The sequence below is a fragment of the Budorcas taxicolor genome, chromosome 16 (genome assembly GCF_023091745.1).
Source record: "Budorcas taxicolor isolate Tak-1 chromosome 16, Takin1.1, whole genome shotgun sequence".
NCBI classification, from domain to species: Eukaryota; Metazoa; Chordata; class Mammalia; order Artiodactyla; family Bovidae; genus Budorcas; species Budorcas taxicolor.
Window position 1 is genome coordinate 64,455,211 of NC_068925.1, and position 144,179 is coordinate 64,599,389.

At 43.4% G+C, this 144,179-nt stretch overlaps 3 protein-coding genes across 3 annotated transcripts; 1 reads left to right on the plus strand and 2 right to left on the minus strand.

Annotated features, from left to right (window-relative positions):
- Positions 1–29,110: 29,110 nt before the first annotated feature.
- RGSL1 (regulator of G protein signaling like 1) lies at positions 29,111–94,983 on the plus strand. Its single transcript, XM_052654104.1, has 21 exons — positions 29,111–29,123; positions 32,446–32,528; positions 35,898–35,972; positions 37,386–37,515; positions 40,477–40,638; positions 41,694–42,661; positions 49,868–49,930; positions 50,390–50,612; positions 54,230–54,337; positions 64,794–64,899; positions 68,449–68,642; positions 71,068–71,185; positions 71,605–71,719; positions 74,147–74,273; positions 75,890–76,061; positions 79,014–79,152; positions 79,404–79,528; positions 87,139–87,248; positions 92,633–92,725; positions 93,756–93,822; positions 94,932–94,983. Exons 1-21 carry the CDS (start codon positions 29,111–29,113, stop codon positions 94,966–94,968), a joined length of 3,228 nt encoding a protein of 1,075 aa, XP_052510064.1. The 3' UTR covers positions 94,969–94,983.
- A 13,130-nt stretch (positions 94,984–108,113) lies between these two features.
- Positions 108,114–122,642, minus strand: RNASEL (ribonuclease L). The gene is made up of 6 exons (XM_052654204.1): positions 121,169–122,642; positions 113,849–113,934; positions 112,211–112,416; positions 111,195–111,327; positions 108,936–109,066; positions 108,114–108,275 (listed from the first exon to the last, which is right to left on the minus strand). Exons 1-6 carry the CDS (start codon positions 122,640–122,642, stop codon positions 108,131–108,133), a joined length of 2,175 nt encoding a protein of 724 aa, XP_052510164.1. The 3' UTR covers positions 108,114–108,130.
- A 13,297-nt stretch (positions 122,643–135,939) lies between these two features.
- Positions 135,940–141,534, minus strand: RGS16 (regulator of G protein signaling 16). Its single transcript, XM_052653811.1, has 5 exons — positions 141,409–141,534; positions 140,405–140,515; positions 139,569–139,633; positions 139,109–139,275; positions 135,940–137,820 (listed from the first exon to the last, which is right to left on the minus strand). The coding sequence occupies exons 1-5, from the start codon at positions 141,450–141,452 to the stop codon at positions 137,599–137,601; spliced, it is 609 nt and encodes a 202-aa protein (XP_052509771.1). The 5' UTR covers positions 141,453–141,534; the 3' UTR covers positions 135,940–137,598.
- Positions 141,535–144,179: the final 2,645 nt, after the last annotated feature.

A 144,179-nucleotide genomic window follows, 5' to 3' on the forward strand; every position in this document is an offset into this window, starting at 1 on the left:
ATCAGAACTGATTCAAATGTATTCCTTTTAATGGCTGAGTAATACTCCATTGTGTATATGTACCACAGCTTTCTTATCCATTCATCTGCTGATGGACATCTAGGTTGTTTCCATGTTCTTGCTATTATAAACAGTGCTGCAATGAACATTGGGGTACATGTGTCTCTTTCAATTCTGGTTTCCTCGGTGTGTATGCCCAGCAGTGGGATTGCTGGGTCATAAGGCAGTTCTATTTGCAATTTTTTAAGGAATCTCCACACTGTTCTCCAAAGTGGCTGTACTAGTTTGCATTCCCACCAACAGTGTAGGAGGGTTCCCTTTTCTCCACACCCTCTCCAGCATTTATTGCTTGCAGATTTTTGGATCGCAGACATTCTGACTGGTGTGAAGTGGTACCTCATTGTGGTTTTGATTTGCATTTCTCTAATAATGAGTGATGTTGAGCATCTTTTCATGTGTTTGTTAGCCATCCGTATGTCTTCTTTGGAGAAATGTCTATTTAGTTCTTTGGCCCATTTTTTGATTGGGTCGTTTATCTTTCTGGAATTGAGCTGCATAAGTTGCTTGTATATTTTTGAGATTAGTTGTTTGTCAGTTGCTTCATTTGCTATTATTTTCTCCCATTCAGAAGGCTGTCTTTTCACCTTGCTTATATTTTCCTTTGTTGTGCAGAAGCTTTTAATTTTAATTAGATCCCATTTGTTTATTTTTGCTTTTATTTCCAGAATTCTGGGACGTGGATCATAGAGGATCCTGGGGTGATTTATGTCTGAGAGTGTTTTGCCTATATTCTCCTCTAGGAGTTTTATAGTTTCTGGTCTTACATTTAGATCTTTAATCCATTTTGAGTTTATTTTTGTGTGTGGTGTTAGAAAGTGATCTAGTTTCATTCTTTTACAAGTGGTTGACCAGTTTTCCCAGCACCACTTGTTAAAGAGATTGTCTTTAGTGCGTATATTGTTGCCTCCTTTGTCAAAGATAAGGTGTCCATATGTGTGTGGATTTATCTCTAGGCTTTCTATTTTGTTCCATTGATCTATATTTCTGTCTTTGTGCCAGTACCATACTGTCTTGATGACTGTGGCTTTGTAGTAGAGCCTGAAGTCAGGCAAGTTGATTCCTCCAGTTCCATTCTTCTTTCTCAAGATTGCTTTGGCAATTCGAGGTTTTTTGTATTTCCATACAAATCTTGAAATTATTTGTTCTAGTTCTGTGAAAAATATGGCTGGTAGCTTGATAGGGATTGCATTGAATTTGTAAATTGCTTTGGGTAGTATACTCATTTTCACTATATTGATTCTTCCAATCCATGAACATGGTATATTTCTCCATCTATTAGTGTCCTCTTTGATTTCTTTCATCAGTGTTTTATAGCTTTCTGTATATAGGTCTTTAGTTTCTTTAGGTAGATATATTCCTAAGTATTTTATTCTTTTCGTTGCAATGGTGAATGGAATTGTTTCCTTAATTTCTTTTTCTACTTTCTCATTATTAGTGTATAGGAATGCAAGGGATTTCTGTGTGTTGATTTTATATCCTGCAACTTTACTATATTCATTGATGAGCTCTAGTAATTTTCTGGTGGATTCTTTAGGGTTTTCTATGTAGAGGATCATGTCATCTGCAAACACTGAGAGTTTTACTTCTTCTTTTCCAATTTGGATTCCTTTTATTTCTTTTTCTGCTCTGATTGCTGTGGCCAAAACTTCCAGAACTATGTTGAATAGTAGCGGTGAAAGTGGGCACCCTTGTCTTGTTCCTGACTTTAGGGGAAATGCTTTCAATTTTTCACCATTGAGGATAATGTTTGCTGTAGGTTTGTCATATATAGCTTTTATTATGTTGAGATATGTTCCTTCTATCCCTGCTTTCTGGAGAGTTTTTATCATAAATGGATGTTGAATTTTGTCAAAGGCCTTCTCTGCATCTATTGAGATAATCATATGGCTTTTATTTTTCAATTTGTTAATATGGTGAATTACATTGATTGATTTGCGGATATTGAAGAATCCTTGCATCCCTGGGATAAAGCCCACTTGGTCATGGTGTGTGATCTTTTTAATGTGTTGTTGGATTCTGATTGCTAGAATTTTGTTGAGGATTTTTGCATCTATGTTCATCAGTGATATTGGCCTGTAGTTTTCTTTTTTTGTAGTATCTTTGTCAGGTTTTTGTATTAGGGTGATGGTGGCCTCATAGAATGAGTTTGGAAGTTTACCTTCCTCTGCAATTTTCTGGAAGAGTTTGAGTAGGATAGGTGTTAGCTCTTCTCAAAATTTTTGGTAGAATTCAGCTGTGAAGCTGTCTGGACCTGGGCTTTTGTTTGCTGGAAGATTTCTGATTACAGTTTCAATTTCCGTGCTTGTGATGGGTCTGTTAAGATTTTCTATTTCTTCCTGCTTCAGTTTTGGAAAATTGTACTTTTCTAAGAATTTGTCCATTTCTTCCACGTTGTCCATTTTATTGGCATATAACTGCTGATAGTAGTCTCTTATGATCCTTTGTATTTCTGTGTTGTCTGTTGTGATCTCTCCATTTTCATTTCTAATTTTATTGATTTGATTTTTCTCTCTTTGCTTCTTGATGAGTCTGGCTAATGGTTTGCCAATTTTATTTATCCTTTCAAAGAACCAGCTTTTGGCTTTGTTGATTTTTGCTATGGTCTCTTTTGTTTCTTTTGCATTTATTTCTGCCCTAATTTTTAAGATTTCTTTCCTTCTACTAACTCTGGGGTTCTCCAATTCTTCTTTTTCTAGTTGCTTTAGGTGTAGAGTTAGGTTATTTATTTGACTTTTTTCTTGTTTCTTGAGGTATGCCTGTATTGCTATGAACTTTCCTCTTAGCACTGCTTTTATAGTGTCCCACAGGTTTTGGGTTGTTGTGTTTTCATTTTCATTAGTTTCTATGTGACTTATTCTTGAAGTGTCACTCTGATAGCTGGCTGTGGGAATGGGGGGGCAGAACTGCTTCTGTGCCTGAAGAGAGAATGGTGGAGAGACAGCCATGCACAGGGATGTAATCTGAGGGGGTCTTTGCTAACCTGCTCCCCTTCCTCCTTCCCTGATGCCACCAGCAAAATATCTGAATTCTGCCATTGTATGGAGACTCAGAGCTCAGGCCTGGCATCCTCCTGCCCGAGCTTAAAACCCTCTAACTGTAACACTTTTTACCTGCATGAACTTGGGTTAAATACTTAGCCCTTCTAAGCATCAGTTTTCTCATTCTCAGAATGAGGATAAAATTAGCATTATTGTTAGCATAAATTAGGATTTTTTGGTGACGATTAAATGAGAAAAAGGTCCATATAGTCAAAGCTATGGTTTTTCCAGTAGTCATGTATGGATGTAAAAGTTGGACCATAAGGAAGGCTTAGCACTGAGGAATTGATGCTTTTGAGCTATGGTGTTGGAGAAAACCCTTGAGAGTCCCTTGGACTGCAAGGAGATCAAACAAGTCAGTCCTAAAGGAATTCAATCCTGAATATTCATCAGAGGGACTGATGCTGAAGCTGAAGCTCCAAAACTTTGGCCACCTGATGCAAAGAGCCAACACACTGGAAAAGACCTTGATGCTGGGAAAGGTTGAGGGCAGGAGAAGAAGGGGATGACAGAGGGTGAGATGGTTTGATGGCATCACTGACTCAATGGACATGAGTTTGAGCAAGCTCCAGGAGATGGTGAAGGACAGGGAAGCCTGACGTGCTGCAGTTCATGGGGTCACAAGGAGTTGGACAGAACAACAAAATGAGAAAAATATTATAAAGCCTAACTCAGTGTCTGTCACAGAATAGTTCTCAATAATTGTCAGCAAGGATATGTGAGAATGTTACACTGGTTGATGACAATATTTTTAGAAAATGCTTTCACAAGCATTACCACTTTTCAGTTTTCACAACTAAGAAGAATTATCACTCTTTTTAATTAGATGATTGAGGTTCAGAGCAGCTATATGACTTTCCAAGTTTATGTCATAAGAAAAATAAGGAATTTGACTAGGGGATCCAATTTTATTATTTTATTTCATCATTGTTTTATGAAGCCAATTTTATTTCATAACAATCTGCTGCTTGCATGTATGTTTAGAGAGGAGGACAAAGCAGTATTAGCTGGGAGAGGCATGGCACACAGAAGGAAAAATGAAGGAGCATTCAAATCCACATTTTTATGCATGGAGTTAAGTGTTGAAGAGAGAATAATATCCATAGTTACACTTCACTTACTTTTGGAAGATTATAAATAGAAAAACTCAAGTATCCGGAACATGGAGAAGGTGTAAGAGAAAACAGCACTCTTAAAAACTTTAGCTGGGGCTTCCCTGGTGGTCCAGTGACTAAGCCTTTGCACTCCCAGTGCAGGGGACCTGGTTCAACCTCTAGTCGGGGAACTAGATCCTACATGCCGCAACTAAGAGTTTGCATACTGCAATGAAGATTGAAGATCCCACATGCCGCGACTAAGACCTGGTGCAGCCAAATAAATAAATATTAAACACACACACACACACACACACACACACACACACACACACACACACACACACGGTTTAACCGGAATTAACTTTCTAAAATTCAAGTAGTGGACCTCAGCCTTGCTGAGAGGTATCTAGAAACCTCACTCAGCACCTATTCAATCTTTTATATATAATGTTAATAAGTGTATCTCCCTAATTCATTGACTAGGTCATAGATTAAAAACAGCGTATTAATTGAAGGGAAAATTGACATATTGACAGCAGATAAGAACTAGCTGGTAGCCTAAGGGGGGGGGGGGGGGAGGGGGAAACTCTTGACAAGCAAAACAAAACTTAAATGACATTAACAGTTTGAGTTGAAGTCTGAATAATCACAGCGCCCCCTGTGTATCCCACTCCCTGCCTTATGATGTCCCTGACTATAAGATGGTACAACTAGATAACTAACTGAGCCATTAAAAATAACAAATTAAACTCTATTCACCACACCTTATTAAAGGTACCAGAGATGTTTCAACACAAATTAGTGATACTAATGTCTAAAATTATTTTAAAAGCTGAAAATAAACACCTTATTTAATTTGTTTCCTGGACAATTTGATGACAAATAAGCTTAGGTTTCATTGTCATTAAAAAGTAATTTGTTTGCATAAATGAATTAGAAAACAAGCTTCTCTTTATATCTACTCCAAGGACTTCCATTTTTTTGCAACATAACAGATTGATTTAATCCCATATCCCACCTCCATTCCAGGCTTCTAGTGGCTCAGACTCTAAAGAATCCACCTGCAATTCAGGAGACCCAGGTTCTATTCCTGGATTGGGAAGATACCCTGGAGAAGAAAATGGCAACCCACTCCAGTATTCTTGCCTGGAAAGTCCCATGGATAGAGGAGCCTGGCGGGCTATAGTCTGTAGATTTACAAAGAGTCAGACGTGACTTAGTGACTAAAAACAACAATGCTGGATAAAATAAATAAGAAGTAGCAAACAAGATTATTATATTTTCATTTTTCTTGGAGTATAGTTACTTTACAATGTTGTATTATTTTCTGCTGTACAGCAAAGGAAATCATATAGATAGATAGATTTTATATATATATATATATATATATATATATATATATATATATATATATATATCACCTCTTTTTTGTATTTCCTTCCCATTTAGGTCACTACGGAGCATTGAGTTGAGTTTCCTGAAGCAAATATTATATATTAATGCATCTATAAGGAATCTAGAAAAATGGTACAGAAGATTATCAATTGTTATCCAAGCTCTAAAGAAGCCCCAAATCCCCAGGTGATAAAATATAAACTGTAACACAGAGCTAGATGCCAGGTTCATGAGTTAACCCTGGGGCAGGCAATAGGGCTGAACCCACAGAGAAACCCTACCAGCTAGGATGTTCATGCCAAGAGTATGGATGAGGGGGAACTGAAACACAGACTTCTGCATAAAGGTGTCAGCAGAGTTGGTTCCTTCCGAGGCTTCTGGTGGTTTACTGACAATCTTTGGCATTCCTCGTGGTGTAGAAACATCACCCCAATTTCTGCCCTCATTTACATGGTGTTCTTCATGTGTGTGTCTGTGTGTCCAAATTTCCTCTTTCTTTTTTTTAATTGTATTTATTTATTTGGCTGCATTGGGTCTTAGTTGTGGCACATGGGATCTCTGTTGCAGCGCACAGGCTATCTAGTTGTAGCATGTGGGCTTGGTCAGCTTGCAGGTTTAGTTGCTCTGCAGCATGTGGGATCGTAGTTCCCCAATCAGGGATCGAACCGTCATCCCCCTGCATTGCAAGGCATCTTCTTAACCACTGGACCACCAGGGACGTGCTCCAAATTTCTTCTTTTTGTAAGGACACCAGTCCCATTAGTATTAGGTCAACCTACTTCCTTCTGATCTCATCTTCACTCATACAGTTACATCTACAATATACCGATTTCCAAATCAGGCCACATTCTGAGGCATTGGCGGTTAGGACTCCAACATATGAGTTTAGGAGTGGGAAATAGACACATTCCAGTCCATAACAGATAATCCGCAACAAGGAGGGTGAGCTGACACACACAGTGAGGGACTAGCACCCCGAGGATGGACTATAGAATGTACTAGAAGAATCTGAATGAAACAAAGCTCTTCACCTCTCTCAGACACAGTCTCCTCAGCATCACAGGGAGGGCGCATCCTCCCCCTAGCATGGCTGTTGTGAGGGTCAAGCCAGATAATGTGGAGAAAGCTCCACAAACTGTGGTAACATGAGTTTTTATTTTTATCATACTAATTAAGAAAAATAGGGTTTCCTGGTGACTCAAACATTAACGAATCTGCCTGCAATGTGGGAGACATAGGTTTAATCCCTTGGTTGGTCAGGTCCTCTTGAGAAGGGAATGGCTACCCACTCCAGTATTCTTGCCTGGAGAATTCCATGGACAGTGGAGCCTGACGAGCTGCTAATAACTCTCATTTATTGAGGGCAATGATAAACTTCGTCTCATTCAAGTCTTACTATAACCTTGTGTGGTAAATATCCTCATTTTATGGGTAAGGAGACTGAGGCATGGAGAGGTTCAGTCATTAGCCTGAAGTCACATGGCTAGTACATGGCACAGCCAGAACTGGAACTTTGGCTTGTCAGGGTCCAAAGTCTGAGCCTTGGCTTATTCTAAACATTTCCTGGTATTAGGACTGAGTTCGGGGCAGTGGTAAAACTGAGGAAGAGGCAAAAAAAAAAAAGAGGAATGTTTCATACTGAGGAGGAAAATGAGGAAAGTAGATGGAGGTTTATTTTAAAAGTAACTAAGCCTGGGGAAGAGGGGGGAAAAAGAGAAATAAAAAGATGGATGAGTCCTGGCCCTGGAGGAGGCGTGGAGAGTAATAGCATCTGTGCATTGCAGCCTTGAGAGGGCAAGAAGCCTCTGACCCCAGAGCAAGTAACTGCCTGGAGGCTGAGGTCAGGAAGGCAGAGGAGGCTGCAGAAGGCAGGTGAGTTTGACCTGATTTGGAATGTGTCAGGGTACGGGCTCTGTTCTGAATCCCAGCTCTTCTACTCACAAGTTGTTTGACCTTGAACAAGTTACTTAATTCTTGAAATTTCCATTTCTAACACTGTAAAAAAAAATTTTTTTTTTTTGCCTTAACAACCACTTGCCTCTCTATTCTTCCTATAGAACACTCCCTTCTCCCTTTTTCTTCGCTAGCTCACTCCTCCCTCTCAGAGAGAGGTGGGCCTGCTTGCCAGCCATGGGCAAGGAGTAAAGTGGAGTAGAGCAGTCTGAGCCCAGTGGTGATTCCCTTGCTGCTGGTGGGTGTAGGGGTGGAATGAAATCCAAGTCTGGGCAGAGAGATGGGAGGGGAAGCCTGTTCTTGTTCTTCTGGTAAACAATTCCATCATAAAGGAATATTTTACATACACAATAGAGCTGTCTTCTCCTGCCACTGAACATTCTATGAGGATATGGTGTCTCTAAGTGTGGCAGCATCTTGAAGCCATGATGGTTGCTAATCTGAGCACAAGGCCAAAGAGAATGTCAGAGGAGAAAACTAGAAATAAACTGGACCCTTGATAATTTCATTCAGTCATCATATTAATCAGCTCTGAAGCTACACTACCTCTGGGTTTCTTGTTCAGTGAGAGAGTAAATTTCTTAATGCTTAAGCCAGCAGCAGCAGGGTTTCCTATTATTTACAGGCAAAAATGTGTTAAATGATTTATTACCTCATAGATTTGAGTGGGGTAAATGTGGTATTTCCTATAAAATGTTTAGCATTGTGAAATGTTAACAATGGTCATTGACAGAACACTTTATTATGGAATTATATACTGCTTTCTTCTTTACTGAGCTTCCCTGGTGGCTCAGATGGTAAAGCATCTGCCTGTAATACGGGAGACCCAGGTTTGATCCCTGGGTTGGGAAGATCTCCTGGAGAAGGAAATGGCGACCCACGCCAGTATTCCTGCCTGGAGAATCCCAGGGACGGAGGAGCCTGGTAGGCTACAGTCCATGGGGTCGCAGAGTCAGACATGACTAAGAGGCTTCACTTCACTTCACTTCACTTCTTCTTTACTAATACGTGTCATATTTCTCCAAATATATATGACAACATTTTGGCCAGGATCAAAGACTGCATTTTTGGTGCTCAGTTGCCAAACACAACACATAGTAGATGTCTAATGTCTGTTTATAATCTCTCTATGTATCTAGTCCTCTAAATGCAACCCTGATGGACAATATAATCCAGGTGCTCTTGTTAGTTGCGTGGAGATCCTGTTCCCAAGATGTCTCTTTTTTTTTTCTGATTTTTTTCCAAGATGTTTTATTTTGCTACTGGGCAGTAAAGTCCTAAAGAATCTAAGTTATTTGAAAAAAAGGGGTACATGGCAGACCTTTCTAAAACTAGAAGTCTCCAGAATCACAGGCTGTCAGGGCTGGAAAGGACCTAGGAATCACCTGGCCCATCTTGTTCATTTTACACCTGAGACCCAGAGACTTCCTTATGGTCATACAGCTAGAGGCTGGGTCAGGACAGCCCAGACTCTGCCTCAGTCCCCTTCCATTGTATGTCATTAGTTTCTCGACTTTCTCCAGAGTCAACTTCTCTCACAAGCTGAATAAGCCTTCTCCCCCGAGGCTGTTTGGGCTGCCATGAATCTGTGGGAGTCCGTGGGAATCTGTGCATCCACTTCCTACCAGGGTCATTCTGCAGAGTCATTGCCAGCAACCAGGTGGCCTGGCATGAGATCTGAGACTCGGCATCCTTTGCTGTCTGTCTGCAAACATCAGCCCCTCATCCTCCAGAGGTCACCGAGGGCCAGGAATTGGGAAGAAGCTTGTCCCTGTCCACGCACTGGTGGGATCCTAGTGTGGAAGGCTGGTGACAAGGGCCATGCAAAGAACACAGCACATATAGGCTGAGCAGCCATCCGTGATTTAGGAGCTCCTGAAAGACCTTTGTTGCAGTCTGTCCCAGTCTGACTCTGTACGTGGCCTAGCCTCACCCTCACCTCCACCCTGACCCGCACCCCACACACCACACACACTCACAGTTTTATTCATGCCCTGGTCCGTGAATGAGAGCTCCTGCCTGCTCTCAGCTGTTGTCAGCCCCAAGTTGTTGGCCAGCTCAGTTTCAGTGCCAATGGCTACTCCTGCCTCAGAATTAACCAGACCCTTCTTGCTACTCCTACCATACTTGGTTTATTTCACCTCCACAAAGTTTAATTCAAGATAGTTTTAGTTGGGTCTTTTCTACTAAATCAGTACTTCTCAAACTTTATATGCATACAAATTACCTGGAGATCCTAGCAAAATACAGATTCAGATTCAGTAAGTGTGGCCTGGGGCCTGGGAGTCTGCATTCCTAACAAGCTCCGCAGTAATGCTGACCCTGGTGGTCTATGGATCACACTTGGAGTGACAAGGTATTGCCTCTGAGTCCCTTGAAGGCAGGTGCTATGTCTTACTTATCTTTGTAATACTGGCTTTTGGTATAGTGTCTGGCTGATTATAGCTGGTTAATACACACTTGCTGAAATGAAACGGATTAAGGCATTGGTATTTCTGGGGTGTTTCCCTTAAGTGTAAGTATGTGATCTGGGCAGTATTAGAGTATTATTTAGCTGAGATGGTGGAAAGTAGGCTGGGACAGAGCTTGGGGCTCACAGGAAGGCAGGATAAGTCCTGAATGGGACAAACACCTCAGCTTTACAGATCCAGAAGTTCACTTTTATCAGTCTGTTTAGGTTCTGAAAGACTAATGGACGTTTACAAACCAGAAGGCCAAGTGTGTTCATTGACATTAAAGGATATGTCTTTCCAAGGACTGAATTACTTGTGCCTGCCTATAAGACACCCCATACCCCTCACCACCCATCCATGCTCCACTCCCACCCTGCTCCTCACCTGAGATCACAGTAGCAAGGGATAAGTTAGTTCAGAACATTGACTCAGGACACAGATAACTAAATGTACTCATGGAGAAAATAAAGCAGGTAAAGGAAAGGCTTGATAAATTGTCCCTTCTCCAAAAAGATTTCACTTCTTTAATGTAGTATGGATTTCCTCCCCGATCCAGTCTTTCTCCTTGGTTAGCTCTGGATAAAGACAGACACATTCCTGCTTCTAAGTATCTGTGCTCTGGAGTCCATATTGACTAGCCGCTCTAGCAAACTTCAGCCAACACATCCTTCTACCAGGAAGCCCAGCCTGCTCTCATTAGAACCTTTTCCAGCTGCATTCCAGTCTTGAGGGTGCATTCAAGCGTTTTAATGGTGGACGTGTGTGTGTGGGGGTGGGATGCTTCTGCTCATTTGATGCTGACTCTCACTGTCCCCCAATTCTGAGGATGCCTCACTTGGCCTTTCCTCTTAATGAGATGGCTGAGGGGTTGGGCAAGGTGGGGCAGACCAAGACCCAACTTGTGGACCAGCCAGAGTACTTGGCTTTCCTGTGGCCTTGGGGCTGTCAGTTGAGGGGACTGACTGGGAAACAGCCTTCCCCTGCTTCCCGCCCCTTTTGCCTGATGCTGGCCTGGGGGTTCTCTTGAACTTCTTGAAAGCTTGTGACTGAGTATCTCAGCATATACTGTTACCCACTCACCAGTCACCATGTGACATCCTGTGGGTCACTTCTCTCTGGGCTTCAGTTTCTTCCTATAAGAAAACAGGGACGTGGAGGAAATAGACCCTGTGGTCTCATCCAGCTCTGAGATTAACAGCTTAAAGTAGCTTTTGTTTATAACTTGCTTTCAAATGCACTAATTCATGGAATCCTCACAATTCCAATTCCACATCTACTCATGAGGAGAATAAGTCTTAGAAAAGATAAATACCTTGTTTTAAAACATCTGCCCAGCAATTAGCCAAACTAGGTCTCATACATCCATTTTCTTAATCACCCACAGATACTGTCTTCTGAGCCTGGACAAGAAGGACTTCTTTCTTCTCTCCTACCTGGAGAGAGAAAGCACAGCCTTCTAGCTCCCTTGTTTCCCCCTTTCATAACCTCTCGCTCCCAGGGACTGGGCTGTGTTTACCTTCTTTGTCTTCTTTCTGCAGAGTTCTCTGTTCTCCCTCACCTTCTCCATCTCCCTTTCTCTCCTCCACCCTCCCTTCCCCCTCCCTCCCCAACCCATCCCCCTCTTAGCTGCCTTCCTTTTTCCTCCTGCATGCCAGCCTTTCTTGGTAAGATACTTTGGATTATGCTTTTATAAAGATGTTACCCACACTCCTGTGGGAATCTGTGGGTCAGTGAGGGCAGGAAGATAGCTTCCAGGTGTGGCCTGATGTCCAGAGTGGTGCTTTCTAATCTAGGGCAATGGTTTCCAAGCATCAGGTAAAAGATGGCCTGCACTGGGACCACCAGTATCGGGAGAGGGCATGTGACTCAAAGTGCGGATTCCTGGACCCCAGCTTAAAGACTATTCAGGAGAGTCACTCTGAGTACCCTGCATTAAAAAAAATTTATTTGTTTGTGTTTGATCATGCTGGGTCTTTGTGGCTGCGTGGGCTTTCATCTAGTTGCGGCACGCAGAGGCTATTCTCTAGTTGTGGTGCACGGGCTTCTCGTTGCAGTGGCTTCTCTTGTTGCAGCGCATGGGCTCTAGAGCAGGAGGGCTTCAGTAACTGTGGCTCCTGGGCTCTTAGAGAACAGGTTCAATAGCTGCGGCACACGGGCTTAGTTGCCCCATGGCGTATGGTATCTTCCCAGACCAGGGATCGAGCTCATGTTTCTCCTGCATTGGCAGGTGGATTCTTTACCTCTGAGCCACTAGGGAAGCCCTGAATACTCTCTCTCTATTTTTTGAAAGCGTAGTACTCTACATTTCAATCAAGTTTTTCTTGAGTGATTCTGATGTGTAGCGAGATGCATGCTGTACTGTTGAGACCTGTGCCCATTAGACTCTGTCCCTGGGGGCAAACCATCGAGTAGCCAAGTATCCACAGTAGTTCCAGGAGTGTTGCCTCAGGCGGAGGCCTTTGCTTGTGGGTCACAGAGCATCAGCGAGCAAGCCTTGCACCTGCTCTTTCCCCATCGTTGGTGGGTACCCCATCAGTGCTATGTCTGGCTTAATAGAGGGGAGCTCCTGGTTTCTACCAGGACAAACAGAGTCTCCTGATTTGCATTTCATCTATTTTTGGCTAAAAACCTCCAAACCAGAGATATACTTTTTGATGACACTTCCTTCTCTCTTACAGTTGTCACCCTGTTATTGACTAGAGAGGAATAAGAGGAAAGTAATTTTCACTCACATCCCTCTAATAGAACATGAGTTTCCTAATGGGTTTAGTTTACTAATTAAATAAGTTTTCTAATTAAATACCAGGACATTCCCCCTGAGATCTCTAGGTTCTGACAGCCAGAATTGGGAAGAATCTTTGAAGCCATCTCGTCTACCTCTCACTAAGGAGCCCTTACTGCCTACTGTTGAAAGAAAAACATGTTTTGAAGGTGAGCTCTGTACTGCATCAGAGTATAGAGTACAGATTCTTTGCTGGATCATACTCCGCCCTTGGTTTACACCATGTGCTCTCAAAGCGTGCACTGTCACCCCAGAGGAATTAAAAATGTGTGATTTCAGATGTTACAATGGTTTGTGGCTTTCCAAAGGGCCATAGGACACAAAAATATAGGTAGTATATCTAGGTATTAAGTTTTCATGAAGGGATTATAAGGGAACATATGTTGAAAAGCTTTCTTAGGGAGGACAAAAAAAAGAAAAGGGTTGAAAAACATTGGTTTATACAAAAGGAGTCTGTGTCTCTGAGAAGTTATAATTATGCCATGTCATCCACGTCCCTTCATTCTGCCTCTTCTGTGTTTAATTAAGGACAAATGGAACTCACAAAAGTCAGTCTCTTTAGTCCTGCATTGGGAATGATCCCATTTGCCCTGACTTCTATAGCTGGAGTGAGCTCTCTCTTCTAATTGCATATTCTGGTCATTTGTTCACTCATTTGCTATTTCACTCTTAGCATTAGTGACCTAGTATGTATCATTTGTATGTATTCATTCTCTCTTTATAACTAAATTATAAGCATTTTATGGTAGAGACCATGTGTTTATGTGATAATTTATTCATGTATTCATTCATCCATCAAACAACCATTGAGTATCTTCAGGCGTGGAGCTAGATTCTAAAGAGACAAAACAGGACTTCCCAGGTGGTCCCATGGTTAAAGAATCCACCTTCCAACACAGGGGACTCTTCCTGGCCTAGGAAGGTCCCACTTTCTGAGGGGCAACTCAGACACACACAAGTCTGTGCACTGAAACTTCTGAACTTGTGAGCTGAAACTACTGAAGTCTGCACACCTAGAGCCCGTGCTCTGCATTGAGAGAAGCCACGGCAGTGAGAAGCCCGTGCACCACAACTAGAGAGCAGCCCCCACTTGCCACAGCCAGAGAAGCATGTGTGCAACAGTGAAGACCCAGCACAACCAAAGATGAGTAAATAAATAATAAAAATTCAAAAAAAGAAAGAGGCAAAACAGGACATGGTTTCTGGCTTCAAAGACTTCCCAGGAAATAAGGACTGGTGAAACAGGGTGCCAAGTGTAACTATGGAGATGAGAAGATATTGCATGAGTGGAATCCTTCCCAGCTGAGAGGAGGCAGTGTTTGAATTGAACCTTGAAGGAAAGGCAGAGTTTCTCAGGTAGAGAAAAAACATGTAATAGGAAGTCCATTCTAGACTGAGCTGGAATCTTCCGATATGCCTGGAGACAATGGTACATGTGGGAAGAGACTGGAAATGAGGCCAAGGCCTTGAAGCCCTTTCTAAGGGCATGGATTTTATCCACAAGCCATGGGAGGCCACTAGAGAATTCAAAGTAACCACTGCGTGACTTGGTCTTTATTCCCCAAGCCTCACTATGGTGGCAATGTAGATAGAAATTGATGAGGATTGGAACCTGGTCAAGAGATACTGCAACAATGCAGGGTTGGTGACCCCTGAACAAATGCGGTGGGTAGGTTTGGACTAGAAGGAACAGACCGGAAAAGTTACTTAGGAAGGAGAATCTAGAGAACTTGTTGATTAGTTTGGGTTGAATGAAAATTGATACCACCACTTTGAAGGGACATTTATCACTATTAAAACCAAGAAAGGGAATACTCCTCTATGACTCAGTAAGTCATTTATGGTTGTCTATCCTAAAGAAAAATAGCTTCTCAGCATTATGTGTTTTTTTTTAAATAAATTAGTTAATTTTTGGCCATACTGGGTTTTTGTAGGTGCGCATGGACTTTCTCTAGTTGCAGCAAGCAAGAGCTACTCTCTAGCTGAGGCGTGCAGGCTTCTCATTACAGTGGCTTCTCTTGTTGCAGAGCACAGGCCCTAGGGCACCCAGGCTTCAATAGCTGTGGTTCAGCAGTTGTGGCTTGCGGCCTTGGTAGTTGTGGGCCATGGGCCTAGTTGGCTTCATGGCCCTAGCTGGCTCCATGGCATATGGAATCTTCTTAGACCAAGGATCAAACCCATGTCCCCTGGACCAAGTGCCCATTCCTTGACTGATCTGTTACTAGGAAAGCAGAATCTATTAATAGATGATAGCTCCCACTTAACTGAAATGGTGTGAGGGGGACGCTTCTCAGAAGAGGGAAGCTTTCATAAACGAAACAGCAATAGATTTATACCATGCCAACTCAATTAGGAAAGGCATTTAGAAAAGACAAAAATATATCTAAAAGGACATAAGTTTTTCATTATTTACAGATATGATGACATAAGAGCATTTGGAAATTAGTAAGGACAGTATGTAAATGCAACAAATTATTAATATAAAGATCAATATAATATTATAGTTTCTTATATAGTAAAAGTAAAATGGAAGATCTATTCATAGTAGCAACAAAAGATAAATAAACCAATATGGAAATCTACAGGATCAATATAAAAGTCATTAATCTGAGACATTCCTTGTATTTAATTGACTGTTACGAAGGATAATATGACCATCACCACTCTAAATGAATGCTATTTCATGAGAGAAAATATGTTTTTTGAACTTTTTATTTTGTATCAGGGTATAGCCAATTAACATGGGCTTCTCAGGTGGCACTAGTGGTAAAGAACCCACCTGCCAGTGCAGGAGACATAAGAGACATGGGTTCAATCTCTGGGTTGGGAAGATCCCCTGGAGGAGGGCATGGCAACCCACTCCATTATTCTTGCCTGGAGAATCCCATGGGCAGAGGAGCCTGATGGGCTACAATCCATCAGGTTGACAAGAGTCGGACACGAGTGAAGCGACTTAGCATGCACACGTAGCCAATCATCAAAGCTCTGATAGTTTCAGATGAACAGTGAAGGGACTCGGCCATAAATACACATGTATCCATTTCCCCCCAGATGTCTCTTACATCCAGGCTGCCACATAACATTGATCAGAGTTGCATGTGCTATACAACAGGTCCTTGTTGGTTATCCGTTTTAAATATAGCAGTGTGTTACATGACCATACCAATCTCCCTATCCCTTCCCCTTGGCAACCATAAGTCATCTCCTAACTCTGAGTCTCTTTCTGTTTTGTAAGTAAATTCATTTGTGTCATTTCTTTTCAGATTCCACATTTAAAGGATCTCACATGATATTTCTCCGTCTCTGTCTGTCTTACTTCGTTCAGTATGACACTCTTTCTAGGTCCATCCGTGTTGCTGCAGATGTCATTACTCCACTCTTTTTAATGGCTGAATAATATTCCATTGTATATATGCACCACATCTTCTTTACCCATTCCTCTGTCGATGGACATTTAGCTTGCTTCCATGTCTTGGCCATTGTAAACAATGTTCCAGTGAACACTGGGGTGCATGTATCCTTTCGGATCATGTTTTTCTCCAGATATATGCCCACGAGAGGAATTGCAGGGTCTTATGGTAGCTCTATTTTTAGTTTTTTTAGGGAACCTCCATACAGCTCTCCATAGTGGCTGCACCAATTTACATTCCCACCAACAGTGTAGGAGGATTCCCCATGAGAGAAAATATTTGATGATTAATTCGCATGAAGGTTACTAACTTAATAGGATCTTCTTTAAGTACTTACATTTTACTCAGTGATTCTCAAAACTTAGTATGCATAAGAAAATTACCTGGGCTTCCCTGGTGGCTCAGTGGAAAGAATCCAGCTGCCAGTGCAGGAGATGTGGGTCTGGGAAGATGCCATGGAGCAACTAGGCCCATGCACCACAGGAGCAGAGGAGCCTCAACTGCTGAGCACATGTGCTGCAACTAATGAAGCCTGAACACTCCAGAGCCTGGCTCCACAAGTCATTTCAATGAGAAGCATGCACACTGCAACTAGAGAGTAGCCCCTGCTCTTCCCCAACTAGAAAAAAAGCCTGCCTGGCAGTGAAAACCCAGCATGGCCAAAAACAAATCAATGAATAAAAATTATTTTGAAAAAGAAAATTTCCTAGGAATTTTTACTGAAATGCTTTTTGCAAGAGATTTCAAATCAGTACCTCTACATAGTTAAGTGCTGCACTCAATATGCCAGCAAATTTGAAAAACTCAGCAGTGGCCACAGGACTGGAAAAGGTCAGTTTTCATTCCAACCCCAAAGAAAGGCAATACCAAAGAATGCTCAAACTACTGCACAATTTCACTCATTTCACATGCTAGCAAAGTGATGCTCAAAATCCATCAAGCTACACTTCAACAGTGTGTGAACTGAGAATTTCCAGATAATACAAGCTGGTTTTAGAAGAGGCAGAGGAACCAGAGATCAAATTGCAAACGTCAGTTGGATCATAGCAAAAGCTAGAGAATTCCAGGAAAACATCTACTTCTGCTTCATTGACTACACTAAAGCTTTTGACTGTGTAGATCACAACAAATTGTGGAAAATTCTTAAAGAGATGGGAATACGAGACCACCTTACCTGCCTCCTGTGAAACCTGCATGCAGGTCTAGAAGCAACAGTCAGAACCAGACATGGAATAACAGACTGGTTCAAAATTGGGAAAGGAGTATGTCAAAGCTGTGTTGTCACCCTGCTTATTTAGTTGTATGCAGAGTACATCATGTGAACTGCCAGGTTGGATGAATCACAGGCTGGAATCAAGCATGCAGGGAGAAATATTAACCTCAGATACGCAGATGACACCACTCTTATGGCAGAAAGTGAACAGAAACTGAAGAGCCTCTTGATGCAAGTGAAAAAGGAGAGTGAAAAAGCTGGCTTAAAACTCGACCTGCAAAAAACTATGATCATGGCATCCAGTCCCATCACTTCATGGCAAATAGATGGGGAAACAATGGAAACAGTGAGAGACTTTATTTTCTTGGGCTTCAAAATTGCTGTGGATGGTGACTACCATGTAATTGAAAGACAGTTGCTCCTTGGAAGAAAAGCAATGACAAACCTAGATGGTGTTTAAGAAGCAGAGACATCACTTTGCCTGCAAAGGTTCATATAGTCAAAGCTATGGTTTTTCCAGTAGTCATGTATGGATGTGAGAGCTGGACAATAAAAAATACTGAGCACTGAAGAATTGATGCCTTCAAACTGTGGTGCTGGGGAAGACTCTTGGGAGTCCCTTGGACAGCAAGGAGATCAAACTAGTCAATCCTAAAGGAAATCAACCCTGAATATTCTTTGGGAGGACTGATACTGGAGCTGAAGCTCCAATACTTTGGCCACCTAATGCAAAGAGCCAAATCAGTGGAAAAGACCCCAGTGGAGGGAATGATTGAAAGCAGGAAGAGAAGGGTTTGACAGAGGATGAGATGGTTGGATGGCATCACTGACTCAATGGACATGAGTTTGACCAAGTTCTGGGAGATGGTGAAGGACAGGGAAGCCTGGCGTGCTGCAGGGGTCGCAAAAAGTCAGACATGACTGAGCAACAACAACAAAACCTCTACATAGCACCTATTTGCCTGTATAATTTGAAAAAACACTGGAACTCAAAGGAACCTCAAGTGATGGCACTTTAGGTCTATCTGGAGATGAGCAGAAGATTCTCAGGAGTGAGCATTTTTCTGGTCGTCCTCAAATAATATCAGAGTAATTGGGCGGTGTATGTTTACTTGTGAGTCTTAACTATTTATAACCGGAAGAGCGCATTTGTTCCTAATATTTGTATGAAGTTATATATGAGGATGTTTACCTATATTGTGTGTTCTCCCTGCTTTCTCTGAGTACTTCCTGACATTCTGTGAATTGGGGAAGGAAGTAAGGAAGGTAGAAATTAGAAATCTGAAGCATAGTCTCTGAGATGGGAAGTTGCCCAAGCATTGTGCTGGATAACGTGTTTATTTCTTCATCTGGTAATGGTTGATTGGCTGTCAGTGAACCAGAGCAGAAGACAAGAACGGAAACCATGACACCCACCCCACCATGAGAGTGGGTGTTTTCCAAGATCATTTTCCTTCTGTATGTGGATGCTGTGAGCTGAATAGAGAATATAAGTAGACTTCAAAAAGTCTACAGGCTCCCTGCAGACTCTAGAGCCTGACGTGACCACACCTGAGCCTCTTATCTCTGCCTGTGGTCAGACCTACCTTCAGTTTCATGGGAGGCTTCGAGGGTCATCTGTTCCCAGGACTGTCTATCTTCTTCTATGGACTTTATCATGCACGGCTCATCTCCAAGGCCTTGATCTGCAACAGCCCTGTCCAGTATCCACCACGTCGTCCCCGGAGCCAAGGAAGATGGGCAAGACTGCGGCAAATACACTATGTGGGGCTGGTGAAGATATTGAGCAGCTTTATTTTAGTGGCCCAAGAACTGCATAGCATTCAAGGGCAGTTTGTACTTATCAGCAAGATATTTCATCAGAGAAACTTTATTTACGACAAACAGTGGCAGCATCTTACTTTCTACGCGACCTTCTTCCTGAGCGGATGTGTAGACATGGTGAGCCAGAATGTGTTGCCCCAAAGGGCTCCTGCCCTGGAGCAAGGCGCCCAAGCACTGAGCATGTTTCTGCTTCTGACCCTGATGGTGTCTCACGTGGAGGACGCAGAAGGAGTGGAGCTATATAGTCACATCGTGTTCATCCAGGTCTTGTTCCTATTGCTGTTGGTGGGGATTGCAGAGCTGTGGGCTCCCAACTCACTGCGGTTCTGGGTGATGAAGGCTCTTCTGTATATGATTGCAGGCTCTTGGCTGATTCAGATAGGCTTTATGCTGTTCAAACCAATCTCTGGCCACAAATGGATGGATGATGACAAAAATGATATTCTGTTTGTTACCACCTTCTTCTGCTGGCACGTGATTTCCCTTGCCATGCTGATTATCTGGATCTACGGCTTTTCCTTTTGGTGGTATCATTACGTTTCAGTTCAGTTCAGTTGCTCAGATGTGTCCGACTCTTTGCGACCCCGTGAACCGTAGCACACCAGGGCTCCCTGTTCATCACCAACTCCTGGAGTCCACCCAAACCCATGTCCATCAAGTCGGCGATGCCATCTAGCCATCTCATCCTCTGTCATCCCCTTCTCCTCCTGCCCTCAATCTTTCCCAGCATCAGGGTCTTTTCAAATGAGTCAGCTCTTCACATCAGGTGGCCAAAGGATTGGAGTTTCAGCTTCAACATCAGTCCTTCCAATGAACACCCAGGACTGATCTCCTTTAGGATGGACTGGTTGGATCTCCTTGCAGTCCAATGGACTGTCAAAAGAGTCTTCTCCAACAACCACAGTTCAAAAGCATCAATTCTTCGGTGCTCAGCTTTCTTCATAGTCCAACATGACCACTGGAAAAACCATAGCCTTGACTAGACGGACCTTTGTTGGCAAAGTAATGTCTCTGCTTCTTAACATGCTGTCTAGGTTGGTCATAACTTTTCTTCTAAGGAGCAAGCGTCTTTTAATTTCAGGGCTGAAATCACCATCTGCAGTGATTTTGGAGCCCAGAAAAATTAAGTCAGCCACTGTGTCCCCATCTATTTCCCATGAAGTGATGGGACCAGATGCCATGATCTTCGTTTTCTGAATGTTGAGCTTTAAGCCAACTTTTTCACTCTCCTCTTTCACTTTCAAGAGGCTCTTTAGTTCTTCACTTTCTGCCATAAGTTTGCCGATGCCCAAATCAGGTGAGCCTGGAATGGTTCCTGTCACCTGCACATTCTGGAATATCTGGAGAAGTTGAGGGAAGAGAAGCTGTCAGAGAGGAAGACCGGGTATCTTTCTTTCAGAAGTGCCAAGGGCATATGACTCTCTCCTCTTTAGGCTTCTCTCAGTCTTGTTTGCTAAGCAGTGAGCAGAGAAAAAGCAAATGAAGGCCAAGAGGCCTGTTCCTGTGACCTACACTTTCAACTCCCCAAGTATTTCCCCATCTCACCTCAGCTTCAGCCACAGCATCTGCTTGCTGTGCTCACCTCTGTATTCCTCACCCCCTGCAACCCAATAGAAAGTGAAAATAAATGTACTATATCCTGTCTTTGGGCTTTTATAAATATCCCTCACCCACCACATAGAATACCTACCACTGGTCACTGACATTTAGTAATTAAAATGATTTAAAGTCTTTAGTGCAGCATAATAATCTACCTATCATCAAACTACCCCCTCAGCTACCCCCTCATCCTTTCTCTTTCTCGATTGCTTCAATACTCATACTAAATCTGAACTGATATTTTGACCATCTAGAACTCACAGAACTGTTTTTGAGGCCTTTCTTTTGATTACTTTATGGTTTATCAAACAGAAAGTCAGATGCTTTTTTTTTTAAAGCTTTGTTGAGATGTACTTAATATACCAAAAAAAAAAAAAATTGGACATAATGCATACATTTTGATGAGTTTGGCATAAATATATTGTGATACCATCCAATGGCAACCCACCCCAGGATCCTTGCCTGGGAAATCTCATGGACAGAGGAGCCTGGAGGGCTGTAGTTCATGGGATCACAAGAGTTGGACATAGCAATTAAACCACCACCACCATCACCAAAGTCCATCAGGGCAGTTTCCTCTGCAGGGTCTAGTAGAACAGAGCAGAAGCCTGCACATAGTGAGGGCTCAGAAGGGTTTGCCTGCTTCCAGAATTTCTCCACCCCATCTCACCCAGTGTGGTGTCTGCCAGATTCTTCTACCTGGGTAGATCAACCCATTGCTCTGCACACACCTCAACCGATTTCCAAGTAAGACTCACCAGGACCCACTCCTTTTTGGGTGGTCTCGTATAAAATGAAATCCTATGGCTTGTTTATTCTACCCACTTTTTTTCCCCCCACTTTTCTTTTTAATCCTCACAAATATTGTATGAGGTAGGCTTATAGATGATAACCTAAAACTCAAAAGTCTTAACAAGCTGGCTTAATGTAGCTAGACATTTAGCCATGTCACACAATGCTAGTAGCTGCATGTCAAAGGGAATGGAATTCTGAGGAGTAGAGCTAAATTATTGGGAACTTGTAAAAGAATGTCTTTAGCCCACCCATCCAGATCTCTCCCTCCCGTCCCCAGAGTATGGAGAATCTAAGCTTTCCTCATTCGTGGTCACAGTTAAAATATCTATGCTTAGATGGAGTGAGGTTGGGGCAGGGATTCTAGAGAGTCATTATCCTCCCAATGACTCCCCCTTGCTTCCAATTCCTAGGAAAACTAGATGGAGCCTTTTTCCTTTGATTCTGACTTATTCTTCCTTGTTAATTTTCTTGTTCAAAAGTGAAGGTGTAAGGACTTCCCTGGCAGCCCAGTGGTTAGAACTTCACCTTCCAGTGCAGGGGATGCAGTTCGATCCCTGGTGAGGGAACTGGAATCGCACATGCCTTGCCACCAAAAAAAAGAAAAGAAAGAAAGAAACAATATTGTAACAAATTCAATAAAGCCTTTAAAAAAAAGTTAAGGTGTAGCAGGGGTAAATTGTCTAGCTGTTACAAGCTTCTGCCCTCTGCTTTTAGGGGTTTGTGAGCATTCTGAGAATTGCAAAGGAAGCAGGTACTTTCATTGTTATTTACAGGGGGCTCAGCGCTGTCTCAGGATGAGGGGGAGGACTGGTATGCATGTGCTGAACATCCACTGTGCAAGCAGGGATTAGCTCTCCATCAGAAGCTCACACCTTGCACTGGAGGGATGATCTGGTAACCATGTTGCTCCACACGAGAGATGAGCCATGATTCCCGCCCCCACCCCACCAGGTGGAAATAAAATATTCTCCAGGCACTAGTCCAGTTTTGTGCTTCTTCTTGCTCCTGGTGACTGTGGAGCTCCGCACTTTCCCCTGGAGGTTCTACCCTCTTCCTGGTTGTCACCTCTGGGTCCCTTCCCTTTGTTTTTCACCCACAACCTTGGGTATCTTTTCAGGCCTTGTCCAGCCCTGCAGCTCCTCCTTCCCGTGGCCTAGCTAATACTCCTTCAGTGCATTGGGGTTGGGGTAGCAGGGAGTCTGCTTTGCATCTACACTCCTTCCTAGTGATTTGGCAAAACTCCATTTTCTACTTCACTTAGACCTGCTCTCTTTTTCATATTGCAAGTGTATTTTGGATTTTTTTAACCTAAAAATTAATTTTTGTTTTGCCATTACAATATGACCTCATCTTGCAGCAATGTCTTTCACTAATTAAGAGAAAAGTTATATATAAGGGCAGACAAGAAAAGCCCAAATATTAATATGTTAAGGTATTTTTTCTCTATACAAATATAAAATTTTTCTCTATATAAATATAAAAGGTGGAGAGATACCAAAGCGACGTTTTGATGTCTCTCTTCTGAGTTTCTCAGATGTTTCTCTTCTGAATACTTTTGAGGTCAGATACTGATGAGCTCATTTCTTATAGTAAATTAATGCCTCAAATATTATTATGTCTCACAACATGTATCTCTGAGGTGAAATAATAAATTAATATTTACTAATTTGAAGGCAGGGGCCTTCAAACCACAAAGGATTATTACTGAGGCCTGATAAAATGGAATAGGCAGGCCTGTTCAGGTTATACGAAACTTTCTGTATTCCTCATATCATGGTAGGTACGAGCACTCTGACAGTAACCCTAATCATGGCAGAATGCAAAATCAACTGAAGAGAAATCTGGAAAAAAACGACTCAAATAGAATTTTGGAGAGAAAGGTGTGATCTTTACCATTGTCCACCAGAGGGCACCATCTTTCCATGAGCTGGAAAAGGGGCACTTGCTCTCTGTACTGTAATGGCAACCCACTCCAGTATTCTTGCCTGGAGAATCCCATGGACGGAGGAGCCGGTGGGCTACAGTCCATGGGGTTGCAAAGAGTCGGACACGACTGAGCGACTAACACACACATCAATTTAAAAGAAACGAGGGAGGTGTAAAGAAGAAGGTAGAAAAATGTATAAGTGAGTGTTTTCCAAGCATCTAGTAAGCATCATGAAGGTCTATTTGTTTCCTACTAAACTTAGATGTGTGGACATGAATAAGCATAGATTCAACATAGATGTAGGGTGTATATGTATAGATCTATATACCTAGATACACAGGTAGATGGATATATAGACATACAGATATCTATGTAGACATAGATAGATACAGGCAGCTATATATACATAAATATGTGTGTGTGTCTCAAAAATATAGCAGTGTCAAAACGTGTGAGCTAAAATGACTGTTTTTTAAGCAACTCTATAAAAATCATCAAAATGCTTGTTTAGCTCATCACAGACGAGGCATACAATGAATAGTTGACTGAATGTGTAAATAAAGTGTCTAGTGTAGGTATAATGTGGATGAAATGTCAGTTTTATTCCGATCTGGGTTTTGAGGGATAAGCAGGAGTTTGTTAGAGGAGTTCAGGGCAGGCATGCTGAGGTCGTACATCCTGTACTTGTAAGCCTGGTGGTACAGTTCCAGGGATGGAATTTCATGGCCTGATAGTACCAGAGAAAACTACTGAGTTCCTGCCCCACCTAAGAAAGGTAGTTAAGGAAGAACCCTGCAAATTGTCTTATGGAAAGCTTGATAATTTACTTTTCAGGTTAATAGGCTGTTACAAGGGAGCATGGTGCCAACAACAACAAAATGTTTGGTATTGCCTGTGTTATAATCAGTATTCAATATATTATGGTACATATTTAATAAACTAATAATTAAACTTTTAAACTTAGCATACAAAATTGCTTATAAACATAATTTTACTTTAAATTGCTTTCACTTGTTCCTCATTTTTCAATAATTTGGATAAATTTTCCTAAACAGATACCACTTCCATATTTTGTTAACTAACATCTCTTAGACATTTCATATTTTGAGTTGAAAATATGATTTCAAAAAAACTTTAAATAGCAGGCAGATTTACAAACCCCACAAAGAAAATTCTCCTAAGAACTTAAAAAGTCTCTTGTAAATTTAATGTCAGACTTTAAAATAAATACGAAACAAAAATTAAGCAGTTTATTATATAAAAAACAGCATTCACAAAATAGCACACATTTTTAAAAAGTATGTTTACATGTGTTTCTCAGTGTTTAATGTATTCCAAGATGTTTGTACCCTACCCTGTTTCTTCAATCATCAGTTACCTCATTCATTCATCAGTGTAACAGACACACATGCTCACTCATCTTAAGAGAATTCAGGGTGAAGCTCTTGATAGTTTAATAATCACATTTATTCCTTAGATTATCACTTCTTTGGAAAACAGCTAGCATAACCTGGGCAAAAGAAATTCTTTTAGTTCTCTTCCTAAAAGAGTGGCCTATTCAGCACTGATCTATACCCACATTCCTTAAGACACTATGCTTTTAGACTTGCCTTCAATAAAGCTATGTAAAGCCTCTCTCTACTCTGAATCACTGTCCTACTGTCTCCCCCGCAGCTCAAGGATGCTGACTGCTGGAGCTGTTAGCAAGCAAATAGAGTGCTGTCACCCCAGTAATAGCAAGGGCTAAAAGCCAAAATGAATTACGTGCAGTTAGATTCCTGACCCTTTCAAGACCTTAGAATTCCCAAAGTAAAATGGTGCCAGACGTCTCCCCACGTTGTGTGATGATAAGAATCACCCAAGGTGTTGATTAAACACATATATTACCAGGTCTCTGCTCTGGTAGAAAAGCCTGGGTGAGGTTCAAGAGTTTTGTATATTTTACAAGTTCCCAGATGGTTATTATGATCAGGCAAATATAAAATATATATTTTTTAAAAAAATTATACTTGAGCTCACATCTCAGCTCTAACACTTCCCAGTTGTGTGTTGGATCAGATCCAGCTTAACAATGATTTCCCAAAGCTCTGGGAATCTACTTTACTCCAGTAATCTCTTTGACGAAAGTTTGGAAGAGATTCAGTAAATACTTGGAAAGATAATGCAAGGTTCTTCCTAAAGAGCAAAATACTTTCTTTTTATTTAAGAGCTTCTAGGTCTGACTCAGGATTGAAAATTGGATGAGGTGTCTAGAGTTCTACAGGACAGCTCATTTTTTGGTTTGTATTCATATTAATTCTTTCACTCAATTATTTGAGCACTTCCATGTGAAAGAAACTGCTCTAGATGTTTGGGATGCATCATTAAATAAAACAATAAAAAAAAAATTCCTGCCACCATGGAGTTTATGTGCTCAACTAGAATCTGAGCGAGCTGCCACAGATTTTTTTCCAAGGGACTCTATAATCAGTAACCACCACCAAGAACCTGTGTGTTGGATCATTCTGATATCCACATGCCATAGGTACTACTATTTGATTTATTTATTTGGCTGTGCTGGGTTCTAATTGTGGCACATGGGATCTTCAAGCTTCATTGCAGCATACAGGATCTTTAGTTTTGGATGCACTCTTAGTTGTGGCATGTGGGATCTAGTTCCGAACTAGATCCCAGGGATCGAACTAGAGCCCCTATACTGGGAGCACAGAGTCTTAGCCACTGGACCACCAGGGAAGCCCCCATAGTTACTATTATGAAATCAACATATACTTTACCTTTGGTGGTTAGCAGCACCTCACATTAAAAATTGTTGCCAAAATCTTGGCTCCCAGTCCACTGATGCCAAATGGAAATACAGAGACAGAATTTGGAGAAAATAGAAAGAGTATCTTCATTATTTCTGCCAGGCAAAAGTGAAACATAACAGGCTAGCACCTCAATAATTGTGCCACCATCTCTCAGGAATAGGGAAAGGTTTTATATCCTTATGAAGGTCTTGCATGTTTTTTTTTCTCCTGCAAAGTTTCAAAATGACCACAGCTAGCATCAGGCAACTCAGCAACTAGGCCTGGTGTCCCTGAAGTTATCAGTCCTGGACCTTCTTTCTGAAATGCAGAATGCTGGAAGAGAGTGTAGGGGGAGAAGAATGCCAGGTGCAGAGTATAATCTATATGGAGTCAGAGAGCAATTAGCTTTGTGAAGCTTTGTGAAGGACATGTCCAGTTATAAGTGTTTATTGGCAGTAACAGCTAAAGAATAACCAAAATTATTTAACTCTTGCAGGCCTGTTTGGTTGGTATGTGCCAAAAGCCATTCACTCATTTATGTTTTTGCTCCAACAAAATCAAAGCTAATCTGCAGCCACAGCATCTTCTTCCCACCTTTGTGGCCATCTGCAGTCAAAGCTAATCTGCAACCACAGCATCTCCTTCCCACCTTTGTGGCCATCTCCAGCCTGCCACTTCAGCTGGCACCATCACCAGTGAGCATTTGCTTCATAGGCCATGCATTGTCGCTCCTTGCCCCTGAGCTTTTGAGTCACCCCTTAAAAATAAAAAGTTCTGGATGGAGGATCTGATTGCTGAATCTAGGACAGGTGTCCAAGTCTTTGCTGCCAGGAGAGCAGAGAGGCTGTCTGGTCCCTCAAGCATTTATAATGGGAGACAGTCCCTCCAAGACTCACACGGTTTTTCATCTCAAATAAGGAGAATGGTCAGAGACTGAGTAACCAAAACAAAACTCCACAAAACCCCAAGTCAATGTGCTTATTCCTGACCGCTTCGATGTTCAAGATCCTCTTGGGGCTGATTTATGTGTATCCCAGGACAGTGTGAGGAGGGATCTAAATGTGCAAATCAGACCCAAAGCTGGGACTACCCAAATCCATTTGAAGGCAATAAAAAATGAGTAACAAAAGTTAATTTCCACATTAAAATATTCTGAACACTTGTCTTACAACAGGTCGTTCTCTGTGAGTAAATGTATGCTGAGTTCCAAATTTCCAACTTGTGACAAATGTTTTAGACCTTGGTACTTTGGGAATATGTTAGAAATTTCTATTTTCTCATCATTTCTTATTGTTCGTCATCTCTAAGACTCTTTCCATGTAGACAAAAGACTTTCTGCTCTTGTCTTTGAGTTGCTCATGACCCCAGAAGTAGGCCTGGCCCAGTTTACAATTGAAAAAACGTTATACCATTTATACCATCCTTGGGCTTCTGGTGTCTCAGTTGGTAAGGAATCTGCCTGCAGTGCAGGAGACCTGGGTTTGATCCCTGTGTTGGGAAGATCCCCTGGAGGAGGGCATGGCAACTCACTCCAGTATTCTTGCCTGGAGAATCCCCATGGACAGAGGAACCTGGCGGGCTACAATCCATGGGGTCGCAAAGAGTTGGACACGACAGAGACTAAACACACATATACCATCCTGAGAAAAATTAAAATGAAAGAATTATAACGTTCCCATATTGCCTCTTGCTTACCTCTGTTTTCTTGGAGTAATTGGCCTAAATGAATGAGGAATTGATCAGGAATAGAACATTCTTGATCAAAACTGGTCACAGAAAATCTCCAGTTCATCTGTATGCTGTGACTAGATGAAAATGTTGAATAGCTTTGTTTCAGTCTTACACTTAATTTCTTAGATATGTGGGATACCTTTTTCTAAGTAGCTCCTTTCCATACAGATATTGTTTACATCTCACTTTATAACATCTATGGGAAAGTCTAATTAAACATATAAGGATATACATAAGAAGTAGTGGAAGAAATTATACAGAAGATTACATTATTATGAGAAAGTCCAGGAGAGCTATTTCTAACCCCATTAAAGTATGTTTTTCACGTGAAAGGAAGGTTTGATTTACTGGCATATTTGAAATAACACAAGCTCTTGAATCAGATAGGCAGAGTCCAATCTCAGTGTTGCATTTACTATTTTGCATTGAAAAGGAGGTGATGATAACCCCTATTTTGCATCACTAAGAACTGAATGAGAATCAAGTACAAACACGTAGTCTAATTCCTCTACAAGAAAGCTAATGTGTGTTCAATCTCTTTTCAAACCCACAACCAACCAGAGGAAACTATCTGGAAAAGAAGAGAAGGGGTAGAAAACAGCATGGATATTAGGTTGAATTTTCCAGCTTATCTGAGAGTCAAGTCATTAAATATTTATTGAATACCAGTTAAATTTCTAGAAGGATATTAGATCCAAAAGACACATCAGAAGTTAACAGATTCCTACTCCCTCAAAGAATGAAGTCAAGTTCAAGAGACAGAACTTCAACTCAGGATCTGTAATTAGACAACAATTAAAAGGAAACTGTCAATGCACACCAAATAGTATGGACTAAAGCCCTAGGTATAGGAAGAGTCTGTATAGTTAAGGGAATTCAGGAGCTCAGTTAAAATAAGATTTATCTTCAGACTGAGTTCAATACCAGAGGCATAGAATCTGGAACCCCTAGCAGGAGGTGTCACTGTGCATTCGTAAGCGGCAGGGTTCTGTTGACTGGGTGCTGATTCCGCTCCTAAACAGTCAGTAGCAGGAAGAGCAAGGCGACATGAGCAATGCTGGTGAGTCTCTGAAAGGGATGTCTCAGCAGCTTTGAGCACCCCAAGTAAGGCAAACCACTCACCTTTGCAGTGTCAACAGGAATGAGTCAATCAGGGACACCACATGTAGACTCTGTGTTATTCCTGCCCGTTGTTTTTCTTCTCTCTTTCCCCCTTCCCCCACCTCATGCCATCAGATTTTTGAGGGTCAGATAAGGTCCCATTGATAACACAACAAAGGCAACTAGGAGGAATACCTAAGAAGAAAGAATTAACATGCATATCGACCACTGCGTGTCATACCTCTTCCAGGGAGAAGGCTGGCATGAGGTTTGGGGTTATCCAACAATTTCTTTATTACCGAGTCAGTATCACTATTGTATAGAATGAATGTTGAAAGCCTCAGATTATTCTGAAGTTTGAAGGCAGAACAGGTAAGAATGGAGAAACAGGAGTGCAGGATGGGGAAGGGGAGTATGCGGAGAGCCTTTTTCCTACACCCCATGAAGACTGCTTTGTTAATACCGAGCGCTGCCACAGTCCCGTCCCTTTCACCATCAGTGTTTGTGTGGCTACAAAACAATCGACTGAGAAATTTCTTCCAAACACCGCTTTCCTGCGGTCAGATCCTCTCAATAATCTGTTCAACAAATCCATACCAGGCTTTATGAGTGACAAACAAGTGAACAAGAGTCCAGAAGATTGAAGATCTTCTCTTGCAAGAACAATTCACCCAACACTTACAGAACACTTTGCAAACACCGTTAGTGTCTAGAAGAAAAACAATTAACAGACAAAAGTCTCTCCTCTCGTGGAGCTCAGTCTCGTGAGGAAGATAGATGCATCAGTGAGTGAAAACAATGACTTGTTCATTGTTGTGATGGAAGTTGTACATGACCATGTGAGGTGACGGGGAGTAGTGATCAATTTTACTATTGTGGTACCTTTTGCCATTCTTGGTTCACCAGGGAGGTTTCATGTAAACCATTTCTTGATAGATAGCAATTTGTGAAGCAGCCTGGGGTTGAGAGGATGTTTCAGGGGATGGGAATGTGGGAACAAAGATACAGAGGTTGGATGTGAGAGTGCATAGCTTGTGCAGGAAAGAGCAATGTCTTGGCTGGTCAACAGGAGGCAACATGGAGTGGAGCCTCCCAGGTGAGGCTTGGAAGGAACACGAAAACCAGATTGGGTGAAGCCTTAGATACTGTACTAAGGAATTTAGTCTTAGCAATAATATGGTGGCCATGATTAGAAATAGCAAGAACATTTGAAGAAACTGATACAACAGTCTGGATGAGAAATGATAGAGGCCTGAAATAAGAAAGTGACTTTATGGATGGAGATGCAAGAATAGGTGCCATAGATACATAAAAGGAGAAAGCACATGCCGCTCCATTGCATGTGGGAGTACTGAGAGAGAAAAACAGAGAGCAAGAGAAATCAAAGATGATTTTCAGGTTTCTGGTTCAGACAGTTGGATGGTGGTTCCAGTAACTGAGACTGGGAATATAGGAAAATGAGCAGGTTGGGAAGAAAAACTATCAGATCAGCTTTGAAAATGTTGAGATGAACGTGCCTGATGGGTGTCATGTGAAAACATCCCATAGCTCATTGGATACTGAAACCTAGAGTCAAGGAAAGAAGTCTGGACTGAGAACATAGATTTTTTAAGTTATCCATGTGGAATAGATTAAATAAATCAGGGAATTATAAAAAGATGTGGAGAGGGCTGAAGAGAGAGACAGAAAAACATAAAAATTTACACTGGATAGCAAAAAAGACATCTGTGGAACAGAGGGCAAAAATTGGCATCTGTTCTATTATAATAGTGTTTGATTGTCCGGGTTTCTCTTTCTATTACAAGAAAATAATAACCACCAAAGTATCATTAGGAAAAGCAATAAAGGGAATTGCTTAGTTTTCTTATGTTACTGTAACTTCATCCTAGTGGAGTGACACTTACTCTTCTCATCACACATTTGGCTAGACTGAGAAATAGGTCTAGTGTCTAATATTTAGGTTTCTCATTTTGTAAGTCTTTCATTATAAATTTTCGGTATGATAGAAAAATGCTGGGCCATTAATAGGACAATTAACTTACTATTCGCTAGTTAACATTATACACTAAAAAGCATAGACAGTGAATTAGAATAAACTTAGAGAAGCCACCGGTGGTCTCTATGCTTGGCTTTGAGACAGTCAGCATTTTTTCCTTGTATCAATTTGGGCAGCACAATGATCAAGCTTGAGAGAAATAATAAATGTGTTACATAACCAATATTTTTCCAAAAAAGCTCTTTGGGGGTTTTAATGTCGGGCCAAAACCAACTAGTTGAAATTTGACTTGGTTTCTTGGTAAAGTGACTGCATAAATTAAAGATGGTGGAGTGAATAGTGTATTGTGAGAGTGCCCAAAGCTAACCTCATTTCCGGCCACACTAGTATAACTTAGAAGATGGGCAACAGTTGTCTTATGTTCTTCCCTGGGAAGAATGTGAAATGCTTGAATTATGAGTGCCCCTCCAGCCAATGAGAGGGGAGTCAAATGGAAAGAAGGCCACGCAAGGAAGTACTGAAAAATGCTTAGTGATTAGCCAGAGTGGGCGGAGGTAACCAAAATGTTGTGATGTCTTTATAAATATATGGGAGCATTGCCCTTTAAAAGTGAACTTAGGTGAATTTGGTCCAGCTTCAGAGGGCAGAATTTCAACAAATGGAAAGAAAATAAAGGAAGGCAGTTCACAACAGGAAAGATATTACTAAACTATTTTCTTTTCAGTTCAGTTCAGTTCAGTCACTCAGTCATGTCTGACTCTTTGCAACCCCATGGGCTTCAGCACTCTGGGTTTCCCTGTCCATCACCAAACTCCTGGAGCTTGCTCATATTCATGTCCATCAAGTCGGTGATGCCAACCAACCATCTCTTCCTCTATCATCCCCTTCTCCTGCCTTCAATCTTTCCCAGCATCAGGGTCTTTTCCAATCAGCCAATTCTTCACATCAGGTGGCCAAAGTATTGCAGAGTTTCACCGGAGAAGGGAATGGCAGACCACTTCAGTATTCTTGCCTTGAGAACCCTATGAACAGAATGAAAAAAACTATTTTATTTCTTCATAAATGGAATGGGCAGCCCTGTAAGGTGGCAAGCTTCCCACAGCTGGGAGTGCTTAAGCAGGGTTGCAGAGGAGGGTTCTGGAAAGGGGGGAGAAATTGAGTTGGATGACTTTAAAGGCCATCATCATGTGGAAATTTGCCCTTGTGAAATGACCCATTCAATTGCTTCATTTTCTCATCCTAAATGCAATTCTGCTTATAAGAGTTTTTTTTTCTTCCCTAATAGAGATAATTGGTTCGACAAATCTTATAATTCTGCTAGAGGATGAAATCTTCGCCGATTTTTTCAACACATTTCTTTCTCTCCCGGTAAGCATTCTCAGACTTATATCCAAATGTTTCATCAACAGCCAAATAGTGAATATCACTGAGCTGAGTGCCTTTTTAAAAAATAAATAAAAACTTCATATCGAATCAAAATTATTTCAATTTGAGCAAATAAATATGAATCAGAAAATCCTCTAAAATCTCCAGGAGTTTCCATTACTGATATAATAAAATCCCAAATCCCCAGCCTCCTTACCTGTCCATAGTTATCTCTCATCACACCCTTTGCTGGTACCTAGCGCTCCATCCATCTCTACCCTGCAGGGGGTATTCACCTGGCATTCTCTCCCTCCATGCCTCTCCCTGGCTGGGTTCTTAAGTTTCCATATTTTTACCCACCAAACTCTTAATCATTTTTCAGACAGCTACTTAAATCCTGCTCTCCTTAAGGAATTCCCAGGTCCTCCCAATCAGAACTTATCTCCCCCTGCCTCTGTGCTCCTTGACACTTTGCTACTCTCTTGTGTTGTATATGTGTGTTTTCTCCATTGGACTGTGAAATTGTGAATTCCTCCAGGACAAGAACCATGGATTATTCACTCTGCTCTACTCCCCTCACTGGATGTTTAACACATAGCAATTGCTGAGTTGTTAACTGGAAGCAAATCTATATAGCTTCTTAATCTATGCAACCAAAACAAACCTCATACCTCAAAATATTTTTAAACCCAGGCCTATACCAATCCTGTATTTATTTATTTATTTATTTTTTTTGGTTACATCTGAATTGCTGGTGCCTTGTAAATAGTTGTTCACCTCAGTGCACCTTTTTTCATGGAATGCTACCTCACTGAAATTTCATACAACTAGGAAAAAACACTATTATTCCACAAATACCTATTGGGTGGTCATTTTGTGCCAGATGCTAGGCTTAGTACTGGGGACATGGATATTAATTATATAACATCGTGTCTTCAAGGAATTCCCAGTCTAATGTGGAGACCAGTATTTAAGGTGAGTGCAAAAAAGGGTTGCGTGTGACAGGACTGACATCTCTAGGAGGTGGTTACATTGGAAGAACAGGCCACTCCTACTGGGGAGAGTCAGAAAGGGACCAGTGAAGAGGTGACACAAACCAAGGCTTGAAAAAAGACTGGGTACTTGACAACTGGCTGAGGATGAATATGGGGGGAGAGGGTGGATAAAGAAGCAAGAAGAAACAACCAGAGGACTGAGTAGCAAGAGAAGAAGATGCCTTAGAAATGTGATACACCAAGAGTTCAGCCAGAAATTGGAGCTTTAGCCTCTCTGCTGCTGCTGCTAAGTCACTTCAGTGGTGTCCGACTCTGTGCGACCCCATAGACGGCAGCCCACCAGGCTCCGCCATCCCTAGGATTCTCCAGGCAAGAACACTGGAGTGGGCTGCCATTTCCTTCTCCAATGCATGAAAGTGAAAAGTGAAAGTGAAGTCACTCAGTTGTGTCCGACTCTTTGCGACCCCATAGACTGCAGCCTACCAGGCTCCTCTGTCCATGGGACTTTCCAGGTAAGAGTACTGGAGTGGGGTGCCATTGCCTTCTCCATTAGTTTATCACAAATACTGTGGGAATATTCTGAAACATTTTGATAACCGTGGTGAGATAGATACCTGTAAACATAGAAACATAGAAGCATAGATACCTGTAAACATAGAAGCCATTTCCTGTTAGTCTCAAAGCTGGTTGCCTAGGTCTCAGTCCCTTCTCCATGACAAAAGAGGACAGTAGCCTAAAATTTTCTGTATGATTTTGAATATTCTTAATGCCCCCCTGGATCATAGAAAGAGCAAGAGAGTTCCAGAAAAACATCTATTTCTGCTTTATTGACTATGCCAAAGCCTTTGACTGTGTGGATCACAATAAACTGTGGAAAATTCTGAAAGAGATGGGAATACCAGATCACCTGACCTGCCTCTTGAGAAATCTGTATGCAGGTCAGGAAGCAACAGTTAGAACTGGACATGGAACAACACACTGGTTCCAAATAGGAAAAGGAGTATGTCGAGGCTGTATATTGTCACCCTGCTTATTTAACTTATATGCAGAGTACATCATGAGAAACCCTGGGCTGGAAGAAGCACAGGCTGGAATCAAGATTGTCGGGAGAAATATCAATAACCTCAGATATGCAGATGACACCACCCTTATGGCAGAAAGTGAAGAGGAGCTAAAAAGCCTCTTGATGAAAGTGAAAGTGGAGAGTGAAAAAGTTGGCTTAAAGCTCAACATTCAGAAAACGAAGACCATGGCATCTGGTCCCATCACTTCATGGGAAATAGATGGGGAAACAGTGGAAACAGTGTCAGACTTTATTTTGGGGGCTCCAAAATCACTGCAGATGGTGATTGCAGCCATGAAATTAAAAGACACTTACTCCTTGGAAGGAAAGTTATGACCAACCTAAAAAACATATTAAAAAGCAGAGACATTACTTTGCCAACAAAGGTCCGTCTAGTCAAGGCTCTGGTTTTCCCAGTGGTCATGTATGGATGTGAGAGTTGGACTGTGAAGAAAGTTGAGTGCCGAAGAATTGATGCTTTTGAACTGTGGTGTTGGAGAAGACTCTTAAGAGTCCCTTGGACTGCAAGGAGATCCAACCAGTCCATTCTAAAGGAAATTAGTCCTGGGTGTTCACTGGAAGGAGTGATGCTAAAGCTGAAACTCCAGTACTTTGGCCATCTCATGCAAAGAGTTGACTCATTGGAAAAGACTCTGATGCTGGGAGGGATTGGGGGCAGGAGGAGAAGGGGACAACAGAGGATGAGATGGCTGGATGGCATCACCGACTCAATGGACGTGAGTTTGAGTGAACTCCGGGAGTTGGTGATGGACAGGGAGGCCTCGCATGCTGCAGTTCATGGGGTCTCAAAGAGTCGGACATGACTGAGCGACTGAACTGAACTGAACTGAGCTGAATGCTCCCTTAAGTATCAATAATTTGTACCCTTATTCCTCACCTCCTCAGTCCTCTCTACTTTCTCCTGTTCAACAGGTTAGGCAAATCCAAAGATGTTTCTCTTTATGAAAAGGCTTTAAGCCTTTGCTCTAACTTTCTAGGTCCTGGAGAAATGAATAATGCAGTACACAAATTAAACACCTTTTAAAGTCATGAGCTTTGGCCTTTGCACACAGACAAGATAACTACCAGTTTGGGGCAGGATGGAGCCAAAAGATAAATGAATCTTGTAATTTAATCTTTCTTTGTTGTTTTGCGCAAAGCCAAGTTGATTCACTGGAATAAATTTACGAATTAATGTCCCTTGAAATAGGAAAGCAGTGGAACCTCTCTTCCTCTGTGACTACAGATGGACCATGACACTTTCACGAAGAGATGCTCAGACCCCTTTGGCTGTTTCTTAGCTTTCTTTTTCAGGTCTTTGGCCAGACACCATTTTACACTGTTGAAAATTCACAGTGGAGCTTGTGGCCAGAAATACCCCATGACTTGGTGAGCATGATTCTTAAATGGTGGATGGTTTGGGATGGGGGAAGAGGCAGATGGATTTGAAGTGTGGATTGGGGGAGGGGAAAGGACAGGAACTCATGACAGGGTGACTATGGAAGAAACTACAAAGTGAGTGAGTAGGACAAACAGAATCAAGCCAGGTAGACATTTCTCCTTTTTGCATTTTTATCTCTTAGGCAGTTGCTGCTGAGTTCTTTCCTCTGTATTTTAATCCATGGTTAGCAAAAGAAGTTAACCTCTCATGTCCACTGTGATGGTTGGGAAGTAGATGCTTGGAGCACTGTGTTGAGAAGAACTCTGTAGGCCACACCTAAGCCAGAAGGAGTCTGGAAATTGATGGCCAATACCTGCATGGGTGTGGGAAAGGAAGTGCAGCCCATGGGCCCATAGCAATTATTTGCATTGTAAAGTAAGCGTTAGTCACTCAATCGTGTCTGACTCTGTGAGCCCATGGACTGTAGCCCACCAGGCTCCTCTGTCCTTGGGATTTCCCAAGCAAGAACACTGGAAGGGGTAGCCATTCGCTCCTCCAGGGGGTCTTCGCAACGAGGGTAGCTCAAGTCAAGATGACGCTTGACAGTTCCTAATGACTACTTGACCACAGGGCATATCTTTTCCCCTAGTCATTTCTTTTTATATGTTTTTTCCTTGTCCTTGTCCACTGTCTTTCTCTCTTCCCCTTTCTGTTCTCCTTTTCTACTCTGTAGACCTTGGACTCAGCAACGCTTCCCTCATGCCCTTTTTGTGACAGGTGGGATCAGAACAATCACACTAAGCACGAAGCCATGCTCACAGCAAAGTTCTATCTTTCTCTGGGATCTGGATTTCTGAGGAAGACACTGCACTCTGATTCTTATGCATGTATTTGGTTTCCCAAGGAGAATCCCAACACTCAAAAATTTTATCTTCTTATCCCGTCTCTGGGGATTCGATCCTTTGGGTATTCCTCCCTTACTTATGTGGTCTGTGTCAGTCTTTGTGTGTTTTTGTACATGTTGTGCAGTTGATATGGGTTGGGAGCTAGTGAAAAGTTGTAAGTGTGCTTACAAAGAAGCAAGTTGAGTAGAGTTATGACTTGACACCACAGACCAAAATCTCTTCTGCTTCTCCTCTATCAAGCAAAGCTTAGGACTATGTCATTGCTCTGTTTTTGTTTTTTACTTAGGTCTTTGCTTAACTCACTCAGGAATAAGATTTTTTTGATGAAGGAAGAAGTCTTTCTTTCCTACCAATCCATTCACTCCTTTGAGAGCCTCTTAGATTCTATTTTTAATCAACACACCTCTGGGCCAAATATTACAAGCATAAGGTTATCTAATTGCTCCTTGCTAAGCTGCATTTCTTAGCAATTCAGTTCCATTTCTCCTTTCTGTTCCTATTTTGTTTGGACTCTAGATTGCAAAGTACAAAGGATTATTGACCTGGTTGGAAAAATATCGATTACCTTACTTCTGTAAAGCCAACTTATGTTTCCATTACATCCTCTGTCAGGAGTTCATCAGTTTCATTAAGTCCCCAGAAGGAGGTAAGCATGCGGGGGCATGTGTGTATGGAAACATGGGGAGCCAGGTTGCAAACCATCCTATGTCTCTCAGTGCTATATATAGGTGCAAATACTGGCTGCCTTTACAGCCTTAGATGTGTGGGTGGCTTAGCCTGTATTGAGGCAATAGGTGATATCTTAGGCTGAAAAACTGGTACCAAGAACAAGAAACAGAAGTTAGTTGGGCTGGGCTATTTGTCTCACTGCAGCTAGAAATGAGAAAGGTAATGATGGCCGAAATGCCTATGATACGTTCAGAATCAAAGGTAGCTCACCACCTTCATTGCTATCGCCTGGCTTATGCCACCATCATTTCTCACCTGGCTGGTTTTTTTTTTTTTTTTTAACTTCTCATTTTATTTTGGGATATAGCCAATTAATAATGTTGTGATAGTTTCGGGTGGACAGCAGAGGGCCTCAGTCATACAAATACATGAATCCATTCTCCTCCAAGCTCTCCTCCCATCTAGGTTGCCACATAACATTACACAGAATTCCCTGTGCTGTATAATAGGTCCTTGTTGGTAATCCATTTTAAATATAGCAGTGTGTGCATGTCCACCCCAAGCTCCCTAACTATCCCTTCCCTCCATCCTTCCCCGCTGGCAACCACAAGTTTGTCTTCTGCCTGCCTCACCTGGCTATTGACGTCATCTCTGAATCAGTCTCCTTGCTCACGCTCTCATTCTCGCCTCCCAGCAGCCAGGGGGAGGCTTTTAAAGCTTCCTTTAGATCATGTCACTCCTTTGCTCACTGTCCCTTCCCACCACCACCACCACCACCAATGGCTCCCATTGCAATCTGAAATCCACAGCCCCTGAAATGCCTTTCCAGGTCCTAGAGACCTGGCCCCATTTCCTTTCTGATCTCATCTTTTCCTACTTCTCCATCGTTCATTCCATTCCAACCACTTTGTCCTCTGCAGTTCCTCACACATGCTGGGCACATTTGTATTTCAACGCTTTGCACCGGCTGTTCACTCTGCCTGGGGTGATGCTCCTCCAATATATTCACCTTGGTGCCTCACCTTCACCTTAAATTTCTGTGCACTTCTCACCTCCTCAATGAAAGCTACCCTGGAAGCCACTGCCCACCCATCCAGCCCCTGCCCAGCTTTACCTATACCCTCCTTCGCTTCTTGATTTCTTCCTATAGTGCTTATAACCTTCACCCTTACTAGAAAATGTATTTATTATGCTTATCCTTTATTGTCTGTCTCCTTTGCTAGAATATAAGCTCATTGAGGGTGGGGATTTTTGTTCTGTTTAGAGATGTATCCCAAACACCTAGAATGGTACCCAGCATTTAGTAGGCCTGTAATAAATGCTTGTTGACAGAATGAATGAATAAAATTTTCACCTAGGGTTGAATTGATAACTTGACTCAGCTCAACTAGCCAAAGGAAACTAGGGAAAGTGACAACTTGGGAAATCCCATTGGGTAAAATATTGGAACAAATTGCCCATTATACTTATCTCCCTCCTTCAACACATGTATTGGAAAACTTGCTGTCAGGTGGGGATCATGGAAGGCCAGGGGCCTTGTTTGGAGGATGATTTTGATCTGTGGATTGTACGTAGCTTGTAGGTACCCCCCCCCCCCCGCCCCATGTCACTTGATGCATGTCACTAGAAGGCCTGGGTCTGGCTTCAAAATCACCACGTAGTCAGAGCCCTGCTCATCTCACTGGCCACCATTTCTCCTCACTCCTGTTGAGCGAACGGAAGTCTGGCCATGTGCCAAGCTGAGAGATGGGTCAGGGGAAGAGCTCATTCTCAATCTCTTACCATGGACTTTTCCTGGCAGCCAAGATGATGAGATGGCAAATGGCAGACCAGTGGCTACTCCAGAAATGCATTGGCGGGGTCAGAGGGATGTGGCGCTTCTATACCTACCTCAAGGGCAGTGCAGGTGGGTTCTTGGACTTGTTCCTGGGGCCTTTGCAAGTTCTTAACAGCTTCCAGGATACCCTGGAGCAGTTCTGCTGCTGCTACTAACAGTTCTGTGTATCTATGGTGAATACAAGACGTGTTTTATAATACAGCTTGGGTAGAAGTCTTTGGAAACTGGGGTCTATTGTGCAGGTTGTGGCAAAAGCATTCAGAGTCCCTTTCATTTATTCATTCATTTAACAGTGTTTATTGAGCACCACTGTATGGCAGCCACTGCGCTTGCAGATAGGGATACAAAGGTGAACAAGAGCCCTAAGTCCCTGCTTCCCGAAGCTGCCGTGACAGTGGGGAGACAGACAAGGAACAAGTATATACACAAATCCCTGTAGCAAAAGGGCTTTCTATTCTACTGGGTCCAGTAGGTGAGAAGTCTAGGAGGCTGGCAGTGAATACTAGCTGACATTCCAGTTCAGCATCATTAAATTTGACACAGGAACACATCTTAGTATAAAGGTGAAATTCTGGATTTCCAGGGGTCAGGCAGGGAAGAACTAGACAGATTGTGTTATAGTTTGTCATTCAGACTTCAGCCCTGGCAAAGCTGTAAAACGGGGAATGTAGTCTTTGGCACCTTTGGGCTCCAGTGTCCTTCTGCAGGCTGCTCTGGGTCCATGATCTAGGAAGTGTTCTTTTTACCGTGATCTTTATTTTTTGGACAAAACTTGAATGTCTAATGATCTAGTCTCATGTGGTTTTTCCTAAACTGACAGTTTTTCTACAACGCCCCCCACCCAAAATCATGAAAGAGTCCTACCCATTAAGCCCCTTTTCTGTATATCTCCCATCAGCTCCTGCATTAGGACATTTCTGGAAATGACCCCTTAAGCCAAAGGAGTGGCTCAAGGTGATGTTGGAGGCAGTAGAGCAGGCTGGGGGTGGAGGTGGGGTGGGGGTCTCAGCTGCCGCACGCAGATGCAGCCACTGAAGGGGCAAGCTTGGGGTGCAGCTCAGTCTGCTGTCTGATCCATAGGTGATCCTGTCTGATCCCTAGGTGAAGAACTGGTGGATTTCTGGATTCTTGTTGAGAAGATCCTGAGCATAGATGAGATGGACCTGGAAGTGAGAGACCACTACCTTTCCCTCCTCTTTGTGCTGAAGGCCACCCATCTGCAGGAAAGCTCACGGGTGGTGACTCTCTGCAACATGAACATCAGTAAGAATCATAAAGCATATCTGAGGTGAAATCCCTGGGAGATGCAAGAAAAAAATCAATCCAATGTCTGATAGTCCTCGGTCCCTTGCCTTGTAGACTGCTCCTCTCTCCATTAGGGATGCCAGTGGGAACCCCAACCCTTACCAGCGAACAGTTGAGAGAGACAGTTGGCCTTAAGCTGGTATGTGCCTCTTCCTGAGATGTTGCTTGTTAGTGAAGGTTAGCTGGAAAGAGTGAAGGGGAATTGGGACAAGGTAATTGAACAGTTCCTGCACTTTCTAAGCCTGCATGGCTTGTTTTGTGTTTTTTTGTAGTTTTGTTTTGTTTTCAATTAGGATTCTCTAGAACAAACTCCAGTCCACAGGACTCCACAGTCCAAATGCAGTACATGTGGCCTATGAGCTAAGACTGTTTTTGTATTTTTAAAAGCTTAAAGAAGACTATACGACAGAGACTGTAAATGGCTCACAAAGCCTAAAATATTTACTATCTAACTCTTTATAGAAAAAAAGTTTGCCAGCTCCTTCTCTAGAACATCAAATTCATTCGAATGTATTTATTTATTAAATGAGAAGGCATTCCTAACCCAAATACAAACGATGTGCTCTAGAAGCTGCACTATTTGGGGATAGTCACACTCCTCTCTATTTATATAGATAATTGGGAATTGATGATATTAAAGTCAGGGCTAATCAGGACTTTACCAAATTATCCAGTCCAAACTCCTTCCTTTAGTCAGATCTAACTTTGAGAAATTCCATTCAGAGGTACATGTTTCTCTGGTACCACTGCTTTTCTTTACAATAATGTTCAGTAGTCTAAAAAGTAACTTGAGGAATCCCACAAAATGGTTATTTCTCTGGGGAAGAAGCAAGGTGATGAGAGTAATAAGGGGTCATTGTGTGCTGAACAAACCCTAAAATCATGTTCACTTCATCTCTGACCTGTCTAGGGTTGCATGAGGAATGAATGAAACACAAATACATTTGGAAAAATTCAAAAGCCTAACTATCCCCACATCATTTTCATCCTCTGTCTCTCTTTATTCTTCCCAGAGGCCCTGCTGAACCTGTCCATCTGGCATCCCAACCAGTCCACCACCAGGAGGGAGATCCTGAGCCACATGCAGAAAGTAGCCCTGTTCAAACTCCAGAGCTATTGGCTGCCCAACTTTTACACCCACGCCAAGACAGCCATGGCCCAGGAGGAATCGTGCCGGGCTCTGATGCAGGAATACGAGACTCGCTTGTGTAGTATCTGCTGTACCCATGAAGGAGGGCTCCCTCTGAATATGAACATCAGGAAGGCCCACCAACCCCAGAAGAAATACTCAAGCAGGAAGATTAAGAGGAAGATGTGGCACTTGACAGAGCGTGGCTCATGGTCTCTGGAAATGGATACCCATCCAGACACCAACACAGTGCCCCCCCAGGAGCTGGATTCTCAAGACAAGGTGGTTATACAAAAGCCTTTCCTGAAGGAGGCCTCTTCAAAGGACAGAATCATTAGTTCCCCAGAAGAGGATGTTCTCTATGCCAGGAAGTCTAATGTGAAGAAGAAAGCCAAGAGCCACCTCCACATGGAGGGCCTCTTTGAGACAGCATTCTCAACCCGCCTGAGGACTGTCACCCCCATCATCAATTACTCCTCCCTCGTGACCATCAAGAAGGCTGTGAAGCAGAACCTCTCCTTGGGCTACACCCACTGGGCCCTGTGTGCGGATGCCTGTGCGGGGAGTCCCTTCCGGGACCACCTGAAGAAGCTAAATTTGAAAGTGGAGGTCCAACTCTTGGACCTCTGGCAGGACCTGCATCATTTCCTCAGTGTCCTGATGAGAAACAGGAAGACTGGGAAAGCCATCTTTCGGCACATGCTGGGCAACAGGATCTGTGAGCTATACCTGAATGAGCAGATTGGTCCACGCCTGCCACTCAAATCCCAAACCATTGAAGGTCTGAAGGAGATGCTGCCTTCTGGGGATGTGAACCCCTGGATTCCCAGAACCCAGAAGGAGATCTGCAAGGTAGGCCATGCAGTAGAGAAATGGGTTGGTATCTGGAAGATTAGGTCAAGACTGACCAAAAATCCTACCTGGTCATCTATACTGACTAACTTAATGATACAACTACCCACACAATACGTATTGACGAGTTGGTTGATCTCTTATGAGTAACTTATATGAATTCCCAAGAAGTAGCCAGAACCCCGAAGTAGGATGAAGGTGGAAGAGTAGTCACTACCCACCTTTTATTTCTCCTTCAATTCCCCCTGATATGGAGTCACCCAGCCTCAGACTCTTCTACTGAAGGATGTTTTAAGAACTCTGAGCTAAATGTCATGAATCAAAATACAGGGTCTCCCTTTCCTAGACTAGCCATCATGGAAATGCCCAAGTGGGAGGATTTATTCTTATTCCAAAACATTAGATAAAAGCTGAGGCTGTCCGAGACACCCACAGGAAGTAATTGGTTGACTACTGTCAAAATCTTGGCCGGAAACAAGTGGCTGAGCCAAATTGAGGAGAGAGCTCAGTAAAAAGGGACTACTTACAAAGAAGGGTAGGGAAACCACAGGGCCAGTAAGGTGCATTGGAAGTTGTGCTGGACTAGTAGAGGAACCAGGGTTAGAACCCAGGAGTTCTTGGCTGTAAGTCCAGCACAATTTCCAAGGCACCTTAATTATCCAGGATTGCACATCTGGGCAATGTTGGATGAGATCTGTCCAGGGGGTGCGCAGTCAAAGCTGTCAGCACAGTTCCCGAGTAGAAGTTCCAGAGCCCTCCTCCCTACCTGCCCCACCCTTTGTGGAAGCATTTGGAACTAGATGGAGGCTTAGATAGGCTATGTTTCCTGCATCAGCAAATCCGCACAGCAAAGCTCCCTCCCTTGGCCTTTGGTCTGCTGCAAAGATATTAAAGGTATTTATATTATTAGACAATGCTGGGCTATCACAGTTTCTAAGATTAAAAATCTTGATATCACTTATGACTCACCTCTTTGTCTCCCACTCATGTCTAGTCTATGGGTGAATTCAGTTGGTCCAACCCTAAAAATATGCAGAATCTGATATTCCTCCCCTCACCTGTTATAACCACTCTTATCCAAGCTCTGTCCAAACTCACCTGGATCACTGCAATGGCTTCCTGGATGATGCCTCTAGATCTGCTCTCCACCCTCAGCAGCTCCATTTCCACACTGGCCACAACATAAGTTGTGTGATATAACTGAAAATAAAAGTGAGGACATTGAAGACCAATGGCTGTCTCCAGTAAAAGCCAAAGTCCTTGCTAAAGCCAGCAAGGCCTACAGTGTCTGTCCTCTGCCTCTCCTCTCCCCTCACCTTCCTCTGCCCCCGTGCTCATCACTTTGGTCCTGCCAGACACATGGCCAGCTCAGCCTTGCTGCTCCTGCTGTGTGTAATGTGTGGATCCCCATGCGACTGAGTCCCTGCCTCCCTCAGGTTTTTGCTCAGGTCATCTCAGTGAGGCCTTACTTGCCCGCTTTACATAAAACTTCAGCCCTATCCCCATTTTACTTTTTTTCCTTAGCACTTACCGTGATCTGGATCCATGTATGTATCCTTCCACACATACATACATACATACGCTTTGTGTGTATGCATGTATAATCCTTATGATGTACATATATGCATTTGTGTGTACAGTGTACATCTGTTATATACACATATACCTGTATTATATTTTAAATAAATACACAATGTGTATACATGTTATATATGTGTGTGTTATATAGGTAGATTTTTTTTTAACATGTTTTGCTTCTTTTCCTTCTCCTCATGAGGGCAGAGGTTTGTATGTTTCATCACTGGTCTCCAAGCATCTAGAAAGCTGCTGGCAGTGTAGTGTGAGTTCTCAAGAGTACATTCAGCAGTCATTTGCTGAATCAACTAATCCCAACTGGAGATGACCCTTACTTTGGGCTTTGCTCAGGACAATATTTTCTGGTTTGAGACACTTGTTTCTATAATAAGTCTCACTTTCATCCATCCGTTCAACCATCCTCCAATTATCCAGTTACCTTTTGTTGAATACTGATAGCATGCCAGCTAATATATGTCTATTTCCTAACTTCTGATTCACTTATATGAAAACAGAATCCATGTAGAATATAGGGGAAAAGTTTTAAATCCTGGTTTTAGGACCATTTGGCTAGGTGGTCTTGAACAAACTAGGAAGTCCAAATTCTTTAGTTTTCCTAGGTCTCCTTGTCCTCAGATGTAAAAAAAGAATTGGGATAAAATCATATTTTGTTATTATATTTGTGAATTCAATAAATTTATAGAAATGTTGAGGATACTATACTGTAAAAGGCAAATAAATGAAAAGGGAAGATGTGGAAGACAGAGCATCAGTCTTAAAGTTGGCTCTTGTTTTCTTTTTTTCCCATTCTCCCATATTCCTGTGCATTTCTTTTTTTTTTTTTTTTTACAAATTTTTATTTTTACTTTATTTTGCTTTACAATGCTGTATTGGTTTTGCCATACATTGACATGAATCAGCCATGGGGAGAGGAAGATTGAGAGACAGTGCTGAAGATGTCAGGGATATGGAATTTCATAGACAAGGAGACCAACAATGATGATAAGAAATTAAACTGAAAGTTCCTTAATTAAGAGAAAATCTAATGGAAAATAGATTCACAGTTACCAGGGGCTGGGGGCAAAGAAAATGGGGAATTGTTGCTTAATTAGTACAGAATTTCCATTTGGGGTTATGAAAAAGTTTTGGAAATAGACAGTGGTAATAGTTGTATAATATAATGCTTGTAATTAATGCCTCTGAATTGTACACATAAAAAATGGTTGAAATGGCAAATTTCATGTTATATATATTTTACAACAATAAAAATTTCTTTTTTAAAGAGAGGAAGTAAGATTGGAGACACAAAGGACATTGAGTTTTAGTGAAGAGAGCAGACAGCTGTGAATTTGAAGGCCAAAGTCTCCACTTTCAGACTGTTTTATCTGAGGTAGAAGGCTGTGGGGTCCCTTTGTCCTTGCCTCCTCAGCATTACAGTGGGGATTATAACAGCCCCCCTCAGAGAAAGGCAGTGTGTGTGCAGCGTCTGACAAGTGGTGACATACAAACGTTCATCCTCTTAACGCCCCTTAATCAGATCCATAGAACCTTAGCATCAGAGGAAGCCCTGGAGGTTCCCTCAGCTTCCACTCTCATTGTACAGATGACAGAGCAAGTTCAGAGTTCTCACTGTTGTCTCCTGGCAAGTGCAGAACCAGCATCCAGATTCCCCTAGTCCTGCTGCAAAGTCAGCAAACTCCAGTCCTGGAGCCAAATCCAGCTTAACTCATATATTTACATAGCCAGCGAGCTAAGACTGGTTTTACACCAATATCTTTAATAGACAGGGTGTTGCTGTTGTGGGTTTTGGGGGTTTGGGTTTTTTTGGCTATTTTTTTTTGGCCTTGTGGAATCTTAGTTCTCTGATCAGGGATTGAACCCATGCCCTCTGCAGTAAAAATGTGGAGCCTTAACCACTGGGCTGCCAGGGAACTCCCTGGTTTTACATTTTTTAACAGTAGGAAAAAAACATCAAAAGAAAAATGTGTCAGATCAGATGGGTGTTATACAAAATTCAAATTTCTGTGTCCATAAATAAAGTTTTATTACAACATAGCCATGCCCATTTGCTTATATGCTGTCATGTGCTGCAACTACACAGTTAACTCACTGCAGCAGACAGTGTGGTCTGTGGCCCACACAGACTGAAATATTTGCTATCTAACTCCTTACACGCTGTCCTGAGGAGAGGCCAAGAACATTTACCAAGTGACGGACAAACTCAATTCTGAAGGAAACTTTTAACAGTCTAACTAAAAAGAAGTATAGAAAAGTAAAAATAGTAGGTTAAATTTTTAAAAAATCATGGTGTTTTTAGATATTATTTTATTTATTATTAGATAATTGATAGGAGAAATCTGCTGGTTGCCTGATGGGGGTTCCTGTGTAGGTTACCATTATTTTTTTCCTCTGGCTTCATTTAAAATGCTTTGTCATCAACTTTGCACGGTTTTAAAACAATGTGTTTTGGAGAATGTCCTTTTGGGTTGAGGTGTAATAATCAGGTATTCTCTTAGCTTCATGAACTTGCATATCCAGTTCCTTCCCCAGGTTTGTATTATTTCTTTAAATAAACTCACTGCTCCCTTTCCCTTCTTTTCTCCTTCTGGGATATGCTTTATGTTGCCCTTCCTAATGAAATCGCATAGCTCTTGTAGAAACTCTTGTCCGTTTTCTTCCTCATCCTCCTCCTCTTCTCTTTTTTCTTCTTCTTTTTGGGCTCTGAGTTCTCTCTCCTCTTCTCTCTGTACCATTTCTAGATTTCTATCTTGGAGTGTGCTGATCTTCTCTTCAATACAGTCTGCTCCATTTCCAGTGCTTCTTTTCCCTTTTTTCCTGAGCCATGCCATGTGGCTTATAGGACTTCAGTTCTCCAACCAGGGACTGTACTGGGCCCACAGCAGTGAAAGCATGGAGTCCTAAACCACTTGACTGCCAAGGAATTCCCTCCAGTGCTTTCCAATGCATTCTTCATCTCATTTATCGAGTTCTTCAGGTTCAGAATTTTTGTTTGATTTTTTTTTTTAGAGTTTCAGTCTCTTTGGTAAAGTATTCCTCTGTTCATTAATGTTATTCCCGAACTCATTGAACTGCTTTTCTGATTTTTGTCTTACAGCTCACTGATTTTCTTCATGAAGTGATTTTTAATTCTCTATCAGTTAGATTGTAATATTTCATGACTTTAGTGGAGAATTGGTTTCTGGAGAACCATCATTTTCTTTTAATGATACCGTGTGACTGTGTTCTTCATAGTGCTTGATAAGTTTTTCCTCTGCCAGTGCATTTGAAGTATTAGTAGCAAACATCCTTCTTATTTAGGTAAAGGTTTATAACTGGATTATAACAATTCAAAGGGCTTCGCTGGTGGCTCAGAGATAAAGAATCCACCTGTTAATGGAGGAGATGCGGGTTCGATCCCTGAATTGGGAAGATCCCCTGGAGAAGGAAATGGCAACCCTCTCCAGTACTCTTGCCTGGAGAATTCCAGGCTACAGTCTGGCGGGCTACAGTCCATGGGGTCACAAAAGAGCTGTACATGACTTAGCGACTAAACAACAACAATTCACAAAGTTGGTACTTGGAGGCTTTTCTTTTGTTTCTTAGTAGGAGGTGATATAGCACAAGTTTTTGCTTTCTCTTACCTGAGTGCCTCTGGCTACGTTTGAGAATTGGCACTTTCCGTCCTCCACCACCTCTGCTAGAGTTCTCCCTGGTGTCTTCATGGTTGCTGCTTGTGCTTCTGGGGTGTCTGGTACCTTGCTGCTGGTGGTACCGTTGCTGTCACTGGCATCACTTCCTGGGGCACTGGGATGATGGACATCTCCACTGTGTCTGGGAACACCTGGATCAGGTGCTGGAAGGGAAGGCAGGGAAGGGGGGAAGGAAGGGAAGGGAGGGAAGGAGCTGGAGTCGTGGATGCTTCTGCCAGTCCACCCATCTTTAGTGTACAGATGGGTGGACCCCGTGAGCATCCTGGTGTATTGGACAGAGAAGCATTTGTTGAATTGTGGGTGTTCACTAGTTGTAAATTGAAAGAGAGAGACAAAGGGAGCATCTTATACCATGATGCTGATGTCGCCACTCGTAAATCTTTGAAACCTAAATAGACATCAATGGAATACTCATTTCACATGTTGTCTTAATATTTGATACATATATATTTAGAGCTTATCCATTAGTAACACTATGTTACATTATAGATTGCTATTATTCAATCACTGAGTTGAATTCTTTCAGGACTATACTTCACTTTGGTTTCCTCAGAAGCCTACGAGATCTGATAAAGTTATTAAAACTCATGCTCTTAAACTCACCTTTTGACAGCATGACTTGGGCAATTTCTGGAGACAATCTTAAGTTTCTTTTAAATTATTATAAGCAACTTATTGCCTGTAAAATAATGTCCAGACTACTTATCAAACCATTCAAGTTCCTTATATATAGTCCCAATCGGCCTTCTCTACCACATTCCTTGCCATTGCCCCAGCCCTGAGCTCTTTACAAGAATGCTACAGCTCAGCCATCCAGGAATACTCATTGTTCTCATACATTTTCTTTCCCTTCTCTGTCTCTTTGCTTCATCTCTTCCGATTAGCTGAATGCCCTTTACTCCATGTCAGAATGATGAGCTCCTACTTATACTGCAAGGTAGAAATTGTGATTTAATTCTTCTTGCCTTTATGAATTTTCTTGGATTTTCTGAACTGAAAACTTAGCTAATTATTTCCTCTTCTCTGCTCCCGGAGAACTTTGTTCTCACCTCTGTCATAGCACGAGTCTTACGACAAAGTGAACTCCTTGAGAGCCAGGCTTGTAGCTTATTGGTCTCTGTATTCTTAGTCATGTGCACAGTGTCTGGCACATGGGAGGAGCTCAGAAAATAGTTATCAAATAAATAAATGAATGAAAGTAAGTGCAGATAAATCAATCTAGCTAAGCACTGACTTGTGGGATTTTTCTGGTTGTTGTTTATTTGTTTGTTTTAATCCGATGAAGTATTCAAGTGGGTAAGGGCTTCAAGTGGGAGATGTTAAGAATAGACATACCAAAAAGAGATGCTTCATTTCCAGGACCCTTTTAAGAATTAAATGAGGTAGTATTTTTACAAAGGAATAAATGAGTATGTAGATGTCAAATAATTGCCCTTCAGTGAAGGATTTGTTGTTTCTATTCTCAAAGTGAAAGTGAACATGTTAGTCGCTCAGTCGTGTCCGACTCTTTGTGACCCCATGGACTGTAGCCTGCCAGGCTCCTCTGTCCACGGAATTCGCCAGGCAGGAATACTGGAGTGGATTGTCATTCCCTTCTCCAGGGGATCTTTCTGACCCAGGATTGAACCCTGGTCTTCTGCACTATAGGCAAACTTTTTACCGTCTGAGCTACTAGGGAAGCCTCTTCTTAAGTACATATCAATCACTGTTCTCTAAGATTCAGAGAAAGGCTGTGACGGGAACTGTCATATTCAGAGAGACAAAGGAATACTTCCTGGTTGGTCATGGCTAATGTTTGCTATTCCATACCTCCAAATTAGAGAATCCAGAATCTGCAGCCTTCTCTTCTCCCATGTGAATACTAGCAGAACAGAGGGAGCAAGCATCTCCTCATAATGCTTATGTTGTATTTGGATTTCAGATCCTCAGCCCCTGGTATACTGAATTCCTGGATGAAGAGGACTACTGGTTTCTCGTTTTTACAGTAGGAGGGACTTTGAGTTGGGGAGGAATCACGAGGTTGAGGGAAGAAAAGGGAGTTACTGCTCTTTCAGAAGTGCTCTTTGTTAAAGTCAATGAAATGTTAAGTATTTTTCTATCAACTGGGGTTGATGGTCTCTGATGTTCTAAAGAGAAACCTCTCAAGGAAAAAGATTCAAGTGCATAAGCTGGCTTTGAAGAAGTCACATTCATGTAGAATTTCTCACTTATAGAGAAGGAGTTTGATTCAAAGATGTGTGGTATGTATGGGGTGTGTGTGTGTGTGTGTGTGTGTGTGTGTGTGTGTGTGTGTGTGTATCTGTAAAGGAACAATAGTTCTTAACAAACTGAAAATAATCAGAGTCCATGTGACAGGGAGGCAAAGAAGGACCAAGCTGTAAAAATCTTGCTTCTGGCCTAGTTCCCATAGCAAATGCTGTCTGCCACCATCTCCTTCTCTTAGACTCAGAGCAGGATCATCAGCACCAAGTGGCATAAAAAAGAATCTATAGGCAAAGAAGACATCATTCTTCTTTACAAGAGATTTGAGGAATCACTGGAGTTAAGCCAGGGTTTGGCTAACATGGAAGAAATGGAATCTATGCAATGGCAAAAGATAGCTACTGAGGACCTGAAGCAAGGTGGGTCCCTCCGGGTAGAAAGGAAGTCTCCAGTGTTTCTGACAGGTAAGGTCACTCACCATAATTCTTTTTTTTTAACTTTACGTACAAGCAGCTGTGAAATAGTATTTTAACATTAAGTGTTTACTGTGTGTCAGCACTATGCAGTGCAAAGGTGATAAAGAGGACCTCATTTGATCTTCCAAATAACATGTGAGGTAAGTACAGGGTGACTGAGGCACAGAAAGCACAAGTTACATTTCCAAGATCACACAGTAAGTGGCAGAGTCAAGATCTGAATCCAGACTGACTGACTGCAGAGCCCCCCACTGGCTCTGAAAGGGAACCAGAGAACTCAAGTTTGACCAGGCTCATGCCCACCAAGACATCACCACAGTTATACTGATTACTCCCTTTCATGCATCTGAAAAACATGTGCCATACCTCCCCAGAATCAGGTCTAAGACATTTCTGTGAATATATATTTTAACAGCCACTTGCTTCCCCCAACATAGCACACCAGCCACCCAGGCAGTGGAGAACCTTGGTTAGAAACACAAGGCTCCTCTGTCCCACAGATCTGGGTTATATCCTAGCTCTGCTAATGACTGTGTGAACCTGAACAATGTATTTAACCTATCTTCAAGCCCCGTTTCTCTCAACTGTAAAATAGTAATAATAGGCTTGTTGTGAAGATGACCCAAGACCATCCATGAAAGCTATTAACACAACATTTGGCAATAGTAAAAATAGCCAGTATTGTTCAAATTGAACAAACTGCTTTAATTATCAGTGCTGAGGTAGTCAGAGTACCGCAATATTTCTCAAACTTCAAAGCACAATAAATACTTTTGACTTCATTTCGGGAAACATATACCTATATATGTATGTGTGTGTATAAATATATATTAAAAATTTTTTCACAAAGCAACACCTGTCATTATTACATAAGATTATGTACTCTCTATATTATTCCATTTCATTTTGTAAAAGCTGGTAATAACTGTTTTTTGACATTCTGTTGAGTCACGACATACATATTAGTAATCAGTTCAGTCGCTCAGTCATGTCCGACTCTTTGCGACCCCATGAATCGCAGCATACCAGCGATCCCTGTCCATCACCAACTCCTAGAGTCCACCCAAACCCATGTCCATTGAGTTGGTGATGCCATCCAACCATCTCATCCTCTGTTGTCCCCTTCTCCTCCTGCCCTCAATTTTTTCCAGCATTAAGGTCTGTTCAAATGAGTTAGCTCTTCGCATCAGGTGGCCAAAGATTTGGAGCTTCAGCTTCAACATCAACATCAGTCCTTCCAATGAACACCCAGGACTGATCTCCTTTAGGATGGACTGGTTGGATCTCCTTGCAGTCCAAGGGACTCTCAAGAGACTTCTCCAACACCACAGTGCAAAAGCATCAATTCTTCGGCGCTCAGCGTTCTTTTATAGTCCAACTTTCACATCCATACATGACGACTAGAAAAACCATAGCCTTGACTAGACGGACCTTTGTTGGCAAAGTAATGTCTCTGCTTTTGAATATGCTTTCTAGGTTGGTCATAACTTTCCTTCCAAGGAGTAAGTGTCTTTTAATTTCATGGCTGCAATCAGCCATTTTGGAGCCCACTTCATGGCAAATAGATGGGGAAACAGTGGCTGACTTTATTTTTGGGGGCTCCAAAATCACTGCAGATGGTGATTGCAGCCATGAAATTTGTAATCAAGATCTTTGAAAATTCATTTCCACCACTCCTTTGCTCTGTGAGCTTACTTGGCCAGCCACTGTATCTCCCTGAGTCTCATTTCCTCATCTGTAGAATGGGGATGATGACACTGTTGAAAGGATAGGCGGTAATGCATTTGCACAGCAAGTAGGTCCTCAACAAGTAGTACTTGTTAGATTCCACTAAAAATGTAACCCTCACCTCTTTTAAAATTTTGATGTGCACTCTGTGTACAAGGCAGGCTGCTTTGGGTGCTTGCCCTTTGGAACATACTTGGGCATGAATTATTAAAAGCTAGCATGAACAGGCCATCTGGTTTACCTTAGGATTTCCCCTTCTCTAAATCCCAAACATTCCAAATCCTCTCCCAGGAATCAAGAGAAAAGTGAAAGAAAGGATGGCTGATAAATTTGACCTTACACATGCTGGGCAAGGGGCATTCCCCTTGATGGCCATGAAATGCCAGGAGGGACCAGGAAGAGTGGTAATCACCTCCATGGAGATGCCCCCTCCCTCCCTCCCTCCAGCACACCCTCCGCCATTGCTTTCTTGAAATGCAAATCTACCCCAATGAAGGGCCTCCCATGCATTTGTCCAAGTCCAGGCCCTGGCTCCCCAAGTAGGCTGATGCCTCCACTCAGACTATGCCATAAACTCTGAGCATCAGAGCTAGAATACTCTCATATTTCTTGTAGAGAAACTGAGCCGAGGTAAGAGTCTTGCCCAAGGTTTCTCAGCAAGGGAGGGATTGATGAAAGACTAGAAAACAGAATCAATAGCAACAATAATCCACTGCTTTTACCACTGCAGAGCCTTCTGACTGAGAGATGGTTATGATGACAATGACAATGCTGACATAAGGACATTGACATTCAGAGGGCCACACCCCATATTCCTGCTAGATCCCACCAATATAACCTGAAAAAGTCCTGGACTTAAATCTCAGAGCTCATAACACAAATAAGTGTTTTGACCTTGGTAGGCACAGTGCTGCTATTCTGCCATTGCCTATCAGTACCAGTTAAGTTGCTCAGTTTTGTCCAACTCTTGGCGACCCCATGGACTGCAGCACGCCAGACTTCCCTGTCCATCACCAACTCCTGGAGTTTACTCAAACTCATGTCCATCAAGTCGGTGATGCCATCCAACCATCTCATCCTCTGTCATCCCCTTCTCCTCCCACCTTCTATCTTTCCCAGCATCAGTGTCTTTTCCAAGTGAGTCCGTTCTTTGCATCAGGTGGCCAAAATATTGGAGTTTCAACTTCAGCATCAGTTCATATTCATCCTTCCAATGAATATTCAGGACTGATTTCCTTTAGGATTGCCTAATACCTCATTAAAACTTCTCTTGCTACCTCAGCCTTACAGACCCATCTCATTTTGAATACAGAAAGTCTTTCCCTCCCAATTCACCATGCATGACTAGACATGATATATAGCTACCTTTAGAAAAAAAATAATTTACTCTCAAAGGACAATTATTCACAACTATTGATGATATTCAGAGATATGAGTTGTCAATTCTGAAGGTAATTGCATCAAATTTTTTGGCGCAATAGCAGAATATTTGAATGCATTTGCAGTTCCTCCCTATACCAGATGGGGTTTGAAGGGGTCCATATTCATTTGGATGAATTACTTCTAGTATATATGTTAACACTTAGTGCCTCTTTCAAAGTCATATCAGTTACCCTTAGGCAGAAAATTTCCATGGGTCAGGTCTCCCCAAGAAGGGCAAAAGCCCTCATTCTAGAGGACAGGGGAGCCAGTATTTTCTTGCTTCTAATTTGGCCTAGGAAACTTGTATTTCCTATATAAACATTCCAGTAAAACACTATTGTCCTACTTAAATAGCATTTTAAAGACAATATTTGCAAAAAAAAAAAAAAAGTGTGTGAATCTTTGAACCCAGAGTAGACAACAAGACTCCATTTTTGTTTTTCCCTATTTGATAGACATAGAGAAAATGGCCTTTGAGGAACTCTGTTATAAGTATCCAAAGGTGGCCATAGAGAAGATCAGTGATGACTACAAAATATATTGTGAAAAATTACCTCATTTAGGTAAGTGTTTAAACTCAAGGAAAGATGTGAGACAACCAGGTAAGAGATAATCTCGAAATCTCAAGAGGCATAAACCAAAAGAAGGATGGTCAGCAGAGAATGACCACATCTGCCTTTTCTCCTACAAAGCCAAAGAAGGGCATCGTGAAAGTCAGATGCAATTGTAAATGAATGAAGACGATGATGAAACTGTTAATTCCTACTTTATTAACTAGTTATCATTCTGGGGTTTTCAACAATGCAGATTTGTCTCCTACTAAGATTCCTGGAGTCATAGTTTTGTGAAAGGAAATTTGTTGGAGGGTATGTTCTTAGAAATAACACCCATATGGGGGTGAGGAAAGCAGAACTGGGCAGAAGTAGATGCTGAACTGTGAGGTAGTTTTGATAAACATCAGCAGATCCTATCAGTTCAGTTCAGTTGCTCAGTCGTGTCCGACTCAATGCGAACCCATGAATCGCAGCTCGCCAGGCCTCCCTGTCCATCACCAACTCCCGGAGTACACTCAGAGTCGCGTCCATCGAGTCAGTGATGCCATCCAGCCATTTCATCCTCTGTCATCCCCTTCTCCTCCTGCCCCCAATCCCTCCCAGCATCAAAGTCTTTTCCAGTGTGTCAGCTCTTCTCATGAGGTGGCCAAAGTACTGGAGTTTCAGCTTTAGCATCATTCCTTCCAAAGAACACCCAGGACCGATTTCCTTTAGGATGGACTGGTTGGATCTCCTTGACGTCCAAGGGACTCTCAAGAGTCTTCTCCAACACCACAGTTCAAAAGCATCAATTCTTCGGCTCTCAGCTTTCTTCACAGTCCAACTCTCACATCCATACATGACCACTGGAGAAACGATAGCCTTGACTAGATGGACCTTTGTTGGCAAAGTAATGTCTCTGCTTTTTAATATGTTTTCTAAGTTGGTCATAACTTTCCTTCCAAGGAGTAAGTGTCTTTTAATTTCATGGCTGCAATCACCATCTGCAGTGATTTTGGAGCCCCCAAAATAAAGTCTGACGCTGTTTCCACTGTTTCTCCATCTATTTGCCATGAAGTGATGGGACCAGATGCCATGATCTTCGTTTTCTGAATGTTGAGCTTTAAGCCAACTTTTTCACTCTCCTCTCACTTTCATCAAGAGGGTCTTTAGTTCTTCTTCACTTTCTGCCATAAGGGTGGTGTCATCTGCATATCTGAGGTTATTGATATTTCTCCCGGCAATCTTGATTCCAATTGTGCTTCTTCCAGCCCAGCGTTTCTCATGATTGTACTCTGCATAGAAGTTAAATAAGCAGGGTGACAATATACAGCCTTGACGCACTCCTTTTCCTATTTGGAACCAGTCTGTTGTTCCATGTCCAGTTCTAACTGTTGCTTCCTGACCTGCATATAGGTTTCTCAAGAGGCTGGTCAGGTGGTCTGGTATTCCCATCTCTTTCAGAATTTTCCACAGTTTATTGTGATCCACACAGTCAAAGGCTTTCATATAGTCAATAAAGCAGAAATCAATGTTTTTCTGGAACTCCCTTGCTTTTTCCATGATCCAGCGGATGTTGGCAATTTGATCTCTGGTTCCTCTGCCTTTTCTAAAACCAGCTCGAACATCAGGAAGTTCACAGTTCACATATTGCTGAAGCCTGGCTTGGAGACTTTTGAGCATTACTTTACTAGCGTGTGAGATGAGTGCAATTGTGTGGCAGTTTGAGCATCCTTTGGCATTGCCTTTCTTTGGGATTGGAATGAAAACTGACCTTTTCCAGTCCTGTGGCCACTGCTGAGTTTTCCAAATTTGCTGGCATATTGAGTGCAGCACTTTCACAGCATCATCTTTCAGGATTTGAAATAGTTCAACTGGAATTCCATCACCTCCACTAGCTTTGTTCGTAGTGATGCTTTCTAAGGCCTACTTGACTTCACATTCCAGGATGTCTGGCTCTAGATGAATGATCACACCATCGTAATTATCTTGGTTGTGAAGATATTTTTGTATGGTTCTTCCGTGTATTCTTGCCACCTCTTCTTAATATCTTCTGCTTCTGTTAGGTCCATACCATTTCTGTCCTTTATCGAGGCAATCTTTGCATGAAATATTCCCTTGGTATCTCTAATTTTCTTGAAGAAATCTCTGGTCTTTCCCGTTCTGTTGTTTTCCTCTGTTTCTTTGCATTGATCGCTGAGGAAGGCTTTCTTATCTCTTCTTGCTATTCTTTGGAACTCTGTATTCAGATGCTGTATCTTTCCTTTTCTCCTTTGCTTTTCACCTCTCTTCTTTTCACAGCTATTTGTAAGACCTCCCCAGACAGCCATTTTGCTTTTTTGCATTTCTTTTCCACGGGGATGGTCTTGATCCCTGTCTCCTGTACAATGTCATGAACCTCATTCCATAGTTCATCAGGCACTCTATCTATCAGATCTAGGCCCTTAAATCTATTTCTCACTTCCACTGTATAATCATAAGGGGTTTGATTAAGGTCATTCCTGAATGGTCTAGTGGTTTTCCCTACTTTCTTCAATTTGAGTCTGAATTTGGCAATAAGGAGCTCATGATCTGAGCCACAGTCAGCTCCTGGTCTTGTTTTTGTTGACTGTATAGAGCTTCTCCATCTTTGGCTGCAAAGAATATAATCAATCTGATTTCAGTGTTGACCATCTGGTGATATCCATGTGTAGAGTCTTCTCTTGTGTTGTTGGAAGAAGGTGTTTGCTATGACCAGTGCATTCTCTTGGCAAAACTCTATTAGTCTTTTCCCTGCTTCATTCCATATTCCAAGGCCAAATGTGCCTGTTACTCCAGGTGTTTCTTGACTTCCTACTTTTGCATTCCAGTCCCCTATAATGAAAAGGACATCTTTTTTGGGTGTTAGTTCTGAAAGGTCTTGTAGGTCTTCATAGAACTGTTCAACTTCAGCTTCTTCAGCATTACTGGTTGGGGCATAGACTTGGATTACTGTGATGTTGAATGGTTTGCCTTGGAAACGAACAGAGATCATTCTGTCATTTTTGAGATTGCATCCAAGTACTGCATTTCAGACTCTTTTGTTGACCATGATGGCTTCTCCATTTCTTCTAAGGGATTCCTGCCCACAGTAGTAGATATAATGGTCATCTGAGTTAAATTCACCCATTCCAGTCGATTTTAGTTCGCTGATTCCTAGAATGTCGACGTTCACTCTTGCCATCTCCTGTTTGACCACTTCCTATTTGCCTTGATTCATGGACCTGACATTCCAGGTTCCTATGCAATATTGCTCTTTACAGCACTGGATCTTGCTTCTATCACCAGTCACATCCACAACTGGGTATTGTTTTTGCTTTGGCTCCATCCCTTCATTCTTTCTGGAGTTATTTCTCCACTGATCTCCAGTAGCATATTGGGCACCTACTGACCTGGGGAGTTCCTCTTTTAGTATCCTATCATTTTGCCTTTTCATACTGTTCATTGGGTTCTCAAGGCAAGAATACTGAAGTGGCTTGCCATTCCCTTCTCCAGTGGACCACATTCTGTCAGACCTCTCCACCATTACCCGCCCATCTTGGGTGGCCCCACAGGGCATGGCTTAGTTTCATTGAGATAGACCAGGCTGTGGTCCATGTGATTAGATTGACTAGTTTTCTGTGATTATTTTTCAATGTGTCTGCCCTCTGATGCCCTCTCGCAACACTTACCATCTTACTTGGGTTTCTCTTACCTTGGACGTGGGGTATCTCTTCATGGCTGCTCCAGCAAAGCACTGCCGCTGCTCCTTACCTTGGATGAGGGGTATCTCCTCACCACTGCCCCTCCTGACCTTGAACGTGGAGTGGCTCCTCTCAGCCCTCCTGCAGAGTTGTCCCTCACTGAGGCAAGAAACTTGTAGCTCCTTACTGACTCACATGGGATGTGACTGACTTTGGGAGGACATAACATTGGGTCAGGCAGTGCCCTTTGGCCAAAGACACTTACTTCCAGAGGGGACCTCACCCGTGGCAGCAGCCAATAACTCCAGGCAGCTGGGAAAATGAGTGCTTTTCTCCTAAAGAAATGAGCTAAGGCAATGCACCAGAGCACTCAGTATTGTCCACTTACTTTGTAAGGAAATTTTAACCCATCTTGGAACAGTTCTTCCAGGAGTCTGGAAGCACATTACTAAAATTAATTTCGCTCTTTTCCTTTCAGTTTTTTTTCAATTTGACTGCTAGAAATTTTTAATTTATATAATACATGTGGCTCCCATTATATTTCTATTGGGCAGCACTGGTCCAGATCCACAGAACCTAAAGTTGTAAGGATTAAAAATTTCCCTAAGTAAGTCACCAATACTGATGGTAAATGGTGACTCTTCTACTGTCATCCCTTGATTCTCGTATTCAATATTCGACTCACTGGGGGCCACGGCACCATATTATAGTCTTCAGTTTTTCCTCGAGGATGATGCCTCATTTTTCAAAAAGTATCATCTCCAAGCTGATGTGACAGACAGCTAGACCTTCAAAAAATGGCTTTGTTACTCTACCAGGCCAGCAGCTCTCACAGGTGACAAAACCAGTGGATCCAACTATTTATTGTATGCCCTTTGCCAATTCGCTTTTCTGTAAGGATATCTCTTGATCAGAGGCAACGTTATGGGGGATCCTATTCAGGGGATCAAACACTTGTAAGCCCCAAATATGAATGCTAACTGAAACCTCACAGTTAGAAATACATGTCAGTTCCCATCCAATACAGCTGCCCCTTCCAGAATAAAAAGGTCCAATGTCATCAAATTGCCACCAAGTGGGTAGCTGGTTTTCCATGAAGGATGTTGAAATATGTGAGTTTTAGTGTTTGTCTCCTACTGGCAAGTTGAACATTTGGCAGCATTGGTAGCTAAATCAGCCTTAATGAGTATGGGGCCCATGCTACTGGGTCCATGCACAGCCTCCATCCCTTTCACCTACCTACTCTGTTCATGAGCTCATTGTGCCAATGCTAGGATGGACTGTGACAGACAGTGATTTCAGATGGACTCTGATATCAGACTTGCTGATATCAACTGGCTAAGTCCCTCCATCTTCTTGATCCTTTAGTGCCTCTTTCTTAGTGGTTGTTTATTGATGGGCTTTGAGATACCATACAAAGATCTTCATATTTCAAATATATATATATATGTATATTCTGATCATCTATTTCTTTTTGTATGACTTTTGGTAAATCGTGCCTTTCAAGGAATTGATCCATTTCATCTATATGACATGGAATTGTTCTTAGTATTCTTTTCTTACCCTTTTTATGTCTATGGTATCTGTAGTGATATTCTTGCTTTCATTTCTGATACAAGTAATCTGTGTCCTCTCTCTGTTTTTCTTAGTCTAGCCAGAGACTTATTGATATTATTGATTTTTTCAAAGAACCGTGTTTTGTCTTCATTGATTTTCTCTATTGATTTCCTTACAATTTCATTGAATTCTGCTCTAAGTTCTATGATTTCTTCTCCTCTGCTTACTTTGGATTTTATTTGCTCTTCTTTTTTCATCTTCCTAAGGTAGAAACTTAGATGATTGATTTAGATGATCTTTCTTCTATTTTTATATATGCATGAAATGCTATACATTTTCCTCTAATTGCTACTTTTTCTCATCTCCCAAATTTTGATAAGTTGTGTTTTCATTTTTATTTAATTTAAAATACTTTTAAAATTTCTTCTTTGCCCCATGTGTTATTAGAAGTATGTTTTTAAATCTCCATGTGTTTTGAGATTTTCCAGCTATCTTTCTGTCATTGAGTTCTGGTTTAATTACTTTGTGGTCTGACAGCAGATGTATGGTTTCTATTCATTTAAATTTTTTAAGGTATATGTATGGCCCAGAATGTGTTCAGCACTGGTAAATATTTCATGTGAGCTTCAGCAAAGTGTGTATTCTACTGCTGTTTGATATAATGCTTTGTAGCTATCTAGTTGATTGCTCCAGTTGATTAATGGTGTTGTTGATTTCAACTAGATCCTTATTGATATCCTGCCTGCTGGATCTTTCCATCTGTGACGGAGGAGTGTTGAAGTGTCCAACTTTGAAAGCGGATTTACATTTTCCTCCTTGTAGTTCTGTCACACATAGAACTCTTGTTTTGTTCACATAGTTTGATACTCCAGTAGGCACATGTATGTTAAAAACTGTTGTATCTTCTTAGAGAGTTGACCCCTCTATCATTATGTAATACTTTTTTAAATCTCTGATATCACTCCTTTCTCTGAAGACTGTTCTGTATAAAATTAATACTCTTCTTTTAAAAAAGAAAAAACTTATTTTTGGCTATGCTGGGTCTTCATTGCTATGCACAGGCCTTCTCTAGTTGAGGCTAGTGGGGGCTACTGTCTAGTTGTGGCCTGCGGGCTTCTCATTGCCATGGCTTCTCATCGCAAAGCATGAGCTCTAGAGTGAGGGCTCAGTGGTTGTGGTGCATGGGCTCAGTTGCATGTGGAATCTTCCCCAACCAGGGATAGAACCTGTGTCCCCTGCATTGCCAAGCAGATTCTTAACCATTGGACTACAGGGAAGTCCTCTTTCTTTCTTTTGACTAGTGTTAGCATAGTATATTTTTCCCTATCCATTTACTTATAATCTATATGTGTTTTTATATGTAAAGTCAGTATATTCAGTAGCTAATATATAGTACTTAGTGCAACACTTTAACAGCATCATCTTTTAGGATTTGAAATAGCTCAGCTGGAATTTCATCACCTCCACTAGCTTTGTTTGTAGTATGTTTCCTAGGGCCCACTTGGCTTCACACTCCAGGATGTCTGGCTCTAGGTGTGACCACACCATCATGGTTATCCGGATCATTAAGACCTATTTTGTACAATTCTTCTGTGCATTCTTGCCACTTCTTAATATCTTCTGCTTCTGTTTAGTCCTTGCCATTTCTGTCCTTTATTATGCCCATCTTTGCATGAAATGTTCCCTTGGTATCTCCAGTTTTCTTGAAGAGATCTCTGGTCTTTCCCATTGTATTGTTTTCCTCTATTTCTTTGCATTCTTCACTTAAGAAGGCTTTCTTATCTCTCCTTGCTCTTCTTTAGAACTCTGCCTTCAGTTTGGTGTATCTTTCCCTTCCTCCTTTGCCTTTCATCTCTCTTCTTTGTTTCAGCTATTTGTAAGGCCTCCTCAGACAATCATTTGCCTTCTTGCATGTCTTTTTCTTTGGGATGGTTTTGGTCACTGCCTCCTTTACAGTGTTACAAACCTCTGTCCATAGTTCTTCAGGCACTCTATCAGGTCTAATCCCTTGAATCTATTCGTCACCTCCACTGTATAATCCCAAAGGATTTGATTTAGGTCATACTTGAATGGGCTACTGGTTTTCCCTACTTTCTTCAATTTAAATCTGAATTTTACACTAAGGAGCTCATGAGCCACCATCAGCTCCAGGTCTTGTGTTTGCTGACTGTATGGACCTTCTCCATCTTTGGCTGCAAAGAATATAATCTGATTACTGTATTGACCATCGGGTGATGTCCATGTGTAAAGTCATCTCTTGCATTGTTGGAAAAGAATGTTTGCTGTGACCAGCTTATTTTCTTGACAAAATTCTCTTAGCCTTTGCCCTGTTTCATTTTGTACTTCAGGGCCAAACTTACCTGTTACTCTGCATATTTCTTGATTTCCTACTTTTGCATTCCAATCCCTTATGATGAAAACTACATTCTTTTTTTGGTGTTAGTTCTGTAATGTCTTGTAGGTCTTCATAGAACTGGTCAACTTCAACTGCTTTAGCTTCAGTGGTAAGAGCATAGACTTGGATGACTGTGATGTTGAATGGTTTGCCTTGGAAATGAACCAAAATCATTCTGTTGTTTTTGAGATTGCACCCAAGTACTGTATTTCAGACTCTTTTGTTGACTATAAGGGCTATTCCATTTCTTCTAAGGGATTCTTGCCCACAGTAGTAGATATAATGATCTTCAGAATTAAATTTGCCCATTCCCATCCATTTTAGTTCACTGATACCTAAGATGCCAAAGCCTTTGACTGTGTAGATCACAATAAACTGTCGAAAATTCTGAAAGAGTTGGGAATACCAGACCACCTGACCTTCCTCAGTGATCAGTGCAAAGAAATAGAGGAAAACAACAGAATGGGAAAGACTAGAGAGCTCTTCAAGAAAATTAGAGATACCAAGGGAACATTTCATGCAAAGATGGGCACAATAAAGGACAGAAATCGTATGGACCTAACAGAAGCAGAAGATATTAAGAAGAGGTTGCAAGAATACACAGAAGAACTGCACAAAAAAGATCTTCATGACCAAGATAATCATGATGGTGTGATCACTCACTTACAGCCAGACATCCTGGAATGTGAAGTCAAGTGGGCCTTAGAAAGCATCACTACGAACAAAGCTAGTGGAGGTGATGGAATTCCAGTGGAGCTCTTTCAAATCCTGAAAGATGATGCTGTGAAAGTGCTGCACTCAATATGCCAGCAAATTTGGAAAACTCAGCAGTTGCCACAGGACTGGAAAAGGTCAGTTTTTATTCCCAATCCCAAAGAAAGGCAATGCCAAAGGATGCTCAAACTACTGCACAATTGCACTCATCTCACACGCTAGTAAAGTAATGCTCAAAATTCTCCAAGCCAGGTTTCAGCAATATGTGAACTGTGAACTTCCAGATGTTCAAGCTGGCTTTAGAAAAGGCAGAGGAACCAGAGATCAAATTGCCAACATCCGCTGGATCATCGAAAAAGCGAGAGAGTTCCAAAAAAAACATCTATTTCTGCTTTATTGACTATGCCAAAGCATTTGACTGTGTGGATCACAAGAAACTGTGGAAAATTCTGAAAGAGATGGGAATACCAGACCACCTGACCTGCCTCCTAAGAAACCTATATGCAGATCAGGAAGCAACAGTTAGAACTGAACATGGATTAACAGACTGGTTCCAGATTGGAAAGAGAGTACATCAAGGCTGTATATTGTCACCCTGCTTATTTAACTTCTATGCAGAGTACATCATGAGAAACGCTGGGCTGGAACAAGCACAATTGGAGTCAAGATTGCTGGGAGTAATATCAATAACCTCAGATATGCAGATGACACCACCCTTATGGCAGAAAGTGAAGAGGAACTAAAAATGCCTCTTGCTAAAAGTGAAAGAGGAGAGTGAAAAAGTTGGCTTAAAGCTCAACATTCAGACAACAAAGATCTGCTCCCATCACTTCATGGGAACTAGATGGGGAAACAGTGGAAACAGCGTCAGACGTTATTTTGGGGGGCTCCAAAATCACTGCACATGGTGATTACAGCCATGAAATTAAAAGACATTTACTCCTTGGAAGGAAAGTTATGACCAACCTAGATAGCATATTAAAAAGCAGAGATATTATTGCCAACAAAGGTCCGTCTAGTCAAGGCTATGGTTTTTCCAGTGGTCATGTATGGATGTGAGAGTTGGACTGTGAAGAAAGCTAAGCGCCGAAGAATTGATGCTTTTGAACTGTGGTGTTGGAGAAGACTCTTGAGAGTCCCTTGGACTGCAAGGAGATCCAACCAGTCCATCCTAAAGGAGACCAGTCCTGGGTGTTCATTGGAAGGACTGATGCTGAAGCTGAAACTCCAATACTTTGGCCACCCCAAGTGAAGAGTTGACTCATTGGAAAAGACCCTAATGCTGGGAGGGATTGGGGGCAGGAGAAGAAGGGGATAACAGAGGATGAGATGGCTGGATGGCATCACCAACTCGATGCACATGAGTTTGAGTGAACTCCGGGATTTGGTGATGGACAGGGAGACCTAGTGTGCTGTGATTCATGGGGTCACAAAGAGTCGGACATAACTGAGCCACTGATCTGAACTGAACTGAAGATGTCAGTGTTCACTCTTGCCATCTCCTTCTTGGCCATGTCCTATTTACCTTGATTCATGAACCTAACATTCCAGGTTCCTGTGCAATATTGTTCTTTACAGCATCGGCCTTTTACCACAAGACATATCCACAACTGATCACTGTTTCCACATTGGCCCAGCTGCTTCACTGTTACTGGAGCTATTAGTAATTGTCCTCCACGCTTCTTCAGTAGCGTACTGGACACCTTCCAACCTGAGGGGCTCATATTCAGGTGTCATATCTTTTTGCCTTTTTATACTGTTCATGGGTTAGTCCAGTCAAGAATACTGGAGTGAGTTACCATTTCCTTCTCCAGTGGACCAGGTTTTGTCAGAACTCTTCACTATGACCCATCCATCTTGAGTGGCCCTGCACAGCATGGTTCATAGCTTCATAGGGTTACATAAGTCCCTTTGCCACGACAAGACTGTGATCCATGAAGGGGAGTTTTAGGGAGCAAGTCCCCATAACAGCTGCTATCTCAGGCCACTGGCCACTGGGGACTTTGGTTTTTCTATACACATTCAATGTATGATAATGTCCTTCGTACTTTGTTCTTTCTTACTATCTGCAGTGTTCTTTATAATATGATGTTCCATACTTTTGTAATTTTATTTTTAGATTTTACTGTAGAAATTTTCAGAGAACCAAAGATGATTTCACCCTCAAAAAGGAGAATGTCAGTATTTAAAAGGGCTAATGTGAGGAAGCCTTCGATAAGACCCAGGTAAGACATAGGATCTGGTCACAGCAATATGTCCAGGCACACGCTCTCCTTAATTATTCTGTACATGCACAGGGATACTTTGTTATTTTAAATCACTATTTATTTTCTAAAATTTGCACCATGCAATATATATTATACAATAACTTTTTAAAACTTAACAAGCTATCATGGATATCCTTTCATGTCAATATAAATAGATTTACCTTCTTCCATACTATGGATGTTGCATGGTTTATTTAACTATATATTTTTAATGGACATGTATATTATCTTTACTTTTTCATTGCTATGAATAGTACTCCAAGAAACATTTTTGTATGGATGTCCTTGCCAGTTTGTGTTTTTGTGGATTGCATACAGCTGTAGTAGTCTCCTAACTAGCTCCTTACTTCTTGTCTCAGCCTCTGATAAGTTCCCAATGCTAGACAAAGAGTCTGTGATCTTTTCTTTCAGAAATGCCCACTCTTTCTTTCCACTCACCTTAGCAGAAGTTCCATCTCTACAAAATAAAGTTCTCCAGTTGTATATCTGCTATGACTTCCACCTCCTCTGAAGTGATAAACCTTTAAAATACAAGAACTTACCATGTTCTATTTTTTACTACTTTTTAATTTTTTAAGTATGTTTTCCACCTTCTCAACTTGATGATAATTTTCTTATGCATGTTATTCATTCAGGCACTTATTTTTAATTTAGTATTATCTATTAATGACTGGCTGTATGAAAAGTTCTCTTATAGATGATAGAGATATATTAGCATCTACAAATTTGTTAGTCAATGTCACTGGTAAAATATTTTGTACAGAGAAAGCTTCCAGAAGTATGTTTTCAGTTACTGATAATGTTCATTGAGGGTTATAAGTCCTCTGTCTCTTCTAAATTCTCTAGATGGAGCTTCCTCCTCTTCAAGGAACTAAAATTATTCCCTGAAGTTCAATCATTTATCTATTTTAAGGAACTGGAATTATTCCCTGAAATTCAATCATTTATTCCTTTTGCTGTTCCAGTTTGTACTGTTCACCACTCTCCACTATGTCTACAGAAATATGTAGTTCCTAGTTTAGTTGAATATAAAATAAGTCTTTTCTTTTCCTTTTCTCTCTCTCTTTTTTCTTTTTCTTTTTTTTTTTTTTTGATCACTCCATGCAGCTGTGGGAACTTAATTCCCTGACTAGGGATTGAACCTGCACCCTTGGCAGTGAAAGTGTGGAATCCTAACCACTGGACTACCCGGGAATTCCCCCAATCTAGCTTTCTACTATTATGTTTCATGTCCCTTCACCCTGTGTATTCTATGTTTTAACAGATTTTCAAGTATATTTGAAAATTTAGTATTTTCAAGTCTGTGAATACTCTATTATATATCTGAAACTAATATAATATTATAAATCAGCCATACTTCAATAAAAAAAATGGAGACTAAAGGTGGTGGGATGATATATTCAGACTAAACTGGGGGGAAGTAGAAGGAAGTAAATAATAAACGAGTGGAAATCAATAATATGAAGAGAAGAAAAATGAGACAATCCAAGCACAAATAAGTTTTTTGTAAAGATTAACAAAATTGATAAACCATTAACTATACTGACAAAAGGGAAAAAGTGAGATGACACAGATTTCCAAAACCTGGACCAGAAGAGAGAACCACTGACCCTAAAGAAACTAACTTGTTTGTAAGAAAATGCAAGGAGTATGACAATGACAATTAGAGGAAATAGAGAAATTTCTAGAAATACCCAAATTTCTGAAACTGACTCAAGAAATAGAAAATGTGAGTAAATCTCTATATCAAGAGAAGAAATTAGATTAATAATTTAAAATCTCACAGATAAAAGTCTAGACAGATGGCTTCACTGGAGAAAGCAATGAAATATTTAAAGAATAAATGCTATCAATAGTCTACAAACTCTTTGAGGAAATAGAGGAAAAAGGCCTCTAATATGTTTATGAGGCCAGCAAGTATCATCCTGATCCCAAAGCCAAACAAAATTATCATAAGAAAACTACAGACCAATAATGCTCTCAAACCTAGGTATGAAAATCCTCAATAAAATATTAGCAAACCAAATTCAACCACATTTAAAAAGGATTATATACCATAACCAAGTGAGATTTATTCCAGGAATGCAAATAATGCATCTGAAAATAAATTAATACGATGCATCATGTTAATAAAATAAGGGAAAAAACTTCACACAAGTATCTTGATTGATGCATTAAAAGCATTTTATAAAATCTAGCATCCATTTATAATAAAAATTTTCAATAAACTTAGAAGGGAATCATCTCATCCTTTAAAAGTACATTTATTAGAGGGTGAGATGAATGGAGAGAGTAGCAGGAAAGCATATACATTACCATATATTAAATAGATAGCCAAGGGAGATTTGCTGTTTGACTCAGGGAACTCAAACTGGGGCTCTGTAACAACCTGAAGGGGTGGGAAAGGGTGGGAAATGTGAGGGAGGTTCAAGAGGGAAAGATCATATGTACACCTGTGGCTAATTCATGGGCTTCCCACATGGCTCACTGGTAAAAGAATCTGTCTGCCAAGGCACGAGTTGCAGGAAACCCCGGGGTTGATCCCTGACTTCGTAAGCTCCCCTGGAGAAAGAAATGGCAACTACTCCAGTGTTCGTGCTGGGAGAATCCCATACACAGAGGAGCTTAATTCATGGCTAATTCATGCTGATGAATGAAGAAATCAAACCAACATTGTAAAGCAAGCATCCTTCAATTAAATAAATAAAAAGAAAAAAACCTATAGCTAACATCATTCTTAACAAGACAAGTATTTAATAGGAGAACAAGTTGGACAACTTGTGAATTTGTATGGAGAGGTTCTACCAATGACAAATGACATAAAGATAAGGTTCAATGGGCAGCTGAAATTGTCAAGTGGAGTTCACAGAAACTAGAGATATAGCTTCACCGTAACAGTGAATCACTTCCTCATATCAATGAAAACTGAAACCACAGAGGATGTAGAGATTACCTAGCAGAAAAAAATCATAAGGCAAGAGTCAAGAGAATTGAGTTGAAACATTAGGGCAACACCTGTACACAAGAAACAGTGAAAGAAGAAATCAGCAGTGGAAATTTAGAAATATTGATCTATAACGACTGCTGGTCACTCATGCTCTGTCTTGCTGAAATGACTGCCAATGAATCCATAATGGAAGTTTTCCTTGGGAAAAAAAAAAGCCCCCTTTAAAATATTCCTTCTCTTCTTCCATTGGGGTTGTCAAATGATTAGACCAAGCTTAGGATGGGTACATTAAGTTAATCTCTAGGAAATAAGTAATTTATATCATTACTTATTATACTATATATTATATGATTATAATATATATGATATATAATTATATAATATATATTTACATTAAGTTCATCTCTAGGAAATAAGAGTAACCAATTTATCCACTCTGCTCTTCAATCACAGTTCGAAGCCCTGAAGTCTGGGAGAGGCCCTTCCCCATTTCCTAATTGGAGCAGAATCCAGGGTCACCGTCTCTTTCTCTTCGCCAATGATGCTTTCTTGTTTTCCAGAAACTTGACAGAAGTCCTCCTAAACACGCAGCACTTGGAGTTCTTCAGGGAGTTCCTCAGAGAACGGAGGGCTGAAACCCCACTGCAGTTCCTGGTAGCCATACAGAAGATCAGCGTTGAGACAAATGAAAAGATTTATAGGTCTCTCTTTGAAAACGTAATCAAGACTTTCTTCCACGGCAAACACTCTCCTGGTATGCATTCTCCTCTCCAGAATTTGTTTCCTTTACCCTTGAGAATCTTAGGTTTGGGGAAGAGACTGCTCTCTCCCTGAGAAAGCAGAACAGAGCAGCGGCCACAGGGGGCAGTATTGAGACAAAGCTGAAGACGGTGAAAGCAGAGAATAATAATAAATTCACTTTTAAAAGCTGAAGTATAGTTAATTTCCATTAGATTTGTCTCAGATATAGGGCATAGTGATTCAGTATTTTTATAGAGTATAATCCACTTAAAGTTATTATAAATTACTATATTATATAATAATATTATATAAAGTTATATATTTATATATAAATAATATATATTGTATTATATAAAGTTATATGTTATATTATATAAAGTTATATATTATACAAAGACTATAGTCCCTGTGCTATATAATACATCCTTAGTGGTGGTGGTGAAGTCACAAAGTCATGTCCGACTCTTGCAACCCCGTGAACACTAGCCCACCAGGCTTCTCTGTCCATGCAATTTTTCCAGGCAAGATTACTAGAGTGGGTTGCCATTTCTTTATCCAACAACATATCCTTATATCTTATTTATCTTATACATAGTTCATATCTCTTCATCCCCTCCTCCTATGTTGTGCCACCTCCCTCCCCTCTTCCCACTGATAACCACTAGCTTATTCTCTACATCTGTGAGTCTGTTTATGTTCTGTTATATTCATTTTTCTTTTATTTTTTAGATTCCACATATAAGTGATAACATGCAGTGTTTCAAAGAAGAAAAAATAAATCAAATCTATCATTCTTTTTCTTAAAGATAAAACTGATAGAAAGACACATAGGCCCCCAAAAACCACACGCATTGTTGTTCTTTTATATGTAACCATTCTGAAGTATAATATTGATAAGACAGAATGGATAGTGGGTTAAAATCAGAATGTGCTTGATGCAGGAGTTTTATTTAAATTCTTAACATGTGTTAGTATTTAGTTTTTTATAAGTAGGAAAATTGCTATAGAAAAACTAAAATAATAATACAATAACAAATCTAAAATATAATACCACAAGTAAAAGAAGATACTTGTATGTGAAATATATCCTCTCAACCCTGAAAGTAGGATTTAATTTAATCCTTAAGAGATAGGTATAAATAACTTAGAAGGTATGGATAAATAACTCCATTTTTCTCATGAGGAAAGTAAAACATGGAGAAGTTAACTAACTTGTCCAATTAGTGAAACTTGAATTCAAACTCCAGTCATTTGATCCTTCACATCAAGTAGACTGGAGTTAGATCCAAAATCACGTGTTAGCAGGATGCAAAGCTAGAGTGTCCACCATCTGTGGGATGTAAAGGGTACTGAAAGGTGCTGAGAAGGAGAACTGTCTCCCTGAAAATCTTTGTTGCATAAGTTTTGTCTTATTTTCTTGCCTAAGGCAGGAGGGTAAATCTGATCCATGTAAATTCATCTTCTCCAGAAGCAGAAACTGCAATTAAAGTACTGACCTATAATTCTAGAGGAAAACAAAAAGGGGTGAGCATGATCCCATCCAAAGCAATGAAGAAGCCTCCTGTTTTGACACAGATGAACAGATAGGCTTGTGTGTGTTTAGCTTGTGTTAAACCAAGATAAGGTTATAAATTATGAAAGAAGAAAAAGCAGTAAAACGGGCAGATCTTTACTTGTGAAGTTGCTCAGTCATGTCTGACTCTTTGCAACCCTATGGACTGTAGCCTACCAGGCTCCTCTGTCCATGGAATTTTCCAGGCAAGAGTACTGGAGTGGGTTGCCATTTCCTTCTCCAGGGAATCTTCCCAACCCAGGGATTGAACCCAGGTCTCCCACATTGCAGGCAGACACTTTACCATCTGAGCCACCAGAGAAGCTAAAATGGGCAAGTCTTTACTTGTAAGTAATATTTACTTGTTGAGTCTCAGGATATTAAGTTTTGTGTATCATTTTAAATGACCTAGAAGAGAAAGAAGAATATGCAGATATTGTCCTTCATAAGCTTTTAAATCTTTTTTAATGAACACAGTAGTCTTTGAACTCCTGGAGAATCATATTCCCCTTAGAATATTTATTGGTAACCTTGGATTTCCCATCTGCCTCAGCCACTTAACTTTAATCTTTTATTCCTCTATTCTCTTCCTTAACTGAAAACTTCAAACTAACTGCAGAAATGGAGTCCTTTAAACATTGCTTTCCCCTTGAACACTTATCTTTGAAATTTGGAATGGACTAAACCAGGAAGTATTTGCTCTACAAATACGCATACACATAGCATTCCAAATGTACTTTTGAGATTTTCAAACAAATTGTGGAGAGCTAAATCTGGCCAGATTGAGAACAAGGAACCATAAGGCTCTTGGATGAAAAAAATCTTAGCCATCTCAGAAATGGTACATAAGAAAATGATGACTTTTCTTCTCTCTTGCATTTTTTAGAACAAATGCTGCAGTGTAATGCCCCTATTATCAAGGAAATCTCTCTCATGCATCATGTCAGCACAACAACGTTGTTAATGCTCCAGGGCTATGTCATGAGATCTCTGGAAGAAAAGTGGTGAGTGTTGCTGGGTGAAGGCAGTGATTCTCTGAAGCTGCTTGTTGACTTCTGAAAGTCACATTAGTCTCAGAGTCTACTCTCATGGTTCACTGCCAGAGCGTCCCTACAAAATAAAAGCTGAACTTGCCCTGAACCCTCTTACCTGCCTACCTGCACACACACACACACACACACACACACACACACACACACACACATTTCTGTTCACCTCTCTGAGCAAGGAACACTACAGTATTGGTCAGGAAGAACAGACTGACATGAGCAAAGGATTGGAATGGTTAGAGGAGTGTTTTTTAATATCTCACCATTCACCAAACTCCCCTTTCCTCCAAAAGCTGAGAGAGGTTTGCTTGGACTGTTATCTTTTATCTACCATGTTTTTGCATTCTTTAATATTCCTGGTCTCCTGCTGGCAGGTTTAAAGATTACCAAGAACTGTTTCCACCTCATCCCTCGGAGAAGGAAGCTGAAATACCAATAGCTTCACCCAAGAAGCCCTCAAAGACAGCAGTTTACCTGCACAAATCCCAGGTCAGTGGGGAAGATAGCAAAGACAAGCCTGAGGACCAGGAAACCACTGCCTAGGCGTTGCCGACCACACAGAAGAGTTTCCCTGTTAGCTTATTTATTCATCAAAACAGCTACTCTTTGGGATAGGTTTTCAAATCCCCATTTACAACTGAAGAATTTGAGGCTCAGAGCAATTGTTACAGAGGGAATTTCAAGAAACCCCTGTCTTCACTATTTGTGATTAGAACCAGTTGAATGACAGGCACAGAGGCTGGTCATATGGAGATCAAAATGTCAGTTTGTTTGTTTGTTTCTAACTACTGAAAGCTGATTTGGGGGACATGGATTGACTGTGAAGTCAAGTGGGTTTAATAATCCTCTCTGTACCCTTACTTACTTACATGTCCAGTCACTAACAAAGAGGAACAGTTAGACCCCCACTTAGCTGGGTGAGCTCCCTACTGTATGACAAAAGGTCGGTCTGAACACAGGTGTCTGCAGACCAGCAGCTCCCAGAGAGAACTCTGGAGGCTAAGGAACAAAGCCTACCCTTTCCTGCTTCCAAGCTCATCAATTATCAAACTCATGCTTTCTCCCATGGGAGGACAGAAGAAGGAAAGAAAGAGGAGACAGGAATATGATTCAGGAAAGTCTCTTCATAGGGTTTGAGGGAAAAAGTACATACTCCTCTTAAATAATCACTTGATCAGCGTGTTGTAGAACTGGTCATCAGAACGATTTGCACCCAACTCTACTTGACACTAAAGATCATGCCAGAGAATCTCGGGAAAGAATGCCTATGCCACTCACAGATATAGGGAAGAATTTATGGTTACCAGTGAGGAGAGAGAGGTAGGGAGGGACAAGACAAGGGTCAGGAAGGAAGAGTTATTATGGGACTATATGAAATCATGTGTGTGAAGTTTTTGAAAATTGTAGAGTACAGTTTAAAGAAATTTTCATTCAATTTTTTAAAAAAAGATGTGACAAAGAAATTTTTAACCCAACAGAACTCCAAATCATATATGTATTATAATCACAACTATATCAAATTATATACCCACTGGGTGAAATAAAAACAATTATATTAGAATAGTGAAAAAATAATGCCTATGCCCACTGATGCCGAACCCCAGGTATGATAACATGCTGCTCCCTTCTTTCTCCTTTTTATTTCCTCCATATGTGGATCAACTCAACTCTATGTCAGGGCAGCATGAATGATCATTTGAGAGAGTGAAAAGAATACTGCATCCAACACCAGGATGCTGAGTTTTAATTCAGGTCTTTCAGTTGCTGTTAGTTAAGAAGGTGTAAAAGGATTCAGCATGTACTTAGTTTCTGCTTTGTGCTGAGCACTGCACATAGTGATATATATACATATTATGACTAACCTTCACCGTAACCCTGAAGGCTATTGTTTCTATCTTTCACACGGAGACACTGAGACATATATTAAGGAAGTTGACCCAAATTACCCAATTAAGGTAAAGATAGGCTCCAGACTCAAAACTTCTGACGCTAAATCCAGTAGTTTATGTGCTTTGCCACGGACTCTCTATGGGCTTCCTAGGTAGCTCAGCATTAAAGAATCCGCCTGCAGAAGACTGCGGGTTTGATCCCTGGAGGGAACGCCAGGAAGGTACCCTGGAGAAGGAAATGGCAACCCACTCCAGTATTCTTGCCTGGGAAATCCTATGGACAGAGGAACTTGGCAGGCTATAGTCCATGGGGTCATAAAAGAGTCAGACACAAATTAGCGACTAAAATTCATTCATTCACTGGCTCTCTAAAGCCAGGCTTACATTGAAGTTTCCTCTCTATGAAATGAGACAACTGAACTAGTTAATCAAGATTCTTTCTGGCTCTGAATATCAGCTTATCAAGGGGTAAATAAACTAGAGAATTGTCACTGGTAATCTGTTAAGAAATAGGTGAAGAAATGTAACATGCATTTTTAATGTGTCCCTGTGTGTTGGGGGGGGGGGGGAGTGTATGAGTGTGTGCATGTGTAGTTATATTTTTCTTTTATAATGCTTAGAAATGATTTACTCATTTCCTTATTTCTTCAACATTTCAAAATCTGCTTGAGCTGTTATTCCCCTTCCTGTGAGTCATGCTTATCTCTGTCCTCTGTCTCTCTGTTTTTAGCTCTCACATGCCCTCTCCCATTCATGGCATCTCAAATCTTCACTGTAGGAAGACTATGGTAGAAAGAACATTGTCAGTGGCCTCAACCATGCCTGGGTGATTTTGGCTTATTCTGGGGAACATTATATAAGTTCTTTGACCTGAGCTTCCTTACTTTTAAATTGAAGCTAAAACTTACTCTTTTTAAAGGAGATGTGAGGATTCAATGTAATGAATATCAAGTTTCTGGCACATAGTAGATTCAGTGAACAGCAGGATATGCTAATGAATATGTGATTCTCCTTTCTCTTTCCCCAGAAGAGAGGTTGGCTGAAGATGATCAGCTTTATTAGGAGCTTTTGTAATTACCGCAGATTTATGTCTCATCCCCATAAATGCCAGGAACTTGAAGACTATCTTCACCTGGAAGTACACAGCAAGGAAAGTGAGTCACTTCCCTATTTATTCCTCTTCCCTGTTGATATTTTAGCTACAAGGGTTAACCCAGGTAAGAAGCTACAGAGCTTATTGCTTTACGTCATACTCTTGCAGAACCACACCTGGGTTCACTCACTTACCTGCAGTACAGCCAGTCTTCTAACACTGAGTTGTGGTGAAGAAAGGTATAGCATTTTTTGCAAGGCATCCAACCCAGAGCCAAACAAGGAGCATGGGCAGCTCATGCTCAAAAGACTTGAACTCCTGTTGCCTTTTAGGGAAGGATTTTTACAGGCAAGATGAGCGAGAGGGTTGCAGGGTACCTGATCAGCTCATTGACATTCCTCTGATTGGTTGGTAGTGAGATAATTGGGGGTCAACCTCATCGACCTTCTAGTTCAAATTGGTCTGGGATCTACATGCTGGTGGTCAGCATGCAATTAACTTCTTTCACCTGATTGGGGTTTTAGTGTCCATAAAACAACTCAAGGATATGGCTCACGTAGATTATTATCTATAGCCTTTGAAGAGGAACCAAATGTCCTTGGTTGGGTAAACTAACGATAACCACTGTTGTCTTGCTTGACACTTTTCCTTAGTTGTTGCTGAATTTTCTCACTTCTCTGATTCAATTTGTCCTTTGGAACTCAGAGAAGGCCCAGAAGGCAAAAGCATTTCTACAAACAAGAGGCAGGGGACATGGGGCAGCGGGGGGGGGGGGGGCACGGTGCGGAGGGGGCGGGTGGAGGTGTCTGTCCCTGGGAAGGCCCTGCAGGGTCCTGTTTGCTTTCAATGCTTGCATTAGCCTGGGGTCTAGGAAGAACTCCAGGTCCTGGGTATGAAGGCAAGCCTAGTTCCACATAGTGAGGATGTGAGCCCAGTGCATTCTATTTCAGAAGCCAGAAAAGACAGGGGTAATGATCAGTCTCGAGAACTTTGAATTCTCACATGTTACAAAACTACTTCCTCATGTTATTTGTATAGATATATTCAACTACCTCATTCGTTAGTTCATTTGTTCATTCAGTGCACTTTTTGAGAATCCACAGTGTGGCCAGCACTTTTCCAGGTGCTGGAGATACAGTAATGAATTTGCAGCATAAGATCTGCCCTTATGGCATCCCATTTTTAGGGCAAGACAGAAAACGAGAGTCACAGATATTGGAGCCAGATTGCCTAGATTTGAATCTGCCACTTTCTAACTGGAGGATCCTGTGTAAGTGACTTTGTGCCTCATCTGTAGCATGGAAATAATAATTGTGTTATTGTGAGAATTAAATGAGTTAATACATGTAAGGCCTCTTAGAACTATTCTTGGCAATAGTAAGTGCTGTAAAAGGGTAGGGGCTTCCCAGGTGGCATTAGTGGTGAAGAACCCACCTGCCAGTGCAGGAGATGGAAGAGACATGGGTTTGATCCTTGGATGGAGAAGATCCCCTGGAGGAGGGCCTGGCAACCCACTCCTAACACACAGCATGCACACAAAAAAGGTTTAGTCAGTATTCTTGCTTTTTTTATAGAATTGTGATGAATGATCCCATTGATAAATGTTAATTCCTCTCTCTCTCTTCTTTCTCTTTTTCTCTTTTTCTCTCTCCCTCCCTCCCTCTCCCCCTCTCTCAGATTTCTCCACAGCCCCAAACACATCAGGACGCCCAATGCCAAATCCCAGTGTCCGGAGCACAGATCATGAAAATGGAGACATAGTCCTTATGAAGCGCCGGGTATTTGGTAACAGGATTATCATCATCAACTACGCCGTCAATGATTTCTATTTCTTTTCTGAAATGGAAAAGTAAGTTTCCTGTTTCTCCTTCCCCTCACGGCTTTCCACACTTAGTTCCTCCCAGCAAAGGCTGCAGTGGCCTGGAAGTGACACAAGGACTTCAGCTCTACCAGGCAGCAGTCTCCACCTGAAAATCCCCCTGTGAAAGATCCCTGAATCCATGCCCACCATTCTTTCCTCTCAATCTTAAAAGCTCCTCCATATTCTGCAGTCCCCAGTGTTGAAATGCACTTATTTATACCCAGAAAGTGGATCACTTTTTTCCTATTACTTGTTAACATGATAGATGTCCACTTATGTTGCCTAACTGGACCAATAGTTCTTTCATTAAAGCAAGGAAGTATAACAATAAAATGCATGTGCGTGAATGTATGACATTAAGCAGATAAATTTTTAAGTTAAAACATATTCATGTAAATTTACCTGTAAAACCTGAAGTAAAGCCAAAACCATTCCACTAATTGGAGGTTTACATATTTTTCTTGTGTAAACCATACCCAAAATATGATCTACTATTTCTAATTTTTCTCTTCTGTAGTGGAGGGAGAAACTATAGTGGAGGGAGAAACTATAGTTACTGCAAAGCAATTTAATCCTTCTGGATTTTTATACTTGTTTTTTCAACATTTAAAATTGCCTTCCACAACTATTTAACTCAGTAGTAATTTTTAATTTTTTAATTTTTAAAAATTGGAGTCTAGCTGATCTCATTAGCCATTTTTTAATACAGTTTTTTAAATTTATGTTATCATGTGGGATCTTAGTTCCCCCACCAGGGACTGAACCCTCATCCACTGCATTGGAAGTGGGTAGTCTTTGCCATTGGGCCTCAGGGAAGTCCCAATAGCAATTTTTTTAATGGAAACTTGCCTTTATTGGAACATCCCAAAGCATTCAAATTTGTTTTCACAAAAACAACAAATTCCTTTTCTTTTCATGTTCATAGTTTGTCAATTTTCATAAATTACAAATTAAAGTAACAACAGGCAAAAATATTTGGGAAGAGATATGAATAGCTCTCTGTAACTATTTGCCTCAGTTAGTTACAGAAAAGTGAGAGAGTTCATGTAAGTGTCCCAGCAGTGTGTATGGTGGGTGTGCCATCGGTATCAGGCAGTGTGTTCTTTAGACGTGCAGGGCACCTACCTGGAAACTCAGCACACAAGTTAGGGGTGTTTGGTTAAGAGATCTCCCACTGGTACCCCAAGGAAGGGTTTGGCTCAGTTTCACATATATTTATTGATTGTTTATTATTTCTTAAGCACTGAATTTAGCATTGCAAATATAAAAAAACCTGCTAAGGCATGTTCTCTGTTCTCCAAGACCCCACCAACTAATGGGATGGCAGACAAAAAACAGAAATAGAAGTTAAGAAGTAGGATAATAGTTGTCACATCAAGCCCAGGAAGTACATTTAGACAACTGAGTGCTTAGGAGTGGTTTCTTGGGAGACAGGTCACCTAAGCTGAACTTTGAAGGATGAGTAGCGGTTAGTGAGGTTTTGTTTTTTTTTAAGTGTTCAAGGGGGAGGCAAGTGAGGGGCAGAAAAATAATACCAGCATGAACAGCCCTCCCTGGTGCTCCAAGTCCTGCTACCATCCTCTCTGCTTTCTCACTTGCCGTCTACAAACTTGTCCACCCAGCAACCAGAGCAGCCTTTTCTCAGTGTAGACCGATTATATCACTCTCCTGTTTAAAGTGTGCCAGCAGCTTCCCATTCCCACTGGGAGGAAGTCCAGATATCCTCTCACTGCCTAAAGAGCCTTGATGAACAGAGCCTGTCTCTATCTGGGAGCTTACCTCACGCTACCCGCCACTCGCCCCACGCTCCAGCAAGGAGGGCCTCTGCTCTGTCCTACCAGTGCCCTCCCAAGATGGTGCCTGCCTCAGAGCCTTTGCACTCCTGCCCTCTTGGTGAGAAGAAGCCCCTGTCCTTGGATCTACAGATGACTGTCTCTTTCTTTTTCATTGTACAAGTCTCAGTGCCCACCCCCTTTCCTATCACTCATCCCCTTTTGTTGTCTCCTTAGAATTCTACTGCCTATTGAATTATCCATCTGTTTACTTAAATGTGTCTTCTTCCTCTCACTGATTATGAGCTCCTGGAAAGCAGGATATTGGTTACTGTGTTCACTGCTCCTGGAACTGCACCAGCAGAGTAAAATCTTAATAACTACCCACTGATCAAGTATATGAATGGACATGCAGAATAGGCTGATAATGGGAGGCCCATGGTACTCTACTCTTAGGAAGATTTTAAACGGTTAAGATTTAAAATGGCCTGAGAGAACTATGCTGCATACTTGAGGTATAACCGACAGATATTTTGGTTAGTAAAAGAATATACTGCTAGAAGACAAAAAGTAGTTGCTGCCAGGGGCTGGAGGAAAGGCGAAATGGGAGTTAGTGTTTATTGTGTATGGAGTTTTAGTTTGGGAAGATGAAAACAGTTCTGGAGTCAGTTGATGGTGATGACTTCACAGTTTATATGGATGTATTTAATGTCACTGACCTCTGCACTTAAAAATGATTAAACTGGAAATCTTATGTCCTGCATATTTTACTGTAATAAAAAAAAATTTAAGGAAAGGAATATGTTGCTTCAGAGAGTGGTGGTAATTGTGAGAGGGTCAGCACAGGAGGGGAAAAAAGAGCAAGATAACACTTAGCTCGTGAAATAGTTGCAGGCAAAACTGATGAAAGGTCCAGGATGGATAAAGAAGGGAGGATTGGATAAATAAGGGAGCTTATAGGGAAGAAATACACCTGAAGAAGCACTGGGCACAACCTGTGACATGTGGTAGGTGCTCAGCATTTGCCAATGAGTGAATTATGATTGAATGAATGACCTGGCTCGGGACTAGCTCTTATGTTTTTAGGACAGAAATAGATCTGGGCCAGAAACACTGTTTAATCTTGCATTTTCTCCTTGCTGATTTCCTCTTCACTACTCCTTTTTAGATTTAATGATTTGGTGAGTTCAGCTCGTGTGCTACAAGTCAACCGGGCATACAATGAAAATGATGTGATCCTAATGAAGTCCAAAATTGGTATCATCCTAAAGCTGTACCTGCATGCAGATGTCCCTCCAAGGCTGAGAGTAAGGAGGACTCCCACTCCTCTCTGGCCTTTTGCCAAGAAGCATTTGCCCCTACAAGAATCCTGAAAGTTTTCATAAGGCACCTCCTAAGTCTGGGTCAACCCGATGACCTTTACATAGCAGTCCCATTAAAAACTTCTGCCTTCGGGGAGGGAATGGTCTTAAAAGTCCTGAGGTTTCAAAACTTTCAAAAGAGGTTCCCTGCCTTCCCTGGAACCTCTGCCAGTGACAGGCTCCCACTCTGTGGGTAGGTGAACATCTCTGATGCCCAGAAGGACGCGATCCTTACTGCCATTTCAGACGGCCACCTGGATCGGAGCATCTTCCATGGGGCTATCATGTCCGTCTTCCCCATCATTATGTACTTCTGGAAAAGGTAACTGTCTCCCTTCATCTGAGGACCATGAGGTCAGAAAAACACATTTGACTTTTGAGAGACCTTTCTGTCTTCCTCTAGCCGTCTGCTTCAGTTTCTACTTTCGTGGGAACTACAGTGATATATCCTTATCCTGCTCACCCACTCTATCCCTCACACTGAACACTGAATCAGAGGGTGGAAGCCCATGCAAGGGGTGGGTAACTGGATCCCCCTCTCTTCTGGGCTTGCTTGGAAGAGGTGTTAGGTTTTCTTAGGTTTAGGTTCCTCACCTAAAGATGAGGGTATGTGTGTGTTCAGTTGCTTCAGTCATGTCTGACTCTTTGCCACCCCATGGACTGCAGCCCACCAGGCTCTTCTGTGCATGGGATTCTCCAGGCAAGAATACCAGAGTGGATTGCCATTTCCTCCTCCAGGGGATCTTCCCAACCCAGGGATCGAACCTGTGTCTCTTACATCTCCTACATTGGCAAGTAGGTTCTTTACCATTATCCCCACCTGGGAAAGCCCCAAGGATGAGAGTGGACTGCAACTACTTGGAGGGAAATTCTGTCAAGACTAACACAATTGTATTTGTGCTTAAGGAGTCTCATGGAGGCAGTAACCAGAAAACCTTTGCTCTGTTAGGCTGAAATCCCATAATTACCACTAGGGGCACAACTATTAGATATTTCCATTTTCAAAGGAGATGGACAATCAGATTTGCATGCCATATTTCTCAAGATTAAAGTAGCAAATATGGCCATTAACTCAAAGTGAAAACATGGTGAGGAATCCGTAAAGGTCAAAATACAAACATTAAACTAACCAAATGGCTGCATGACAGATACAACATGAAGCCCACTGGTTTCAGAACCTACTTGTCATGGTTTGGGCTGAGAGACTAGCCCAGGTCCTCACAGTCTTCCCAAGCCAGTTATTAACTCCTGTGGTCTACTCCAGCTCCAGCTCATGCCATGGACATAGTGACGGGCAGTACCCTAAGGGATAGTGACCACAGGACAGCTGGCTGAAATGTTCCCAGACCAGGTTGATTTGGACATTTAGACCATTATGTGATTCTGACTCTTAAGGGTTCCCCTCTCCTACAAAAAAAAATGTTGTTCATTAAAATAGAAGTGTAAAGGTTGTTTACACTTCCCTTGTAGCTCAGTCAGTAAAGAATCTGCCTGCAATGCAGGAGACCTGAGTTCAGTCCCTGGGTCAGGAAGATTCCCCTGGAGAAGGGAATGGCACCACTTCAATATTCTTGCCTGGAGAATCCCATGGACAGAGGAGCCTGGCAGCCTATAGTCCACGGGGTCATAATAGTCGGACATGACTCAGTGACTGCTGGGGTCCAGCCCCGGTGGATCCAGGGTAATTTGAAGCAGGGATAGAGTAGGCGTCCTAGGAATTAATTGCTTAATTAAAGATATGGGGGGAGATAAGAAAGAAATAGTGCAGTAGGAAAATAAGTAGAAAAAAGAGGCTGAATAACCTGGTTTACGTGGAGAACCAATAAAATAACAAGACAAGGAGTTTGCACCACCTACGTAGGCCACCGGCGCCCACTTGAATAGCAGAGGGTGCCCCACCTTGGGCTCCCTCTCACGTGGGTCTTAGAAACCAGGGCAAAATTAGCAGGCTTGGTGAGCCTCCATGCTCCAGATGGGAATTCAGCCAGAAGGTGAGAGAAAGAACGACATGAGGAGACCAGTCTTTCCAGGAACTGATCCATTTCTTTATTTTCCAAATCCACTTTTATACTTTTAGTTATACATAGAGATAAATGTGTTCTCAGCATATCTTTGTTCTTACAAGGGTCTTACATTTGTTTTACAATATCTTCTGGTCTGGAGACGAATTAGCATTTTTATGGCCCCACCTTACTTTCTATTGATAAAGGTTAATCAGTCAGAAAACTTGTTCCCCTTAAGATCTATTTAGTCTTAAGATAGTGATAAAGTTACATTTTTACATAGCAAGGACACAGAGATTTATAATAAAGAAAGAGGAGTACAGTGATCTATAAAGAGAAAATTCATTAACTAAAAAAGTCTAGTATTGCTAACATCAAAACTACTATATTTCCTTTTCTACATTTCAATTACATTGATTAACATACTCCCAGGTGCCTAAGGAAATGGAAGCCTGGTAGCAATCAACTCAGCAATGAAACCCTGCACCAACATGATTTCTAACTAACTCACTAGTACTATTCTATTAAGTTTCTAACTTCTCAAAAGAATCCATTTTTAGAAACTTTAAAGCATCTTGTGCCTCTCATGGTTCAGTTCAGTTCAGTCCCTCAGTCGTGTCCGACTCTTTGTGACCCCATGAATCACAGCACGCCAGGATCCCTGTCCATCACCATCTCCCGGAGTTCACTCAGATGGAGTTCACTCATGTCCATCGAGTCCGTGATACCATCCAGCCATCTTATCCTCGGTCAACCCCTTCTCCTCCTGCCCCCAATCCCTCCCAGCAGCAGTCTTTTCCAATGAGTTACCTCTTCGCATGAGGTGGCCAAAGTACTGGAGCTTCAATGTTAGCATCATTCCTTCCAAAGAAATCCCAGGGCCGATCTCCTTCAGAATGGACTGGTTGGATCTCCTTGCCATCCAAGGGACTCTCAAGAGTCTTCTCCAACACCACAGTTCAAAAGCATCAATTCTTCGGCGCTCAGCTTTCTTCACAGTCCAACTCTCACACCCATACATGACCACTGGAAAAACCATAGCCTTGACTAGACGGACCTTAGTCGGCAAAGTAATGTTTCTGGTTTGGAATATACTATCTAGGTGGGTCATTACTTTTCTTCCAAGGAGTAGCATCTTTTAATTTCATGGATGCAGTCACCATCTGCAGTGATTTTGGAGCCCCCCAAAATAAAGTCTGACACTGTTTCCACTGTTTCCCCATCTATTTCCCATGAAGTGATGGGACCAGATGCCATGATCTTCGTTTTCTGAATGTTGAGCTTTAAGCCAACTTTTTCACTCTCTTTCACTTTCATCAAGAGGCTTTTTAGCTCCTCTTCACTTTATGCCATAAGGGTGGTGTCATCTCCATATCTGAGGTTATTGATATTTCTCCCAGCAATCTTGATTCCAGCTTGTGTTTCTTCCAGTCCAGCATTTCTCATGATGTACTCTGCATATAAGTTAAATACGCAGGGTGACAATATACAGCCTTGACGTACTCCTTTTCCTATTTGGAACCAGTCTATTGTTCCATGTCCAGTTCTAACTGTTGCTTCCTGACCTGCATACAGATTTCTCAAAAGGAAGGTTAGGTGGTCTAGTATTCCCATCTCTTTCAGAATTTTCCACAGTTTATTGTGATCCACACAGTCAAAGGCTTTGGCATAGTCAATAAAGCAGAAATGAATGTTTTTCTGGAACTCTCTTGCTTTTTCCATAATCCAGCAGATGTTGGCAATTTGATTTCTGGTTCCTCTGCCTTTTCTAAAACCAGCTTGAACGTCAGGAAGTTCATGGTTCATGTTTTGCTGAAGCCTGGCTTGGAGAATTTTGAGCATTACTTTACTAGCATGTGAGATGAGTGCAGTTGTACGGTAGTTTGAGCATTCTTTTGCATTGTCTTTCTTTGGGATTGGAATGAAAACTGACCTTTTCCAGTCCTGTGGCAACTGCTGAGTTTTCCAAATTTGCTGGCATGTTGAGTGCAGCACTTTCACAGCATCATCTTTCAGGATTTGAAACAGCTCAACTGGAATTCCATCACCTCCACTAGCTTTGTTTGTACTGATGCTTTCTAAGGCCCACTTGACTTCACATTCCAGGATGTCTGGCTCTAGATTAGTGATCACATCATGGTGATTATCTGGGTCATGAAGATCTTTTTTGGACAGTTCTTCCGTGTATTCTTGCCACCTCTTCTTAATATCTTCTGCTTCTATTAGGTCCAGACCATTTCTGTCCTTTATTGAGCCCATCTTTGCATGAAATATTCCCTTGGTATCTCTAAGTTTCTTGAAGAGATCTCTAGTCTTTCCCGTTCTGTTGTTTTCCTCTGTTTCTTTGCATTGATCGCTGAGAAAGGCTTTCTTATCTCTTCTTGCTATTCTTTGGAACTCTGCATTCAGATGCTTATATCTTTCCTTTTCTCCTTTGCTTTTCGCCTCTCTTCTTTTCACAGCTATTTGTAAGGCCTCCCCAGACAGCCATTTCGCTTTTTTGCATTTCTTTTCCATGGGGATGGTCTTGATCCCTGTCTCCTCTACAGTGTCATGAACCTCAGTCCATAGTTCATCAGGCACTCTATCTATCAGATCTAGGCCCTTAAATCTATTTCTCACTTCCACTGTATAATCATAAGGGATTTGATTTAGGTCATTCCTGAATGGTCTAGTGGTTTTCCCTACTTTCTTCAATTTGAGTCTGAATTTGGTAATAAGGAGTTCATGATCTGAGCCATAGTCAGCTCCTGGTCTTGTTTTTGTTGATTGTATAGAGCTTCTCCATCTTTGGCTGCAAAGAATATAATCAATCTGATTTTGGCATTGACCATCTGGTGATGTCCATGTGTAGAGTCTTCTCTTGTGTTGTTGGAAGAGGGTGTTTGCTATGACCAGTGCATTTTCTTGGCAAAACTCTATTAGCCTTTGCCCTGCTTCATTCCATATTCCAAGGCCAAATCTGCCTGTTACTCCAGGTGTTTCTTGACTTCCTACTTTTGCATTCCAGTCCCCTATAATGAAAAGGACATCTTTTTTGGGTGTTAGTTCTAAAAGGTCTTGTAGGTCTTCATAAAACCGTTTAACTTCAGCTTTTTCAGCGTTACTGGTTGGGGCATAGACTTGGATTACTGTGATATTGAATGGTTTGCCTTGGAGATGAACAGAGGGCATTCTGTCATTATTGAGATTACATCCAAGTACTGCATTTCTGACTCTTTTGCTGACCATGATGGCTACTCCATTTCTTCTAAGGGATTCCTGCCCACAGTAGTAGATATAATGGTCATCTGAGTTAAATTCACTCATTGCAGTCTATTTTAGTTCGCTGCTTCCTAGAATGTCGACGTTCACCCTTGCCATCTCTTGTTTGACCACTTCCAATTTGCCTTGATTCATGGACCTGACATTCCAGGTTCCTATGCAATATTGCTCTTTACAGCATTGGATCTTGCTTCTATCACCAGTCACATCCACAACTGGGTATTGGTTTTGCTTTGGCTCCATCCCTTCATTCTTTCTGGAGTTATTTCTCCACTGATCTCCAGTAGCATATTGGGTACCTAATGACCTGGGGAGTTCGTCTTTTGGTATCCTATCATTTTGCCTTTTCATACTGTTCATGGTGTTCTCAAGGCAAGAATACTGAAGTGGCTTGCCATTCCCTTCTCCAGTGGACCACATTCTGTCAGACCTCTCCACCATGACCCGCCCGTCTTGGGTTGCCCTGAAGGCATGGCTTGGTTTCATTGAGTTAGACAAGGCTGTTGTCCTTTTGATTAGATTGACTAGTTTTCTGTGAGTATGGTTTCAGTGTGTCTGCCCTCTGATGCCCTCTTGCAACACCTACCATCTTACTTGGGTTTCTCTTACCCTGGGCATGGGGTATCTCTTCACAGCTGCTCCAGCAAAGCACAGCCGCTGCTCCTTTCCTTGGATGAGGGGTATCTCCTCACCGCCACCGTTCCTGACCTTCAATGTGGGATAGCTCCTCTAGGCCCTCCTGCACCTGCATAGCCACCACTCCCCAGGTTGCTCCTCCTGGCCGCCGGCCCTGGCCTCGAGCGAGTGGGTTGGGAGGCTGTAAACAATCACATGTGGCTGGATAATCCTGTCAGGCAAGCTAGAGAGCCATCAGAGGAGTTTTTTGGACCACGCCCAGAAGATTTATTATCTAAAAGCTCTAAATTAACTTTTTCCAGAAAAAGGTGGTGGGGGGACAGCCCTCTGTTAATGTCAGAAGAGCAGGTGGAAAGCATAACACAGTAAAGCAGGCAGACTCTGGTTTGGGGTGTAAATGCTCAGGAACAGGGGATCTCCTGAGGCTCCATCCCACCTTTGCGTATGCCAAGCCTCCTTCCTCATGACCTTTGCCACGGGTGGAGTTCCTCACGCTGGCTCCGGGCGAGTGACTAAACCACAGGTTGTTTACCCATCATCAGCCTTTACTTTAAAATCACCAAGTAATAAATTATTTAATGTAGAATTTAAAAAATACAAAAATCTAAGATCAAGATAATCAGTTTAGCCTTTTATTTTTTATTTTTCATTATTATTTTGTGTATGTCCCCACCACATGACATGCAGAATCTTAGTTCCCCAACCAGGGATAGAACCTGTACCCGTTGCAGTGAAAGCACAGAGTCTTAACCATTAGACCAAGAAGGAAGCTTCCAGGTTAGCCTTTTGAACTCCAATTTTTATCTAGCACTTAAATTTAGACTTGATTCTAGTTCTCCAAACCAGGACTCAATGGAAACTCATCCTAAAACTTTCCAGACACTTAGAAGCCCCTGAGAAATACATGCTGTTCCTGGTTGGAGTCAGTGCTCAGCTCTTCCTCAGACCTATTGAGGAAGTATGGAGGTGCTTCAGGCAGGCTTTGAATCCCTAATCCTCATGGAGCCAGTTCTTTACTTCCTTTCCTGTGCACTTACAAAGAGTTTCATGTTGTGCAAACTGTGTTCATGCGCATTACCCCGACAGCCTCTCATCAACACTGTGAGCTGGGTGGGGCAAAGTCTTACTGTCACTATTTTATAGATGAGGAAACTGAGGTTCAGAGTGATTAAGGGACTCGCCCAGGATCACTTGGTAAGTAGTAAAACCAACGGACTAGAAGCCAGGTCTCTTGGTCTCTTAAGCACCATAAAGAATGCATTTGTGACATAGTACGTGGTTCATGATGAAAGGGACACCCAGTTCAGTAAGTGGAATGGGAAAAACCAACTGTGAATGAATAGAGTACCCTTCAGGGAGGAGGAGGAAGGGTGGAGGTCAAGACACCAAGACTGACCTCCAAGAGGTCGCCATCCAAGGGCAGGCTGATGGAGAGCAAAGGGTTAGAGGCCATGGAGGAAGGGGTGGGGAGTGCTCCAGGATTTCTAGGGAGTGAGAGTTCCCAGGTTGCAGTGAGTCTGCATGAGGAACCAGGGTCTACTCCAGGGAAAGGGCTCTGGAGAATGAGCTGAGGGGATCACAGCCCCCAGTTAAGGGACAGGTTGGAAACTAAGAATCAGGCCTCTGGAGGAGGCCAGTCACTCTGACTGTTCCAGGTAGGGTCATAGATAGTGATTTCACCCCCCCACCCACCGCCCCAGCCTAAGGCTGAAGTCAGCCTCCCAGCAGTTAGCCCCACCAAGGCCTCAGTGCTGCATATTCTTTACAGACTCCATTCACTGGTGATTCCAGAAGGAAGTCCTAACATCCCACCCAGGCCAGGCATTCACTGGAGCTGGGCCTGGACAAAGAGGCGGCCTCAGAGGGCCTCTGACAGGCAGCACTCTGAGGCCCAGGGCTCTCCTCCTCTCTATAGGACACCACCCCCTCTCTGTGAGGACTGGTCCCCACCCACTTCCTTTGTGCTCAGTGGTCTAGCCCCTTCAGTGGGTGATTTTCTCTCTGTGACCTGAAGCCATTTTTCTTACAGGTTTTGTGCCTGGAAGGCAATCCGGTCTTACTTCCAGTACATGGGAAAGAAGTTCAAGGACGTAATAATTTCTCCAAAACCTGTGTACAAGTACCCTCCTTGGAGTGGAGGTAAGCTTCACTGTGACGCACAGCCCCATTCTCTAGCAGACGAGACTCACGAAGGGAGAACAAAGCCCTGAAGGACCAGCTGTAATACTTCACAGAGGGTGTTTGCTGGGGGGTGGCCATCTTATTAACTTGGCCCTCAGAGAAGCATTAACACCTTATTTTATCAGTGGCTTTCACTGCTAGCAAAAGGGTACCCCACCCACACACTGCTCCCCAGCAGTACCTCCCAGAGTGTCTGTGGGGACATAGGTCTCAGACTCCATGGTCAGTAACAGAGGTGGCAAGCTACTTCACTACCATGGATGAAGGTTCCTGCTCCAACTATCTCCATCCAACATTACCATTTGAAAGAGCAAAAGTCTTACACTAAGTTGTGTCCAATGCTTTGTGACCCCGTGGACTGTACCCCACCTGGCTCCTCTGTCCATGGAATTCTCTAGGCAAGAATACTCCAGTGGACTGCCATGCGTTCCTAGGGGATCTTCCTGACCCAGGGATCAAACCGGGTCTCCCACATTGCTGGCAGATCTTTTACTGCCTGAGCCACCAGGGAAGCACATCTATTTTATAGTGTTCAGTTCAGTTCAGTCGCTCAGTCGTGTCCAACTCTTTGCGACCCCATGAATTGCAGCACGCCAGGCCTCCCTGTCCATCACCATCTCCCAGAGTTCACTCAGATTCACCTCCACCGAGTCGGTGATGCCATCCAGCCATCTCATCCTCTGTCGTCCCCTTCTTCTCCTGCCCCCAATCGCTCCCAGCATCAGAGTCTTTTCCAATGAGTCAACTCTTCGCATGAGGTGGCCAAGGTACTGGAGTTTCAGCTTTAGCATCATTCCTTCCAAAGAAATCCCAGGGTTGAGCTCCTTCAGAATGGACTGGTTGGATGTCCTTGCAGTCCAAGGGAGTCTCAAGAGTCTTCTCCAACACCACAGTTCAAAAGCATCAATTCTTTGGCACTCAGCCTTCTTCACAGTCCAACTCTCACATCTATACATGACTACTGGAAAAACTATAGCCTTGACTAGACGGACCTTTGTTGACAAAGTAATGGCTCTGCTTTTCAATATGCTATCTAGGTTGGTCATAACTTTTCTTCCAAGGGGTAAGTGTCTTTTAATTTCATGGTTGCAATCACCATCTGCAGTGATTTTGGAGCCCCCCAAAATAAAGTCTGACACTGTTTCCACTGTTTCCCCATCTATTTCCCATGAAGTGATGGGACCAGATGCCATGATCTTAGTTTTCTGAATGTTGAGCTTTAAGCCAACTTTTTCACTCTCCCCTTTCACTTTCATCAAGAGGCTTTTGAGTTCCTCTTCACTTTCTGCCATAAGGGTGGTGTCATCTCCATATCTGAGGTTATTGATATTTCTCCCAGCAATCTTGATTCCAGCTTGTGCTTCTTCCAGCCCAGCGTTTCTAATGATGTACTCTGCATATAAGTTAAATACGCAGGGTGACAATATACAGCCTTGACGTACTCCTTTTCCTATTTGGAACCAGTCTATTGTTCCATGTCCAGTTCTAACGGTGGCTTCCTGACCTGCATATAGGTTTCTCAAGAGGCTGGTCAAGTGGTCTGGTATTCCCATCTCTTTCAGAATTTTCCACAGTTTATTGTGATCCACACAGTCAAAGGCTTTGGCATAGTCAATAAAGCAGAAATGGATGTTTTTCTGGAACTCTCTTGCTTTTTCCATAATCCAGCGGATGTTGGCAATTTGATTTCTGGTTCCTTTGCCTTTTCTAAAACCAGCTTGAACGTCAGGAAGTTCACGGTTCACGTATTGCTGAAGCCTGGCTTGGAGAATTTTGAGCATTACTTTACTAGCATGTGAGATGAGTGCAATTGTGTGGTAGTTTGAGCATTCTTTTGCATTGTCTTTCTTTGGGATTGGAATGAAAACTGACCTTTTCCAGTCCTGTGGCAACTGCTGAGTTTTCCAAATTTGCTGGCACGTTGAGTGCAGCACTTTCACAGCATCATCTTTCAGGATTTGAAACAGCTCAACTGGAATTCCATCACCTCCACTAGCTTTGTTTGTACTGATGCTTTCTAAGGCCCACTTGACTTCACATTCCAGGATGTCTGGCTCTAGATTAGTGATCACATCATGGTGATTATCTGGGTCATGAAGATCTTTTTTGGACAGTTCTTCCGTGTATTCTTGCCACCTCTTCTTAATATCTTCTGCTTCTATTAGGTCCAGACCATTTCTGTCCTTTATTGAGCCCATCTTTGCATGAAATATTCCCTTGGTATCTCTAAGTTTCTTGAAGAGATCTCTAGTCTTTCCCGTTCTGTTGTTTTCCTCTGTTTCTTTGCATTGATCGCTGAGAAAGGCTTTCTTATCTCTTCTTGCTATTCTTTGGAACTCTGCATTCAGATGCTTATATCTTTCCTTTTCTCCTTTGCTTTTCGCCTCTCTTCTTTTCACAGCTATTTGTAAGGCCTCCCCAGACAGCCATTTCGCTTTTTTGCATTTCTTTTCCATGGGGATGGTCTTGATCCCTGTCTCCTCTACAGTGTCATGAACCTCAGTCCATAGTTCATCAGGCACTCTATCTATCAGATCTAGGCCCTTAAATCTATTTCTCACTTCCACTGTATAATCATAAGGGATTTGATTTAGGTCATTCCTGAATGGTCTAGTGGTTTTCCCTACTTTCTTCAATTTAAGTCTGAATTTGGCAATAAGGAGCTTATGATCTGAGCCACAGTCAGCTCCCAATCTTGTTTTTGCTGACTATATAGACCTTTTCCTTCTTTGGCTGCAAAGAATATAATCAATCTGATTTCGGCATTGACCATCTAGTGATGTCCATGTGTAGAGTCTTCTCTTGTGTTGTTGGAAGAGGGTTTTGCTATGATCAGTGCATTCTCTTGGCAAAACTCTATTAGCCTTTGCCCTGCTTCATTCCATATTCCAAGGGCAAATCTGCCTGTTACTCCAGGTGTTTCTTGACTTCCTACTTTTGCATTCCAGTCCCCTATAATGAAAAGGACATCTTTTTTGGGTGTTAGTTCTGAAAGGTCTTGTAGGTCTTCATAGAACTGTTCACCTTCAGCTTCTTCAGCATTACTGGTTGGGGCATAGACTTGGATTACTGTGATATTGAATGGTTTGCCTTGGAAACGAACAGAGATCATTCTGTCATTTTTGAGATTGCATCCAAGTACTGCATTTCAGACTCTTTTGTTGACCATGATGGCTACTCCATTTCTTCTGAGGGATTCCTGCCCACAGTAGTAGATGTAATGGTCATCTGAGTTAAATTCACCCCTTCCAGTCGATTTTAGTTTGCTGATTCCTAGAATGTTGACGTTCACCCTTGCCATCTCCTGTTTGACCACTTCCAATTTGCCTTGATTCATGGGCCTGACATCCAGGTTCCTATGCAGTATTGCTCTTTACAGCATTGGATCTTGCTTCTATCACCAGTCACATCCACAACTGGGTATTGGTTTTGCTTTGGCTCCATCCCTTCATTCTTTCTGGAGTTATTTCTCCACTGATCTCCAGTAGCATATTGGGCACCTACTGACCTTGGGAGTTCCTCTTTCAGTATCCTATCATTTTGCCTTTTCATACTGTTCATGGGGTTCTCAAGACAAGACTATTGAAGTGGCTTGCCATTCCCTTCTCCAGTGGACCACATTCTGTCAGATCTCTCCACCATGACCCGCCCGTCTTGGGTGTCCCCACACAGCATGGCTTAGTTTCATTGAGTTAGACAAGGCTGTGGTCCTAGTGTGATTAGATTGGCTAGTTTTCTGTGAGTATGGTTTCAGTGTGTCTGCCCTCTGATGCCCTCTCGCAACACCTACCATCTTACTTGGGTTTCTCTTACTTTGTACGTGGGGTATCTCTTCATGGCTGCTCCAGCTAAGCACAGCCATTGCTCCTTACCTTGAACGAGGGGTATCTCCTCACCACCACCCCTCCTGACCTTGAACATGGAGTATATCCTCTAGGCCCTCCTGTGCCTGCACAGCCATCACTCCTTGGATGTGGGGTTGCTCCACTCGGCCGCCACCCCGACCTCGGGCATGGGGTATAGTGTTAAGTAAGAAAATTAGGAAGTGGAGGGAGAGTATGATTTTAGCATGGTAAATATAAATATGTATTTATGTAATATTTATGAAACATAGGAAAGAACTTAGAAATAGAGTATCGATAGAATTATCTCTGGGTAGTGTGATTATGAGAGGCTTATACAGTTATTATTAACATATATTAATCAATAAATATATACATATGTATGTTTTCTTAATGCAGAGCAGTTAAACTCAGCCCCTTCCCAGATACCTGCTGTGAGATCAGTACTTGAGCAAAGAAGGGAATTTTAAAGAGAGGGAGGAGGGTTCACAGGGAAGTGCCTGGTGAGGGGTAAGGCTGGATGTCTCTGCAGTAGAAATTTTGGGGAACAAAGTTAACAGGTCTGTGAACTGTACCAGCATCAGGACAAGACACAGAAACAGGACAAGAAACTTAAAAACGGCCACGAACTGTCCTGAGACAACAGGAGCTGAGTGTTCTGTTGGTTCAGCTCTAAGCCACCCCATTCTCATGTCCACTTCCCCAGATACCCACCCCTGCCCCTACCCCGTCCCCCACAAACAAGCACCCCACCTGCTTCCTGGAGTGCAAACAAGAGTCCTTCAGACCTCAGCCCATCTCTGGCTGACCCCCCAAATGGTAAGGGAAGCAAGGCTGGCTGGTGTAGAGCATCCTGCCCCTCTGAGCGTGTCCTCACCTCAGTCCGAAACACATCACCTTCCTCTCCCGCTGCAGTCACCCCGAGGGTCTATGAATACTGCTCGTCATCCTTGTCTCAGCAGCCGGAAGTGTCACATAGGCAGACGGAAATCAGCAATCTACTTAGGATGTGGGGCAGAATGTCCCTGGGGTGCAAGGGCTTATTGGTGATGTCGGTGGGGGCAGGGGAGGAGAGGAGCAGTAAGAGGAAAAGGAGAGGGAGCAGGGCAGGCAGGAAGGGCAAGTGCTGCTCACTCAGAAGAGCCAGAAAGTGTCCCTTAGCAGTGGCCCCAGAGCTTCCCGCCTTTGGCTCCCTTCCTCCTGCTCAGCTCCCAGGAAGCAAATGCCCAAATCTTTTCTGATGTCTGAAGAGGGCAGCAGGGCACCTTGAGCTAAGGGTCAGGCCACTTGGATTCTCAGCCTGGAGAGTCCTGGGCCATCTTGCTTCCCTGTCTCAGCCTCACGCCCCTGAACTCTGTTGCAGAGGTGGTGGAGTTGGAGGTAGTGTTCTATCACTCACATCCTATAATCTGAAGAATGGTAAACAGGGGCCTTCTTGCTGACTTACACAGACTTACTCTGTTGGGCATCACTATACTGTGCCCCTTCTTCCTTCCCCAGGAGACCAAGCCATCCTAAGATTCACCTTGTGCAGAGGTATTGAGTGGTTGCAGCCTCTACCTCGGGATGTGCCAGGAAGTCCAATCCAAAACTGTGAGTTGGAGGTGGAAGTCCACTGATATCAAAAGTCCACTGCTCATTTAGAGGGTGACAGGAAGGCCAAGTCTCCCTACTGACCAGGAAGAAACAAAGACCCCCAAAATGTGAAGTGACTGCCACTCACAAGGGATGGGGGGTGAGAACCAGGGCTCCATGCACAGCTCCCATTTGAATAATTATATCTTCCTGATAATGGCTCCTGGTACAGACCCTTCAAGGGGAATGCCTTAAGCTTCTCTGTCTCTCTCCTGGCTTTCGACCATTCCCAGGCGTGGTGTGTGATCCTTATTAAGAGACAATAGTAACATCCCAATGGGAACATTTTCCTCCCACTGAGAGTACCTGCTGACTGAAACAGGACCTCCACCCCACACCATGTACTTTCCAGAGGCTCCTGCTACTGATCTTCTTATCCCTGTAATAAACTCTCTAGCTCTAGCTTCACATTTTGGGGTCCTTGTTATATCCTTTTTTCTTCCCCATCTTCAGCCTCGAGCCAGTTCCACCCCCAAGCACTAAACCTGCCTCTGTGGTCTACACGGTCTCTCCCAGCCAGCCTTTCCTTTCTATCCCAGTTGTCAGCATTTGTTTCCAGGTCAGGAGATACTGCTTCTCTGCTTCCTGAATGCATGAGGTGCCAGCTTGCCCTACCTGCCTGTTCGTTTATGTCCCCTTGTTGCCTAATGAGGGAGGCAGCTACAGAACATTCCCATGATCTGTAAAATCCAAACAGCCCTCAAGTCTTGTGATTCTAGTGTTCCTCTGGCAGATTAATCTCCTTATTTTACTTCCTTGGATCTATGAGGTTGGCATCATGACCTCTGCATCCAAATGAAATGTCTCCTAAGACAAAAATATATATATATATATTGCAGCCCAGAAATGAGGCTCCTAAATGTCCCTGGAGCACCACTGCTTCGCCCTCCCTTTCCTGACTCCTTCCCTGGAGGCTGTCCTGGAATGACCTTCCGATGAGTGCCTGTGCCATTCGTGCTGATGTGTTTTTCTCTGTTTTTGTCTTTAGCTTCATCTAGCATCTTTACTCAGTCAAGACATGCGATCTCTGCCATGCAGCTGTGTCCTGTCTCAGGGTAGGAATGAGCTGGAAGTCCTTTTCTTTGGTCCAGAAGTTGCTTTGTCCAAGTATACGATGGGAGAAGGGGGAGAAACCTAGCTCCACATCCCGACACCCCTTGGCATACAGAACCAAGAAGCTGAGCTTCTCAAGAGGCTTATAGTCAGGCTAGTGAGGGAAGGGTTTCTCTATGGGTTGTTGTCCACCTCCTTCAAAACGGACACTTTTAAGAAATTGGAGCCCCTGACTCACCTCCCAGTAGAATGCTATTGTTGGGGGAAGTGTCCCAGATGATCTTTTGTTGCTGGCTGCCCTAATACTCTGGGGGCTTCCCAGGTGGTGCTAGTGGGTAAAGCACTCGCCTGCCATGCAGGAGATGTAAGAGACATGAGTTCGATCCCTGGGTTGGGAAGATCCCATGGAGGAGGGTATGGTAACCCACTCCAGTATTCTTGCCTGAAGAAATCCCATGGACAGAGGAGCCTGGTGGGCTACAGTCCATAGGGTCACAAAGCGTGGGACTTGACTGAAGCAACATAACACACTAATATTCCAGTCCTCCCGAGTATAAGACAGGAAAGAAGAGCTATTCTTCTGCATGGCCAGATATTGCAGTAAGGATAGAAAGGATTTGAGACTGTCAAAATCTGATTTAGCCTAATTCACTTCGGTACAAGCATCAGAGCGGGACTGATGGTAAATTAGGGCTATAGGAGAGTCCCTAGGGGTGTCATGGAAACAGTTCCAAAGAGCTACTGGAAGGTCAAGTTTATAGACAGTAGGCTCTATGAATGGCAGGCCTGGCTTCTCACCAGCCATCCCACCTTCTCAAACCTGCTGCAAGTCCAAAAAGGGCTTGGAGCTGCCCAAGTATCATTTGCTGGTGCTGGTGCCTGGAAGACAAGCCAGAAACCTGGGGGCTCTTTGCACAGAAAGGCAATGCGTTGCTTCAGAGTTACAAGTTCTTGAAGAGGAAGATGAGGATAAGAATGCTGGGGTTAAAAGGGTTTAGATTTTGGCCATCGCCACACTTAAAGGGGAGGACAGCAACCAACCAGCAGAGAGTACAGTGCTAGTTTCCTCAATGCCACTGTGATAACTGGCCACTCTTCTCTCTTCCTGTAGACCAAAATTACCCAGCACCAAAAAGGAGAAGAAGTAATCAAGTCAGACCCCCAACAGAGACACATCATCTCTCAGAAGCCTCCTCCCACTGACAGAACCTTTTCTGGTCAGAAATGAAATGCCCTGACACCATCTGCCCCTGGAAAGATCAGTGGGGGAGCAGCCCAGACATGATGGGACCAGACTGCGGTGGCTAAGATGGGAGTGGAGAGAAGCACCTCTGCCCCCCACCCCATTCCGTCCTGGAGTCAGAGACAGTCTTTCCATGGTGGGTGTACAACAGAACACCTACCCTCAGGGTCCGGACACCTGTTGCACGCTGCAGCCGCATGGCCTTGAGCAAATCCTTGACGCAAGGTGGTTGAAGAATCCCAGGAGACCTATTGCAGATGGCATTAAATACTCTAGGAAGCAAGGTACTGTTTTATCAGATCGGATCTTTTGTTGCGAGGATCCTCCCGTTCGGACAATGACTCACACCCCTGTTGTCTCAGCAGATCCTCACAACCTTGTGAGTGACCATGTCTGAGATCATTTATTTTTAAATAGATGAAGAACTGGCACACAGAGAAGGTAAATGAATTTCTCAAGATCACTAAGTAGTAAGTGGCAGAGTCTGGACCAGAACACACCACTTCCGATTCTCTGGCCAGTTCTCATTGCATGGTGACCATCTGCACAGCTTTCCACACCAAAGGAAGAGTTCTTCCCTGGAATTATGTCCATTTGCCAAATTAATCGATTAAGAGACTCAGGAAAATGTCTAGCCTATAAGCCAAATTACTGTCATCAGAGTGGCCAGGCCCATTTTCTGTCCTTTGAAGACAATTGGGAGCAAAATGAGTCAGAATATCCTAAATAAGCCCTCCACATGGCTCATTGATTCCATGGGTTGCAGGACAAGGAAAAACTAGAAAGCTTATTGGAGAATCTGGTCTAATTTCCAAACAAAGTATCCTGCTATGCTGATGACCTTTATTCCCTAGACTTTTCTCAAGATGATAGGTGTTGAGATGTGAGGACAGCAGGGCTCATGCCCACCCAGGACTGTAGAATCATCTGGGTGGGGCTGTGACTATGACAGGTCCAGGAATACTGTAGGCAAATATGACTAGGGCGGGTCTGGATCCAAGGAGTGGGGAGCCTCTCGGGCACTGGGACAAAGTCCAGCAGAGCAAGCATTCAACATAAGGGGACCCAGAGGAAGGAAGTAAGGCCTCCTCCTCCCTCAACAGGGCCAGGGCTCCAGAAAAGGGCTTCAGTTAACAGAAGCAGCAGAGGGCATGAGACAGAATTCCAGTTCCCAAAACTCAGGCAAGAAACTAAGGCAAGATGCCAGGAAAAGGATGGAGAAGAGCCCTGTTACTGGAACTGAGGTGCCAGGAATGAGCTTGGACCAAAAGAACAGGAATCAGAACGTGGAACCAGAGAAGATGTCAGGCCAGCAACAAGGTGACAGATGAGGATCTAATAAAATACCGACTCAGGGCCATTGCCTGCCTACCCTTGCCGTGGGCTGAGGCAAGGCTGGACCCATAGGCTGGCAGTAAGTGGGTCCCACTGAAGGAAAAGAAACGTTCAGTGGGCTCATTCAAAACTGTGATCTTTGCTTGTTTTTCAATTCTCTTTCTCTCTCTGCACGCTCACTCATAGGTGTATTCATGCACAGGTATGCAAGCATAACATGAAAACGTTATTTAAAAGGCCTCATGACACTTAGGAGGACCACTCTGAGTAGGAAAACACTGTACTCTTTTATTGAGTCTCACTGATTGCTTCCCATGGTTTCTTATTCTCTCACTTCAGAGACCCCTGAAGTGAGAGAATAAGAAACTTCAGATCCTCAGAGATCTGGTGTTCGAGATAACACCAGAAGTAGGTAAATGTCCCAAAGGCAATCACCTGAGGGATGCAGGTGGGTCATGTAAGAGGGTAAGGCAACCCCCAAGAGATAACAAGGTGGTAGAGGCTGTGATGAGCTGGATCACACAGCTCAAAGGGGACATTGACAATCAGCTCGAGCTGCCATTCCAGTGCTGTCAGAGTTCTTTACTTGGGAAAAAATGAAAAAAAGAAAAGGAAGGAGGAAGTGAAAGAGAGAGAGAAGGAAGAGGGGGAGAAAAGGGGAAAGGAAGGAAAAAAGAAAAATAAAAAAGTATGAGATGTCTAGAATTTTTATAACGTGCAGGTTAAGCAAAACCTGGCTGTGGGCAAGCTTGGTCCATAGCCCAGTGAGCTGCAGTTTTTGCTTTGAGCTATTTCTTTCCCTGTGAAATTATGTTTGGGTCCTGGGTCATCAGAATGGAGAAAGAGATGTCCCCACAATAGACCTACAGGGGCCATGGACCTCTAAGGAAAGGGCTGAGGCAGAAGAGACAGGTAAGGAAGCTGGTCTACTCTTGTCCCTTGTATTCTTTTTCTTTTTTAATTAATTAATTTACTGCGCTGAGTCTTAGTTGCCTCAGGCAGGATCTCTAGTTGCGGCATGCAGGCTTTAGTTGTTGCTTGTGGGTCTAGTTCCCTGACCAGGCATCGAGCCTGGACCCCCTGCATGGGGAGTGTGGAGTCTTAACCACTGGACCATCAGGGAAATCCCTTGTATTTGTTTTCTGTTGCTACCATAATGAATGATTGGAAACTTAGTGGCTTAAAACAACATCAAATTATTATCTTACAGTTGTGAAGGTCACAAGTCTGACCTAGGACTCATGGGGCTAATATCAAGATGTGCAGGAGTGCATTCCTTTATAGAAGCTCTATGGATGGATCTGTGTCCTTGCTAGTTCAGATTGTTGGGAGAATCCAGTCCCTGTGATTGGAGACTAAGGTCCTGTTTCCTTGCTGACTGTCAGGCTTTCTTTGCACAGTTGAAAAAGCCTCAGCTCCTTAGTGGCAGACACAAGATCGTTGACAACTCGACCACAGGCTAGGTTTCCACATTCACCTCTTGCCTCTCCTGCTCATGAACTCCAACCTCCAGCAACATGATTATCTAAAATGACCTTCCCTTTCTTCTCCACTGGGTGATAAGAGACATCACAGCGCCGACATCTTCTGGTTATCTCCTTTCTCCTTTTACCCTTCTGTTTCTGCAACAGTTTCCCCCCACTTTTCAGAGATACCTGTTTGTGTATGGGCTTCCCAGGAGGCGCTAATGGTAAAGAACCCACCTGCAAATGCAGGAGACGTAGGAGACATGGGTTCAATCCCTGGGCCAGGAAGATCCCCTGGAGGAAGAGATGGTAACCCACTCCAGTATCCTTGCCTAGAGAATCCCATGGACAGAGGAGCCAAGCAGGCTACAGTCCATGGGTCGCAAAGAGTCAGACATGACTGAAGCAACTTAACATGCGTGTCTGTGCCTCACTTACTAGACTATATACTTCTATAGGGCAGAGACCATGTCCTATTGTTCTTCATAACTCCAACACCTAGCACAGTAATGCACGTAATAGTTGCCCCATCAATACACATTGAAAGCATTTGTAAGCAAACTGGGCGCTGAGAATGGAGTGGAGAAAACAGAATATGCAGTTCATGGCTGCCCTGACCTCACAGTCCATTAGAGTAGACGGTGCTATTGACCGGAAAATCGAATTAGTAATCAATACAATTGTGACCAGCACAATAAAGAAGAAATATCCAAATTTCCTTATGAAACATTCTCATATTCCAGTAGTACTTGATGCTTTCAGAACTTTGTTTTTTAAAGGAAGCTCATATAACCCATTCAGACTGAAGGCTGACAGAAAGAAACAGCAAAGGAGCCTGAGAGAGCTCTGTCTTCCACCTTTCAGTTCTGTGGGCCTAGAAGTGATATAAATCACCCCTCTTTCTGTAGCAGTAGTCCATCATCATGAGTACCTCCAAATGACCCAGGTGTCACTGCAGAAGAGAGGCGCTCTCCTGTGCAGCACCTCGAGGGGGCCAGTCCTCACCCCTACTCCTCAACCAGCTCCGCATATCATTAACCAGAATAGAAGACGACCATGTTTACAATCGTGGGCCTCCCATAGTCTCATTAAAGAGCACAGGGATGTTACTTCCCAGAAGACTCCTAAGGTCACTTCCAATTGAAGAGGTTAGTAGAAATACTTCTCCCCATTCTGGATGAAAACCAGGGGCCAGCCATTGTCATCCAGCGTCTCTGGCACATGGGTCCCTCCCCTGAGCAGCAGAGTCCAAGCAGGAGGCCCTTCTGCCTTTCCTTCAGAGTTCCAGTTTTCCCCTGATGCAGGCTGGTTTTCTCTCCATTCCTTAGGAACTCTGTGATTACCAGCAAATTACTCAGCCTCCCTGAATTCCCAACACTCTTCTCTGTGAAATGGAGGTGACAATGTCTACCCTCACAGGGTCGTGTGGAGACTAAGCTGAAGTCTTGCAGGCCAAGTGCACACCACAAGGACCAGGTACCAAGTTGGGGGAGGGGACATTAGTTGCTGGTTCCCTCTTTCCACATTTTCCCCTAACTTCTCAGAACATGAAGAAAGTGATTGACTAGGAGCAGTAAAACTGAAGAACTAAATCCTCAGAAAATTCTAAAAGGACTTCCTCCAATTAGATACATGGTCCATGGAGGTGTGAGCCTTTACCATCCCTTTTACAGTAGAGTCCCTCTGGAGTTTTCATATCTCAGACTTGTCCACACTGAGCCTCCAGAAATTCATTAGTTACCCTGCCTATTTAACTTATATGCAGAGAGAGATGCTGGGCTGGATGAAGCACAAGCTGGAATCAAGATTGCTGGGAGAAATATCAATAACCTCAGATATGCAGATGACACCACCCTTATGGCACAAAGTGAAGAAGAACTAAAGAGCCTCTGGATGAAAGTGAAAGAGGAGAGTGAAAAAATTGGCTTAAAGCTTAACATTCAGAAAACTAAGATCATGGCATCCAGCCCCATCACTTCATGGCAAGTAGATGGGGAAACAGTGGAAACAGTGACAGACTTTATTTGGGGGGGCTCAGGCAATGGCAACCCACTCCAGTACTCTTGCCTGGAAAATCCCATGGACGGAGGAGCCTGGTAGGCTGCAGTCCATGGGGTCGCTAAGAGTCAGACACGACTGAGTGACTTCACTTTCACTTTTCACTTTCATGCATTGGAGAAGGAAATGGCAACCCACTCTAGTGTTCTTGCCTGGAGAATCCCAGGGATGGCAGAGCCTGGTGGGCTGCCATCTATGGGGTCGCACAGCATCAGACACAACTGAAGCGACTTAGCAGCAGCAGCAAAATCACTGCAGATGGTGACTGCAGCCATGAAATTAAGATGCTTACTCCTTGGAAGGAAAGTTATGACCAACATAGACAGCATATTAAAAAGCAGAGACATTACTTTGCCAACAAAGGTCCGTCTAGTCAAGGCTATGGTTTTTCCAGTGGTCATGTACGGATGTGAGAGTTGGACTATGAATAAAACTGAGAGCCAAAGAATTGATGCTTTTGAAGTGTGGTGTTGGAGAAGACTCTTGAGAGTCCCTTGGACTGCAAGGAGATCCACCCAGTCCATCCTAAAGGAGATCAGTCCTGACTGTTCATTGGAAGGACTGATGTTGAAGCTGAAACTCCAATCCTTTGGCCACCTGATGCGAAGGGCTGACTCATTTGAAAAGACCCTGATGCTGGGAAAGATTGAGGGCAGGAGGAGAAGGGGACAATAGAGGATGACAGTTGGATGGCATCACCAACTCAATGGACATGAGTTTGGGTAAACTCCAAGAGTTGGTGATGGACAGGGAGGCCTGGCGTGCTGCAGTCCATGGGGTCACAAAGAGTCAGACATGAGTGAGCGACTGAACTGAACTGAACTGACAACTTAGGTTTTCCTATCCTGTTATTGGTGCTCGCCGAGGTGGGTTTCTGCTCTGGAAGTTAGGATTCTCTGTATTCACCTCTCTCGCCTGGGGAATAGTCATTTGTCCTGTGACTTCACTTCTCTGACAGATCGAAGATGAGTTGATTTTTCAGTTCAACTTTTTACTTACCGTGAGAATAGAGTGATGATTTCTAAGCTCCTTATGTGTTGGATCAGAAAGAAGCCTGAAGTTTCCAGATTTCTTTTTTTTTTGAAAAGCTTAAGCCTGGGCCCCACCAAGGTTCTGAATTAGTCTAGGACGGGCCCCAAATGATTCTAACAGAGCTAGTTTCAAGAACTAATGATATGTGCTGTATATAGTTTATTTCTAGAGAAGTGAGTGAGTGAAAGTTGCTCAGTTGTGTCCAACTCTGCAACCCCATGGACTATACAGTCCATTAATTCCCCAGACCAGAATACTGGAGTGGGTAGCTATTCCTTTCTCCAGGGATTTTTCCCAACCCAGGAATCAAACCCAGGTCTCCCACATTGCAGGTGGGTTCTTTACCAGCTGAACCACCAGGGAAGCCCAAGAATACCGAAGTGGGTAACCTATCTCTTCTCCAACAGATCTTCCCAACCCATGGATTGAAGCGGGGTCTCCCACATTGCAGGTGGATTCATTGCAGCTGAGCCACCAGGAAGCCCGAAGAAGAGAGGAAGCTAACAATGAGAATGAGCACACACAGCTTTTTCTTCTGGTCACCCTATTTTAATTTCACTTTTTCTAATTTCCAACTTCTTAATCTACCATGCTTTCATCCCTGGTCATTATCACCTTTTAGTGTGCCATATCATTTTTTGTATTTTATTGTTTTATTTATTTATTTGACCATGCTGAATCTTAGTTGTAACATGCAAGATCTAGTTCCCTAACCAGGGATCGAACCCTGTATAGAGAGTTCAGAGTCTTAACCACTGGACCACCAGAGAAGTCCCACTATACCTATATTAATGCTTAATTCCACCTTCCACCTCTCTAATTCTCTGTGAGGACAGAGGTCTTGGTTTGTTCACTGTAGTGTTTCTTGTTCTTTAATCACTGAAGATAGCAAAACACTGTTCTCGCCATGACTCATGGGGCATAATCACCTCCTTCCTGGACTTCTTGCCACTGAGGCTTTATCATGAAGGAAATACAAAGCTATCATACTTCAGTCGCTTCCATTTGGGCTTTATTAAAAGAGCTACTAAGTAAAATCCTACTTGATTATCTCAGTTTTACAAAATCACAAAAACAGAATCCCACCTAATACTCCAGAAGAGGAGAGAATTTTCAGGAGAGAAAGAAAGAATGAAAATCTCTGGATCGATAGTTCTCCCTGCTGGAGTTCATCCCTCCTGGAAACACGAAATCACTTTAAGATTCTTGTGTTAAGCTTTCATAGGCTTCTATTAGGGATAAACATAGTGATAGGCACATACTAATCTTTAAAACAATAAGAATTATTAATAACTAATCCTGTTAATGTTTCTCTAGAGCCTCTGAAAATCCAATCCCCCTGTTTTATTCCACTCACTTCTCTCTATTTGTTATAAGCTTTTCTTAAGCTAAGCAAACAGTCCATAAAGCAATTAAAGCATGACTCTGGTGAAAAACACTGGAAGAAATGAGACACTGTGACACTTTTTTCCCTTGATATTTCTATTTCCTCCAATAGGAGAAGAGAGAAGGAGCATAAAAGATTTGCTGCAAGCCTGTCATGAGCTAGGTGATTAACAATAGCAGCAACTGATATAAAGCACCTACTAAATATCAGGCACTGTGCTGGCCATGTTGGCAATCCTGAGAGCCCAAAGGGAAAGTTGGATTTCCCAACATTTCCTCTGGAGGGAGATTCTGCAGCACTTTATCCAAAGCATCTTGAAACCCCACTCTCCTAAAGTGGAGGTGAGTAGGCAATGAGAAAAAGCTGCCCTTGGAGTTAGCTCCGTGACTTACCAGTTTCCCAGGCTGCAGGAGGAACCCTTCAAAAATCAATTACAGTGAATTTAAGAAGCATCTCCTATGCACCTATAACACGTCAGACACTGTACCAGGCTCCAGGGAAACAGGCATAAATGCCACCTACCTCTGAATACAGCACGTGGGGTAGAGTTGTTGCCTTAAGTGTGTGCAAGCTAACACCAAAGAAAGTTTCATCTGCAAACTTCAGAGGAAGCTGGACTGGTGGGAGGGATGCCAGACTGAGAGTCCATGAGCCTGACTATCACTACTTCGTTATTCCACAGGGGAAGTTAGGGACCTGACATCTGCTTCTCTTACAGGCAAATGTCTTGAAATAATTTGAGAGACACCAGAAAGCATCCTAATGTCCTTCCCTACCACCCCACACGACACCTGCTGTCACACTTTTTAATTGTATATTTTTCGGGTCCTCAGCATTCATTGAGAGACCCATATTAACATGACAGAGCCCCCGGGGGGTGGAAGGATCAACCAAACACAACGAATTTTACCAAACCACCTATTCAGTGCCAAACACATGAACAAGAAAAAAATCTCGAACTTCTAGATGTTTATATATTAAAGAAAGGCTTATAATGAGATAATTCTAACTTAGCAGTGATATATTACACTCATAGAAGCATTTACTTCCCCATTCAATAAAAATATATCAAAATTTGCTTTGTTCCAGGCACTGTACTAAGTGTCCGAGATGGAATATAATAGTGAATATGACAGACAGCATTATTGCTATCACGGAGCTAATGTTCTCATCATCATGAATAAGAAAGGTTTTTTTTAATGTGAAAAAAATTTGATAATCTCAGATAACGTTCAGGTAGTGCTATGGTGTCCTCAAAAATAGCAATGGTAATGAACAACTTTGGATAAGGGGAAGGCCCATCAAAGTACAGACATTGTAGCTGAGAACTAAATGATGAAAAAGGAGCTAGATACAAATTCCAGGCAGAGGGGTGAACAAGAGCCACAACTTCCAGGAGGCAAAGGTCTCAGCATTCTTGAGGGACAGAGACAAGGCCAGTATGGGAGGAGTCGAGCCTGCCAGGTAAGAGAGCAAAGCAACGAGCACAATAATATAGGTGCCGTCCGCTCACATAAGGCCCTGCATATGGTGGCAACAGCTGGGTTTTATCCTAACTGCCATGGAAAGTCACTGAAGGATTTTCATCCAATATGACCCATGTTTTTTCAAGATCACTTTGTGGATAAAAGATTATTGGAGCATGAGGACGAAAGCACAGTAGCCAATTTCAAGGCTCATGACTCAGTCCACACAAGAAATGATGATGGTCAGAGCACAGCAGACACAAATGGCTGTGAACAGATTTAGAAATTATTTTGGTGCAGGAACCTACTGGACTTGTTAATAGACTGGATGCGGGGGCACGGGGAAAAGAGAAGCAAAAGATGGATAATTTGTAGGCAATTAGGTGGATAAATTTCAGAACATGGATATCATCTGCCTGTTTATGATGATACTAGTCATGGCTCTTGAACACTCCAGGGAAAGAGAAAAGAGTGACTTGCTTGAGGATTAATTTGGGGACACTCAGTGTTTAGCGTTTGAGCAGAGGAGGAGCTAGCTGGCAAAGGACAGTGTGGAGGAACAACCAGTGGGGAGGGAAAGCAGGTAAGGGTGATGCTGAGGGTGCTAAGGAAGACAGAGGCATGGGCAAAAGAACAGTTATCTGAATCAGCTGCGGTGTCAGCTTGATGAAGACAGAAAAGGACCACTGGATTTGGTTGTTCTGAAGGTCATGGGTAATTTTGGCCTCCTAGGCTCAATGAAGGAATGGATGAAAAGCCCCGAGACACATCCTCACAGTGACCACCCAGCCTACCTGAACTCCTGTAGCTGAGGATTAGATGATGAAAAGCCATCTTTGGCTGTCCAGAAAAACCACACTCTGTGGACTTGCAGAACCGGGTTTGCACCTTGGCTCTTCCACTTACTACCCATACTTAGCAATCCTTTCTGAGCATTAGTTGCGTCCTCTATAAAATGGGAATAATTGCATCTTATGGCAATGTCATGTGTGTTTCGGGATGTCATATGTAAAAGTATTTGGCTCTAGAAAGCGGTAGGTGCTCAAGAGGTGGCAATGGTTATTCTTAACATAATTTTCTCTCTTATGTTGCTTGTTTAGTGCATTCTAGGCAGGCAAGCTCCCCTCATCTCTGTGTAACTGGCACCTCTGCTTGACAAGTCCATGCACAGAATCACGGTGCCTAACACAGTACCTAACATGAACTACAAGCTCCACTAAATGTTTGTGATAATGGCAACTGAATCAGAAATATTTGTAGCATATCCACAGAAACCCTTAGAGGATTAAAGCAGGGAGAAAAATGATCAGATCTTTTTCTACAAGGACACCCAGGGTGTCCCAGATTAATGGAGGGCTAAAATTAGGTTCCTTTTCCCATTACTAAAGAGCAGAATGCTTTTCTTAAAATTTACCCAGGAGTTAATCATTGAGCATTTCCTACTGTAGATATCACCACTTTCTAAAGTGGAAATGTCACTCAGAAAATCAGACATTTAGATAATTCAAAGTTTTACTGAATTTTACTAATGAACATTTGATTGTCATATCTAGATACTGACTACAAATCAGAAAATCAAATCTTACTTTTAAAACTTAAAACTACTGCTCCTGAAACCTTAAAGAGAAGTCAAGTTTCTTCCAGCGCTTGTTAATTTCATTCCATAACACTTGTTTTAGACCATCTCCTTTTAGTATTTTTTAATTTATCTATTGGCTGTGCCATGAGGCATGTAGGACCTTAGTTCCCTATCCAGGGATCAAACCTGTGCCCCCTGCATTGGAAGCACAGAGTTTTAACCTCTGGACAACCAGGGAAGTCGATACATCTCCTTTTTATTTTTTATTTCTTTTTATTGGTATACAGTTGCCTTACAGTGTTGTGTTAGTTTCTACTGCACAGCAAAGTGGGTCGGCTATATGTATACACATATATCCCCTCTTCCTTGGATTTCCTTCCCATTTAGATCACCACAGAGCACTGAGTCGAGTTCCCTGAGCTATACAGAGACCACCTTCTTTTTATGTATGTATTTTTAAATTTTTAATTTATCTGTTTATTTATGGCCGTGCTGGATCTTCATTGCTCTGGGCTTTCTCTAGTTATGGCATGGGCTTTGGAGCACAGGCTCAGTAGTTGTGGCACACAATAATGAGGAGCTTAGTTGCCCCTTGGCTTGTGGAATCTTCCTGGCCCAGGGATCAAACCCCTGTTCCCAGCATTAGCAGGCAGGTTCTTAACCACTGGACCACCAGGGAAGTCCCCACACCCTTTTTTAAAAAGAACCTAAGAGACATGTTCTTCCCCAGTCCTCTCATTACAAAGCTTCATCCTCACCACCACAGGGAGGATTCAGTTCAGTTCAGGTCAGGTCAGTCACTCAGTTGTGTCCAACTCTTTGTGACTCCATGAACCGCAGTACATCAGGCCAGTGAGGATAAATAGAAAGAAATAAGAGTTCATGCCAGAAAATCCTTTCAGATCGAGACAGTCACATTTCCTATGCATTAGAGTAAATCAATCTGTCTCTAACCTTAGTTTCCTCATCTGCGAAATGAGGATCATAACACTTACCTTATAGGATTATTTTTAAAACTAAAAGATAAAATATGCAGGTGTAATTTATAAATTATAAAACACCATCAAAATGTCATCTACAAATATTACTCATCTATAAGATGGGCCGTTCATTTTTCAGTGAATAATTATTGATCACTGCCACGTGGCAGACACTTCGCTAGGCTGTAATGACACACATCAATATATCATGGGCCCTAAGGAGCTTAGATTCCAGAGAGGAAGAACCATGCTCTGGGTGGAGAGAAGCATGCTCTGGGGTGGCTGTGGGTGCTAGGGAGCAGACAGGACACTCAGACTCGGGAAAGCAAGGGGCTTCAGAGGACTTCCTGAGGAGGTGACCCTGGTGCTGTCTCATTGCAGATCCTAAAGCAAGACATCAAACTCTGGTCACTCCTTCGTGAAGTGGGCCACACACTCCATAGTCCTGGGCTCCCAGCCAGTTCAGAGGTGTCACAGCCTCTTAATGCAGAGTTTCTCATCCTCAGAGCCACTGATATTTTAGGCTGGATAATTCCGTTTGGGGGGGTGCTGTCCTGTGCATATCATAGACCATTCAGCAGCATCCCTGACCTCTATCTACTAGAATGCCAGTTCCACCCCCTACCCTCTGCTCAGAGAGCCATTTTAACTGCCAAATAGCCCCTGAAGGGCAAGATTGTCAACAGTTCAAAAATACTGCCTTAGGTTATAGGAAACCAGCGCAGGTGATTCCAGAAGGGATGCAGTTCATATAACTGGTGCTTAGACATACTAGTTGGACTTCCCCGTGGCTCAGATGGTAGAGCATCTGCCTACAATGCGGGAGACCCAGGTTTGATCCCTGGGTTGGGAAGATCCTCTGGAGAAGGAAATGGCAACCCACTACAGTACTGTTGCCTGGAAAATCCCATGGGTGGAGGAGCATTGTAGGCTACAGTCGATGGGGTCTCAAAGAGTCGGACACGACTGAACGACTTCACTTTCACTTTTAGACATACTAGTTAGAGCTCAACAAATATTAATGAATGAATGAATGGAATGAATGAACCACCTAGAGTCCCTTTGACCTATTCTTTTTGGGTTTCATGAAGAAGAGCTCTGAGCTAGTCATTAAGTTATAAGGTGACCGAGTGAGAGTTAACAGTTTATACAGCACTCTGTGTAGGCTGTATAAGCTGGGTCAAGTTGTTCAAACTCCCTGAGTCTGTCAGGCTCTTCAGTTCCTAAATGCAGACATTAATACTATCTTGTAAGGTTGTTGGAAGAATTACATGAGATAATTGATGTAAAAATAAAGCATTAGGGGTCTAGGAACTCACTCCTTTGGTGTAATTGGCAAGAGGATGCCATCTTAGCAGGATGCCCTCTCAGCTCCTGCCACTAAGCTTTACTAAGGATCACAGTAGTTTGAGCATATGCTTTTTGTTGTTGTTGTTGTTGTTGTAAACGTGGAGAATGTTGAGCACTGCACCAGGAATTGACACATCGGCTATCCAATTCATCACTCACAAGCAACCAGGTTAGTCAAGAGGCCCAAGGAATTCCCTGGTGGTCCAGCGGCTGGGACTCCACACTTCCATTGCAGAGGGCCCAGGTTCAATCCCTGGTGGGAGAAACAAGATCCCACGTGCTGCATGGCATGGCCAAAAAATAAAAATAAAAAATCAAGAGGCCCAGACAGTTGTGACTTGCACAGCAAAATTGTACCTCCCTGAATTCAAAAGGCACTAGGGCTGGCCAGCCTGCTCACCACCACCAATTCCATCACATGTTGGCTTTGTTCGGATTGAGATTTTTTGGAAAATGCTTTGCATATTCTGTGTTCTGTAGTTTCTTATAGACATACATAACCAGATCTGGAAATTTCTCCTGAAAATACTGGGAAGGTTCTCCAATTTTTGACTTCATCCTGAAATGAAACAGAAATATTTTGATATGCCTGCCCCAAACTCTGCATCCTCCCTTTTACAGAATATGGCCCTGGAAATTTTTTTTGCTTCCCTGGTGTCTATAGCAAAATAAATAAAGACTTTGGAATCTGACAGAGCAAGATTCATCTCCTGACTGATCAACTAACAGTAAATTTCGGCAACTTAAGTTTTTTGCACCTCAGTTTTATTATCCATAAAATGGAGATAATACAGTGCTACAATCTCTTATCTACATGCTGAAATCCAAAAGAGCCCTGGAAACTGCAAACTTTGGGTGAGTCTGCAACTGAGGTTTTTGGTAGCAAAAGCTAACTGAATTAACATGGGGCTACACTTACACTGTACATTTGTTTTACCCAGCCACCTAGCCTCCTGTGCTTCTTCTCATAAGAGTCGCTAGCCTTCTGCTCAAGCAGGCTCCACAAAAACTGGAAAGGAAGACAAGAAGCTGATGGGAACGTCCATCATGGACTATAAGACTCTTGTGGCGGGCCTTTTCCAAACAGAAGGGAGGAATGACTGACCCCTCGTCAAAATAAGTTTTCTTCTTTCCATCGAATAGCAGATGTAAACTTAGAACTGGGATTTTTAAATTATTCTCATCTCATATATGACTTATATGGGAAAACAGTTCTTACTCTATATTCTTTTGTTCATTAATGTGCTCTCCCAAATTCCGAATGAACTTCAGCAGGTCACCTACAGTGTTCTGATAGGTATTTCCTTTTTTATAAAATTCATTCATTTTTCCCATCACAAATTCATCAACCTAAAAAAAAATTACACAAAAATGTGGTAACAACACAAAATAAATCCTGATAGAATGTTAATACAAAAAGGCAGAATACAAATTTGAATATAGGCCAAAATTACCACTAATTAATAAAGCAAATTAATAGAAAAGAATGGAAGTAAACACTGTACACCATAATGCTAATTGTGGTTGTATTTGGATGTGGGACTATAAATAACTTTAAATTTGTGTATCTATTTTCCAAGAGAATTATTTTCAGAGAAATTAACTACAGTAAAACACGGTTTAGGAAATCGTTGGCTACTGCATGAGGAAATTGGCTCATTACACTATACAGTACTGCTAGCCTGTGACCACCTTTCCAAATTCATAGCTGATTATATAGCCTCTTTAAAGAGAGTTGTCCTGACTGAGACCAGGCCTTGCAGCCACTGCCATAGTGAGTGTGGCTGTTCTTTGTTTTGTTTGTAGTTATGGTTCCAAAGGTTACATATTTCTCCTTGTCCCTAGGTGTCCCAGGGCAGCTGCTCTCATATTAGTAATTCCTTTTTCTTTGTGCTCTCACTTTTTTTTTTCATTTATTTTTTAAATTTTTAATTGGAGGATGAATGCTTTATAATATTGTGTTAGTTTCTGCCATACAGCAACATGGATCAGCTATAAGTATACACATATGTCCCCTCCCTCTTGAACCTCCCTCCCACCTCCACCCCTTCCCACCCCTCTAGGTTGTCACAGAGCACCTGGTTTGAGCTCCCTGCATCATACAGCAAATTCCCACTGGCTATCTATTTGTGCTCACACTCTTTGTAGATAGTTCTGATATTTAGAAATAGTTTGGAGTAAGAGAATAAGATGCAACAAGCATGAAGCCAGAGGGTCCCTTAGGAAGAGTAACTGGTGACTAGAAGGCTGCCTGGGTGGTACTATCAGTTCCTTGCAGAACTTACTGGGTAGTGGGAAAGACAGATGTTAAGGCAGCAATTATGAGTGTGATGTGTGGTCTAGAGGCAGACAAGGCAAGGAAAGCAAAACGAGAACCCAGAAACAAGGAGGTATGGGAGAAGTAGAGTCCTACATCAGGTCCAAGGTATGGAAGATGTTGGTCCCACTCAAAGACGAGAGTTATGGATTTTCCCATAATGCTCTGCTTATGTCTCGGGGTACCCAGCATGTATCCCACAGCCATCCCTTCTGAAGATCTCTCAGCCCCACTTGGATACTATACTCTGCTTTGTATATCCATGACCTTGCATGGTCCTAACACATACTGGTATTTGACAGATGTCTGCTAATTAACAATAGTGGAAGATCTGATAGTGCCAATTAGACTGAATGAGTGATTAATTATTATGCTCCACTATAGGTGCATGTGTACTAAGTTGCTTCAGTTATGTCTGACTCTGTACGGCCCTATGGACTGCAGCCCGCCAGGCTCCTCTGTCCATGGGATTCTCCAGGCAAGAATACTGAAGTGGGTTGCCATGCCTTCCTTCAGAGAATCTTCCCAACCCAGGGATCAAACCCACGTCCCTTGTGTCTCCTGCATTGGCAGGCAGGTTCTTTGCTATTAGTGCCACCTGGGAAGCCCATGTTCCACTATATTGAGTTCAAGTTGGGTGGACCTTCTCTGGAAGAGAAGGAATTTGAAAGATGATTGCTTTTTGTTTCTCTGTTTTCTCATCCAGAAAGTAAGTGTGGGTGTGTGGATGCTCAACGCTGGGTTGTGCACCGGCATCAGAGGCAGCCAGTCTCCCTGGATGGAAATGCCCCCATGGAAGTACCTCCCTTGGACTAAACTCTATTTAATCAGCTGCTCTTGTCACAGTGGAAATAGAATTATTAGTCAGACCTCACTCAGAAAACAAGGCTTGAGAGAAAGAGTCACAGAAGAGGAAAAGGCTTTTGGGCTGTGACAAGTCCATCCTAATGAGGAGCTTAGATGAGTATCTCAGGAGGACCTGGCCTGGAGCAGAGACCCAGAGAGCTGAGGGGGTCTGGGATGGGAGGAGGGCAAGGAAAACCCCTCTTACCCCTTGGTTGAACCAGGTTCATAGTATAAAAAAGTTAGGAAAACCAACATAACACACGACACAGATTCTTATTCCTGGAATAACTCCCAGACCATAGGAGTTGTTCATACCTTTTTTGTCCACTGGTTAAAACTCGTGGAAAGTTCAGATGTTTCAGGTTGCAGAAGCTGGAGGATCTTGCTACAAGTATTTCGTGTTTTGATGTCAGATTCATTTCCCACATCCCGGAGGGTCCGGTAGCGGCTGAGAATGACAGAATGATCATGATCATTCCACCCTTCCCACTTTTCCCAGAAAGAGAAAACAATTAGATTTTGGCATTTGATAAGAGTAGTAACAGCATGTCTCTAAACAATCTGCACAATAGGAGAGCTCTCGCTGTCTCTTTTTGCCCGAATCATTTTTCTGCTCTTCAGTGGAGAAAATCAGATCCAGAGAAGTTAAGTCACTCCTCCAGTGATGTCCTCCCAGGAAATTCCAAGCTGAGAGAAAAGCCTGGGTCTGCTGATTCCCAGCCTGACTCCTGCCCACCTCACCATGATGGTTAATTTCATCTGTTAATTTCACCAACCACACACACAGCACTCAGATTAAATATTACTCTGGGTGTGTCTGTGGGGACGTTTCCAGAGGAGATTAGCATTTGAACCAGTGAAGCAGAGAGCCCTGCCCAGTGTGAGTGGGCATCACCCAATCTATGGGTGGCCTGAACAGAATGAAAGGGGAAATTTGCCCCCTCCCTGCTGATCACTTTGGCTGGGACATGGTTCTACTCCTGCCCTCAGGTCTCCAAGTTCTCAGGCCTTCAGACCTTTACTGGAATCTGCATCTTCAGCTCTCCTGGTTCCCATGCCTTTGAATTCAGACTAAATTATACAACTGACTTTCCTGGGTCACCAGCTTGAAGAGGGCAAATGGTGGAACTTCTCAGCCCCAATATTGCATGAGACATTTCCTTATTTTGTATATATATCAGGTTGGTTGAAAAGTTCTTTGCGGTTCTTCTGTAGTAACATCTTACAGAAAACCCCAATTGAACTTTTTGGCCAACCCAATATAAAGAGCCCTGACTAATACACTCACCATCTCCATCCTAGAGGCCTGTAATATACACTGTTTTCCTTACCTCTCCCAACTCCAAAAGAAGGGATGAGCCAGCAGGCCACTCAGATGGCCCTTCACATTGTCCCCAGGGACTAACAGATGCTGAATGAGGTCCCGAGTTTCCTCATCTGGAGAATGTTCAATCAAGTCTTCAGTTTTTAGATCCTTCAGCCTCTCAAAAGAAACGTTTCCCTTGTTTACCACATACAGGACCAGCAGTCCCAAGGCCTGCACAGAAGCCATGAGTGAATAAAAGTCACTCAGTCATGTCTGACTCTTTGCAACCCCATGCACTGTAGCCCACGAGGCTCCTCTGTCCATGAGATTCTCCAGGAAAGAATACTGGACTGGGTTGCCATTCCCTTCTCCGGGGGATCTTCCCCACCCAGGGATCAAACCTGGGTCTCCTGAATTGTAGGCAGATTCTTTACTATCTAAGCCACCAGGGAAGCCCATAAATCAAGTTAAAAGTGCTTATGAATTAGCACTCTATTTGGGGAACTTTGGAGGGTGGGGCACAGGCTATGAGCAAATGGAAAATGGGTAGAATCTCAAGGAGCCCACAGGCTGGGTATGGGCTTGGGCATGGAGAACTCTTCAAGGAAGTGTAGGTTTATAAGGAGCAAAAGATAATCCCAGGCCAGAGCTGTCAGAGCAGACTGCGTAGAGGAAGAGGAGTTTGAGCTAGACCTCAAAGTACAGATAGAATTTTTAGATAAACCAGGGAAAGGGAGAGGGTTTTAAACAAGGGGCAGGGGGTGCTCAGAGTCTGGCTCGGAACAGGGACTTTGGGTTGGGCCTGTGTCAGGCAGGAGATTAAAGAGCCAGACCAGGTCCAGAAGAACACAGTGAACACCCCAGGAGTCAGGACACAGCAGGGAAGAAAGACTAGGGGGAAGACCAGCACAGGAAATTCTGCACTAAGAAAGACACCAGTCAGGGAAGGAGCTGGAGTGGCTGGAGCCACTGAGCCAGAGAGGCCAGGCATGGATGGAGAACTCTTACCAACTGGGTTGGAAGTTCAGCACCCTGGAGAACTCCAGGCGGGTCGGGCTGCCCTAACGGGTCAGAGTCTATCCAGGAGCTATCCAGGAGCTGTGGTCTACAGAGGCTATATGTCTCCTGCTTTGTCTCCTCTCTGGGGAAACAGTTATTTAGGATCTTAACCTGTGGGGCCAAGTATAGTCTCTTTTGAGCTGGGAATCAATCCCATCATTCCCATGTGCTTCAGAGGGCCTTAGTATCTGGCCCTCCTAGGAGTTTAGCACATGAATTTGAAGAGTGGGAAGAGAAATCTCATTTACTTTGTCTTCAGGCAGCAAATACTTCCTATAGGAATTGTGGAATTATTCTGGAGAAATCTCCTGGAGGTAATTCTTCAAGAAATGTGGCATGCTCAATGTATTTGTTATTTAGCCTGTGAGGGTAGAGAGACATCCAAAGAGATACAGAAACTGCCACAGCAAGGACCAACCCCACACCCACCCAGAGAGATGCTGTTGTCTGCAAGGGAGTGAGGGCCATCATACCAGGGAAATGCCTTGAAACTTCTTTCTTTCCTAGGCAAAATCGGAACGTCCTTTAATCGGCCACAGGAAGTAAGGTAATGAACGAATAAGCAAGTAGAGAGATGGAAAAGAAAACTGTTTCTAGAAATTACCTCTAGATCTCTCTTGATTTCCTGTGGATCTCCAGTCCCCTGGATGCTTTCATCAAAATCTGCCAGGCAAGCACCATTCTTGGAATCTAAAGGAGAGTTTGTGGAGATGCATTGAAATTGCTTATTCCTGGGCAGCATGTATGGAGAGGGTAACATGGAAACTTACATTACCATATGTAAAATAGATAGCCAATGGGAATTTGCTTATGACTCAGGGAACTCAAACTGGGGCTCTGTAACAACCTAGAGGGTGGGAGGTGGGTGGGAGGTTCAAGAGGGAGGGGACATGTATACTGTGGCTGATTCATGTTGACATTTGGCAGAAACCAACACAATACTGTAAAGCAATTATCCTTCAATTTAAAAATATATAAATACATCTTAAAAAAAGAAAATCCTCAATCCCCATGTTATAATTAATTTACATAAACATGTAACTCGATGTACAATCCATCATCACTGAGGAAGACAATGATGAGCTCATATCTGCCTTGTTTACTTTTCAGAACAGTCACGTGCACTGCATTCTTTGACCTACTGGTATCTGCCAAGAGCAAGATTTACATTTTATTCATCCCAAGCCACGGGTTGGGGATGCATGACAACAAGTATAGCGAGCTCCCCCTTCATGCAATTCCTGGGGTCAAAGAGCACAGATTTGTAAAGAAGCTGCTGGCAGAAGTTACGGTTATGTCCTATAGCTGAAGAACAACTGGACCCTAGAGCTGAAGGGTCCAAATCCAAGACCACCTTAGCATAGCATTCTACCAAATCAAGCCCACTCCACTGCCCACTATGACATTGTCATCTGTGACCACGAGTCAACCACATGCTTCTAATGAATCGTTGCCTCCCTCCCCCCTTCAGCATCTTCCTCCCTTGAAGGAAGCCACTGAGTCCTCAGAAACAGGGATAGGAGAGGTGGGGAACAAAGTGAAAGGTGATTTGTCCCCAAAGAGGTGGCTTAAAGGAGTCTGAGAAGGAAGGCTGGCTAACCGCAGATACCAGCTAGTACAATTGTGTGCTCAGAGCCCTTTCATTACGAATTTGGACCTCAGCATTGTAGGGAAATCCAGAGTCTCACAAAAATGAACGCATCAAATTGTTCAACAAATGTTTCGTGAGAGAATAAATGATGGCGAGGAAGGAGAACACAGTCCTTGCTCTGCAGAGTTTAGAGTCTCTGGGCAAGGAGACCGATAGTAAAGGAATAAATACGTGGCTAAACATTAATTGCAGTTTTGAAAATGCTAGCCAAAAGTTCAGGATGCCCTAAAAGTGTACCATGAGAAGAGCTACATGGCTGCATAGAGAGGGGGAAGTTTTCAATAAGGAAGAGATGCCTAGGGAATTTCCTGGAGACCCAGTGGTTAGGACCCCACACTTCCAGTGTAAGGGGCATGGGATCAATCCCTGGTCAGGGAACTAAGATTCTGCAAGCCTCAGGGTGAGGCCAAAAAAAAAAAAGGAAGAGATGCCTAGAGAGAAAAGATCAGTAGAAATTGGATAGCTGAGTGGAATGGGGAAGAAAGGTAAAGAGAATTCCAGATAGGAATTCATGGAGAATGCCTGGGCCGGCAGGACAGAGTCGGAAGGTGGTCTATAATGAGACTGAAGGAGCAGATGGGGTGCACGTCATAAATCACAACTGTTTTCAATTTCAATAATTCCCTTCACTTATTTAAGCCACTTTGTGTTTTCTGCTACAGAAATTTGAAAGTGTTTAATGGGACACTTCACATCTCTTCTAGCATTTGATTTTTTTCCCCCCATGAAAAGTGAAAGTGTTAGTCACTCAGTCCTGTCTGACTCTGTGATCCCATGGATTGTAGCCCATCAAGGCTCCTCTGTCCATGGCGTTTTCCAGGCAAAAATACTGGAGTGGGATGCCATTTCCTTCTCTAGGGGAATCTTCCCGATCCAGCAGTTGAACCTGTGTCTCCTGCATCGCAGGCAGTTTCTTTACCATCTGAGCCCAGTTTTTTATTTTTAGTTTCAACAGACATTGTTAAAGTGCTATACAAATTTTAAAGCTTATGCCCAGTTTCTGTATACAGCATCAAGAGGGACTTCGGCCCTGCTGACACCTGACTTTGTGCCAGTGGAAGTGGTTTCACACTTCTGGCATCCAGAACCATGGGAGATTAAATTCCTATTGTTTTAAGGCACCAAGTTTGTGACAATTTCTTTCAACAGCCATGGGAAAATTATATACTTGGTTATAGTTATGTTTCTTTGGGTATAAATTCTCCTGTTTGATGCCTCTCTTTCATGGTATTAAGAGGGTAACAGGCAGGAAGGCCAGGGTTTTCCAAATGGAGGAAATAGGCTGCAAGTGTCAGACATTTTTTATTTCTCTTAAGTGGCAGGAGGAAACAAACTACAAAGGTTAAGATTTTTTCCCCTTCTCTATACAAATTTAAAAAGTGGTTTCTCTTAAAATTCTGTGTTGCCATGATGACACCTAGCTCCACCTGAACTTCAATTCAGTTCAGTTCAGTCACTCAGTCATGTCTGACTCTTTGAGACCCCATGGACTGCAGCACACCAGGCCTCCCTGTCCATCACCAACTCCTGGAGTTTACTCAAACTCATGTCCATTGAGCCGATGATGCCATCCAACCATCTCATCCTCTGTCATCCCCTTCTCCTCCCACCTTCAATCTTTCCCAACATCAGGGACTTTTCAAATGAGTCAGTTCTTCTCATTAGGTGGCCAAAGTATTAGAGTTTCAGCTTCACCATCAGTCCATCTAATGAATATTCAGGACTGATTTCCTTTAGGATGGACTGGTTGGATCTCCTTGCAGTCCAAGGGACTCTCAAGAGTCTTCTCCAACACCACAGTTCAAAAGCATCAATTCTTCAGCACTCAGCTTTCTTTATAGTCCAACTCTCACATCCATACATGACTACTGGAAAAACCATGGCCTTGACTAGATGGATCTTTGTTGGCAAAGTAATGTCTCTGCTTTTTAATATGCTGTCTGCTGCTGCTGCTGCTGCTAAGTCGCTTCAGTCATGTCTGACTCTGTGCGACCCCATAGACGGCAGCCCACCAGGCTCCCATATCCCTGGGATTCTCCAGGCAAGAACACTGGAGTGAGTTGCCATTTCCTTCTCCAATGCATGAAAGTGAAAAGTGAAAGTGAAGTCGCTCAGTCATGTCCAACTCTTAGAAACCCCATGGACTGCAGCCCACCAGGCTCCTCCATCCATGGGGTTTTCCAGGCAAGAGTACTGGAGTGGGGTGCCATTGCCTTCTCCAATATGCTGTCTAGGTTGGTCATAACTTTTCTTCCAAGGAGCAAGTGTCTTTTAATTTCATGGCTGCAGTCACCATCTGCAGTGATTTTGGAGCCCAAAAAATAAAGTCAGCCACTATTTCCACTGTTTCCCCATCTATTTGCTATGAAATGATGGGACCAGATGCCATGATTTTAGTTTTCTGAATGTTGAGCTTTAAGCCAACTTTTTCACTCTCCTCTTTCACTTTCATCAAGAGGCTCTTTAGTTCTTCTTCGCTTTCTGCCATAAGGGTGGTGTCATCTGCATATCTGAGGTTACTGATATTTCTCCTGGCAATCTTGATTCCAGCTTGTGTTTCATCCAGCCCAGTGTTTCTGAACTTAACTTTTCTCAAACCTTGAGCTAACCAGTGCATTTTTCTTATGGAAATATTTGTCTTAAGCTATGTTAATGAACTATGTATTTTCCCCAGACTCTGTCTTCAAGATGGTTCCGCCTAAGACTCAGAACCCACTTGACAAACCAGTATGTTTTACTCATACATTGTTCTCCTAATCTATGTTAATGAAACTCTACATTTACTTGGAAACCTGCCTTTCTTCAAGATTCATGTCAATTGTTTTATAACCTGGGATGACTCACCTGATGCCAATGTTATCTCAAAATGCGTGTTGTGGATAGAGGGGCTGGTGCCAGTCTCTGAGTTTTGAGACATTTCCTTTCTCTAATTAGCAGAATGCTAGTGGCTATATAACATCCGGCTAAAGGCTAGCAGCGGGGCACTCCTTCTGCCCCCTGCTGATCTCTATGTCAGAAGCTTTCTCTATCTCTTATACTTTAGTAAAGCTTTATTACACAAAAGCTCTGAGCGATCAAGCCTTGTCATTGGCCCCGGATTGAATTCTTCTCCTGCGGAGGCCAAGAATCCTGGCGTCTTTCATGGTTCAGCAACAACCTTTCAGTATCAGCAACTCTTATAACTTTTTTTTTTTTTTTTTTTTGCCACATTGTGTGGCATTTGGGATTTTAGTTCCCCAGCCAGGAATGGAACCCCGGTTCCCTGCATTAGAAGCAGGGGGTCCCAACCACTAGAACCACCAGGGAAGTCTACCAGCAACTCTTAGGTGATTTTTGATGGTATGTTTTACATTGCAGTTGAGACCCCCTGACATCCTGTGAGGTGCTTCTGTAATGCCATCCAACAGAGAGGAGGGATGAGAGCATTGTCAGATCCTCTGCTTTGCATTTTTTTCAGTGAAGCTCTGGGGTAAGTGGGCCATGCCACTTAATAGTTGCTTTGGCAGATATCCTGTGTGTATAACAGCTCTTTGTTTCTCTCTTTTTTTTTCTGAATTCTTATGAGTTTTTTAAAATTTATTATTAACCGGAAGATAATTGCTTTACACTATTGGGTTGGCTTCTGCCCTAAAACAACGTGAATCAGTCATCAGTTCAGTTCAGTCACTCAGTCGTGTCCGACTCTTTGCGACCCCAAGAATCACAGCACGCCAGGCCTCCCTGTCCATCACCAACTCCCGGAGTTCACTCAGACTCACGTCCATTGAGTCAGTGATGCCTATATCCCTTCCTCTTGAATCTTACCCCATCCGCCCCTCTCGCTTGTCACAGAGCACTGTGTTGAGCTCCCTGTGTTACACAGCAACTTCCCATTAGCTCTCTATTTTATTCACGGTAACGTTATGTGCTACTCTCTCAATTCGTCCCACCCTCTCCTTGCCACCCACCCACCCACGCCCCACTTCAAACAATAAATGCTGAAGAGCGTGTGGAGGAAAGGGAATCCTCTTGCACTGTTGGTGGGAATGTAAACTGATACAGCAACAATGGAGAACAGTATGGAGACTCCTTTAAAAACTAGGAATAAAACTACATTACAACCCAGTAATCCCACTACTGGACACATACCCTGAGGAAGCCATAACTGAAAAAGACACATATACTCCAAAGTTCATCACAGCACTGTTTATAATAGCTTGGACATGGAAGCAAATAATGTCCACCGACAGCTGAATGGATAAAGAAGTTGTGGTACATATATATAATGGAATATTTCTCAGCCATATAAAGGAACACATTTGAGTCTTTCTCTTAAAATCATCAGTGACTCAATGTCTCAAGCAGTCCTCATGTAGATGCTTGGTCCCTAAGGGAGAGGGGAAGCCCAGGGTTTGATCTTCCTGATTCTACTGAGGTAGCAATCTGCCTGCTCTCTGGTCCTTGGTTCCTCCCTGTTTCTGGCTTCCATCGCTTTTGAGTGGTGCTTTTCGGTACTCTTCCCACTTTCATGAGTAATGTTTTTCTGTGGCTTTCTGCATTTGTCCTGGGCTCCTATGCTAATCTTCAATCCCATCCTATCTATGTTTAGTCTCTCCATGATTCCTCAAGGATTTTGTCCTCTAAGAATTCTTTTTTTAATGTTGATTTTAATTACAAATTCACTTAAAAATCTTTTCCCATCATTTGAAGAATTTAATACAGGGAAGAGTCTGCAGTATGTATTAGGCTCACCACCTTGATGCAGAAATATAATCGATTCTTTATTGTTCAAGCTTAGGAATGGAAGAAGTGGTGCTAGAAATTTTGAAGAATAGGTAGTCAGAAATTATTTTTCTTTAGAATGTGATGTGTGACCCTTTCGCATCAAGATCGGCAAGTAGAATTGGGAAGGTCCTCACCCCTGAATGAACCTCAAAGACTCTTTCTCAGCAGGTAGAGTTGTACATACTCTGGCCCTTGTCCATCTCGCCAGCAAAGTTGCTTAAAACCAGGAAGGAATGACATGAGCACCTGTCCTCAAACTAAAACCAGATCTTATGTGTACCTATTTCTCTCTTCCAGTACCTTATATACTGCTCTCTGCCTCTAAATGCCCACACCTTCTTTTTGCCCTGGTCCCTTACACCAAGTTTCAACTCAGTGCATATCTGTAGGTTAGGCATCTACTTCCGCTTTAGCCCTCTAGATAAGTACCTGGCCTTCGTTGGGCACGTACCATGTACAGGTGACTTGTCCATTTGACACACAGCACTTAGACTTTGTAACAACATTATGAAGGAGGTTATGAAGGAGTCCCAAGTGAGGAAACCAACACTCACAGAATTAAGCAACTTGCTTGAGATTACAAAACTTCAAAGTGGTGGGACTAGGCTGCAAGGCTCCCTAATCCTGGCTGAAGCTGAGGATCTTTCTAAATTATTATTTATGTTTGGCTGCACTGGGTCTTCATTGCTGCAAGAGGGCTTTCTCTAGCTGTGGACAGCAGCAGTTACTCTCTAGTTTTGGTTCATGGGCTTCTCATTTCGGTGACTTCTGCTGTGGAGTACAGGTTCTAGGGTAAGGGCTTCAGTAGTTGTGGCACATGGGCGTAGTTGCCCGGCGACATGTGGAATCTTCCTGGACCAGGGATCAAACGTGTGTCCCCTGCATTGGCAGGCGGGTTCTCAACCACTGGACCACCAGCGAAGTCCAAGCCGAGGCTCTTACTACTGCACCACCTCGCCCCCTGGACTTCATACTCAGCTCTGCTTGCTTCCTTGAACGCTGCTGTAGTGCATGGTCTTGGTTTACCAGAGTGCACACTGACTTGCTCAGCCTGCTTGCAGTGTGTTTCACTAGTGTTACATCTTATCCTGTGTCCCAGGTTTGACCTCAGTTTTGCCATTAAGTTTCACGGTCACTGAGCACACACACAACATTCACCGTTAACTGCCACCTTGTCTGAAGGAACACACTTTCTAGATTCTCTTTCTTACAGACTCCTCTAACAATTCAAACTTGGAGTTGGCTCCATCCAAGACCTACATTCATATTTGTATTTGACAAGGGCAGCATAAAGTTAGCCTGGTATTCCATAAGCTTCCTTCACCTCCACATGGAATAATACAGGTCCTACCTGGTAGCAGGAGAAACTCCGCTGTATCTACGGATTTGCTACATTCATCCTCAAATTGAACAATCCACACTGACTGTAGTTCTTTCCTATTCTGCCATGAAAATCTGTTTCTCTGATAAATAAAGACCCTACATTTCTAGAGAAGACTGGCGACTCACCTATTAAGATGTTCTGTGGTTCCAGATCCTGATGAGTGTATCCAGACAGGTGTAGTTCCTCAACAGCCTTAAACAGAGAGGAGAGGATGTTTCGGGCAAATTCATCTTCCTTGTTTTGCACAGCCTCTCCTCTGTGCTCAGCCAAGTGCTTCCCCAGCGTGTGCTCACACAGGGCAAGGCACACATACAGACAGCCCCCATCGCTCTCACTGCCATAGAAGGTCACCACGTGACCGCTGGCTCGGTTGCTCTGCAAACAAGAGACTTCATTTTGTCCCCGTGTGCTGCCTTCATAGAACCGCTTCACGGCTACCTCTTGCTCCTCATAGAACCCCAGGTAGATGCCCCCTTCAGAGGTGTCAGCGATTTTGTATTCTTCATCAATGAAGATCTTAAGTTTGCCTATCATAGGGCGGTATATCCTGTGGAGATGTTTCAGGGCCACCCCCCAACGTGAGCTCTGAGGCTTCCAGGCTTTAGCGGGAGGGCAAACGTCTTCTACGGCTCCATGCTGGCGAAGAAACTTTGCAAGGTCAGAGTCATAACTGCGCTTCGCTATTGCGACAAGGTCCCCGCATTTTGTGCTGGCTCCTTTGTGACACAGCAACTGGGCAATTGCCTTCAGCTTAAGCTCGACAGCAAGCAGCAGTGCTGTTTTACCCTCACTGTCTGTGCTGTTGATCTCTATACCTGTTTGTTCCAGAAGCATCTGTACCAGATCCAGGTTCTTCTTTTCCACTGCCAAGATCAGCGGCGTCTTCCTTCCCTCCCCCCTCACATTGACATCAACCTTACAGTCCAGCAGAAGGCGAGTAATGGCTTTCACCTTCTCATCATCAGAGTTCAGAAGAGCATAGATCAAAGCATTTCTGCCCCTATTGTCCCGGGCATTGACATCCGCCCCCATCTCATGAAGGAGGATCTCCACGACATCTACACGCCCTTCTCTAGCAGCATCCATGAGAGCAGTGGCCCCTCCTTTCTTAATCCTCTCTTGATCCTCCAATGTCTTTCTGTGTAAATTCACCTCTGCTCCATTGCTATACAGGAACCTTAAGGCTTCGACTTTGCCATACACAGCAGCTTCCATGAAAGCGGTGAAGCCATTAACATCGCACTCATTGACATCTGCTATTTTAGGAAGTAATAGTTTGAGCAACTTCACATTTCCGACAATCCCAGCAATGATGAAGGGAGTGGCGCCATTCTTCTTCCGCAGACAAGGCTCAGCACCATGACTGAGCAGAAGATCCACAATGTCTTCTCTGCCAACTTGCACTGCATTATGCAAAGGCGACCAGCCCCATTCTTCCTGGAAATTGACATCAGCCCCTCTTTCTAGCAGTTGCTGGACCAACTCAATGTCTTCATCTTTAACAGCTTCAATCAACAAATGATTGTCATCCTGTGAAGCCTTCCCATTACTAGACGGTGTGGGTCTTTCCTGAGGGTTGTTGTGGCTCTCAGTCTCCATGATGGTATATACCACTGGCTACAACTTTCTTGCCTTCTCTTTGAGAAAATGAAAACTTATCTCCTTGGGATTTGATCAAAGAGACATGGAACGCTTAGAAACTCCTGTCAGGGGAAATAGGAATTGTCTGGCTACAGACCACCAGTATGAGGAGGCACAATACTCTTGGGGTCTTCTGAATTTTCACCTGGAGATGAGAGAGGTAATTTGTAGTGTTATAAGAGTGAGAAAACATTTGAATTAGATAAATTAATTTTACTAGCAATGTTTTCAAAATACATCTATTATATTATAATTTTTTAATTATAGAATATTATAAATATATGTCTTTTCATACTGTTCATGGGGTTCAGTCCTGAATATTCATTGGAAGGACTAATGCTGAAGCTGAAGCTCCAATAATTTGGCCACCTGATGTGAAGAGCCGACTCATTGGAAAAGACCCTGATGTTGGGAAAGATTAAGGGCAGGAGGAGAAGGGGACAATAGAGGATGAGACGGTTAGATAGCATCACCGACTCAATGGACATGTATTTGAGCAAGCTCCGGGAGACAATGAAGGACAGAAGAGCCTGGTGTGCTGCAGTCCAGGGTGTCACAAATGGCTAAGTCAGCCACAACTTAGCAACTGAAAAGCAACAGCAACATAAACATATGTAAATTGTAAGCAAGAAAAGTATTACTCTATTCTCCCACTGCTTAGAAACAGGCATAGTTAGTACAGTCTATAAATTATTTTTTAAAATAGTTGGGCTCATGATCTGTAACTTTGCATTTGGCTTCCTTTCATTTAATACCTTAATTATAAATAATGTCCTATGTTATTACAAAGTATTTTAAAATATTTTAATGTCTGCAATAGACCATCAGAGAGGTGTTTCAGTTCCCTACTACTGAGCAGATTTTTAAAGTAACTTTTAAACAAGAGTTTCAAAATTAGATTTTTTTTCACAATTCTAAATAATGTTACAGCAAATTTAGCTTATTTTATCTTGTTTTCTTATGATAGATCTTATAATAGATTTCTTACAATTGATTTCAAAGAACTGAATGACCAGTCAAAGGCTATGATTGTTTTTAAGATTCTCAACCTATATTAACACATTTTTTTCCAATGCCATATAAACATACTCTTATTAGAAATAAATGGCCTCTTTTATTAAGAACCCTTACTTAATAAGAAAAAACGTGTTTTTCATCAATCTGCATTTCTGGTTGAGCATGCTCACTCCATTCCTGGCTCTTTGCAAGTGCAAAATTGTGCACTCCTATTCAAGGTAGTGTAGAGTGAGCAGCAGTCCCCAGACTTTTGGGCACCAGGGACCAGTTTTGTGGAAGACAATTTTTCCATGGCCTGGGGGTGGGGAAGGGGTGGGTTTGGAGATGACTCAGAGCATAACATTTATTGTGCACTTTATTTCTATTATTATTACATCAGCTCCAACTCAAGTCATCTGGCATTGGATCCCAGAGGGTGGGGACTCCTGGAGCAGGGGAAGCACTCGAACCCCCACCTCTGCAAGATCCAAGTTTGGCCCCTGGTTGTGTAACTCTGCTGCTGCTAAGTCACTTCAGTCTCGTCCGACTCTGTGTGACCCCATAGGCAGCGGCCCACCAGGCTCCCCCGTCCCTGGAAGTCTCCAGGCAAGAACACTGGAGTGGGTTGCCATTTCCTTCTCCAATGCAGGAAAGTGAAAAGTGAAGTCCCTCAGTCATGTCCGACTCTTACCTACCCCACGGACTGCAGCCTGCCAGGCTCCTCTGCCCATGGGATTTTCCAGGCAAGAGTGGTGGAGTGGGGTACCGTTGTGTAACTCTAGACTCTTCCTAATTGTGTAACCTTAGATTATTGAGTCTGAATTTTCTGTTCCCTCAAATAGGGATGACAAACAATACAGTCCCCCATATAAAGTGTACTTGAGTAGGGAGAAGGCAATGGCACCCCCACTCCGGTACTCTTGCCTGGAAAATCCCATGGACAGAGGAGCCTGATAGGCTGCAGTCCATGGGGCCGCGAAGAGTCGGACATGACTGAGCGACTTCACTTTGACTTTTCACTTTCATGCACTGGAGAAGGAAATGGCAACCCACTCATATTCTTGCCTAGAGAATCCCAGGGACGGGGGAGCCTGGTGCGCTGCCATCTATGGGGTCGCACAGAGTCGGACACGACTGAAGCGACTTAGCAGCAGCAGCAGAAGTAGGGAGAGGGTAAAATATTAGGCCTTCAATAAATGGTAGAGCTAATCACATCACTTTATGAAAAGAAGAAAAAAAAAAATTTAACACACCCCGTTCTTCCCACCCAGTGCTTTACATGCTACACAAATAGGGAACCTATGAGGGGTCAATTTAGTCCAACTGCCCTCCATCAGATCTGAGCAATTTAGATACAATTCAGACAGCAGAGGGCAGCAAACTTACCTGAATGTTTATAACTGCTTCTGCTACAAAGCGACTTAGCAGCAGCAGCTTTTGTTCTTGGAGAAGGAAATGGCAACCCACTCCAGTGTTCTTGCCTGGAGAATCCCAGGGATGGGGGAGCTTGGTGGGCTGCCGTCTATGGGGTTGCACAGAGTCGGACACGACTGAAGTGACTTAGCAGTAGCTGCTACAAAAATCACAAAGCAACCATTTTTCAGCAGTCCCACCTGCCTGACAGTCCCAAAGCCTCTACCCTCAGAGAGCTAACCAAATGTGCAGCGGAAGCACAGTCACCCAGCAATGAACTCTTTGGATCAAATGTTTGTGTAAACACCTTTAGCGACAATGAATGTGAGGTGGGCTGGAAAAGATCAAGGAAAGAAAGAAGCTCAAAGAAACCTGGAGGATTCAGGGTTTCTACAAACTTCTTTTCTTCTCTGCTCTTTTACTTATTCCAGGCGCTTCCTCCAACTGCTAACTTCAAAGTAATACAATCATTTAAGAACACCACACCTTGGACTAACTTATGAGGAAACGGAAAAGAAAAAAAAAAAAAATTGATAGTAGTAAGACTCCACGGCCTGTAGCCCACCAGGCTTCTCTGTCCGTGGAATTTTCCAGGCAAGAGTACTGGGTTGCCATTTCCTGCTCCAGGGAATAATAATAATGAAAGAAATCCGAGTAAACTTTCAGAGTAGAAAATAAAAACAGCTCAACAAAAGCCTTGCGAAAGTCGAGTCCTGCTTTCAGTTTCATTTTCCCCACACGATCAGAGGAGCCTGATACACACAGACGCCTTTAAGAAATAATGTGTGGATTATGACAGAACCCTGGAAATCTCAGAAGGGCTTAGGTGCAAAGGGTCCCCTGGGACTGGCCGGCTGGCTCCGTGTGCTCCTTCCCCTCCCCCAGTTCCACACCCACTTCACCTCCAGTCCCCAAAGCCCGAGGAATCCTTCAAAGACAACACCTTCTCGAGCTTTCCCAGCTCTCCTCCCTCTGCGTATCCTACCTTCTAAACGCAGATGCCTCCTCCTCAGTCATTTCTCTGGCGGCATCTAACCGTCAAATACTGTTGCCAGCAGGAAAACAGCCTCTCCTGGGAACGGAGCCCGCGGGGCGGAGTCCGGAGAATGACAGGAGGCGGAGGGAACGCTGACCACGCCCACACTCGGCAGCGGTGGCCTGAGCTAGTAGCCTCTCTGGGCTTCCCTGGCGGCTCAAACAGGAAAGAATCTGCCTGCAATGCAGGAGACCTGGGTTCGATCCCTGGGTCGGGAAGATCCCCTGGAGGAAGAAATGGCAACCCACTCCAGTATCCTTGCCTGCAGAATCCCATGGACTAAGGAGCCGGGGGCAGGGAGGGGGCAGGGAGGCCGCATGCATCCTGCCGCTAGGCCTGCCGCCTTTCAGGTCACAGCATCTAGTTCCATCTCGACCATGTTGTTCCAAATCCCATATCTTCTTAAGGGAAATGAACGGTAATTAAACATTTATCGAGCACTGACTGGGTGCCCGGCACTTTGTTTATTGCTTCACAAGAGATATGTACCCAGTCAACCCCTAACAATACTGCTGATGATGAAACCAATGCTCAGAAAAGCTGGGTGAGCCCAAAGCCCAAGCTCCCTCACTCACCGGGGCGCTCTGGAAATGGCACCAAGCTGGCAGTCCAGAGCTGTGGCTGTTCTGCTGGGTGACCTCAGGCAGTTAGTTGAATGATGTTGGGACACAGTGATTCATCACACAAATGCCTCATAGGGGGTCTTCCTGGAGCTTGCATCTTAGTAGGGAGAGATAGACCGTTAACCATTGAGAAATGCAAGGTCCGTCTAGTCAAGGCTATGGTTTTTCCAGTAGTCATATATGGATGTGAGAGTTGGACTATGCAGAAAGCTGAGCACCAAAGAATTGATGCTTTTGAACTGTGGTGTTGGAGAAGACTCTTGAGAGTCCCTTGGACTGCAAGGAGAGCCAACCAGTCCATTCTAAAGGAGATCAGTCCTGGGTGTTCTTTGGAAGGAACGATGCTAAAGCTGAAACTCCAGTACTTTGGCCACCTCATGTGAAGAGTTGACTCATTGGAAAAGACTGATGCTGGGAGGGATTGGGGGCAGGAGGAGAAGGGGACAACAGAGGATGAGATGGCTGGATGGCATCACTGACTCGATGGACTCGAGTCTGGGTGAACTCCGGGAGTTGGTGATGGACAGGGAGGCCTGGTGTGCTGCAGTTCATGGAGTTGCAAAGAGTTGGACACGACTGAGCGACTGAACTGAACTGAACATGATTTCAGGTCATGATATCATGACCCTATCATCCCAGTTCCTTATGGGCATCATCACTACTACCATCCAGTCCCCCATCACATCGTACTGCTTCCCACATCCATGTCTCTGCACACACTGCTTTTGCTATCTGAACTAATAATAATGATGGTAGTAGCAAGCACTTACGTAGCTCTTTAGTATGCTGTAGGAACTGTTCTGAGCCAACAAAAATTACACATTCTTGTTGTTGTTTAGTCACTGAAGTCCTGAGATAGATGCTGTTGTGACCCCATTGTACAGATGGAGAAAATGAGGCACAAAGTGATTAAGTGAATTCAATTGTTCTAGAGATTTGAGCTACCTCAAGGAATAGCACAGAGAAAGATGCCTACCCTCATTCTGGTGGAAGAAGCCAGAAAATGAACAAAATAAGTAAATTATGTATAATGTGCTTTATGGGGAAAATCCTACAGAGAATAATAAGTAGAATGAGGAAGGCTGAAAACACCAGAATGGGAATTATGAGTCAAGAGAGATATTTTCTAAATAATGAAAACTGAAACTCCATTATCTAGCACCTAACTACATTACATTCCTTACCCTTAGGATCATTCCTCAATTATTTAAGTTTTAAATCTTTCTTCTCCTCAGAAAGTAATTTGAACAGCTGGGCCAATTTAAAAGGTTCAGTAACAGTGAATTACCTTGTGATCACCACTTAATATGCCCCGAACACCTTGTTCTTGTTACCTAAGAGCTTCCATTAAAAATTTTTTTCTAGTTTTATTTTACTTTTTTATTTTGATTTTTTTGTCCATGACATATGGCCAGGAATCAAACCCAGGCCTTGGCAATGAAAGCGCCAAGTCCTAACTGCCAGGGAATTCCCTCTAGTCTTATTGAAAAATAGCTGACATATGTCATTCTAGAAATTAAAGTTATACAGCATGATGTATTGATTCACATATACTATGAAGTAATTACCACAATAGATTTAGTTAACACCCATTATCCCATATAGCTACAATATGAAAAGAAGGGGAATTAATAGATCATATGACAGTTCCATTTTTAATTTTCTGAGGAGGCTCCACACTGTTTTCTATCTTGAGAAATTTACAATTTACAATCTCACGAACTGTGCACAGGGGTTCCTTTTTCTCCACATCCACACCAAGAGCTTCAATTTTTTAAGTTAAGGTCAGCCCTGCTGACTAAAGAAAGCTTACTGTAACCCCTGTACCTACTGAGCTATCTTAACAATTACGCTAATAATTTTCAATTCAATTAAACATCATTATTAAACTGCATTAATAAACAAAACTAAAGGTTATATCTCTTGGATATAATTCCAAAGGAAAGAGTCAAATTTAACTCAGAGCAAAATTAGGCAGTTTCTCAGAAGAAATGGAGTAGTCCTCATCATCAACAAAGGAGTCCGGAATGCAGTACTTGGGCACAGTTTCAAAAATGACAGAATGATTTTCATTCATTTTCAAGGCAAACCATTCAATATCACAGTCATCCAAGTTTTTGCCCCAACCACTGATGCTGAAGAAGCTGAAGTTGACCAGTTTTATGAAGACCTGGCACCTTCTAGAGCTAACATCAAGAAAAGATGTCCTTTTCATCATAGAGGATCAAAATGCAAAAAGTAGGAAGTCAAGAGATATCCAGAATAACCAGCTAGTTTGGCCGTGGAGTACAAAATGAAGCAGGGAAAAGGCTAACAGAGTTTGGCCAAGAGAACACACTGGTCATAGCAAATACCCTCTTCCAATAACATGAGAGATGACTCTACACATGGATGTCAATGGATGGTCAATACCAAAATCAGATTGATTATGTTCATTGCAGACAAAGATGGAGAAGCTCTATACAGTCAGCAAAAACAAGACCTGGAGCTGACTGTGGCTTAGATCATCAGCTCCTTATTGCAAAATTCAGGCTTAAATTGAAGAAAGTAGGGGAAACTGCTAGACCATTCAGGTATGACCTAAACCAAACCCCTTATGATTATACAGTGGAAGTAACAAACAGAATTAGATCTGGTAGACAAAGTGTCTGAAGAACTATGGCTGGAGGTTTGTAACATTGTATAAGAGGCAGTGACCAAAACTATCCCAAAAGGAAAAGAACTGAAAGAAGGCCAAATGGTTGTCTGAGGAGGCCTTACAAATAGCTGAGGAAATAAGAGAAGCAAAGAGCAAGGGAGAAAGGAAAAGATATACCCAACTGAATAGAGAGTTCCAGAGAATAGCAAGGAGAGATAAGAAGGCCTTCTTAAATGAATAGTGCAAAGAAATAGAGGAAAACAATAGTGTTGGAAAGACTAGAGATTTCTTCAGATAACCACAATGGTGTGGTCACTCACCTAGAGCCAGACATCCTGGAATATAATGTTAAGTGTGCCTTAAGAAGCATTACTATAAACAAAGATAGTGGAGGTGACAGAATTCCAGCTGAGTTATTTCAAATCCTAAAAGATGATGCTGTGAAAGTGCTGCACTCAATATGCCAAAAATTTGGAACACTCAGCAGTGGATACAGGACTGGAAAAGTTCAGTCCCAAAGAAGGGCAATACCAAAGAGTGTTCAAACTACCACACAATTGCACTTATTTCACACACTAGCAAGGTTATGCTCAAAATCTTTCAAGCTAGGATTCAGCAGTACATGAATCAAGAACTTCCATATGTTCAAACTGGGTTTAGAAAAGGCTGAGGAACCAGAGATCAAACTGCCAATACTCATTAGATTAAGGACAAAGCTAAAGAGTTCCAGAAAAATACCTACTTCTGCCTTATTGACAGTGTTAAAGCCTTTGACTGTGTGGATCACAAGAAACTGTGGAAAAGTCTTAAAGAAACGGGAATACCAGACCACCTTACCTGTCTTCTGAGAAACCTGTATGCAGGTCAAGAAGCAACAGTTAGAAATGGTCATGGAACAACAGAGCGGCTCAAAATTAGAAAAGGAGTACGTTAAGGCTGTATATTGTCACCCTGCTTATTTAACTTATAAGCAGAGCACATCATGGAAAATGCCAGGCGGGGTGAATCACAAGTTGGAATCAAGATTGCTGGGAGAAACATCAACAACCTCAGATACACAGATGATGTGACTCTAATGGCAGGAAGTGAAGAAGAACAAGGGAGTCTTTTGATGAGGGTGAAAGAGGAGAGTGAAAAAGTTGGCTTGAAACTCAACATTCAAAAAATATAAGATCCTGGCATCTGGTCCCATCACTTCATAGCAAATGGAAAAAGAAAAAGTGGAAGCAGTGACAGATTTTATTTTCTTGGGCTCCAAAATCACTGAGGATGGTGACTGCTGCCATGAAATTAAAAATGCTTGCTCCTTGGAAGAAAAGCTATGACAAACCTAGACAGTGTATTAAAAAGTAGAGACATCACTTTGGCGACAAAGGCCCACATAGTCGAAACCATGGTTTTTCCAGTAAGTCACCTATGGATGTGAGAGTTGGACTGTAAAGTAGGCTGAGTGCCAAAGAAATGATGCTTTTGAACTGTGGTGCTGGAGAAGACTCTTGAGAGTCCCTTGGACTGCAAGGAGATCCAACCAGTCAATCCTAAAGGAAATCAACCCTGAATATTCATTGGAAGGACTATTGCTAATGCTGAAGCTCCAATATTTTGGCCATGTGAAGCAAAGAACCAACTCATTGGAAAAGACCCTGAGGCTAGGAAAGATTGAAGACAAAAGAGGAAGGCAATGGTAGAGGATACAACGGTTAGGTAGCATCACTGACTCAATGGTCATGAAACTCAGGAAACTCTAGGAGATAGTGGAGGACAGAGGAGCCTGGTGTGCTACAGTCCATGAGGTTGCAAAGAGTCAGACATGACTTAGCGACTGAACAGGCAATTCCAAGGAAAAAGTTTGCATAGCCTGATTTGACATAGCCACAGGGAGGCAGCAGAGAGTGTGGAATGGCCTGATGAGGGATGGGCCAGGCCTCCACAGTCACAGGAAACAACAGGACTGATTGGGAAATAGCATCAGCCAACCTGGCTTTAAGTGAATACTATCTGGATTAATGTCTCAACATTTGATTCCCTCTCCTGAAATTCTGGAATGCCCTTCGTAGCAAATAAAATACAGTATGGAAACAGCTGTACTATACTTAAAAAAGTAGACTTGGAATCCTGGCTTTGAATTGTGACTCTTCCATTCTTTTCAAAAGTCAATAAATAGTTATTGACCATGCTGAGTGACTGGAATCAGATAATAATTACAGTTTAATATTCATGAAACATCAATGTTGTGCCAAACACGTTTTCATTCCATGCTCTATGAAGGGTGCATGCACTCTTATTATCCTCATTTACAGATGAGAGACCTAAGCCTTTGGAGAGGTTTAATCACTCCCCCAGGTCATACAATGAATGAACCAGTTTCTACTCCAACATTCCAACTCTACAGGCTGGGTTGCAGTCTGCCATGGTCTGTTCTGTCCTATTGTATCAAATAATATGGCTCCCAATCTTGAAGAGAGTGGTTTAGTGAAAAAAAGAGCTGCGAAGAGGTAAGTGACAGTGACATGTCTTACATGAAGTAGGCAAGGTAAGAAGAGGGTGTGAAAAGGAATATCTCCTGCCACATCTATAAACAAGGATGTCACAGGCATCGGTTTGAGATTCTGCCCTCCAAATGTGAATTTCTGAGCCCCGAGGGCCCCCAGAAGGGAGAACCGTGCCTGCAATCCAGCGGCTGTCAGCTCCCACCACTCCCTACAGTGACTAAGGATGCAACAAAATTTAAAAAAATATATAGGATACAGGCCCCAGATAGCTGAGATGCATATGAAAGGAATGAGTTCAGTGAGCCCTGACTCTTTCATCTTCCCATACATAGACGAGCCCTAAATTCCTTGAGATAGCTGATTTTCCTTAATTAACAATAATCTTCGATGTTCAGACTATCTGCCTCCTTTGTTACAAACTGCTATATAACCTGACTCCCTTCCCCACCCTCCTCCTTGCCTCCCTTCCTTCCCTTTCCCCCCACCACACCCTCACTCCCACCCCCACCTCCAGAGCAGGTTCTCAAGGGCTACCTGAGATGCTGCCTCCTGTCTCAAATTTCAGGTTATGAGCTTTTTTTTTTTTTTTTAGTTGGCAAGGCTGTCCTAGAATCACTGAAGTGTCAGAGAGATTCCAGGAAATGGCTGTCTGGGAAGGCTTCACTTAAGAAGGTGATGGTTTTGCTAGATTTTCAAGAGGCTTTTTGAGGAGGGCATTCTCCACAGCTCTCAAGCTCTAATTTTTAAAAACAAATAAAAGGAAAAAGACTTTCCAAGCAGAGAAAAACAGCAGGTGGGTAAGGGCCACCTGGGCAGGGGAGAAGTCATTAAGAGGGCCTTGTGTCAGGTCAGAGTGAGCCTTGTATGTCATCCTGAGAGCTGGACTCTCTCAGGGTCAAAAGAGAGCCACTGAAGGGCTTGAATGCAGGCACCAACTGCTCTGATCACTGCTTTATGGCTAAAGACTGGCACAGCCGGGACAGGTGAAGCACAGGTGTCCATGATCAGACCCAAAGGCTCAGGAACGGCACCCCAGAAAGACCCCTGGGCCAGCTTTTGAACGTTGCTTCCCTAGGCTGCTGAAGGAGGCTGTAGGTAGCTGTGATGAGAGTAGGCAACACAGCAGGGAGGTGGGCCAGGAGGCAGAAGCCAGGAGGCTTGAATAGTAGGGTGAGTGCGGGAACCGTGAACGATTTGTTTTCAAAGGGCAGGTGAGGGAGCAGAGGCCGGAGAAGGATGGGCGGCCCACTCAAGAAGGGCTTTGGGTGCTAAGCCAGAGCCTGAAGTGCTGGGGGGAGGAACTGAGTGGGTGAGTTTAAAGATGCTGGAGACTTCTTGCTGCCTGCAAGATTTCCAGGAACTCTCTTAAACACTCTGAGAACCAAGACAATAGGGGTCCTGTGTGTGGTCTGAGCCTGACACCTGAAAGACCAAGAGCCATTGGTCTCCAAGGCCAGCCAAGAGTCTTCTTTTTCTCTAATGAGCATCTACCACCTGGAGGCTGCACCATGGGCTTCAAGACCATCCTGTATGTGAAGAAGGGCTAGGAGAGGGCGACAAGCCTTGAGGATGGACTTACTGGATGAGGAGCCTGCCAGGACCCACCTCAGTCCCTGGAAGTCCATCTGCCCCCATTCATTCCTCTACCATTCGCCGACCACACCCACCATTTCCTACTGGCACCCATACATGCACGCTCAGTCATTTAATCGTGTCTGACTCTTGGCAACCCCATACACGGTAGCCCACAGATCTCCACTGTCCATGCGATTTCCCAGGCAAGAATACCAGAGTGGGTTTCCATTTCCTCCTCCATGGGATCTTCCCAATCCAGGATCTCAACCCGAGTCTCCTGCATTGGTAGGCAGGTTCTTTACCACTGAGCCACCTGGGAAGCCTATACTGAATCAGAAAATACACATTTGTGCCCTTGTCTGAACTTACCCAGAATCCCCATCCACCATTAACTGAGGCCACCTACAGTTACAGCTATTTTTGGTTTTCTGGCAGGCATGCAGGATGCACTAGATACAATAAATGCATGTTTAAAAAAAAAAAAGGAAAGACAAAAAGGTGGAAGGAAAGTAATGGGGACAAGGTTCCTGACTCTCTGGGTACCATCTTTTTTCTTCCCTCATGGATCATATCCCTTGACCATCTCTCACAGACTGGACTTCCCACCCACCCCCACCCCGCCTAGGTTTAATTGTATTCAGATCTCATCTCTGCCCCTCTCTCAAACCGACTTCCCTGAGCATGTTCCCCCAGACCCCACCCCTGGGAGCTTCAGTTTCCCCGTCTGTATCATAGGGTTATCACATCTACCTCACAGAACTGTCATTGGACTAAACGAGATCAGGGCCTGCCCTGGTGTTTGTTCCCATCTTCTTTTCTGGCCTTTAACCTCAGAATCCCTCCCGGCATCACACACACAACTGCCCCTTAGATCTGGGCTTCAAATGTGATTCCATGGGCTTTTCTACTTAATGCACCTGAAGTCTGGTCACTTTACTCAGACTAACAACGCTGCTGCTGCTAAGTCACTTCAGTTGTGTCTGACTCTGTGCGACCCCATAGACAGCAGCCCACCAGGCTCCCCCGTCCCTGAGATTTTCCAGGCAAGAGTACTGGAGTGGGGTGCCATTGCTTTCTCTGAAAACTAACAATGAGGGGAAAATAAAAGTCAATATAAGGCCTAGATTTGTATATAAACAGATAATTCAACTTAGAGAAGAATTTGGGGGAGAACAAGGAGGTGACAAGGAGGTCAGAGGAAGAGCAGTTTTGATCCTTGCAAGCCTAACGCCAAGTTCTTTCTAACCCAGCACAAACTACTCATTCTCTTCCCTGGGAATGGAGTAGTTCCAAGCATCAAGTGGCTTCCCAAAGTTCATCTCAGAGATGTCTATAAATTATAAGGAATGCTAATTCCTTGAATTCATAGTGAAATGAAAGTCGTTCAGTCATGTCAACTCTTTGTGACCCCATGGACTATACAGTCCATGGAATTCTCCAGGCCAGAGTACTGGAGTGGGTAGCTTTTCCCTTCTCCAGGGGATTTTCCCAACCCAGGAATCAAACCCAGGTCTCCCGCATTGCAGGTGGATTCTTTACCAACTGAGTGAGGGAAGCCCAAAAGTACACTAACGCAAATTGGAAATGGGCAAAGGTGAAAATGGCACGGAAGTGCCCCCCTGCAGCTGATAATGTGCAGCTACTTGGCCAGGGGGAGCCACCCCTTGCTGTTCTAAGAACCAGGAATGGCTCATGCTGGGTCAGGTGGACAGAGGAGATGGGCTTTGCAATGATAGCTGAGCCAGGTCCAACTGTTACCAGCCAGGATTCTTGGCCTTCCCCAATCAATAGAAATTGACTGGAGGCCAGACAAGAAATTCAGGCGTGGCTCAACTGGGGCCCCTGCTGCAGCAGCGGGGAGCCAGAGCAAACAGGTTCCCTTGCTTGCTCACTCCCTGAGGAGAGGAGTGGGGAGCTGGTTCCTTTGTGAAGGGAGGGTGGAGTGTTGTTCAAGGCTTAGGCAGGAGGGGTAGCCTAGGTGTTCTGTCCACCCCTTAGTTGGTGTTGTGTGCAGGGGGTCTGCACAGTACCCTATTTTTGCTCTAGGCTGCTCAAAAGTGGCAGTTGTGTTTTTTGGTCTCTTTGTATCTTTTGAGTACAGAATTTGCCCCAGCTGTGCATGCATGGGGTTCTTTTGAGTCCCACAGTTCCTTTGCATTTTGTTGCTGAAGGAGACGTGTATCCAGGTACAAGCATTGCAGCCTTGCTGCAAAGGTCCCAGGCTAGGCTCACCGTCAACAGGACACAACAGCTTGACATGAGCTGGGCCATCACCAGCTGAAGGAAGTTACCATCCTGGAGGCCACCGTTAGACTCGGGCCTTGGACGTGCACCTCTGCCCATACACCAGCAAGCTTCCCCGCGTGTCCTGTGACATTTCTGGAGACCAGCTCTCCCACAAGGCACCCCCAACCCTGAGCACTTCCCTTCCCTCTTCCCCTGACCACACAGCCCTTGCAGACAGGATTGATCTCGCGTTTGGGTTTTATTTTTATTTCACAATAAAATAACATGCTGCAATAGGAAAACGGGGATTGAATAAGTACATCATTCACATCTAGGAAACCAGCTCCCGTGGTCAACAATAAATAAATATTTAAACGGCGAGGAGTTCCTGGCGGGCGCCAAGAGGTTCCCAGCACTTCAAGAGGTAGCGTCTGCTGGAAAGAGGGAGACAGCCAGGCTACCAGCTCCTGTGGATTCTCCAGGAGAGGCAGACGCACAAATAACAATAAATAACAATAGTAACAACACAACAGCAATAAAAAATAATGTGCCATGACCATTGTCTCAAAACCAACAATATGTTAGACTTAAATACTTTTCTCCTGGAGGAGCTCCTAGCGCAGAGAGAACAGTGTGGATTCCCTGGGGGCAAGAGGGGCTGCCTGGTTAATTCACCTCCCCAGCCCAGCTGGGGCAGAAGTCCCACCAGGGAATGGGTGTTTGGTGATGCCCTGGGGTGACAAGCAGGTTCTGATTTCCCCTAGTCCTGCTCTTCCCAGCAGCCTCTCTCCGCCCCAGTTTCATTCCCAGCTTCTACAGGCTGTCCAAGTTCATCAAGGTCCCTGCCTCATTTCTCATCAACACCCCAGTGAGTACACCCCAACAAGCTATAGGAAAGAAACACAAGGTTCCCCTTCCATCCTGGAGAATCTCTTTTTCCCTGTTCTCATCCTCACAAAAATAAAATATTAGCTTGATTTAAACAGGACTTTCTGGAACTGCCATGAGGTTTGTCTCCCAGGAGCCCTTTCTCCCTCGTTCCACCCTGCCCAGCATAAGGGCTGGACTAGCCGCTCACCAAGAGGCCCCACGTCTTGCTCCAGGCAGCTCAGCGCTAAGAGGGGACACATCCCAGCAAGAGGCTCTCAGCAGGTCCTGCTCACAGATGGACCCGGTGGCACACATGGAGTCAGAGGGCCCCGCAAGAACCCACCAAGAGCACCAAGGTTCATTTCGCATGGGCAAGATGGCCTGTTTTCGGGGCTCTCTACTGATTTGGAGAGGGGCTTGAAAGCCAGTTTTTGAGGTAAATATCTCATTCGGGGCAAGCATCACATTGGTTCTCTGGCCTTGACAAGACTGCCAGGCTGGACACAGAAGTGTTGAGAGGTGCAAGCGAGGCACCCCCCCACCCCGCCATAGCCCAGAGGCAGGTGAGGAGGACAGGATGAGAAGACTCCACCATCCATGGCTCCCTTCATGCCCAGGACAGTCTGGAAATTAGGAAAACAGGTCAACCGTTCGACAGGCAAAACTGGCTAAGCTGGTTGCCTTTCTCTCCCTCATTTTCAAGTTCCCCTTTATCCATGCATTTCACAAAGCCCCCTGGAAATATCGCTTGTCCTATTGAGAATGGCCAGAGCCAATGATGACTCTTGCACCATCATTCTTCCCCCCCTTAAAAGCCCCACACAACCCTCATCTTCAGCCCTGGCCCACAGGTCCTAGAAGTGGGGTGACCCTCTCACGCACGGAATTCAGTCCCAAGGATCTGGAGGTGAGGGTGTCACCGGGTCAGTTTTTTCCTTCGCTGTCCTCTCTTGCTTTGCAGAACCTGCCTCCCCCGAGGGGACAGCACCTCGGGGGTGGGTGACTCAATCTCTCTGCCCGGCTGGCTCCTTCCAGGCCCTGAGGCTCAGGTGTGCGAGGGCTCAGCTGGGCTGCCGCTGGACGGGGAAGCAGAGGCGGCCATGGCTTGGGTGGCCAGGTCCCGGTAAGCGGGGGACTTCAGGAAGCGCGGGTAGGAGTCCTTCTCCATCAGGGCTCGCACCTTCCGCTGTGCTGCGTCGAAGCATGCAGCCGTGGTGGCCTGCAGGTTCGTCCTGGTCAGCTCCCTGGTCTCGTGGTCTATATTCACCTGTGGGAAGGAGGACAAGCATGTGGGTGAGTGGGGGGCTCAGAGCCAGGGTGAGGGGACTGGCAGGCCTGGGAGGACTGGCGGGGGGCAGTGGAAGGAGCACTGGGTTCTGAACCAGGAACTGGGGCTCTGCTGAGTTGACCATCAGTGGGCTTTTCAGCTCTGGGCCTGTCCTCCCTGCTACTCTCCACTCTCTCAGAACAACCCAGGAGATGTTAAGAATGGGCACAGATCCACCCTCTTTTCACCTGTTTCTCTGTGACAACCCAGGTTCGAGTCATCACCACCTCTCTCCTAGGCTACTGCCAGCACCTGCTATCAGGTCTCTCTCTCCTCCCCTGAACCCCAGGGTCTGTTCTCCACCTAGCAGCAAAGACAGCCTTACAAAGCACAAGCCAGTTTGCTAGCAGTTCTATTGTTTCCCATCACTCCGAGAAAAGGCCGACATGGGTGCTGAGCCCACAAGGCTACCGGGGCCAGCACCTGGCCGCCTGCCACCTGTGTGACATCACCTCCCACTCTCTCACTTCCCGCTCCACACGGGCCCACTTGCTGGCCTGTGAGCACAAAGGCACTCTCTGATCTTTGTATTTTCTGTTTCCTGTGTCACATCCTCCGACCCTGTACCCTGGTCCTCCCTCTCATAGCCTGCTTTCTTTTTATCAGAGCACAGAGCACCCTCTGGCAATAATTATTTAATTGGTTACTGTCATCTTCTCTCACTGGGGTAGAGGCTTTGTGTTCACTGCCATATCCTTGAGGACTATAAATGTGCCTTGCATGTAACTGGTGCCTAACATATCTTTATGGGAGAAATAAAAATGCTCAGAAAATAAATACAAAATTAGATACAAAGGTAAGCCATTACTTCCTTCTCTCCAAGAGGTGGCGTCATATTCCTTATCAAACACGGTGGAGGCCAGAGGGAACGTTGAAAGGGTCACCAACCACAGACCTGAGTGACTGAGTCAGGTTATCCTACGATGACCTGTCTCCGCACTTGTGTTAAGTATTCTGAGTCTCTAAAAAGGGCTTAGTTTACAAAGGTAGGTGTGGACAGAAGCCAAAACTCCTGCCAACCCCTCCAGTCCCAGTGATATCTGAGGGTCACGGTACCCAGGGGTGGCCTGGAGCCTGGCTTTTTTGATCTCCAGCCTCCTGTGTCAGATAAGGCCACTCTGCTTCTAAACCTGGCCCTTCCCTTACTGGCCCCTGATCATCCCCAGTTCTCAGTGGGGAGGGAGCAGGCAGGGTCTGCAGGACCCCTGCAACGTGTCATGGCTCTGACCTCTTTGGGGGCTTCACCGCAGATGAACTCCTCAAAGATCCGGTGAGCCCGGGATGCCAGCTTGGTAGCGGACCGGAGCTTCTTGAACTCCTCACAGGCCAGCCAGAACTCCAGGTTCTCCTCGCTGAACTCTGTCTTCAGGAAGGCGTGGAAGGCGGCCACTCCATCTGGGGTTGCAGGGAGAGAGGAAGAGACAGGTCAGACAGCGGAGACAGCCAGCCGGGAATAAAATAAGAAAAGACAGCAATTGTAGTTAAGGGCTCTATTTTGGGGATGTAATTTTCTCAAACAAGGACCTGCCTTTGTATTCTGGATAGAGGCTGACACAGTAGGGAATTATTATTACTATTACTATTATTTTGCCCACGTTCTCAGCATCCTCAGGCTGGCTCTGCAGCACATGGGTACCCATGTGCCACCCGTGTGCCATCCACAGACAGACACAACAGACACAACTCACTTTTACTGCTCAGCAGCAAGTCAAATGACTCTTTCCATCCCAGCACGTCTTCTGAGAAGTTTTTGCTAAAAAAAGGAGGGGGGGGGGGGCAAGATTTTAATTTAAAAAACAACAACAACAAACTAATACATAGCACAAATCCTAGCCAGAACTCTGAAGTTGTATAATCCACATGGAGGCTTGCTCAGTAAAACTACCAGAGCTGACTCCTCAAACTCCCCAACTTTTTGCTGAGGTTTAGGGAAAAGGTTGTGTTTTCTAGAGGACAATCTAGTAACCAGAAACCAGAGCAGGGACCTTCCAGCCCTCAGTAAATATCTAAGACTGTGTTTTTGCTGTCCAAAATTCCTCCGATTCCCCTCTCAGTTTGTTCTGTACACTTTCTCAAGGAAATGAGGGTCTCCTGAATAGAGATTATGCCTACCCACAACCCCAGAGTCCAGCACATCACCTGCCACAGTTGATGGTCAATATAACAGGGCTTCCCGGTAAGCTGCATGCAAGTAGCAGCAGAGTCCAGTGGCCTTGGGCCCTGCCATTGCCCTCGTCACACATGCAATGGCATCTCCAGATGGGAGAATCTAGTAACTAGATGTTCCAACCCTGGGTATCTTCATTTGTTGGTGGACTTAGAAGGCTGGAGCCATCCACCCAGTCACCCATGAGCCAGACAGCCATAGCAGACCAGCAAGAAGTTCCATTACAATCTCTAGGAAGAGGTCACCAAGGTCCACGATGGTATGTCCTAATTTCTCCTAGTGTTTTCCTTCTCAGGGCTCCCTTCCTAAATCTGGCTCCTTCCCTCTAGGGGCTCCAGGCTGGTTGGCGGGACTTACCCCTCTTTGCTGTGTTTACTGCCCCACTCGAACTTGCCAACACTCCCAGTATCAGAGCCCAGTTCTGACTTATGAAGAAAGATCCCCAGCCGTGTCTTGAATTCTTTGGCTCTGGAAGGCAAAGCATGAGCTCGTGAGGATTCTCCCCTTGCTCAGCCAGGGCAGAGAGATCCATGAAGTCCCAGAAGAGTACAGGTTTGTGCCACCCAAATTCCAAGCCTGAGGGTTTCTGGGAACCCACAGCTGTTCCCAGGGCTTACGCTTCACCTCTCTCATCAGTATCATGAGCCCAGAAACAATGAATGCAATATCTGAGCCGTGACTGGACTGTCTTTCAGTTTGGGGGTTTGCAGTATAGCAAACATAGGCTTTTTCCCCACTTAAGTCACACTTTTTGTGCCTGTTGATTTAGCAGAAGGCAATTCAGTACTCTCTAGGCTTGTCACAAATATTTTTGGAGCTGTGTGGAAGCTGATTTCTGCCTTCATCTTTACTTTTTCCTTCCCAGCCACCGGCTCCAGCAAAGATTGGAGTGGGTGTGTAGCACCCTGGGAAGTGGGGACATCCCTCACTGAGGGCCTGAAAAACAGTTCCCTGTATTTCCAGGATCAGAGGAGGCCATGCCCTTAGATCTATAACTTAGAATGAAAACCAAGTGCTTAAGAAACTGGGGAAGACTCAGTTTTGCCTGGCGATGCCACCGCAGTCTTCCTGCAGTAGGTCACCTGAGTAGAACCACCACTTGTCAGAGGAATGATGGGGAATGGCAGTAAACAGTGGTCCCCCTGCTTCCCTTCGCTTTGCCTTCTCGGTTCCCGTCACCCATCCTTCCCTTAGAATCTAAGAGAGGCATCTGAGAACGTGGAACCAAGTTGACCTATGCCTCTGAAGTCACTTTCACCCTGTTCTCCAGACCTCACAGGTCTGCAAGCCCTCCGCTTCACTCCCTAAGGTTGGTGGGACTTGTTCTTCTTCCCCTAGGCATCTGGACAAGCTGCTCTTACCTCTCCAGGCAGGAGGTGGGGAAGGCGGCCAGGGTTCGACACATGGCTACGGATGCAGGGCAGCACGTCTTGGGGACGATGGTAGCGGGCTCCAGCGGGCACCGCAGAACGCGAAGACAGAAGAACGGCGGCCAGCGCCTGTCTGGGTTTACTATACGGGATTCGCGGAGCCAGCGGCTTTTATTCCCTTGTAGGGGGCGGAGAGGCTGCGCGCCGCCAACCAATCGGAGAGCGGTACTCAGCGCGGGCGAAGGCGGAGGCGGGGCCTGGAGCTCGACCGGGCGGGGCGCCGGGCCCAGGATGCGCCCTCGCAGGGTGCAACCTTCGCCCCGCGGGGGTGCTCACGGGGCTGCCCCCTCCTCCGAGCGGCCGCCGGCGTGGGGAGGGAGAAGCGGCAGAGAAGTCACACGGAGATAAGACGCGCGCACCCAGTTTAGTGGGGGGGGGGGGGGGGGGGGGGAGGGGAACCGCCGGCCGCTAGTAAAAGCAGGAAACCAACTCAGCGATGCCAGGAGAATTTGCGTAGGGGTGGTGATAGGGGAGGTACACCTGGTGTCGATCGCAGCTCAAGCCTGAGCCTGTTCGGCCCTAACGACCCGAGCACACGGTGCAAGCCCGACAGCACAGCCCCATGGTTATACTGATAACTTCCACTTACTGTGTTCTTACCCAGATGGTCTTGGGTCAACCAAGTGAGCCCTTCGTCATCATCACCTCATTTTATAGATGAAGAAACTTGAGTCAGAACGTTAAAAAGACTTGCCCAAGATCAGAGTTAGAAACAGCAGACAAAAAGTGCGGGTGGGGGTGGGGGGCGGGGGCGGGGCGGTGGGTGCTGGCTTTATTGAGCATCTACTATGTGCTTGTTACTAAGACTCAGGTTGAATAATTTGCTCAAAGTCACACAATGAGTATTCTGCCGGAATTCAAATATGAACTTACCATACTTTTTCTGCTGGTCCTCTTCAAATCCCAACACTTCAGTAACTAATGAGTGATCCTGCCTTTAAGCAGTTGTTAGCTAGTTCAGCATCTTCATCTCTGAGATACAGGTAATAAATACCCTGCCTCTCTCCCCAGTTTCCCCGTTTCCTGATACTTCCCTTTGGGATTGCTACTAAGAGGCTGCACGTGAGGGCTTCCCCGGTGGCTCAGGGTTAAAGCATCCACCTGCAATGCAATGCAAAACAGGCTGCACCTGAGTGTAAGATCTAGATTTTTTCAGTTTCAAATCTGGGCTCCTCCATTTACTGATGGGAGACCTTAGGCAAGCTTCTTAACCATTCCATGCCTCTGTCTCTAGAATAAATCATTCCTTGTCTCTAGAATAAATCATGCACTTATTTCATAAAGTTGTTGTGAGGACTAAATACATTTAATTCTTAGTTTGAATTCCCTAGGAAACAGGAAACTCGGTTCCTCTGAGGCAGAGACTCACTGGGGAGAGTTCTGGGAACTAAGAGGGTGGGAGGGAAACAGGGCCAGACAGAGGGAGGAAGCAAATGCCGAAATGGGTCCCAGGGGGTGCTCTGGAGTGGGATGGCCCTTCTGAGCAGTCCCCCACTGAAGCAAGGGGGCGGGCCTTTGCACCCCATGTCACCGGTTCATTGGACTACCTCATTTTAAACCAGGCAATTCCCTCTGTCAAGGCAGCAACTGAGAGAGACTACTGTGAGCCTGCAGCAGCCAGCACCCTGGGGAATGGGGATCTGGTCCCAGAAGGAAATCTGGGAGACGCAGCACCTGTGACCACACCCAGAAGGTGCTTGGGACAGCGTTCAACTCGTAGTCAGCACTCAGTCAGCCTTCACTCTCAGATTTACTTAGTAGGGATACAAGGGTTGCTAGACAAAAAGGAGAAGGCTCAATAGCACGTTTTTTGTGACTCTGGGAGTTTAGGTGTTAATTTCACAAAGGGCATTTGAGAGTTGCTATTTCTCAATGAGGCCTGGAAGTAAAGGGTCGGAAAAGAGAGGACACAGGAGAAGAGATCTCCCCTGACAGAACACATGAGAAGGCCCAGAAAAGCTGGTCAGGGAGGGAAAGACGAAAAACCACAGAGGGGAAGAGGGGAGGAAGGCTGTGAAACAAGGCATGACCACAGGAAATGATGCCCAAATCAGAACCACGTGGGGGATCTTTGAGCAGTTTCCTTTTTGAAGGCAGCACCTGCGGGAGCTGACCCAGGAAGTCAAAACTGATTCACTTTGAAGCCAGAGCTGAGCCCTCCCCAGCCCCCCAGCCCATTAGAGGCTTGGTTCAGGGAGCGCAGGCTTAGAGGCAGCAGTGCCATCTTAGGTGCCGGATCCGCCTGCACCCGGTCTTGCCCGCCTTGGCTCTTGTTCTGCCTCTCTCACGAGTCCGGGGCCAGACTGGTGTGGGGCAGGGCGATGGGCAAGGCGTGGGAGGAGGCCACGGAAGGAGGCCTTTGTGAATGTCTGCTGCTCAGCACAGTCCTTGGTCCACACGATGATGCATTAACTGGGATGATGGCTATTTTTTCACCTGGTGCCGCCCCTGCCCCAGTGCACACTTTTATCACACAGCTGCCGAATGGGGATGTGGGTGGTGTCTGGGATAGCTTTTCTCCAAGCAATAAAGGTGAGTTTATGGGTGGATTGAACCCTCGGTCTTATCCTCAGTAGTGCCACGTTGGAATCAGCCTGGATATGGCCACATGACAACAAGAATAGTGGTTAGGCAGAAAACCTCTTCAAACCTTCCTGTTCTTTCTGTATCCCCATGAATAGGCCAAAGGAGCTTTTAAGTGT

Bases quoted from the DNA above. Each gene is read 5' to 3' on its own strand.
- RGSL1 (XM_052654104.1), top strand. The intron at 37,516-40,476 runs GTAAGCATGCGG...TCTGATCCCTAG, and splicing joins CATTAAGTCCCCAGAAGGAG to GTGAAGAACTGGTGGATTTC. The intron at 64,900-68,448 runs GTAAGACATAGG...CTTGTTTTCCAG, and splicing joins AAGCCTTCGATAAGACCCAG to AAACTTGACAGAAGTCCTCC.
- RGS16 (XM_052653811.1), bottom strand. From the start codon at position 141,452: ATGTGTCGAACCCTGGCCGCCTTCCCCACCTCCTGCCTGGAGAG. The intron at 139,276-139,568 runs GTGAGTTGTGTC...CTGCAACCCCAG, and splicing joins CTTGCTGCTGAGCAGTAAAA to ATGGAGTGGCCGCCTTCCAC. The intron at 137,821-139,108 runs GTCAGAGCCATG...TCCTTCCCACAG, and splicing joins GCGGTGAAGCCCCCAAAGAG to GTGAATATAGACCACGAGAC.
- RNASEL (XM_052654204.1), bottom strand. From the start codon at position 122,642: ATGGAGACTGAGAGCCACAACAACCCTCAGGAAAGACCCACACCGTCT. The intron at 112,417-113,848 runs GTAATTTCTAGA...GCTTCTGTGCAG, and splicing joins AAATCAAGAGAGATCTAGAG to GCCTTGGGACTGCTGGTCCT. The intron at 109,067-111,194 runs GTATGAACAACT...ATTTTTTTTTAG, and splicing joins TTAACCAGTGGACAAAAAAG to GTTGATGAATTTGTGATGGG.